The sequence below is a fragment of the Mustela putorius genome, unplaced genomic scaffold (assembly GCF_011764305.1).
Source record: "Mustela putorius furo isolate JIRA1106 unplaced genomic scaffold, ASM1176430v1.1 tig00003898_pilon_pilon_pilon, whole genome shotgun sequence".
In the NCBI taxonomy this organism is placed as follows: domain Eukaryota; kingdom Metazoa; phylum Chordata; class Mammalia; order Carnivora; family Mustelidae; genus Mustela; species Mustela putorius.
In genome coordinates, this window is record NW_025422047.1 from 16,726,213 (window position 1) to 16,870,391 (window position 144,179).

The 144,179-nt window shown below is 40.1% G+C and overlaps 2 protein-coding genes and 2 pseudogenes across 3 annotated transcripts in view; 2 read left to right on the forward strand and 2 right to left on the reverse strand.

The window, feature by feature from the left end:
• Nucleotides 1–19,790: 19,790 nt before the first annotated feature.
• On the reverse strand, nucleotides 19,791–20,551 carry LOC101691597 (annotated as a pseudogene).
• Nucleotides 20,552–29,781: 9,230 nt separating this feature from the next.
• Nucleotides 29,782–91,024, forward strand: AP4E1 (adaptor related protein complex 4 subunit epsilon 1). Of its 2 annotated transcripts, XM_013057686.2 has the most exons (22): nucleotides 29,786–29,942; nucleotides 30,653–30,896; nucleotides 32,988–33,059; nucleotides 36,648–36,771; nucleotides 40,415–40,488; nucleotides 41,377–41,498; nucleotides 44,929–45,088; nucleotides 46,729–46,895; nucleotides 49,789–49,862; nucleotides 56,919–57,041; nucleotides 57,347–57,456; nucleotides 60,133–60,272; nucleotides 61,201–61,313; nucleotides 61,425–61,543; nucleotides 66,083–66,385; nucleotides 68,499–68,613; nucleotides 72,665–72,788; nucleotides 77,082–77,340; nucleotides 80,842–81,399; nucleotides 84,482–84,672; nucleotides 86,798–86,955; nucleotides 87,957–91,024. In XM_013057686.2, the coding sequence occupies exons 2-22, from the start codon at nucleotides 30,747–30,749 to the stop codon at nucleotides 88,115–88,117; spliced, it is 3,417 nt and encodes a 1,138-aa protein (XP_012913140.1). In that variant the 5' UTR covers nucleotides 29,786–29,942; nucleotides 30,653–30,746; the 3' UTR covers nucleotides 88,118–91,024. The 2 variants fall into 2 exon arrangements, 1 of the variants encoding a protein (XP_012913140.1); XR_006602838.1 differs by lacking the exons at nucleotides 86,798–86,955; nucleotides 87,957–91,024 and adding an exon at nucleotides 81,565–81,668 and having other exon boundaries at nucleotides 29,782–29,942; nucleotides 84,482–84,578.
• Nucleotides 81,681–83,961, forward strand: LOC106006090 (annotated as a pseudogene).
• A 21,246-nt stretch (nucleotides 91,025–112,270) lies between the features above and the next one.
• TNFAIP8L3 (TNF alpha induced protein 8 like 3) overlaps nucleotides 112,271–144,179 on the reverse strand; it is a 36,642-nt gene continuing 4,733 nt past the window's right edge. Inside the window, exon 2 of the mRNA XM_004755442.2 lies at nucleotides 112,271–113,770. Within this exon, the coding sequence (XP_004755499.1) occupies nucleotides 113,208–113,770 (563 nt within the window). The 3' untranslated portion in view covers nucleotides 112,271–113,207. The remainder of the gene's footprint in view (nucleotides 113,771–144,179) is intronic.

The following is a 144,179-nucleotide window of genomic DNA, read 5'->3' on the forward strand; positions in this document are numbered from 1 at the left end:
CTGGTTTTAGGTTTCCTCAAAGTGCTCTCCATGACCCAGGGAGGCTACAAATTTTACTTTTTGTTAAGAGTACAGTTAGGTCATTTCACTAGAACAAAGGTGACAACAATGAATAAAGTTTTACCATTTTCGAGAATAAAAAGCTCTCTAGTTTTGAAACAATAGATTTCTGAGACTCTTTAGTTGCCTGCCAATCCTTCCCCTAATCTTTTAAAAATCTTACAAGATCTGAACATCCTGTTGAAATAACCACATTTAAAGATTAGAAGACTGAGATTCAGAAAGGCTTAATACCTTACTCAAAATCAGCCAGGACATGGGCCCAAATCTTAAGATATAAATTCTGGACACTCTCCATCATAGAACACTGAAAAATTAAGCTACTAAAAACTCACAAAGAATTGAGAGACATTCCTTAACAAGGCCCTAAGGTTCAACATGTCTGTATGTATTTTTTTCTGTGGAAAAGAAACTAGCCCCAAATCTCCATACAATTGTAGCTAGAAAAATAAATCTTGATCTAGTTTGTTCTTATAATTCTGAATTCTAGATCTTGGAAGCTTAGAGTCATAAGAACATTTTAAACATTATTTAGTCCAAATCCTTCATACAGTTTAAGGATAAGAAAAAACTCAGAACAGCCTTATTTTAAAAAAGAAGTGCCTTTAGATATAATGCTATTTTCACACACACATTACTGATGAATGAATCTATTGAGACAAAAATAATATTGGAGTAAGATATCTTGGGGGGGCAGTTGCTTAAGCATCTGCCTTGGGCTTCAGGGTCCTGGGATTGAGCCTGCATTGGCTCCCTGCTCAGCTGGGGAGTCTGCTCCTCCCTTTCCCTCTGCCCCTCTCCACCCCGCTCATGCTCTTTTTCTTTCTCAAATAAATAAATAAAAGCTTTAAAAAAAAGAACTAAAAAAAAAAAAAGAACAAGATATCTCAGGCCACAACTGGTCACCTTTATGTTAAAATTACCAGTTTGAAATGTATACTAGGTTGAAGGTGAAAAAGCTATTTTACAAAGACTATGAAAGTACAACAGAAGTTTTGGCTTTCACACAAGGCTTGAGTTTGTTTTGTAGATTCTTCCTCATAATTAGATTTTGAGTTTAGATTATCTCATGTGACTCTCTTACAAAAACAGAAGTTTTAGCCAAGCACAGGCATGCAAAATAAAAACAAAAAACTTTTCCCTTCAGGGTCTAACCTAGCTATAGTTTTAGCTGGAAGTTCAGTAATGCATCTACACATACACAGTAATTAAAACTAGATTCTAACAAACTTGAAGTTAAATTTTAATGACCTTTTATAGCTGGCTAATAAACTGTATGTAAATGAGTCATGAATGGAGAACTTAGTTTATATAATATGTCACAAAACAGCACTGATTGATACACTGTGAAGAAAAGAGGTCTGGAGATCTGTGTTCTAAATCTAACTCTGCCATGGTAGATCAGTCCTTAGTCAAATCAGTCAGCTTCTCTGAGCCTCAGCTTCCTCCTTAGTAAAATATGATGGTTACACTTGGTAAGTGTAACTAATGGGTGTAGTATGCTTAAGTCTCCAAAGCTCTTCTATGTGAATGGTTTAACTTAATTCTTAAATTCCATGAAGTAAGAAGGGTACATACTGTTACCTGTATTATACAAATGAAAAAACTGAAGCTCATAAAGGCTAAAATATATGACCAAAGTTACAGAGTTTATAAATGGTAGAGCTAGGATTCAGACACAGCCCTTTGGACACAATTCTGTGTAGGCAGACAGCCATGCCTATCACCTCTAAAAGTCCGATATAATAAAGCCGTGTTTAGTCATTACTCAATTATAACCAGACTTTTAAAGGACCTTAAATAGTATTCAACAGGTACAACATGTTCTCTAGCCTGCAGGACTGAATGCTCTTATGATTCCACCGTAGGAGGATCCAATTAAGTGCGAAGTTAATAGCCAACTTTATAACTAAGCTAATAGAAAAGCCACATTACACTGGCTGTGTCTTGCTAGACCAGCCATTTGAACACCTGGTGCTGATTTATGTCCCTTGATAGTTGTTGGAATCTCAAGACTACTTTAAAAAAATGCATTCTCCCATTACCCTGTTACTAAAATGTGTTAAGTCACAATAGTAGCCAGAACATTTGTGGTTAAACAATGTAGAATATTCAACTAGTTTAAGAAATGATGCTGGTTATGTGTCTCCCAGCTCCTTCCTCAGGTATATGATCCCAGGCATTTGGTAAATCCTAAGAAGCCATTATTTCAGCAGCTCTTGGTTTCCACTTGAAGCCAAATCATATATTACATTTGCAAGGCATACATTTGTATTTTTCAAGGGCTTTCACATTGGCCATTTCATTTTACCCTTAAACAACGCTACAGTATAGGATGAAGTTGTTCTCTGTGGTCTCTAAGACAGCTATTTATTTATACAGTCTCTGATTATTTATTTATTTATTTATTTATTTTTTACTGCTTTTAAGCCACTGGGACATTACTTACGTTAAAGAATGTATACAATAGAGGTCATAGAACTTCCATGAAGATAATAGAATGAACAGTAGAGTGTGCGAATCCCACTGAAGTTAGTAATGCTTGGAAGCAAGAAAGCAACAATAATATAATAGAGCACTATTTTTCAAAAGTTGTAAATCAGGCTAAAAAATATGACCTATTTTCATTAAATAAATTTGCAAATTTGAAACAATAGCAAAAAATCAGTAGGAATTGGCAAAAATACCTTTGTAGCAGAAATACCAAAACTCTTAAGGATTCTGAGGGAGAACAGAATAAATTAATACTAATTGTTTTTAAAACATAAAATAGGAAATAATTGAACACAACTTTATCAAAACCCATGGATTTCAATGTAAGAGAAGAGAACATAGAGTAAGATTAATGGGTGTTATGGTTTAATCAATGGTCCTTTTTATAATACATTTTTTTTTTAAGAGAGAGAATAAGAGGGGAGAAGGTCAGAGGGAGAAGCAGACTCCCCATGGAGCTGGGAGACTGAGGTGGGACTCGATCCTGGGACTCTGGGATCATGATCTAAGCCAAAGGCAGTTGCTTAACTGAGTCACCCAGGTGGACCCTATAATAAATTTGTAAAGGTTATTTGAAAGTGTTAGTTTTCCTTTTTTTTTTTTTTTTTTTAGAGAGAGAATGAGTGCGTGGCAGAGGGGCAAAGAGAGGGAGAGAATACCAAGCAGGCTCTCCACTTGGCTTGGATCGGGGCCCCGTCTCATGACCCTGAGATCCCAAGATTTGGACCTGAGCCAAAAATCAAGAGTCAGACTCTTAACCAAGGAAACCAACACTTAACTGAGGAAAACCCGTTTTCCTTTTTACTACAGGGGCACCTGGGTGGCTCAGTAGGTTAAGCATTTGCCTTTGGCTCAGGTAATGATTCCAGGGTCCTGGGATTGAGCCCCACATAGGGCTCGCTGCTCAGCAGGGAGCCCGCTTCTCCCTCTGCTGCTCCACCCGTTTGCATTCTTTCTCTATCAAATAAATAAATAAAATCTTAATTTAAAAAAAAGAAGAAACATACGCTACTATGTACTTTGGAAAAAAATACCTGGATACATAGACATCACTTCATTTGCAGCAATTGCCAGGGAGAGACTATTTATTAGTATGGATTTGATCTAATTTGACAAAGAAGTTTTAAAATGTTCTTGAAATACATGTAAGAGTGTTCACTTTCATTAGACAGTAAGCTTAGTGTTCTTTAAAAATTCAAGGTGGAGAGCTGCTGCTGATCCACCTGTAAACTTACTGTCTCTTGAGATATTTTAAGTCAGTGTTTTTCAACCACAAGCCCATTAAAATTTGGCTTTGTGTCTCTCATAAAAATCTAACGGATGAGGGAGAAGGAGGAGAGGAGAAAATAATATCAGAAGTCACAAAATGGAGGATAATGTATTATGGTCAGATTTTTAACTTATCCAGCAACAGAGTGAGTAGCATTTTAAGTCTAATGCCTGTCACAGTGTATTTCAGAATACTCAGGGCCTCCTAACCATTTTATATCTGGAAAGGTTCCAAGAAAAAGCCCAATTCGGTTTACTGATCCTTTGGGACCATCCCGGCTCACACCAGCTGGAGTTGTTTTCCTCATCTGTTCCCTCTGGGTGCAGTTAAGGGGCCACCTAGTGACTGGGCTAGGGATTGCAGCTTCCCTACAGTGGCCTTCCCTCCCTCCTCCAGGAAGCTTGTTAGTTCCGATGTGGAATGAAAGAAACTAGGTTGGCAACTTTGCCCTAAATGAGGACCACTTTAACAACCAGCTTTGCAAGTCTGTCTCCTTGTCCAGAATCCTCTTTCACGGAACCTTAAATTTTCACATAACTTAACAGGATTACCAAGGGGGATAAACTGAAATTATATAAGTAGAACACATAAATGTAGTTTTAAAAGTTACTGTTATTGTTTTTGTTAGCTAAACCACTGGAATGGATCACTGAAGAGTTTTGTTATGTGCGAGTCTGTCATAGAATCGGAGGTGTTAAAGTAGGCAAGACTTGCAAAATCTGTGGTTCAAACCCTTCATTTTAAGAATGAAGAAACTGAGGCTCAGGAAGGTAAAAAGGAGGGACTTCATGTGTCTGTTCTATTTGCATTCATTTATTTATTAACAGATGTTGTTCACTGGATTTCTCCTCAAAGCTGGGTGCTGGAGAAGCAAAGATGGATACAGCACAAAGGGCAGTATGTCCAGAGGAGAGCCAGAATTGGAAGCAAGGGAAAATGAGTGTAGGAATGAAGTGATGGAGTTGTGTAAAGGACCTGCTTGTGCTAGACTCATCAGAGACATATCAGACAATGTGCTTTAAAGTGCACACAGAATAGGGGCTCATGATCTCTGGGTCCTGAGATTGGTGCTCAGCGTGGAGTGTGCTTAAGATTTTCTCTCCCTCTCCCTCCGCCCCTCCCATCCACACTGTGGGCTTTCTCTCTAAAATAAATAAATAAATAAATATTTTTAAAAAGCACACAGAAAAAACAAAATGTGGTATATCCATACAAAGGAATGTTTATCTTTAAGAAGGAAGGAAATTCCTTATACTACAACATAGATAAAATTTGAGGACATTATGTTAAGTGAAATACACCACTCACAAAGGGACAAATAGTGGATGACTCCCCTTTTTTGAGGTATCTAGTCAGATTCACAGAGAGTAGAATTCACGGAAAGTAGAATGGTGGTTGCCAAGGGCTGAGGGAGGGGTAGATGGTGAGTTATTGTTTAATGGGAGCTGAGTTTCGGTTTGGAAAGATGAAAAAGTTCTGGAGATAGATGGTGATGATGGTTGCACAATGCTGTGAATGTACTTAATACCACTGGACTGTACACTTGAAACTGGCTAAGATGATAAATTTTATGTTATATATGTTTTTTACCACACTAAAAAAATTACACAGGAAGCGTTAGCTTCCACAAGTCAGAATGGCTAGCATCAAGAAGACAAGAAAAAACAAGTGTTGGCAAGCTTATGGAGAAAATAAGACTCTCATGCACTACTGGGGGAGAAGTAAATTAGAGCAGCCACTATGGAAAACAGTGTGGAGGTTCTTAAAAAAATTACAAATAGAAATACCATATGAGCTGGTAATTCCACTTCTGAGTATTTACCCAAAGAAAATGAAAACACTAATTTGAAAAGATATATGCACCCCTATGTTTATTGCAGCAGTATTTACAATAGCCATGATATGGAAACAACCTAAGTGTCCACTGACACATGAATGGATAAAGAAGATGTAATGTGTATACATACACAAACACACACACAGACACAATGGAATCCTATGCAGTCATCAAAAGAAATAAAATCCTGCCATTTGCAATGATGTGGATGGAACTAGAGGGTATTATGCTGAGCAAAATAAGTCAATCAGAGAAAGATAATTACATATGATCTTTCTGATATGAAGAATTTGAGAGGCAGGGTGAGGAGTTTGGGGGGTAGGGAAAGAAAAAATGAGACAAGATGGGATCAGGAGGGAGACAAACCATAAGAGACTCTTAATATCACAAAGCAAACTGAGGTTGCTGGGGGAGTGGGAGGGCAGGGAGAAGGTTGTTGGGTTACAGACACTGGGGAGGGTATGTGCTATGGTGAGTGCTGTGAAGTGTGTAACCCTGATGATTCACAGGGGCAAATGATTCCCTGTGGCAAATGATACATTCATTTGTATCATTGATACATCATCAATGATGATTCCCTGGGGCAAATAATACATTATACATTAATAAAAATAATTTAAAAAAAAGAAGATGTGATATACATACATAATGAAATATTACCCAGCCATTAAAAAGAATAAAATCTTGCCATTCGCAACAACATGGATAGACCTAGAGGGTATAAAGCTAAATGAAATAAGTCAGACAGAGAAAAACAAATACCGTGTAATTTCACTTATATGTGGAATCAAAACAAGCAAACAAACAATAGAAACAGATTCATAAATACAGAGACCAAACTGGTGGCTGCCAAAGGTGGGTGGAGGGATGGATAAAATAGGTGAAGGAGATTAAGAGGTACAAACCTCCAGTTACAAAATAAATAAATCATGAAGATGAAAAGTACAGCATAGGGAATAAAGTCAATATTATTGTACTAACTTGGTATTGTGACAGATGGTAACTACACTTATCATGGTGAGCATTTGAGTAATGTACGGAATTGCTGAATCACTATGTTGCACACTTAAACTCATATAACAGTGTATGTCAACTATACTTCAATTAAAAATAATAAAAAAAAGTTGCAATGCACACAAAAAAGAAAACTACACAGAAAGCAATGAGAATGAACCAATTATATTTTCACATTATGACATGGAACTCTACAATGTTGAGCAAAGAAAGCCAGACATAAAAGGAGGCAGACTGTCTGCTTTCTACATAATGTATATGTTAAAAGTCAGGATGGTGGTAGAAACAGGACAGCATGGGCTTCCAAGGATCCAGTAATGCTTCTGTTTCTCCATCCAGGAAGGAATGCTTACTTTGCAAAGATTAATTGCACTGTATACTTATAATTTGTGCAGTTTTCTGTATGTATATTAAAACTCAACTTGTGACTGTTGTTGATTTATGGGGCATAGACAAATTGAAGAGGAATTGGTAGGATAGGAAAAGGACTTCCTTCATAGGAGGAAAGGCTGAATATTTTCAGGATGGTCATAGAGTTTAGAGTATTCAAATACCCGAAAAGATGGCATGTGGAAGAGGAAGCTAATTTTGCTTGTTATACCCAGAGGGGTAGAACTTGCAGGTGATGGGTGGGAGGCAGAGGAAGACAGAATTCAGGTCACTATAAAGGATGCTTCAAATGCAGGGTTAGAATGGGATCTCTCAGAAGATCACGGAGTCAATTAAATTCAACACTGACTTCTGGGCCAACTGGAATTGGATAGGAGCCCTGGCTTTGCTACTTTCTCAGAACTATGTTTCTCTATCGAGTCTCACTTCTACAACTGTAAACTGGGGTTACTGTTAACTACCTTGCTGGGTTACTTTCAGGATTAGTGATAATGTATACAACACACCTAGAATAGGCCTTGGCCCATAGGAGGTACTCAATAAGTGGTAGGAATTATTTTCAGTAGAAAATTAAAGGGAAAGTAGATAATAGCTTGGTAAAGTATTAGAATATGTATTCAACTACTGGTCCCTTTCAAACCAAGAATCTATGATCCTTTGTATCTTTCTCTGTGATTTTCTCAAGGCCACACAGCTCTTAGGAAGGCCTGCTGTTCCTGAGATGGGTCTATGCTTGTGGGCTACCTTGGGTAGGTGGGCTACTAGCAGTAAGCCATTGTCCACCAGGGCCAATTAGATGATCACATCAGCATGAAGCCCCGAAGGATAAGAACCTGTTCCCTTTTAATTCTGAGTGTGTTCTGGGAAAGTTCAAAGAGGGGAAAATCTGGGAAGATTGTTCAAGTGGTAGGCTAGAAATGGGACAGGTAATAGCTTGTGGATACCATGGACCTTGGAGGGCGGAGGGTAGATGGAGAATTGTTTTTAAAAAGTGGACTAAAGAGGGGCACCTGGGTGGCTCAGTGGGTAAAGCCTCTGCCTTCGGCTCAGGTCATGATCCCAGAGTCCAGGGATCGAGCCCCGCATCGGGCTCTCTGCTTAGCAAGGAACCTGCTTCCTCCTCTCTCTCTCTCTCTCTGCCTGCCTCTCTGCCTACTTGTGATCTCTCTCTGTCAAATAAATAAATAAAATCTTAAAAAAAAAAAGTGGACTAAAGAAAAAATGTGAAGACAAGCTTAGCCTGTCTCACCATTTTCCAGTGTCTAGTTCTTACTGGTGGTTAAATTAATAAATCACAAGGTATAAATAAGAGACGCCACTTTGAAGCAGTTGTAAGCAAAAGCAGTCTCTTCAGTTGTAAGCAAAAGCAGTGTACTCAATCTACAAAGGTAAGAAAAACCTGGGTTAGTTAGCACTTTGGGCTGAGTTTTCCCAAAGCTCCTTCTTACCCTGACTATGGGCTTCTTCCTGAAGGAAATGACTTGCAGGAGTGGTGCTTCCCAGATTTACTCAAGGCTCCCTGCTGACCTCTGTTAAATATTTCTGCCTCAGATCTACACCCTGGAAACAAGGAGAGTCCCTGAGTCAAGAGACCTGAAGAAACAAACACTTAGAAAAAGTCTCTCTTTGTCTTAGGCATTTACATACTCTGGAGGGACTGACCCTTTGAACTTGTTTATTTTCGACAGCTGCTCAAATGTTATATCTGAAATATTCAACTTTTGTGAAATGAAAAAGAAATAGTATGAATTTAGCTCACTATAGCTTTGACCTTAACCAAAGGAAAGAAATACCAGCAGCTTCCTTTTGCAAGTAGCAACTTATTTTAGCATTTTCCCTCTTCAGACTAAAGCCCTTGGTAGAAACCAATGTTAGAGCTCAAGCCCACACAAAAACCTCAGATTTTAGTCATATGTCCCACAAGGATGTTACATCATTTCTTAGTTTACCAAACAGAAACAATGGCATGCTCAAAATGACTAACTTGAGGAGAGTATAATGAAAGGACTATTTACAAAGGTAAACAGGGTTTGGGGGGAAACAACAAGGGATTGGACAGTATCCCAAGGTGAGTAGCTTCAGGCAAAGGAAAGAATACAGTAGTTAGTTACAGCAGTGGTTCTCAAACTTTGTATGCATCAGAATTTTCTGGAGAATTTGTTAAAACATAGATTGCTTGGTCTTACCCCAAAGCTTCTGTTTCAGTAGGTTTGGGGTAGGACTAGAGTAACTATATTTTCCACACATTCCCTTTTGATGACAATGCTGCTTGGTCTGGGGAAAACTGTGGAGAAGGCAGTTTGACTTGAACTGTGCCCTCCATAGAGAGGTGTAGCCAACCTAAAGAGATCCAGGCACCTGAACCACTCTCTCTTCAATTCCCTCTGTAGTTCCTCTTCAATTAAACTCAACCGGCAGCCAACAGGCAAGGGAGCTCATTGATGTTCAGAAAGTTCAGCTTCCAGAACATGCATCAGATTGGAGAGTGGATCTGGAGGAGTAAATGGAAAATACCCAGCTCTTCCACCCCAAATATCTTCAAATACCTTATCCTCACCATTTTCTCATTATATTTTCTCTTATATTTTCTATCATACCTTTTCTCTTATATTTCTATCATACTTTCCAAGATACATATAACATTCATATACATGATGTAATGATTGTCACAGTAACCACACAGGGTAGGTGGGAATGATACTTATGCTCATTTACAAATAAAGCAACTGAGACTCAAAATTTGTGAAGGTTGAACATCTGGGATTTCAATACAAGTTTTCCAGGTCCTAATTCGGGGCTCTTGCTACCACATCACACTTCAGACATGAGAGAATCCAGCAGAGATGCTGGTCTCCCCACTCCAGGCTCTTGGGAAGCTGTCTGTTCATCCTTCACTGCCCCACGTGCAAGGCCCTCAAGCTTTTCTGGGAGAGGTGGCCTCCCTTCCTGATTGAGGAGCTCGCCCCTTGCCCAAGGGCAAATGGTAAGTTTAGTCTCCTGCTAGAGTCATTTCTTTGGGATATTCACTGGTTTTCAAGCTTTACAGGGACAGGGCTACTCAAAGTCTTGATTTGGAGGCTTTAAAGAAGACAATAAATGGCAGTTCTTACCCTCTTCATGTTCAGAAGCTTTTGAGAAACAGACCACACGAATTAGGCATATTGAGAGAAAAATGTTAGCTTTGATGGAAGTGAGGCCAAAATGGAGGAGTCACATGTCAGGGCTGATGACCACACTTTCTCATACTCTACCCTAGACTTCTGGGGAGACGGGAGTGGGTGTTCATGTGTGTGTTTGGGACTCAGGGTGGGGATGCTCTTGTCTGGTAGGCAGGCTGCTCCCAGGACAAGGTGCAAAAGGAGCTGAGCATGCTCAGCTCCTTCCCCAGTGCCACAGTCAGATAAGTCAGTCCTTCCTTGGGGAGAACTAGGGAAGGTTACTTAATAGTGGAAGGCAAATGCTCTTCATAATTTTCAAGAAGTGGAAGTTTCTATTATATGGAGCTGGGAGAAGGAGAAAATGGCTTCTCCAAGTAATGATGCCCCTAGCTCTATGTAAGAACAACTGATGCAATTAATTCTGTTATATGATCTAGGTACTGAATTTTTAAAGACTTGACTCTCATTAGTACATTAGTATGGCTTCAGGCCTCAACATAACACTCACTTCTTTGGTATGCCACTTTTGTTTCCTTTTTTTTTTTTTTTTAAAGATTTTATTTATTCATTTGACAGAGAGAGATCACAAGTAGGCAGAGACATGCAGAGAGAGAGAGAGGAAGGGAAGCAGGCTCCCTGCTGAGCAGAGAGCCCGATGCAGGGGCTTGATCTCTTGAGATCATGACCTGAGCTGAAGGCAGAGGCTTTAACCCACTGAGCCACCCAGGTGCCCACTTTTGTTTCCTTTAACTAGATTAATTTCTGATCCCTTGATCATTTTCTACAATGCTCTGGACCAGGGTCTGCTTGAATATTGAGACAGTTCCCATGGTTTCCTTCTGAGAAGATTCCTGCTTATCAAATTTAGACCCTATCTCTCTTTCTTGTCTGGGATTGGGTGGACTATTGGGAAAAGTCCTTACAGAGATTTCCTGAGAACTGGAGTTTTAAAACAAGGGTCTGTGGGAAAATATTCTCCAACTACAGAAAGAATTCTGTTTTTGCCTCTACTTATTTCTTAAGTTCTTTGGGGAAAAGAAAGTATTATAGGTCAAATCTTTTTACAAGTGCCACTGGACTGTCCAAATACGTGGTATGGATTAGAATTTTGATTCATTGACTATGACTTAAATTAGGTGAGATACAAGCTGGGCTGCGGAGGACTCTCTTAGAGGTTTTCATTACAAAGGTACTTGTAGAGGAATTTACCTGGTAAAAACCAAATCTTTTCCAGCTAATGTTTTTACCAGACTGACTCAGACTGGGGAGCAGGAGTGGGAAAACACTGTAGACACAGTCTGCTGGCTAGCGGTCAAGGCAGAGGAAAGAAAATACAGGCAAAGGTCTGTGTGAAATATGAATCTGAGTCACGGAGGGAGAGGAAGAAAATAGCATGTGTCATTCTGAAAAAGCTCCTCTTAGGGCAGTTTCTTTTGGCTACAATCTCTGCCTCTCCCTGGGAGAGAGTCACAGGGCCTCTCTTGGCTCTTCCAGCCACATTTTCAGACTTAAAAGGAAGCCACCTTCATGCATATTTCCTCTTCCTCCCAAGAAAGAAAATAAAAGAAAATTTAGAGTCCTGGTCTTTAAAGAACCTGGGTCAGGTTTTCAATGAACTCAGAAGGCCCTGCTTTGGGGGGTTGGAAATGGCTGCAGTCACGCTGGGACTCGCTCCTCTGGTGACCCCTTGAGTATGAGAGTGGAACTGGGTTCTTTAAAGTTGACTAAATCCTCACCATTGCAGTCCCCAGAACTCCACCCAGTATATCTCCTTTTCTAGGCCGTGCCTCAGCCTGGAGAGTTTCCTCAACAATTTCTGGGCATTCCCAAGCCTTCCCTCTTGAAATTTTTCTCTGCTCACTCTCTATAGGGCCTCATTAAGGCATTAATTTTTCTAAATAGTTTTCTCTTTCCATTTCTGTATGCTTCCCTGGTCACTAAGTCCTAGAAAGATCCTGTAGCAAGACTGTCAATCAGTAATGGACAAGCATTTCTGAAATTCATTTAACAATTTTACAGTGTTATTGAAATAGTTAACATACCATAAAAATCCACCCATTGTAAGTATACGGCTGATAGTTTTTAGTAAATTTATAGTGCTGTACAACCACTGTTACCCACTGTTACCCCAGTTATCCAAAACCCCATAAGGGCCCTTCATAAGTATTTGCAGTCTATCCTCAATTTCACCTCCAGTTTCAGACAACTATTTTCTGATTTCCGTTTCTAAAGATTTAACTTTTCTGACCATATCATACACATGGAATCATATAATATATATATTTTTTATTTTATTTTTATTTTTTTTTAAAGATTTTATTTATTTATTTGACAGAGAGAAATCACAAGTAGGCAGAGAGGCAGGCAGAGAGAGAGAGAGAAGGAAGCAGGCTCCCTGCTGAGCAGAGAGCCCGATGTGGGACTCGATCCCAGGACCCTGAGATCATGACCCGAGCCGAAGGCAGCGGCTTAACCCACTGAGCCACCCAGGCGCCCCAATATATATATATTTTAAACTAGCTTCTTTCACTTGGCATACTGTTCTCAAGGTTCATCCATGTTGTAGTATGGATCAGTGCTTCATTCCTTTTTATAGCTGAAAATAGTCCATTACATGGACATATGACCTTGTTTACCCACTTATCAATGGATGGACATTTGGGTTGTTTCCAGCTTTTGGTTATTATGAATAACCAAATTGCTGTGAATGTTTATATACAGGTCTTCTTGTGAACATACGTTTTCATTTCTCTTGGGTAAATACCTAGTAGTAGAATTTCTAGGTCATATGGCAAATTTGTTTACCTTTTAAAAAAAACTACCAAGCTGTTATACAGTGTGGCTTCCTCATTTTACATTCCTACCAGCAATATGTAAGGATTTCCCCACATGCTCTTCAACACTTGGTATTGTCTGTCCTTTTGCTTACAGCCCTAGTGGGTGTGTAATGTTATCTTATTGTGGCTTTAATTTGAATTCCCCTAGTGACTAGCAATGTTGACTATTTTTTCAAGTGCTTTTTAGCCATTCGTATATCCTCTCTGGTGAAATGTGCATTTCCTCATTTTTTAGTTGGACTGTTAGTCTTTTTCATAACTAAGTTGTAAGAGTTCTTTGTGTATTTTGAATACAACTCCTTTCCCAGATATATAATTTGTAAATCTTTTCTTGTAGTCTATGCCTTATCTTTTGAACTTATTTTTTTTTAATATTTTATTTATTTATTTGACAGACAGAGATCACAAGTAGGCAGAGAGGCAGGCAGAGAGAGAGAGGGAAGCAGGCTCCCTGCTGAGCAGAGAGCCCGATGTGGGACTCGATCCCAGGACCCTGAGATCATGACCCGAGCCGAAGGCCCAAACCACTGAGCCACCCAGGCGCCCCATCTTTTGAACTTATTAAGAGTTACTTTTGAAGCCCAGAAGTTGTTACTTCAGTGAAGTATAATTTATCACTTTTTTTTTTGTGGATTGCACTTTTGATGTCATATTTAAGAACTCTGAGCCCAGCTCAAGGTAATGAAGAATTTATCCTATGTTTTCTCCGATAACTTTTATAGTTATACATTTACATTTAGATCTAAGATCCACTTTGAGTTAATTTTTGGGTATGGTGTGAGGTAAAGGTCTAAGTTAACTTTTCTTGCATATGGAGATCAAATTGTCCCAGCATCATTTGTTGAAGACTGTCCTTTCTCCATTGCACTGAAAATCAACTGGCTATAGGGGAGCCTGGGTGGCACAATCAGTTAAATGTCTGACTCTTGGTTTTGGTTCGGGCCATGATCTCAGGGTGGTGAGATCAACCCCATGCCAGGCTATGAGCTCAGTTTGGAGTCTGCTTAAGTTTCTTTTTCCCTCTGTCCCTCTTTCCCATGGTCTCTCCCTCTCAAATAAATAAATAAATCTTTAAAAAAATCAGTTGACCATAAATGTAAGAATCTATTTCTGACTCTCAATTCTGCTCCATTAGTACATATGTTCCATAATATATATTGTCTGTCTTTACACCAATATCACACTATCTTTTTTTTTTTTAAAGATTTTATTTATTTATTTGAAGAGAGAGAGATCACAAGTAGGCAGAGAGGCAGGCAGAGAGAGAGAGAGAGAGAGAGAGAGAAGCAGGCTCCCTGCTGAGCAGAGAGCCCGATGTGGGACTCGATCCCAGGACCCTGAGATCATGACCTGAGCCAAAGGCAGTGGCTTAACCCACTGAGCCACCCAGGCGCCCAATATCACACTATCTTGATTACTGTAAGCTTAGAGTAAGTTTTGAAATTGGCTGTTATAATTCATCCAGCCTTATTCTTTTTTTAAAAATAATTTTGGATAGTCTATATAAAATTTAAGATCAGCTTGCTCTTTGTGTCAACAAGGTTGCTGTAGTTTTGCATGAAATCTACATACCAGTTTCAGGAGACTTGCAGTCTTAACACTATTGATTCTTTCTAATCCATGAATATGGAATCCATTCACTTAGATCACAAAATTGAAGGGAGAAATACAGAGCCACAATAATAGTTGGACACTTCAATATTCACTTTGTGTAATGGATAGAAATCAGAGAGAAGATGAATAATGAAATAGAGGTCTTGAACATACACCAATTAGAACTAACAGACATATATAGGACACCCTACCCAACAACAGCACAGTATGCCTTCTTCTCAAGTGCAGATGAAATAGTATCTAAGACAGAGTTTATATTAGGCCACAATACAAATCTTAATACATTTAAAAAGGCTGAAATTACACACACGCAAAGTATCTGTTCTGACCACAATGGAATGAAACTAGACGTCAGTAACAGAAGGAAAACCAGAAATATGTAGGAAATAAAAAAATACTCTTAAACAACTGATAGGTCACAGAAGAAGTCACAATGGAGATTAGAAAATATTTTGCGATAAATGAAGGATAAAAAAACTATAGAGGAGGAGCACGTGGCTGGCTCAGGTGTGGAACACGCAACTCTGAATAACCAAATTGCAAGTTTGGGATTGTGAGTTTGAGCCCCATGTTGGATGTAGGGATTACTTAAAAAAAAAAAAGAAAAAAGAGGGGCGCCTGGGTGGCTCAGCGTTAAGCCTTTGCCTTCAGCTCACGTCATGATTTCAGGGTCCTGGGATCGGGCTCTCTGCTCAGCAGGGAGCCTGCTTCCCTCTCTGTCTCTGCCTGCCTCTCTCCCTACTTGTGATCTCTCCCTCCGTCAAATAAATAAATAAACAATTAAAATCTTTTAAAAAAACTGAAAAAAGAAAAAGAATAGAGGAATCAACAAAACTAAAATTTATTCTTTAAAAAGATTAACAAACAAAATTGACAAATCTTTAACTGGATTAAGGAAAAAAGAGAGAAGACCTAAATAACTAAAATCAGAAATGAAAAATGGGACATTACAACTGATACCACAGAAATAAAAGGAATTACAGCAGTTCCCTCTTACCTGTGGTTTCCCTTTCTGCAGTTTCAGGTACCTGTGAATAACTGTCGTCCAGAAACAGATGATCCTTCTTCTGACATATCATCAGAAGGTCAAGGGTAGCCTAATGGTACACCACAGTGTCTCTGTTATTCACCTCACTTCATCTCGTCATGTAGGCATTATATCATCTCACATCATCACAAGATGAAGAAGGGTGAGTACAGTACAATGTCTGAGAGACAGAGGGAGACAGACCATATTCATAAAACTTATATTACAGTATGTTGTTTTAATCGTCCTATTTTATTATTAGTTATTGCAGTTAATTTCTTAGTGTGGCTAATTTATAAATTAAGCTTGCCATAGATACGTAGGTATAGGAAAAACACATTATATATATATATGGTTTGGTACTATCTGTGGTTTGAGGGATCCACTAGGGGTTTTGGAAAGTCTCCCCCTGAGATAAGGAGGGGACTACCGTGTAAAAGAATACTGTGAACAGCTGTGTTCCAATGAGTTGGATACCCCAGAAGAAGTGGATATATTCCTAATAACACATAACCTACCAAAACTGAATCATGAAGAAATAGAAAATCTCAATAGATCCATAATTAGTAGGGGGGCTGAATCAGTAATCTAAGACAAAGAAAAGCTGAGGACCATATGGTTACACTGGTGAATCTACCAAACATTTAAAGAAGAATGAACACCAATCTTCTTCAAAGTCTTCTAAAAAACTGAAGAGGGAACACATCTAAATTCATTCTATGAAGCTAGCATTATCATTATACTAAAGTCAGGCAGACACTATATGGAAACTGAAGACTAACATCCCTTATGAACACTGATGCAAAAATCTTCAACAAAATACTAACAAACAAAATATAATAACACATTAAAAGGATTATATACCATGACCAAGTGGGATTTATTTCTGGAATGTGAGGATGATTTAACATACAAAACTCTATCAATGCAACATATCACATTAACAGAATGAAGGCAATAACTCATTCAGATATATAACATAATAATGAATATAGTTGGATTCATGTCTGGCACTTTGCTATTTGTTCTCTATATATCATATCTTTTTATTTTTGGTTCTTCTGCTCTTCTTTGTCTTTTGTTATGCTTAATAAGTATTTTTATCTCATTTTAATTCCTATGTTAATTTTTTACTATTTTTTTGAGTTATTTTCTAAGTGGTGCCCTGGGAATTGTAGTATGCATCTTAATTTATCAAAATCTGCTTCAGGTTAATAATAATTGGAATAATACTAATCCAGTAAAATACAGAAATTTTGCCAATATAGTTCCATTGATTGCTCCTTCGTGTTATTGTCATACATATTACATCCGTACAATGTTCTAAACTCAACCCAGTGTTAGGATTTACTTTATACAATCTTTCATCTTTTTAAGGAGTTCTTACCAAAAAAAGTATTTACTCTTATATTTACCATTTCCTGTGTTCTTCATTTCTTTATATAATTTGAATTAATGTCTGGTGTCATCTCCTATTAATCTGAAGAAGTTCCCCCCCGTTTTTTTTTTAAACTTTACACCCAATGTGGGACTTGAACTCACAACCCCAAGATCTAGAGTCACATGTTCTATCAAGTGAGCCAGCCAGGCACCCCTGAAGAAATTTCTTTAATATTTCTTCTAAGGCAAGTCTACTAACAACAAATTCTTTGATTATCTTGAAATGTATTTATTTCACTTTCTTTTTTTTTTAAACGGGAAAAAATAAAGATCTATTTTTTAAAATTTAAATTGTAGCTAACATTTTTAATGAAGTTTTTTTTTTTCCTTGAAAAACTGAAGTCTAGAACACAAGGTCTATATTTTGTGGTAGAGCCAAGTCATGGTGGTTTCTCCTAAGGGTCTTTGCTTCCCAGTTAAAGATCTATTTAATACAAGTTTTATATAACACAGGATCCTTCATAAGGAAATGAAGACCTTCAGTTTGATTTTTATTTTTTATATTTATTTATTTATTTGACAGAGATCACAAGTAGGCAGAGAGGAAGGCAGAGAGAGAGGAGAAAGCAGGCTCCCCGCTGAGCAGAGAGAGAGCCCGACTTGGGGTTCTATTCCAGGATCCTGAGACCATGACCCCAGCTGAAGGCAGAGGCTTTAACCCACTGAGCCACCCAGGCACCCCACGGTTTGATTTTTTTTTTTTAAGATTTTATTTATTTATTTGACAGAGAGAGAGAGAGATCACAAGTAGGCAGAGAGGCAGGCAGAGAGAGGGGTGAAGCAGGCTCCCTGCTGAGCAGAGAGCTCGATGCAGGGCTCAATCCGAGGACCCTAAGATCATGACCTGAGCCGAAGGCAGCAGCTCAACCCACTGAGCCACCCAGGCGCCCCCCTCGGTTTGATTTTTAAAGGGCCATTTTGCTAAACACATAATTCTTGATTTTTCAGTTCTGAAAATATTTACCCCTGTGTTCTGGCTGCCATTGCTTCTGATGAGAAGTTAGCTATAGGTTTTCCGTTTTAAATGATAATTGTTTTTCTTTTTTTGTTTTGAGCATTTTTCTCTTTGTATTTTTCATCAAATGGGAGAAAATTTCAGCTATTATTTCTTTAAGTATTCTTACTACTCTACCTCCCTTTCTCTCTCTTCTTCTGGGATTTCCATTACCCTTATGTGGATATACTTGAATCCCACAGATCTCTGAGGCTGCTTCTTTTTCTTCATTTTTTTTTTCCTCTCAGTTTTAAAGACTGAATAATTTCTTTTGATCTACCTTCAAGTTCACTGATTGTTCTTCTGTCATCTCAAATTTGTTGTTGAACTCCCCAAGTAAATTTTCAACTATTATACTTTTAACTTAAGAATTTTCATTTGGTTCTTTTTTTTTTTTTTAAGATTTTATTTATTTGACAAAGAGAGACAGCAAGAGAGAAAACACAAGTAGGGTGAGTGGGAAAGGGAGAAGCAGGCCTCCCGCCAAGCAAGGATCCAATGCTGGGCTCGATGCTGGGCTCGATGCGGGGCTCGATGCGGGTTCCATCCCAGGACCCTAGGATCATGACCTGAGCTGAAGGCAGACGCTTAATGACTTAGCCACCCTGGTTCACTTTTTAAAAATTGATTATGTCTCTTTACTGAGTTAGCTATTTGTTGTCGTTCTCATATATCTTTTAATTATTTAAACACGATTTCATTGAGTTCTTTGAACATATTTATAACAACTGCTTTGAAATCTTTTCTAAATCCAATATGTGGGCCCACTCAGAAATAGTTTCTATCAACTGCTTTTTTCCCTTAGTATACACATCATATTTTCCTGCTTCCTTGAAACTCCCATAATTTTGTTGTTGAAAGCTGGACATTCTATTTAAAAATTTTTAAAAGTTTTTATTTAAATTCCAGTTAGTTAACGTACAGTGTAGTATTAGTTTCAGGTATACAATTTACTGATTCAGCACTTCCATACATCACCTGGTGCTCATCACGACAATTGCCCTCCTTAATTGTCATCACCTATGTCACCCATCCCCGCGACCCACTCTCCTCTGGTAACTGACAGTTTGTTCTTTATAGTTTAGAGTCTGTTTCTTGGTTTGCCTCTCACTTTCTCTTGCTCTTCCCCCCACCCCCCTGATGGTGATTTGTTTTGTTTCTTAAATTCCTCATATGAGTGAAATCACAAGTATTTGTCTTTTTCTGATTTATTTCACTTAGCATTAAACTTACTAGCTCCATCCATGTCATTGCAAATGGCAAGATTTCATACTTTTTTATGGCTGAGTAATATTCCATTGTATGTAAATACCACATCTTCTTTGTCCACTCATCAGTTGGTGGACATTTAGGCTGTTTCCATATTTGGGCTCTTATAGATGTGCTGCTATAAACATAGGGGTGAATGTATCCCTTTGTATTAGTATTTTTGTTTTCTTTCACTAAATACCTAGTGGTGCAATTGCTGGGTCACAGGGTAGTTCTACTTTTAACTTTGTGAGGAAACTCCATACTGTTTTCCAGAGTGGCTGCACCAGTCTGTATTCTCACTAACAGTGTAGGAGAGTTCCCCTTTCTTCACATCCTTGCCAACACCTGTTGTTTGTTTGTTTTTCTTTCATTCCTTTTTTTTTTTTCTATTTGAGAGTAGTAATTTATTATCTGACCACAGTAAAAAAAATAATCATGGTAGATACCTTAGTTCATCCTTCTAATAAGGCTATTGATCTGGTCTTCCCTGTCACCAGCATCTCCATCTTCTACAAAATGGGTGGTCTTTTTCTTCTCAAGGAGAAGATAATTTGAAGAGCCAAAAAAGTTGTTTGATTCTTTGAAACATGCTCCAACAGTATAGATTTCGTGAATCAGATCCTCCACACAGATGATGCCATATTTGCCAGTTAATGTGTTTATCTGTCAGGGCAATTCACTTATTGTTGTTTTTGCCATCATCATGTTTGTAAATCAATTCATTTACAGACTTCAGGTCATGCTATATATGGTTCCACAATCCTTAGTATGTTAATGGAAGCCTTGTTGAGCTTAACAAAGGTGCCATTGAAGATCTGGCAAAGGTGAAGAAGCTGCAACACCTTTCAAATCTTTGGGCTTACACCACTGATACCTATGATACTGATGACAAATGACAATTTGGTTTCTGCAGGTATGTTAGAAGTTACCAGCTTTTGTTTGTTTGTTTGTTTGTTTCTTTCTTTCTTTTTTTTTTTTTTTAGCACCATCCTGGCCATTTAAATCTCTGTTCTGTAGAACATCTACCTATCTGCCTGTATTCCTTGTGGTAATTCTTAGCTTTTTCAAAGATAAGCTTCCTCCTTGCATTTCTTTTGGGCAAACTTCTTTCTCAAGGTTTTCTGGCAAATAGGAACCTTCTTTTCCTTCTCTTCTGCACACTCCATGGTCCCAGTAGGAAAAGAGGCCTGTTGTTTTTTTGTGTTGTTGATTTTAGCCATTCTGACAGGTGTGAGGTGGTATCTCATTGTAGTATGGATTTGTTATTTCCATGTTGATTAGTAATATTGAGCATATTTTCCTGTGTCTGTTGTATATCTGTATGCCTTCTTTGGAAAAATGTCTAATCATGTCTTCAGTCCATTTTTTAATGGGATTATTCATTTTTTGGATGTTCAGTTTTATAAATTCTTTATATATTTTAGATATTAACTCTTTATCACATATGTCACTTGCAAATACCTTCTATTCCAAAGACTGTCTTTTAGTTTTATTATTTCCTTCATTGTGCAGAAGCTTTTTATTTTGATGAAGTCCCAATAGTTTGTTTTTGCTTTCGTTTCCCTTGCCTCAGGACAGATATCTCATAAGAAGTTGCTATGGCAGATATCAAAGAGGTTATTACCTGTATCTCACTAGGATTTTAATGGTTTCGTGTCTCAAATTTAGGTCTTGATTTAATCCATTTTGAATTTATTTTTGTGTAAGTTGTAAGAAAGTGGTCCAATTTGATTATTTTGCATGTTGCTGTCCAGTTTTCCTAACACTATTTGTTAAGGCTTTCTCCCATTGCATATTCTTTTTTATTTTGTTAAAGATTAACTAACCATGTACTTGTAGGTTCACCTAGGTTTTCTATTCTGTTCCATTGATCAATATTCCTATTTTTGTGCCAGTACCAAACTTTTTTGATCACTACTGCTTTATAATTTGAAGTCCAAAATCATGATGCCTCTGGGAAAGCTGGACATTTTAGATAAAATTCTGTAGCAAATCTGGTTTCTGATTTCTAGCCCCAGTGAGAGTTGTTGCTGTTTTCCCCTTTGCTTGTCTTTTTAAATTTGCCTAGACTCAACCTGTCACTGTCTCCCTCACACCGTGTGCTTACTGACGTCTCTGGTCTTTTCAGGGTCATCCTGTACCTGCATAGCTTAGTGGTTAGCACAGGATTCATCAGAGGTTGTGCTCAAACACCCAGAGCCAGGAGGACTTCCATTTTCTGCTATTAGATATATGTGTGGTTTGGAGAGAACTTTCACATTTTAGGCAGTTTTCACATGTGCCTAACTTTTGCTTTCTAACAGGATCTGTGTGTCTCCTCTGTGTGCATGCAGCCTCTGGTTGGCCAGGGATGGATGGAGAGCTACTATCTATGCCTATTTCCTGATCTCTGTTTTATATTACTGGCTAATCCATTGTTTACCCCCGTCAGGACTGCAACCCCAGCCAGACAACATAACTGGATTTTTCACATTTGTCTCCATATTAAACAAGATTTTCATGACTTGCTCCACTTTGATAGATTACACCACCAATCAAATTTATAGGGCAGTTGGGCATGGAGGAGAAGCCTCTGGGAAAAATGACATAGATTTGATTTTTACCTGATGTGTGGTAATTTTTAATGAACTGACACTTCTCAATTTGTTGTGTGCATTTGATTGATTTCTAGAGCACTGCAATGGATATATTTTATAATTTTGCTTTATACTTGTTTCCCATAGAAAGGATTTGCTTATTTCCTTTCTTTATCAATGTGAGAAGTCTTGCTCTGAAATCCATTTTTGCGTTAACATTTTATTTATCAAGCAGTTATTTATGAGATATTAGCTTGTTGTTTGGTAAAAAAAAAACTGTTTCCTATGTTATAAACATTTGGGACATATTGGGTTAAACAAAATTAAATAGGGTTCTTTATCACAGGACTTCACAGGGTCATGAATAGGCTAAGATACATGTTACATCTCTAAGAGCAGGGCTGTGAGTAGAAAGAAGTATGCAGCATTTTCTAATTAATTTAGCCACAGAATACCTTTTACAATAAATATCTGTTTACAAGTTAAGAAGCACTGGTAAATGCTAGGACAAATGAATTGCTTAGACTTTAGGACAAATTTAGGGATTAGTTATAGTGGAGATGGTCATCAATGGGTATTTCTTTATATTCCCACAGATTATTGCCAGTAGTGAGGAACAAATAACCGGATGTTCTCCTACTGTGTCTTTTTTCTTGTAATTCTTTCTCTGATTCTGCTTTAATCCCTGACATTCTCAGCTTCCAGAAGTCCCATTTCTGAGGCAAACCCACTTAATCTACCTTGACAGAGAAGGTAGAGTTGAGACCTGGATGGACCTCTGAGTTCCTAGTTCCTTGCTTCCTTCCTAAAATGGTTTTAATTTTCCTTATGATTATAAAATTAATATATTATCATTTTTAAAATTCAATAAATATCAAAAAGTTTTTTAAAAAAAGCATACAGAGTAAACATAATTCCACCGTCCTAGGCAATGACCTTTAGCATTTGGGTATCTATGTGTCCAAATATTTTTCTATGTACACCCTTTAAGGAATGTAAAATGAGTGCTTATTAAGTGTCAGGAATTGTGCCAGGTGCTAGGCAAATGGTGTTAAACACTTGATCCTTGTCTTCAAGTTACAATTTAGTCTAGTGAGGGAGAAAGACATTAAAAAAATCCAGCAAATAATTTTATACTTAAAAATTGTGGTAGGTGTGAGATTGACAAGTATTTTGGCAAAGACAGACTCAAACCATACATACGTTTGTTTGTTTGTTTGTTTTTAAGAGATGGGGGAGGGACCGAAGGAGAGGGAGAGAGAGAATCCCAAGCAGGCTCCACGCAGGACTGGATCTCACAATCCTGAGATCATGACCTGAGCTGAAATCAAGAGTCAGATGTTGAAACAACTGAGCTACCCAGGCACGTCCATTCATACATATATTATATAACCATACATATGTTATATAACACTTACATCAATTTATCATGAATATTTTCCCATGACAATAAATATAGATTCTGTGCTAGAATTGAGAATAAGAAAAACATGCTCCTACCCCTGAGGGTTTGGTTTTAACAGGGGAGAGAGACATATAAATACATTATTTCAATCCAGTTTTCATAGGGGTTGTATAAGGTACAAACATGGGACAGGGAAGGCTTCATGGGGAAGTGACTGCTTGATTTCTGTTTAAAGGATAAATAGAAATTTTTTAGTTAAGAATGGAAGAATATGCCAGACAGTCAGCATGTGCAAAAACATAAGAGTTAAAAGCATGGCACAGGCATACTTAGAGAACTGTTGGCAGCTTGATATTGCTAAAACAAAAAATCCTAACCTAAGCCTAGTAGAAGAGAATTCTAGAGAGGCAGGCAATGGGAAAGTTACCAAGGCCTATGTTTCCCTGGTAAGGAGTTCGCATTTATCTACCAGACTATTTTGAACTGAGAATAACATGATCAGATTTCTGAGATAGAAAATGCTCTTTGAAGGGCTGACTGAAAAGAGAAGAAACTGGTGATAGTGGGTGACTAATTAGAAGATTTTTGTAATAATCCAGCACAGAGATGGTGGCAGGTGAAACAAGGCAATTGGAGGTATGTTAACCATCATGTTGTTAGGGGGTAAAGGGAAGTAAATTAGCTGGAGTGGGAGTCAGAATTACTGGTGAGAGCTGACAAGAGCTTTTCAGGGAAAACATGGCCAAATGGTAAACTCAAGAGCAAAGGGATGATGAAAGCTAACTGGAGTTTAGAAGTTGAGGGACTTAGGAATAGGAATAGCATCAGCTCCCTTGAACCCTAGGGGAGAGTTTGGCTGAGGACACAGGTGAGATCTGGGGTCATGGATATTTATATGTCCTTGGAACTCCCACTTCATGTGGCTGCCAGACACATTCCTGGGACAGCATGACAACCTTGCAGTAAGTGAGCATGAGCAACTGTTTTCTGTCTTTAATAGTCCCATCGAATGAAGGCAAAAATTTTGGGGAAAATGTTCTATGAAGGAATGATTCGCTAGAGATAGATCTTGGAAAGAAGTAGGCTGAATGTAAGACTTTTGGAGTGAAAGCTAACATTTATGTATTATATATTTCTGAAGAAATAGATTGTAGCAGTTTCTAGGGAAGGGAAGTGGACAGCTTCCTGTGGAAGAGAGGAAGATTTTTCTCAGCATAATCTTTTGTACATTTTGAGATTTGAATGAAGAGAATTTGACATCTATTCAAAATAAAAGTTTTTAAAAAGGAAGCTGAGGAAGTGCAGAAGAAAAACATTACCCTTTCACACATCTGTATATATTTCCAAGGAGACACTCCTGCTTGGAAAGTGGTGGGGCTGCTGATATTCTCATGAGGAATAAGATAGTTGGCCCCACTGTAGTCTTAGGACCACCATACTTTCTTAAAATGTGCTGAGTCATTTCTCTGTCCTATTTTCAGCTCAATGAGAGCCACCTTCTTCCCTGACTAGAAGAAGAGAGGAAATCCACTTCTAGAGGGTTTAATTTAATAGGTTCAATCCCTGTCATTCTGAGTGAAATTACCTGGGATAAAGGTGGAGATGGGAAAAGGAGAAAGGAGAGCCCATATTTACAGAAAAAATGGACAGTCTAAAATTACAAGCTTCAAAGAAAACATCTATATCCCTTTCATTTCATGGCAGGACTTGGAGCCAGAGTCTCAGAATAAGAAGCCACAGGCAACCTCTTCATTGTCCATCCATGAAAGTATGGGGAAAATGCTCCAAACTCAAAGTCTAGATTTAGGGCTGCAATTTCAGTTCTACCTCTAAGGTTGTGTGACCTTGGTCAACTGGCTTCTACAGCCTACGTATCAGTATCCTTTTCTGCAACATTAGGTGATTGGATGTGTCGATAACATCCAAATTTCTTCCAATTTCCACATCCTATAATTCTAAATCTTAGCAAATCTTGCTATGTAATTCTGTAGTTTTTCCTACCAGGCATTTTACTTCTGGGCTTTTGACATTTGTTTCTTACCTCTGTTATCAACTTCTAGCTTTGCAAGATGGAACCTAGAGGAGAAATGGTAGAAATTGGTGGGTCTTCAACAATCTTTGTGCTGAAAGACCCTCGATCCGCACCCAAGAAGCAGACACCAAGCCTCCACTGGATGCAAGTTGCAAGAGGTTTATTGGTTACACAGGCGCCTGCGGACGCATCAGCCTCTGTGGGCTGAGCGCGCCGGGATAGATTGGGGAGCAGATTATATAGGGCAAGGGTTGGGGTGGTGGGAAGCGAGCTTACAGAAGCAGATGCTTGGTTACAGGGATCTGATTGGTTAACTTAAATCAAGCATTGTCAGGCACTGTGTTTAAGGCAAGGACACAACGGTTTGTTCTGGTGGGCCTTGGCTCAGCACTCTGGAAAGTCCCAGGTACACTCTATTCCTCATTTGTCTTTTCTCTTGACAGACCGGGTGATCACAGACAATAGACATCCTGGTATGTGTTGCCATCCGGCTATGGGGACAATCAAGCCTTCAGCAAGGGGATAGGGGGTGCTTTGGGGACATCAGGTTACTTAAACAAGCCTTTAGCAAGGGGAGAGGGGTCTTTCAGTGCCTGGGTCACACACTGGGTAGAAAGCTCTGGAAGTTGTTCCACCAACTTCTTCACAGTCGGGTCAGTTGGAGATAGTTTTGTCTTTCCCCAGTTTTCTCTCTTTTCTAAGAACTCTTCTGTATTCTTCTCTTGCAACCATTCATTTTACCCCTAAAGTCGTTTGCTGTTCATTGGCCTATACTCATGTATCAATTGATGTGACTGAATAATGCATATACTTATTTCAATAAATAACTGAGTACCTACTATGTACTAGATAGTTTTCAAACTTTTCGGCCTTAGGACCCCCTCAGCATGTTTGAAAGTTATCAGGAACCTCCAAAACCTTTCGTTTATATATTTACTAAATTAAAAAGTAAAACTGAGAAAATTTAAGGTATTAACTAATTTTTAAAATAGCAAAAAACAGACCCACCATATGTTAATAACATTAAAAAGATTAAAAACAGTTATATATTCAGAACAAAAAAAATTAGTGAGAGGAATGGCACTGTTTCACAATTTTGCAAATCTCTTTACTGTCAGCCTTAACATAAAACATCTGGATTCTCATGCCTGGTTTCTTTATTTTATCTGTTGTCTTGGGGATTGTATTAGCTTCCTGGTGTGCTATAACAAATTACCAAAACTTGGCTGCTCAAAATGACAGAAATGTGTTCTTTTGTGGTTCTGGGGCCAGAAGTTCAACATCAAGTTTCACTGGGCCAAAATCAAGGTGTGGGCAGGGAAGTGCTCCCTCTGGAGGCGCCAGGAGAAACTTCTCTCCTTGACCCTACCCGATTCTGGTGACTGCTAACATTCCTTCATTTGCGGCTACCTCCTTCCCATCTCTTCCTATCTCTGCATCAACTGTTCTTGTATGTGTGCGTTGGCTAATTTCCTGGTGCTTCTTTTTTTATTTTTTATTTTTATTTATTTATTTATTTTGAAAAAGATTTTATTTATTCATTTGACAGAGACATCACAAGTAGGCAGAGAGGCAGGCAGAGAGAGAGAGGGAAGCAGGCTCCCTGCTGAGCAGACAGCCCAATGCGGGGCTTGATCCCAGTACCCTGAGATTATGACCTGAGCCAGAGGCAGAGGCTTTAACCCACTGAGCCACCCAGGCACCCCTGCTTCTTTTTTTATAAGGACATTTGTGATGGTTTGTAGGCTTCACTGGGATAATACAGGATAATCTCTTTACCTCAAGATCATGAACTCAATCCCATCAGCACAAGTTTCACTATTCACAGGTTTCAAGGCTTACAGTGCGGATATATCCTTGGGAGCCATTATCAGCTGACAACAGGTTATTTTGTTTGATGTTTATGAAGAAAATCTAGTCTCAGACAGATATGCAGTTTGGGACAAAAGTGAGTAGTTTTACAGCCTTTTCAAATAATTGTGGATGTTCTTCTTTAGTACAACACCAATACTCAACAAGAAGTAGTTTCTTAAAGGTTTGTTAAAACGTGGAATTGGAAAACATATCTGTGAACTTTTCTCACTGGGTTACTTTAAAATCATTGGGCTAGAAAGCACTTTAAATGGATCGTTCATCCACTCCCTAATTTTATAAAATCATGCATTGATCATTTGGAAGATTTTGGTTCACTGAGTTATTTAGGTCTTCCTAATGTTGACACATGTAATTATATATGATCAAAAAATAACATTCTATTAATATCACATCCAATCTTATCAAAACAGTTCCTACATATTGGGAAATTATCAAACTCCTGGTGGTAGAAACACATTCTTCAAAATTGTAATTTACACACAAAAGCTTAAATTTTATCAGTGACAACAAATTCAATTATTTTCCTTAAAGTGACAGACTTGCTGTTCACTTTCAAGAAAGGCTCTGTTTGTTAATAAATGAAGAAAAGTGGCTGGTTCAGCTTTCAAGTCAAACAAGTCCTCAAGTCCTTTTCCTTGAAGAACCCTGGCTGTGCATCACAACTGCTTGATGTGTACTTCCCATTTTGCCACACCCAGCGCTTAAAAAGCATATACTGAAAGGTCGAGATTTAATAAAATTAAGAATTCTTACTGCTTTATCAAAGATATTCTAAGGTAAACTGGCTTTTCTCCTCCCCCAGTGCGAGTGTATGGTAGTGAAGAATACAATTTGCAGCCTCTGCCTTGAATTGTGCCAAGGTGCCAGCACTTTTGCCCAGTATTGCTTTTATTCCATTAGTGCAAATATCAGCACAATTGTTCCAGGATAAACTTACTTTAAAAAATTGGTCACTTCTTCTGCCTTCCATCTTCCACCTCTTTCTGTCTGTCTGGCCTGACACTACCTGTCATTCACCGAAGCAAGCAAACACTGACTCCCTTAGAGTGTGTGGGTAGAAGGAGTCAATAGGTCATCATCACTCAGGATGATGTCAACACTCTTTTCATTATTTAACTTATATATTCAGGAGAACTGTCTGGTTGAGAGAGAGGAAATATAGGATGCCTGACAGCATGAGTTCTGAAGCCAGATAACCAGGTTTGAATTGCGGCTCTATACTGGGTAGCTGTATGACTTTGGGTCAAGTTACTTCACCCTATACCTCTATTTCCTCATTCATAAAGTGCAAATAAGATCTCCTACCTCATAGAGTATGGTGAGGATCAAATGAGTTAATACACTGAAAGTGCTTTTAACAATGACTGGCATATATAAAGTGCTCAATAAATATTGCTCTTAGTCCCCCCCCCCCCCAAATTGGTCATTGCTCTATTTCAGCACTACCTGTGTTTATTGCCAAGCATTTATATAAGAGATCTTCAAGTATTAGTACTGACACTGGATCGATACAAGCAAAGCAACAAGCCTAGCTTACATCTATGTTTATATAGTTTTTCAGTCCTTCTTCAAGGCAATATAATTCTGCAGATCAGATGTTATCTCAGTCTTTACAATTGCAACTAAATTTCTAATTTGGTGAGCTACTGCATCCTTGGAAAGTACCTTGGCTACTTTCTTTCCAAAGATGATTTCTTTGATTTTTTTTTTTTTTAATCCAGCAGGCATTTCCTGAGAAACACACAAGCTTTATTAGCCTCTCAGTTATCATTTGCCCTTTTGCAGCCAGTGCAACACAATAATTTCACCTGTAAGATGCTTCAGTGGGTTTTTCATTTCTAGTTCAAAGAGTGGTAACAAAAATGCTCTGACTTTTAAAGGCCCTACCATGTTTAAAATATTCAATTCCCTTTCCTTTCTTATGTACGGTTTCACCCAGACTCTCCCCTTTACCTGAGTCAGAGAATCCTCAGATACTAAGGTCAATGTCATATTTTTCAGCATCTTTAGCTGTTGGAAGATTGAGAAAGCAAGTCTTCTAATCTCCCTTTCGTAAGCCAATGAAAGAACCTAAAGTTAAAAAAGGGTAGAAACCAAATTTTACTTTGAATAAAATATTAAATTCTATAAGAATAACAATTTAAAATAATATTTAAACATTTAGATACTTTTTCAATAAGTTAAAAACTATTCTTGCAAAGCAAGTCCACAAAATGAACTTTTTTCTTGTGTTTCTTCATGGGTGCAAGGACAGTTTAGGGATTTCAAAAAACCCATTTATTGGGGTAGTGATGGGGTTCCAGAAACCAGGTATAAGGGAGGATAGCTTGTGAGAACACACTAGTAGTAGTAAGGAAAAACTAAGTTAATCTCTGAAAGCGCACATGTTTATACCCTAACCCTTGGAACATTCTAGAAAACAGAGGGGTACTCAAGCACACATTCCACCACTAACAAAGCTCTTAAGTCAACTATCCTCTTGAAAACTTCTCTGTATACTCCCAAAAGGATGAGAGTGAAAACAGCAAACATTTTAGTATTGGGCATCGAGTTTGGACTTCGTGGATCCGCTGGAAGGGTCGCAGAGACCCTCAGAAGTCACCAGACCGCATTCTGAGAACCACTGTACCAGATTCTGTTCCAGGTGGAAGCTGGGGTAACAGCAACAGGTAAACTATCCCCTCCGCCGGGAGATGAGGTATTTACGCAGGGGTCACTGCGATCAGCTCTGAAGGGAGAAAGAACAGAGCTCTGGGAGCGGGTAGGGCACAACACCCACCCTCGTCTGCCGGGCCGGGTGGGCTGCTTCGGGAGCGTGACCTCGACACCGCCGCCGCAGAGCAGGAGTCGGCCGGGGTGTGGGGGTGGGGAGGGCTTCGCGACCACTTCCCACCCTTTCCTGACTGCGTCCCCAATTCCCGGAGAACAGGGGCGGTTAGGAAGCGGCAGTGGTTGCGACACCCCTGCGTGAGGAAGCCGCAAGACTGCGCGCTCTCCTTCGGCAGCGCCCCCAGCTCCTTCAGGGCCGGGGCCGTGTGTGGCGCCGAGGGCCGCCCTCGGGCTGTGGGGGAGGAAGGTGGGCGGAGGGCCCGCAGTCCCGCAGCCTGGGAACGAGGCCTAATGGGGCCAGGAACGTGCGCCTCCAGATAGGGTCTCGCGCGGCGCGGAGGCGGCTAAAAGGAAAGGGAGACCCCGGAGTTGCCATCGAAACCGGACCATCAGGTCCCTCAATTCCTCCCTAGGAAGTCAACCTCCGCGCGCCAGCGGAGCTAGCCTCTTCCCTGCGCGGCCTCTCGCGCCCTCCGGCGGCCTCTCTTGAGAACGACACTGTCCTTGTCCACGCCGGACGCGAATAAAGATTTCTTCTTCAAACAAACAGGAAGTGTCTACGGAGGCCCGGCGGGCGGCTAGGCAGGGGCCGGGCATGAAGCCGGGCGGCGACCGGATCGCGGGCGGTGGCGGCGGCGGCGGCGATGAGCGACATAGTGGAGAAGACGCTGACGGCGCTGCCGGGACTCTTTTTGCAGAACCAGTCGGTTGGCGGGCCGGCGGGCGTCAAGGCGTCTTTCTCTTCGCGGCTGGGCGGCCTCGTCCGCGGCATCACCGCGCTAACTTCCAAGCACGTAAGTGCTCGCGGGACCGGGAGGTCAGGGGCGCCGGCGAAAAGGCCCTCGCGCTGGGAGGCCCGAGTCCGGCGGCGAGCCTCGGGGTCGGCCCTCCCGCGGGGTTCAGGGACTCCGTGTGTGTCTGTGCGTCCCCGCGTCTGTCTGGAAGCGTCACTTTCCTTCCCGGACTGACAGCTTGGAGGCCGAATTTCCACAGTTGGCCGTGACACTGAGTCATTATCGTCTGCGGCTGGTCTGTCTAATCTTTGAGTCTCTGTGTATTTCTGGGCGTTGAAGTGGAAAAGGACCCAAATGTACTCCATAGGTTGCTTCGAGGATTAGAGGAGCCATCGAGCGAGTGAAAATACCTAGTGCCGTGGAAGTGCCAGCATCGCTTACCTTCTACAAAGTTTCTGTACAGGTTCTCTCTCACCAGTTCTTTCACACACCGGAACAGAGCCTGCCGTCTGAACCTGTTGTTCAACGTCTTTGGGGAGCTTGAGGTTCTTAGGTTGTAACAACCTTGGGAGGGGGCAACAAAGAAAAAGAGTTAATTCTCCCCAGATAAAAAGTTTGTTGTCTCAGCCTCAGATGGGCTTTGAAAATGACTAGTTAGAATGGAAGGTATTAAGTTTCCACAAACTTTGGTAGTTGAACCAAGATTCAACAACCTATAAGATTATTTTGTTATGTCATAATTTGTTCAAAAGTTAATTTATGAAGGAGGTTATTATGCGTTAGGCATGGAGGAAAAAGAGTGAAACAAATTTTCTTTTCCCCAAGGAATTGGTCCTTCATCTTGGACTTAAGACAGGTATAAGCAATATACAATGACTTGTAAGTCCCCAGAGAGAAGGATTTTCTTCAAAGTGCCCTTGGAGTTTAATTAAAAGATTTTACTTATTTATTTGACAGAGAGAGATCACAAGTAGGCAGAGAGGCAGGGAGATAGAGAGAAGTGGAAGCAGGCTCCCTGCTAAGCAGACTCAATCCCAGGGGACTCAATCCCAGGGCCCTGGGATCATGACCCGAGCTGAAGGCAGAGGCTTTAACTCACTGAGCCACCCAGGCGCCCCTAAAACATTCTTTTTAAGTTGAAATAAGATGATGCTCTACTGGATGCTGTATTTCTCCTTCACAGTCAGAAATCGTTATTTATGGACATAATATTGTTTGTCTTAATATTTTGTCCTTTACTCATTTCTGTGAGATTCTGAGTGAAATTAAAAAAATATTTTTGGTCTTAAATTGTAGTTTGGAACTGTACATAGGGTATCTAAATGTGGCAGTACCTCAGGAGTAGTACTTGAGTAAGCTACCTGCTGGACATCTGCTGATTGAATGTGTAATTTAAAGATAATTTAAATGTGTAATTTAATGTGTAATTTAAAATGGGGCCAATATTCAAGTGTGCTAAGGAGATGAGATACAATGGAGGCAGCAGAAGTGATCACATTGATGTACTTGTGTATGTGAGAGAGAGAGATGGGAGTTGAAGGAAAGGATGTGAGGAATAGTGAGAAAAGAAGAGGGAAGAGTATAGCTTAAGGGGAAAAAGACCTATTTCTGTTTCTTCCCTCATATCCTATTTCTCTATTCTATGAAGACTTTTTACTTTACTTATTAAGATTTTTTTTTATTCTTAAGTTATCTCTATACCTATTGTGGGGCTCAAACTCAGAACCCCAAGATGAAGAGTTGGATGCTCCACTGACTGAGCCAGCCGGGGCACCCCAGGACTTTTTATTCTTAAAGGGAAGGTGTGAGACCCTTATCCTGGATGAGTACATGAAAAATTTCTTCTTTCTCTCTACCTTGAATTCAAAACAAAGGAAAACAAAACAAAACATTTTCTGCTAATCTGTCCTTGAGAGGACAGTAGTTAAGTGAAGGAAAAAGGAACGGTGGATTATTCTTTACAGGAATGATTGGGAGGGTTTGGAGAAATGCGTTTAGGCTAATCTTAAGCATGTAATTTTTATAACTGTCCTTTAAAATAACGTTTACTTTTTGTTGAAAGCATTATAAATTATATTTTTCCTTCTAAGAACTACTGCTGCAGTTTGAAAAGACCATTATTCGTGCATTTAATTACTTTCATTTTTTTAGGAGGAAGAGAAACTAATCCAGCAGGAACTGAGTAGTCTGAAAGCAACTGTTTCTGCTCCTACAACAACACTGGTGAGTTTGCATAGTCAGTGCCAGCACATTTAATATTTGAAATCAGGTCCACTATGGAGTCTGTAGTGGCATCTAATTGATCAGTTGCTAAAATCTAATTTATCATAGTCACAATTAGTTATGGATGGTAGCAGGTCAGACACAAGCTTAAGCTTTTTTGTTTTGTTTACAGGCATACAGTTGTTTATTTTAGCATTGTTAGTTAGCTTTTTATTATTTACTGGCTGCACTAGAGCAAGGCTTGCTTGATTGATGCCAATTCAGTGCCAGCATGATAATTACATAAATGTGGCAATACTCATGGGACCCCAGTGCTGATCTTATTGTTTTAGTGTTGTGTACTGGGAAAATGTTATGCTATATCATTTATTTAAAGTAATATTTTCAGTCCTGAATTGGTATATTACAGATTTCTCATTTTGCTCTTCTACATCTTAGAATATAGGTGAATGAGGTAGAAAATGGTTTTCTTGCTGTAAAACACTGTATTGCACAACAGTGAAATCAAGTTCCAGTTATTTTAGAACTTGAGCCATATAACTTGATTTCTCAAAAAGCCTTTTTAGCAGCTATTTAATGAGTAGCCTCTGTGCAGGCCACTGTCCCTACATAGTTTCATTAAGATCTAAGTTTTTTTTTTTCCTTTCAATTTTCATGTGGTTTCATATAATGAGATTTTGCCAAGCAACATTATTCAGCAAATATTTAGTGAGTATTCTCCCTCTTCTAATAAGAATATTAGGGTGAATATTTTGCATGAACACACGATCATGTACATGAATAACATTTTTATAGCTTAAGAGAATGTATATATTTCCTTTTATGATCATAGTAATATTTGGAAAAATGAACCTCAAAGCATAGTTAATCTGATATATTTATGTGTGTGTATATATGTATATGTATGTGTATAGATAGGTATATGTGTGTATATGTATGAAATCATTGTGTATTTATTCGTGATACTTGATAGAAATGTTAAGCAGAAATGGTTTCTTTCCTTTTACTTTGTTTGATTTCCATTTTTATTGACACACCTGGAGAAATAAAATAAATAGGTAGAACTTAGGGAGCCAGATTTTGGATGGTAGATTTTATAATAATTATGGCTATCCAGCTCCGGGCATGGTTTTTTTTTTTTTTTTGAATTAGAGAGAGAGCAAGCATGATGCGGGAGGGGTAGAGAGAGGAGAGAGGGAATTCCAAGCATGCTCCACCCTCAACATGGAGTCCCATGCAGGCTCCTTCCATGACCCTGAGGTCATGACCTGAGCCAATATTGTAAGTGGTATGCTTAACCAACTGAGCCACCCAGGTGCCTCTGGGCATGCTTTGTAGTCTGTCTCTGAGGTGGTTGGGTAGAGGTTCCATGAGAGTTTGTTAGAGAAATTGTAAAAAAAAAAAAATAATTCTGCAGTAGGGAATGGACTTTCTTCTCATAAACTAGGAGAATAAAAATGTATGCTATAGAAAGTTACAAAACTAGGGATGAAATTTAATGGATTAGATGAATACTTTCACTCCTAATTGATGTGGAAGCCTTTTAAGAGGAACTTCCAGTATCTTTTAAGCTTGTTTTTTTCCGTGTTTAGTAGTCTTAATATACTAATGAATTAATTGTTACTACTTTAAACATAAGTGACCTGAATTAAATCTTATTTTCCAAGGATTTTCCTATGGTTTCTTTTAAAACTCTTCACGTTTATGTATATAAATATATGTGTGTGTATATATATATGTATATAAATACATACATTTATAAATATGAATTAGTAAATATTATTATCCTTACTTAAAAATACTTATTATTTTCTAAGTATTTTGTATAATACACTAACCTAGCTAATTTTTATTTTTTTATTCTTTTATTTTTATTTTTTTTTTAAAGATTTTATTTATTTATTTGACAGAGATCAGAAGTAGACAGAGAGTCTGGCAGAGAGAGAGAGGAGGAAGCAGTCTCCCTGCAGAGCAGAGAGCATGATGCAGGGCTCGATCCCAGGACCCTGGGATCGTGACCTAAGCCGAAGGCAGAGGCTTTAACCCACTGAGCCACCCAGGCGCCCCATGACCTAGTTAATTTTTAGATATTAAAATGGGCTGTGGACTTATATTAAAGCATGTTTTATTTATATTTTAAATTTATGATTAAAATTTGCTATAAATGTTGAAAATGCAAATATTATTATACTAATAAAACAAATTATAGAATCTCCTAAAACAACTTATTAGCTTCTGTTAGAAATACTGAAAGACCCAGTTAAAAAATTAAATGTTGCGGGATGCCTGGGTGGCTCAGTTGGTTGGACGACTACCTTCAGCTCAGGTCATGATCCCGGAGTCCTGGGATCGAGTCCCGCATCAGGCTCCCAGCTCCACGGGGAGTCTGCTTCTCCCTCTGACCTTCTCCTCGCTCATGCTCTCTCTCACTGTCTCTCTCTCAAATAAATAAATAAAATCTTTAAAAAAAAAAAATTAAATGTTGGAATAGGTATAGCATTAATGATATCATGCCTTCTGTTCCTAATTACTGAGAGTTATTTAAAGAGAATGCCAGTAAAACAAACTATTGCATATTATGTACAGTAAAATAATTCTGAAGAAAGTCTGGGTGCAGTTTGGTTTTTAAATGTAAACATTTTCTTTACAGTAAAATAATTCTGAAGAAAGTCTGGGTATAGTCTGGTTTTTAAATGTAAACATTTTCTTTACAAATTATTACTAACTTATGGGAATTTTATAGATGTTTTCATTTAGCAAAGAATATTAAAATTATGTGCTCCAATCTAGAAGCCAAGTCATAATACCATGGGTGAAATTTTGCCTGAAGATCATGTGTCTCATATTATAACCACAGGGACACCTAGAATTAGGAAGAGCTATAGTTCGGGTGCCTGGATGGCTCAATCGGTTGAGTGTCCAACTTTTGTTTTTGGTTCAGTCATGATCTGGGGGTTGTGAGATCAAGCCTGGTGTCGGGCTCCGTGCTGAGTGTAGAGCCTGCTTAAGAGTCTCTTGCTCGCAGGGTGCCTAGGTGGCTCAGCGGTTAAGTGTCTGCCTTTGGCTCAGGTCATGATCTCAGGGTCCTGGGATTGAGCCCCGCATTGGGCTCTCTGCTCAGCAGGGAGCCTGCTCCCCATCTCTCTCTGCCTGCTTCTCTGCCTGCTTGTGATCTCTCTCTCTGTCAAATAAATAAATAAATAAATAATCCTTAAAAAATTATTTTAAAAAAAAAAGAGTCTCTTGCTCCTTCTCCCTCTGCCACTCATCCTGCTTGTGCACGTGTGTGCTCTCTCAAATAAATAAATAAGTCTTAAAAATAAAAAAAGAAATAGCTATGGTTGATTCATTTTATAATGTTGCCACTAACAAAATGTTAAAATAATTTTACTTAAACTGTTAGTAAGCTAAGTTTTGGAGCAACCTCTATTTATAAAGTTTGACTTCAGATTATGAATTTATAATATGTATATTTTATTTCTTCAGTGCCAGGATTAAGAGATCTCCCTGTGAAATGCAACATAATTTAAGACTTAATATCAAAGTATTCTATTTATTTATTCAGTTACTGGATATTTTGTTTTGCAGAAAATGATGAAGGAATGTATGGTGAGACTTATATATTGTGAAATGCTTGGATATGATGCTTCCTTTGGCTACATACATGCAATCAAGTTGGCACAACAAGGAAACCTTTTAGAAAAAAGAGTAGGTATGTATGTGTGTAAGGTTTTTGTACTTAATGTTGCACTTAAAGTGCCAGGAACTAGGTAAAATCAGTGATGGTGAGTATATAGGGTGTTTTTAGAAAACTGCCTTGTAATTTCCAAAGCTTTAAAAGAGAACACTTCGGGACGCCTGAGTGGCTCAGTTGGTTAAAAGAGAACACTTCAAAAACTCAAATCTGTAAGTGAAATTACTCTTACTGATCCATAGCATTATGGGGTTATGGAGATTAAAAATTACCTATTTTTGTGATTGTTGGATGACTGTCTGTATTTGTCAAAACTCATTAAGGCATACACTTAAAAATGAGTGCATTTTCTTGTGTGTAAATTATATCTCAGCAAAGCTGATTTTAAATTCTGCCTGACCTCATCAATTCAATGATCAGAAAAGTTTCCTTATAGAATAAAAACTGAAATTGACTTGAATAATTTAAAATATACTCTTCTTAGTTTCATAAATGTTAGCTGTGAGGATTAGAGGTATCTCTTAAAAAGTTTTGTCTTCTTAATATTAGGGCTATTAGGAGATATCCTTTTAAATAAGGGCTTAAATCTTTTGCTCATGTAGGTTTAGCTGTGTATCAGAATCCAAGAAGGAAACACGTGAGAGTATTATAGGAGTACAACATGTTCTTTATTCAAAACAGTTGATAATGTCATGTTTTCAAGGACCAGCATTCTTCACAAATTATATTCACCTCTGTCAGATGATGGGGTGGAGGAGAGAGATATTTTGGGGAAGATTTTAAGACCAGGTGCACCCAGTATTCTATTTATTGAAACTCACTCCACTCTTTGAGATTTGTTGTATCCTTCCCTCCAAGGGGAATGTCTTCTGGCATGCTGTCTGTCCCTCATTGTACTCCAAATCAAGTTTTACTCATTTGTGATTACCTGGATGGCTTTTACCATCTGTTATCTTATGATGTTGCCTTTTCATATATTAATGTTTTATTAATGTTTTTAGCTCTCTAACTAATTCTAAGATCCCTAAAGGCAGGGAAAATTTGAAAACAATAGGCAGTCAATATGAAATGGTTGGTGCTGTGATTTTGTATAGCTGTTGCTATGTTGTGCTTCTTAGACGGTCATATAATTTTTTTCATTTTCTACTTAATTTTATTTTAAAAATTGTTCAAAAGTTAGGTCCTTATAAAAAGGTATAATCAAAGAAGTCTGACTTTTATCTCTGACCTCTCTTACCCAGTTTGTTCCTTAACTCCTATAGGTAACATTTTCATTAGTTTCTGATTAATCTTTCCATTGTTTTTTTTTGTAAAACAAGCAAATGCACCGGTATACTCAAACACTCTCTCTTATGCAAAAGATAACATGGCTATCTAGATTATTCTACACCTTGTTTTGAAATCTTCATACTTCTATACAGTTGTATCATTTTCATTGGATGGATGGATAGGCTATAGTTTTTTCCATCAGGTCTCTGTTGGTAGACATATGGGTTATTTTTTATTTTTTGCTCTTGTAAATAATGTTGCAGTGAATAAGCTTGTACAGGTGTTATGCATAATTATGAAAACTTATTTTAACAGAGACCTCAGAGTCATTTTTATTGAGGTTTATGGTCTTAGGGAAATATTTTATTGCCATGTGGAAAGACATTTATCTATAGGTATTGACATTTTTTATGTGTGCTAATGAGTAGAAATTTTTTTTAAAGATAACTTTATTTATTTATTTAAAAGTTTTTATTTATTTATTTGAGAGAGACAGTGAGAGCGAGCATGAGAGGGAGAATGTTAGAGGGAGAAGCAGACTCCCTGTGGAGCTGGGAGCACAATGTGAGTCTCAATCCTGGATCATGACCTAAGCTGAAGGCATTGCTTAACCAACTGAGCCACCCAGGCACCCCTAAGATAGCATTTAAACCTTTTATATGTCTTCACTCTGGTGCTATTGCCTCTTCAGCTTTCCTGAGATGTATAAGACTAATTTTGTTGCTTTCTCTGATGGAGACACCTTCTTATTTTTTTTTAGAAATATAATTGAATAAAATACATTTTGGTACATTAAATCAGACATGATGTTAGGTGCTTTATCTTGGGAGATAGGACAAAACTGAGGCTTAGAAAGGTTAAGTCACTTGTCTAAGGTCATACAGCTAATAAAGGGTGGATCCTGAATGTAAACCCAAGTATGTATGAGTCAAAGCTTATATTCTTATTCTATGTTACACTTTTATATCAAACATATTCCTTAATCATAGTCATTATTCTTTTCTTCTGGAAACTTTTCATCTTTTGAGTCACAAATATTCTCTCCCCTATTTCCTGAGAGTCAAAATAGTTAAGGATATTCTTTGTAACAGATAAAATTAAGGTTTTCTTGAGATGGTCTTTGAATTTGTTCATCTTCTCATACCCTGATATTGGTGACTTGAGTGTGGGTGATATCTTGGCTGATCACATGAGTTCTCAGAATTCTGTAAGACCTAATCTCTTTAAATGCTCCCTAATGTTTTTCTCATCTCTTTTTTGCCCCTGGTTATAGTCTTTTTTCTTTGTCATGGTGCTACTTCTTGGTTGTGAGAATAGGTGGTTTCTAACAGCTTTCCCATGATTCCCAGCAGACACACACACAGTGTGTGGATAATGGTGAGGACAGTTAGACTCCCTAATGAGAGGACTGAAAGAATTGAGAAGAATGGAAAACAGTGAGGATGGAAGTCAGGGAATAGGACCTCAGTGTAAACTGTGTGGAGAGACAGGACAGCATAGGGATTAAAACATAAGTTAACTCCTACTGACTGGGTTTGAGTGCTGGCTCCACCATGTACTAGCCATAGACTTTGTGCAGTTACCCTTTATGGGCCTCATATTCTTTTGGGGGATAATAAGACTTCATAGAGTGGTAAGGATTGAATGAGGTGAGGCTTGTAATGTACTGATCCATAGTAACTGTCTAACAAATATTTATCAGTATGAAGGGTGACAAGAAAGTGACATGGAGTATCTAGAGTCCATGTACATGCATCTGTCATAGTATTAATTTATGTCCTCAATCGTAAGATGTCCTTTTTAATATTGAAATAAAAATGCTTACTTAAATCAATGATTCCATTTAATGTGCTAGACAGTGTTTCCTCTACAACTGTTATTCCTTCAATAGTGTATCTTCATATTGAGAAAATAAGGTATTGTTTATGGCTTAATTTATGATTTACATCATATGCAATGGTAGGGGGTGGCTCATTCAATAATAACAAATTGCCAGTAACTCCCTAGTAACTACAGTAGCTTTTAGTTTTTCAACAGTTGTATGTTTGATTACAAGATAGAAAATGTTTTGACTGATTGTGTAGAGATATGCACAGAAGATAGAAGATGTATTTCTTACGTCATTTATAGGACTTCAAGTTAGTACAGAGAACCTCTTTTCTGTTTCAGGTATATCCTGTGATACTTAATTATGAAAGATTTCAGGATGAACAACATCTGAAATCTTCCTTAAGTTTTTGAACCTCATATTTTGCAATCTGTCTTTATAGTTAACCTGAAGCTGTTATCTTTGACACTTAAATTTTTAAATATATTATTGCTTTGTTTAATTTCTTGAGAAAAGTTCATTTTTATTAGGTAATAATGAGACTTTCCCCCTCCAATTTTATAGGTTATTTGGCTGTTTCTTTATTCCTACATGAAAATCATGAACTGCTGCTTCTCCTTGTGAATACAGTTGTAAAGGTACTATATTATATGTTGGTAAATATGAAGTCTGATATTAGTCTTCCAGGTATCTGACATTTTACCTCAATCATACTGAATTAGATATTTTTAGAAGAAGCCAGGCTTACAGAATGGGCTTAGAAAGATCTTTATTTTAAAAAATTAATTATTAATTTATTTTTAAACGATTTTATTTATTTATTTGACAGACAGAGTTCCCAAGTAGGCAGAGAGGCAGGCAGAGAGAGAGGGGGAAGCAGGCTCCCTGCTGAGCAGAGAGCCTGATGCAGGGCTCAGTCCCAGGACCCTGAGATCATGACCTGAGTCCAAGGCAGGCACTTTAACCCACTGAGCCACCTAGGCACCCCTAGAAAGATCTTTTAGATCAGTTTCTGAGTTTGTAAAATGAGGCTAATAATAGACCTTAACCCAGTTGTAGGGGTTAAGTGAAACATTCTCCTACTGCTGTTATGGTTTCATTTGAAAGCAAATCTCTAGACTTTTATTGTTTTTATTTTTATTTTTTTAAAGACTTTATTTATTTATTAGACAGAGATCACAAGTAGGCAGACAGGCAGGCAGAGAGAGAGAGTGGAGGAAGCAGGCTCCTGGCTGAGCAGAGAGCCCAATGCAGGGCTCGATCCCAGGACCCTGATATCATGATCTGAGCCGAAGGCAGAGGCTTAACCCACTGAGCCACCTAGGCGCCCCGCAAATCTCTAGACTTTTAGTCAGATGCATGTTTCTGGCTGTTGTCTTTTTCTCTAGGATCTGTTCTGAATGTACAAATTAATTATAAAGTTAGTAGAAAACTATATACATGTAGGACCATTGCAATGTTGAACTCACTAACCCTAAATTTCAAGATTTGCACTGAATGTTTTGTTTGCTTAATCATTACATCAGGACTTGCAGAGCACTAACCTGGTAGAAGTATGTATGGCTCTTACTATCGTCAGCCAGATTTTCCCTCGAGAAATGATTCCAGCTGTTCTTCCATTAATTGAAGATAAACTTCAGCATTCTAAGTAAGTAAATTATTTGGGGGTACCTCTCTATACTATATATTTCAAAACAAAAATTTATACTAAAAATTTTATTATAACTTAATGCTGTCAGGGTGGAAGATATCCTTTGATTGCCAGATATAATGCAAAAATCCCTAATAGCATTGTCCTTCATTTTATGTGGGTTCGAGAAAATGCCAGGTAGCTTTCTAAATTTAAACTGAGAGGCAGTGAGGTTTAGTGTCAGGAATCCATGGCTTTTCTCCCAGTTCTACCACTAACCAGCAGTGGTCCTCTTTTTCCTTTGGCTATATGGGGTTGGTTGAAGCATGTTAGTTTTCACAGAGTTGTTTTGAGGATAAAGTGACATAATGGAAAAAATCTGGTAGTGGTTCAAGAGCTATGAATGCAGACCTTCAGTGTGTTGAGGTTGCTTTCATAGCAAAATTGTAGTGTTCAAATTCTATTTTATAGCAGAATGTATCCAGATAAACCTTAACTTACAGTATTTTGCTAATCCTATCTTATAAGATTCCTTAACTCTCCTTATCAGTTTGACTTACTTTTTCACAAGTTATTATTTTTTTTAAAGATTTTATTTATTTATCTAAGAGAGAGTGAGAGTGAGAGCAAGAGAGCACAAGCAGGGAGAGGGAAAAGCAGGCTGTCTGATGAGCAGGGAGCCTGATGTGGGACTCGATCCTGGGACTCCAGGATCATGACCTGAGCCGCAGGCAGATGCTTAACTGACTGAACCACCCAGGCGCCCCTTTTTGTTTTGTTATTTCATTTTTGTTCTGTTCTTGACGAAGTTCCGTAACTTTATAACCTTTAGAGCTAGGAAAAAGTTTGCAATCACTTTTTCCTTTTTTTTTTTTTTTTGGTGATTACAATATTTTAGTTATACGTACATTCTTAATATTTTTTGTTAATGTTTTATTTATGTCACATGTGTGTTCAGAACAAATGGTGGCTATAGACAATTAATTACTGGAAATAAAATACAGTTTTTCTTAGATAATTACTGGTTGATCTGATCATAGCAGAGCATTATTTTTATGTAAATTTCTCTTATCCCCACTGTTTTGTGATAATTAAATACTTAGCCTTTGTGTGAAATCCTTCTGAGAACTGAATTTTTCCTTATTGCTCCTCATGTACTCTAATTTCAAATCCTGGCCTCTCCTGTTTTTCACCAGTTAGACTTTTTGAAACTCTGCTTCTGCCATTACGGCCATACCTAACTCCATGCAGAAGAACATGGGTCAGAGCTATAGGTAGGCCAGTGGATGTCACAAAGATGATGGTTGGCCTTGACTTTTGATTTCACCATGCCAGACCTATGGCCTCAATCCAGGTCTCCTGATGTCTTTTTTTTTTTTTTTTTTTTTTTTTTTTTTTTTTTTTTTTTTTTTTTTTTTTTTTTTTTTTTTTTTTTTTTTTTTTATAAACATATATTTTTTTTATCCCCTTGAATCACCAGGTTTTTGCACTCACCAAATCACATACCCTCCCCAATGTCCATAATCCCACCCCCTTCTCCCAAACCCCCTCCCCCCAGCAACCCTCAGTTTGTTGTGAGATTAAGAGTCACTTATGGTTTGTCTCCCTCCCAATCCCATCTTGTTTCATTTATTCTTCTACCCACTTAAGCCTCCATGTTGCATCACCACTTCCTCATATCAGGGAGATCATATTCCTGATGTCTTTTGTTGGTACCACCACAAAGGGCCAGGCCTGCAGATTCCTGAGCCTGTTGAGTGTTTACATTTCATCATCTCGTTTACCTATTCTTTCTCAGAACTGATATTTGTTAACCCTTAATAGCAATACATATACTGAGATGTAGTTTATAGGCACCATAGTATTAATAATATTGAGGGCAAATCTGTTGTTAATCTGCTTTTGCTTTCTCTGGAAAAAGAATTTTCCGCCCTGGCATAGTTTGCCTAGGAAGGTAGTGAGTTGCTTGTTAATGGAAATTAAAAGAAGCTAAATTTGACATTTGTTAGGAATATTCTAAAAGGTATTTTTGAGTGGAACATATTGGATTGCATTGAATAATCTCAATTTTGAGATTCTATGATTTTTAGGTAACAGAAATACTTATTAAGGAATCCTAAAAGTAAATACTTCACTTTTGTGACACTTGCTGCTGTTATGAGCACTGCCAGCATAGCCTGCAAATATGCTATATATATATATTTAAAGATTTTATTTATTTATTTATTTGACAGAGAGAAATCACAGTAGACAGAGAGGCAGGCAGAGAGAGAGAGAGAGGGAAGCAGGCTCCCCGCTGAGCAGAGACCCGGATACGGGACTTGATCCCAGGACCCTGAGATCATGACCTGAGCTGAAGGCAGAGGCTTAACCCACTGAGCCACCCAGGTGCCCCACAAATATGCTATATTTAGAAGGAGGCATGAGTGAGAATAACAAGGGATATACTTCCTTGGAAATTACAATAGAACATAGGATAGCAACTTCTCATTTTGCTTCTTGTGTGCTAGACATTATCTGTTAAAAATTAAGTGTAGGATTAGTGTGTACTTTCCTTTTCATTTTTTTTTAAGGTTTTACTTGAGAAAGAGAGTGTAAGGAAGAGCAGGAAGAGGGTGGGAGGGATAGGCTCCCACTGAGCAGGGAGCCCAATGTGGGGCTTCATTCCAGGACCCCAAGATCATGACCTAAGCTGAAGGCAGACACTCAACCCACTGAGACACCCAGGTGTTCCTACTTTCCTCTTCATTGTAATGACATTTTTGAAACATGAGTTGGGCAAGGGGAAGAGTAACATCTTTTAATGTGAGTCTCCCTTTCTATTGCCCTGCCTCCCTACAGTATTTGGAATATGCTTGCCCATGGTACAAAAAAAGAAATAATAGAAGGTAAAATATTAATGAGATTTCCAATATTAATAAAAAGACTGTTTATTAGTAGACAGAACTACCTTTATAAGTTAGAATTGTTGATTCTTTCCTAATTTCTAGAGAGAGGGCTTTCAAAAAATGGAATTAGGGAATTAAAGAGTTTATTCATATTGGGGAGGATATGAGATATGGTGAGTGCTGTGAAATGTATAAGCCTGATGATTCACAGACCTGTACCCCTGGGGCAAATAATACATTATATGTTAATGAAAAAAAGTTTGTTTATTTTCCTTGTTTGTTCTGGTTTCAAAAATAATAAATGCATGCTTGTTACCAAAAATTATGTAACTACAGAAATGTATAACATGGGTGTTTAGTCTCTTGAGCTCTTACCTCCTGGAGATAACCACTTTTTATAGTTTAGTGGATTAGAATAAAGAAATGAACAAAAATGAGTAATTCTTTCTTTTTAGATTAAGGTAATAACTGCTATCTTGGAATCATTTCATCTACAATCTTTTCCAACTAAATGCCTGACAATTCAGATGGTTTGTTTAGATTTTATTTTTTATCTTTAGGGAGATTATACGAAGAAAAGCTGTTCTGGCATTATATAAATTCTATCTCATTGCTCCTAATCAAGTACAGCATATTCACATTAAGTTTCGGAAAGCACTTTGTGACAGAGATGTTGGAGTCATGGCTGCTTCTTTGCACATATACTTTAGGATGATTAAGGTAAGTTGGAAATTTTAGGAGATACTGAGCAGTTGCTATTAGAAAAAGGTAGTTATAAAAAAATGTTAATTATGGAATTAAATGGAAACTCAGATTTTTCAGTAAAATGCTGAATTAACATTTCAGGTTTTTATTACTGACTCTTTAATAGTAATTTTTGCAAGTTGTTTGATAGCATGAGTTGTAGGCACATTACAGAGTTAGTCTCTTTTTTAAATGACTAAGTTTTTTAAGTTACTAAAGACACATGGAAAAATGGTAGCTATAGGAAGTGATTGAAATATCCATATTTGTTGTTTTTCAAGCAGTGACTTTCTTTTAAATTAAATAACTTATATATCAGAGAGAGAGAGAGAGAGAGCACGAGCAGGGGGAGGGCCAGAGGGAGAAGGAGAAGTAGACTCCTTGCTGGGCGCGGAGCCCTACTTGGGGCCTGGTGTGTGGGGCCAGATTCTTGGACTCCTAGATTGTGACCTGAACTGAAGTCAGACATTTAACCAACTGAGCCACCCAGGTGCCCGAAGCAGTGACTTTCTTTCATACAACTTCATGAGAAGTCTAATGACCTTCTAGAAATAAGGAGAGCCAGTGCAAGGTATATAGACTACAGTGTTGACTCCTTACAGATGTGTCAGATGTTAAAGGAATGTTGAATGGTATGGTAAACTTTTCTAAATGGTGATATAGATTTATACTAATTCAGCCCCAGTCGATTGCCTGAAAACCTTTGTATGTTTTATGTATATGTGAGAGACTTGATGACTATTATAAAACAAAATGGCATATTTATTGAATTCAGTTTACAATGACAGAATTGAAGATTGTGTTCATTTTTATGCATTGTGCTCCAAAATATATTGGTATAAAATAGATATTTGATGTTAAATCTTATTTTCCTCTAATGTTTACTAAACTTTGAAAGAGCTATTATTTCCCTTCCAAAAAGGTATCCTTGATAATGAAATTAAAAACTACAATGAAGAATCTGATGTTTACTTTGAGGAATGTGTATGTAATTTCCCCAGTTCAAGAGATTAGTCAGATAGATAATCAAAGCACACTCATTCAGAAACACAGGTATGTTTAAATACTGTAGGATTAATTAATTTTTAAAAGGCAGATGCACTGATTCTGGGAGGTTTGAATGTTTGAGTAGACTTGACTGCTATGAGCTCTTCCACCCAGAACACAGATCGTTTACATGAGAAGTCTTTTGCAAACAAAGTTCAGAGACTGCAAACAGGCCTTGATCTTCATCAAAAGTAGAAATAATGCCCCTTATCAGTGTACCTTTCATTCCCCTTTTTGATTTAATTGCTGATATTGGTTAGTAAAATTTCTATATAAGATATAATTATAAGAAATTATGAAATGTGATTAAGACTCTGTGTGGGTACAGGTAGCTATTGGTGGAAGTTTTTTGGGGAATGATTCAGCTTTGGATCAGGTAGCTAGAGCAGTTTCATCAAGGAGGAAATCTAATTAGATTGGAGTACTGTTTCATTAAATGTGCACCTGAAATTTCTAAGTGAACATATAGATATAATCTAAGTTAGATTCTGTATGGCATTTCAACCAGGTCTATTTTATATTTGTTAAGACATTAACAGAAGATTTTTTGTTTCGTTTTTTGGATATAGGAGAATTCATCTGGATATAAAGACTTGACGGGGAGTTTTGTAACAATACTGAAGCAAGTAGTTGGAGGAAAGCTCCCAGTAGATTTCAATTACCACAGTGTGCCAGCACCATGGTTACAAATCCAGCTTTTGCGAATACTAGGACTTCTAGGAAAAGATGATCAAAGGTAAACTGTTCTAAGTAAACTTGATACCTTGATAGCCTTCATCTAGAAGTTTCATAAATCAGATTCTCCCAATGTTAAATAAACCGCCGTAGGAAGGATATAACAGGTTGCTAGGATAGGATAATCCTGGCTCTCTGCTTATCTAAATCCTGCTCATAGAGAAAGGGACCTCTGAGGCTCCATATCTTTCATGAAGTTTCTTAATCATTCTAGTTTAGGGATTGGGAAACTTTCTGGGCCAGAAAGTTTCAGACAATAGGGCCAGACAATAAATATTTTAAGCTTTGTGGGTGTATGTTGTCTCTTGCAGCCATTCAAGCCTGCTATTGTATAACTCAAAAGGACAATCCATAAATGAATGAACATTGCTGTGTTCCAAAAAAATTTATGGATGTTAAACCTGAATTTCATATAATCTTTATGTATTGTGAAATATTCTTTTGATCTTTCCCCCCCAATCATCTAAAAATGTGAAAACCGTACAAAAACAAACATCCAGCCAGGATAGGCCTGCAGACTTTAGTTTGCTGACTCTTGCTCTGGTTGGATGTGAGTGCTTCATTTTAATTCATTTGTCTAAGTTACTCTTTTTTTTTTTAATATAATTTTTATGGGTGTCTTTTCAATGATATATATTTTGCCATAGTTTTCAAACTTACAGAAAAGTTCCAAGAACAGTACAAGAAGCTTCCTTAAACCCTTTTCCTAGAGACATCAATTATTTGCATTTGTGTTATTATTCTTTATCACTCTCTATATATTTGTGTGTGTGCCACATATTTTAAAATTTTTTTCCTGAACTGTTCAAGAGCAAGCCCAACTAAATTTTAGTTCCCTTGAGAGCAAGGACCATGGCTTGAGTCCTTAATGTGTTTCTCTCTTAAGAAAATATTTGCAAAAATAATTTTGCTAATCGGTGTTTTGACTTTATGAGAAATGGTTCTTCTCTGTGCATTTGGGTACCTTCTAATTCTTTAGCCTGTCTTTAGGAAGGGATTGTCTTCTAGGCTCTTGCTCCTCCTAGTGCCTTGTCAGTGTCATGTCAGTTTGCATTTCCCTGGAGCTCCTAATGAGAGCCAATTGGACTGTATCACTCCTGGTATTGCTATGTTACTTTTTCTGTGTTTCTGAATCTCAATTCCTGATGAAACCTAAGTGAAAAAACTGGAGGTGATGGGAGTAGATATGCACATTACAAATGTTTGTCCTAATTTTATTTTATATAATCCAGCATCTCCTGTTGTGTGGCTCTAGTTGGAGTTCACTGGAATTCTGTTTTAAAATCATGAATTTCATGGTAATGCAACTAGACCTTACTGGTCTAAAAAGATCCAGTGACTTTGGAGGCATTTAGTGAATTTACTAAATTCATTAACTCATTATTTTTCTTACTTCCTTTATGGATGAATTTAGGGATTATGTACAAAGTTACAAAGCTTATGTACAAAGAGAGTGCTTACCTCCAGAGAGCTCAGTTGAATAGAATTAGGCTCAGTGAAATGAATAAAGAGGGAAACTCTTATGATGTTGTGGAACATTAGAATATTTTCTCCTTTTTTGTCCCAACTCTGACATTTTCTGTTAACACAAATCTTGTATTTCTTAAACCATGCTTAGCTCAGTGTGGCAAGTAAAAATGTTATTTTATAACAGGATTCCAGTGTATTTAATTGAAAGAGCTAATTTACTGGAAAAGTCTTTTTATATTTATATTCTTTTGTCTGTTTGAATATTTTCTTGTATTTTATAGCATTCTTTGTCTTAGGGTATTAATGTTGCTTGATCATGTCTGCAGATGTTTCCACATTTTCATGTGGTTAATTATGACTCTTATGCCAGACATTGGCTTTTAAAATATAGAAGACTAGACTGTAATCTAGGTGTAGAATTACCAAATTTGGGGTGAGGGGGAGGGTTGTAATGTCTGCTTTGTGGTTACTGTCTAGAAAAAGTGCTTACACAATAAAATGAGGGATTTTAGAATATGGTTCTGGATTCCCACTGGGTAGTTACCCTTTAGTCAAGACAGAATAAAAGCACATGCACTTCAGATTAAATTTTATAACTGTATATTTGGAAAAAAGAAATTTTCTGAAAAAGGTGTAACATACATCACAAGTTATTTGTGTCGCCTCACATTATTTTGATCTCTTTGTTTGTTTTACAGTGTAGTTTCTCTGCAAGACTACTCTGTGTATTGTATGTGATGTAGTTTTTTTTCTGTTATTGCTTTTTGAATCTGAAACAGAAATGCCAGTTGAGAAGCCATAGTTTCACACTGACCTCTTGCAGAAGATTTTTCTAGGTTGGGAGGCAGAGTGCTCTACAAAGCACTGCATTTTCTTATAGTATCTACCTCAGCCCAGTTACTGTAACTGTAATCAGTAACCACAAAGATACAGGAATGATAGAAACCCTTTTCATAAGATGTGATCTCTTCATATTTAATGTAAATGAAAGTTGAAATTTTTTTTCCAGAGAACCTGGTGCTATTCAAAGAAAGACTACTGTTTGAATATTTTTTAAAGACTGTGTGGTTACCATCTGGAATAATCTGGATGTGTGACATTTTACAGTAGTAATTTGAAACAGGTAGCATATTTTACTATAAATAAAATTATAAAGATATTCAAACAGAAGCCTGATTATAGACTAGGTACAGGTAGAGGAAAGAGTTGATTGACTTTAGTTAGCTTTGATAAAGCAGGGAATTAAACTCATGAAAAAGAACAAATGGAATCTTAAAGAAGTGAAGTTCTATTAAGTTCATAAAATGAATTTCTTTCACTTCTTTTCTGTAGATCCTCAGTTTTAAAGAGAGAGAAGTTTGAAAAACTGTTTTATTGAGTTATAATACTATAATTCTACTGCAAATAAAATATCTTTTAAACAGGACAAGTGAATTAATGTATGATGTTCTTGATGAATCCTTACGAAGAGCCGAGTTAAATCACAATGTCACATATGGTAGGTAACATATGTAAATGCTACTCTAATGATTAACAGTGTTTTCCAGGAGTGTAACAAAATGTGTGTTAGAATACTATAAATTCCAAAAGAATTGTATATGTTAATTTTTAAAATGATTCTTTGGGTTATTATTTTTCAGTGCAAGCATTAGATAACTAACAAATAATTTGAAATTATGGCATTATTTAAAATGTTGACCTAAATTCATTATTAAAGTTATCTCTCTCTTTTCTAATTATTTCATTTTTTAAGAGAAATTGTTTTTATATTGAAAGTATTCACTAAACATCTAATTGACTATAAGCATAACCCAGTAGGTCTGTTCCATACTTAGGAAGACAGTTCTCAAATAAATCAGTCAACTGGTCATCAAATATTGCTTAAATTTCTGTTTTTTGTCAGGCCCTGTGCAAAGTGCTTAGAATACAGTTGTGAATAAAATAGTATTATCATTGACCTCACAGACCAGATGGAAAAGGACAGGTGATATAAATGTTACAAAGGAGAATTATAGGGTGCTGTAGCAGCCAGCTATAAGTGAGAGGAGGAACAGGAAGATTTTTCTGGAAAAATGATATTTAAGAAGTCAACTGAAGGAAGAGAAGGGTATAGACAAAGACGTATAACATATATACGTATATAATAATATTTATATATGTGTTGTATACAGTTTTATAAAGTAATCTAATAATACGAGATGAGCAATTTGGAGGTGGAGAACTTAGGAACGTAACCAAAAAACTTCCACTCTTAATAGCCAGAGGGAGGAACTTTAGTTCTTTATTGATTACTTTGAAAAAGCTCAGTAAAGAAATTGGGGTATTTGGAAGTATTCAGAAGCAAAATAAAACAGTTTGAATTTTGCATGCTCTGTAGAAGACCAGTAAAGAGACATTGAGAGAGTAACTCAAATGAGAAGTCATTTCTTAATCTAGTAAAATCTAGTAAAATACTGTGAAGTAGGGGCGGAAGACCATTACTTGTTCTTCAAGACAGTGGTAAACTGTGGATCTTTAAAGACAATGATTGTAGAAACGTAGGATTGACTAGGGGGCAGAAATTGCATTAGTTTAACTGTAAGAAAAGTGCTTGACAAGGATGGAGTAGGAATAAGGAGAAAGGATTGCAGTATAAGACTAGTACAGGGATGATAATGCACATAAGGAATTGAGATGGTAAATTTTGAAGGATAGATTTATGTTTTGCACATATAAATGGTAATTAAGGCAATAAAAGTGGTTTATTCATTTTTTCAACCAGCATTTATTGGAAGGCTTACAGAACAAAAACTTGATCCGTAAACCAGGTACAGATTGAGGAAAGAGTTGATTTATTTCTCCATGCTGAGTCTGGGAGATTAAAGGAAAAGGAGATAGATACAGTCCCTACTCTTAGGAGTGTATAGCATAATGATCAGTTGGTATTATCTAGGATCCTGCTATGTAATGAGAACAGTCAGGCCAGAGGTAAGGATGAACCTTGCTGGCACAGGTGGCTTGGCTAGGAACTGTCAGAAGCTCTAGAGAAGTGCCAGTCTTTGCAGGCAGCCAAGTTAAAATGTTTTGCTTGAGTTATAATTAGCATATAGGGTAAGAGTTTAAAAGGATCTACTTTTTTTTTCTTACAGAAAGCTTTTTGATTTTTTTTTTTTTTTGGTAATTGACATTTCAGCTTTAATTTTATTTTCTTAAATAGGTAATATATGCACATGGTTCAAAATTCAAAAGGTACACAAAGGTATACAGTGAACAGTAAGTGTTCTTTTGACCCTTACCACTCACCACCCAATTCCCCTTTTTGGATCTAGCCATTGTTACCCATTCCTTTGGTTTGGAGAATGCTGTATACCTGAGGGAATATTTTTTAATGTTCTCCACTAGGGCACCTTTCCTTTATTAAGTTTCTGGGACCAAAACCAACAGTTTGTTTCTTTGTAGGCTGTCAGTCCAGTGTTCATCTTACCATGGAAACCTTATGGTTTCTTTTATTTATTTCCTTTATTAATCTTTCCATTGTTAATCTCCCTCCCTTTTTGTATTGATATGGTTTATAACTTACAGTGATTTTATCAATGGTAGACTGTTCTTTAGTAGTGCTAACATAAAAATTTTTTTGCTTACGGATGTGAATTTTAAATTATGAACTTCATAAGAGAAGAAACTGTGTCTATCCCAGGATCTGGTACTAGATTAATCAATGAGTAATATATTTTATTGGATTAAAGGAAAAGAAGATTACTTTTTATCAGTTATCTGATTGAATTTTAGTCTTTATACTTTCTAAACCATATTTTTATGACAGTTCCGTTATTATAACTTACCTTACTGTTAAATTAAGATATAAGTCACATCAAAGACATTTATTGACTACTGTTATGTACCAGGCATTGTACAAAGTGATATAGAGCATATGAGGAAGTGTAAAATACAATCTTTGCCTTCAAGGAATTTACAATATAATGGAAGAAATAGCTTATTTATGAAAGCCTAATACCAGTATAAGGTAGAATGCTATGTGGTGGGGGGTGGTGCAGGGAATAACCAGAGGTGGTAGAGATCACTGTGGGCCTGAGAACACACATAAGGATTTATTGATGTAATGGGGCCCTGAAAGGTAGGTAGGATTCAGATAGCCAGAAGGGAGATTTAGGGGGTCTAGGCAGAGGGAACATGAGAGAGGGTGCAGAAGTGGGGATGTGCAAAACTGTTTAAGAGAATATTGACTTACCAGCAGCCTGCATGGACAGTTCATAGTGGGAGCAGTGGAAAGGCCATATTGCAGAGGTCCTCTCAGGGGAACCAGATGAGTTTGGACTTTCTACTGTATACATCCAGAGATACGGGAGTTTGGTAGGCAAGGTACTGATGAGAGTAACATTTTTAGTAAGCTATTCAGTAAATTGGGAGAATTCTATAAAATGGAGTACAAGGAACAGACCATCAAAAGTAGATAGACATGCATTTCCCTGTTTTTCCCAGTTAGTGTGTAATATTTGTAAATTTAACATATGACTCTGAAAGATGGAGAAATGAAGGTGGACTGGTTAGAGACCTTGGGATACAAGAAACAGTACCATAGTGAGTACCCTGGATTTTCTTTTTGCCTCATAGTCCCGAGACTGGGTACTGGAGAGCCAGCATCCTGGAAATTCTGACAGGCACAGACAAAAATGCCCCAAGAAAAAAGCCTGCTGTCTAGCCAAAGGAAAGATAAGAAAAAGGCAAAATAGCAAGATAGAAAACTTTTAGACAGTGGCCTTGCATTCCAGCCAAGCATCACAAAGAACAAATTGTGTTATGGCAGAAAAAACTAAGTGGGAAGCCAGGAATTCCACCACATCAGGTGTAACCAGCTTCCCAACCCTCCCCTGAACTTGTGGAGAAGTCTGAGAGAAGAGCCAGAATTTCATCTGTGCCAGGTGTTGCCAGGTGCAACCCTCCCTTGCATTGTCAGCGGAGATGATGTGGGGAGCCTGGATTTAGCATAGTTAGAAATAGGGGGTTAACGAAGTACCTGTCCTCTCTTTGCTGGGGTGGTGTTAGAAGAAGTCTGGTGGAGAGTTGTAGCCTTCATCACTGGTCAGGCATGCTCAGGCCACTGTCGGTGGTGGCCATGTACTTAGGAAGTAATGCTCCTTCCTTTCCCAGGCAAGATAGTATCAGCAGATGTTCCTGTCCCCCATCACCTTGTCCAGAACAAGGAACCCTTGCTTTTCCAAGTGTCAACTGAGAGGCAGAGTGGAGAACCTGGGCTTCCATCCCATTGGTGGTACCCACATCTCCCTGCCAGAGTGGGGTCAGTAGATAGAGACTTACTTCGTATGAAAGTAGAGTCTAGTCTGAAGGATATGGTATCAGTGGAACTTTGAATTTTTTGTGTAATCCAGCCCAAAATACCTATGATAAAATTAGAGTATCATAAATGTTAGAATGTTATTAATTTTTAACTTGGTAATCTTTACTTGATATTTGGTTTGGATCTGGGTTGCTCTGGAAGAGAAAACAAAACTTTGCATTGTGTTTTTATGTTTAGAAATCCTCAGAAGCACTTTTTTGAAACCACTGTAGAGGGGAACCAGGAGGGTGGCTGCTATTTCATTTTACGGACTTATACTCAGGTTTTTGTGGAGTTGTGGAATAGAGGAATTTAGCTCCAGTGGAAAAATAATCTAAAGGCCTGTTAAATTCTTTTTCAGCTCATTTATGCCTAAGTTGACTAATAAATGGAATTTTCTAACTATTAATTTTACCTGTACCAGCTTTCCAGAAGTTTTATAATCATCTAAATAAGTTTAGATTTTAGGTAAGTAATGAGAAGTTTTTGTAGTAACACAATCTTCTAGCAGCAGAGTTTTGAATGGCAGGAATCTGTAAAGGAAGCCATGTCAGTTACAATAGAAAATGGAGCATCATTATTTTTTTTCAAAGATTTTTATTTACTTATTTGAGAAAGAGCGAGAGTGCATGAGTGGAGAAAATAGGCTTTCTGCTGAGCAGGGAGCCTGATGCGGGACTAACTCCCAGGACCGAGGGATCATGACCTGACCTGAAGGCAGATGCTTAACCGACTAAGCCACCCAGGTGCACCAGCGAAGCATTATTATTATTATTATTATTTTTGCGAAGCATTATTTTTAAAAAAGATTTTATTTATTTATTTGACAGAGAGAGAGAGATCACAAAGGCAGAAAGGCAGGCAGAGAGAGGGGAGGCAGGCTCCCTACTGAGCAGAGAGCCTGATGCGGGGCTGAATCCCAGGACCCTGAGATCTTGACCCTAGCCAAAGGCAGAGGCTCAGCACACTGAGTCATCTAAGCACCCCCGCAAAGCATTTTTTTTAATCTTACTTAGGACTGGCTGGTTAGTTCAGGGTTTGGTAAACTTTTTCTTAAAAGGGTCAGATAATAAATATTTTAGGCTTTGTATGTAACATAGGTTTCTGTCATAAATTCTCCTTTTTTTGCTTTTTTCACAGCTTTAATTTTTAACATTTATTTTTATTTATTTATTTATTTATTAAGAAGATTTTATTTATTTATTTGACAGAGATCACAAGTAGGCAGAGAGGCAGGCAGAGAGAGAGAGAGGGAAGCAGGCTCCCTGCTGAGCAGGGAGCCCGATGCGGGACTCGATCCCAGGACCCTGAGATCATGACCTGAGCTGAAGGCAGTGGCTGGACCCACTGAGCCACCCAGGTGCCCTATTTTTATTTTTTTATAGATTTTTGTTTTAGAGAAAGAGAATACGAGCAGGAGGGAGGAGTGAGGAGCAGAGTGGGAGGAAAGGGAGGGAGAAAGAATCTCAAGTCAACTCTCCACTTAGTGGGGAGCTCAGCATGGGGCTCAGTCTCAAGACCCTGAGATCATGACCTGAGCCAAAACAAAGAGTCAGATGCCCAACTGACTAAGTCACATAGGTGCCCCTTTTCCACAATGTTTTAAAAATGTAGCTGTATACCTGAAACTAATATAAGTTATATGTTGATTTTATCTCAGTTAAAAAAAATGTGAAAATCAGTCTACAGGCTTGCAAAAGTAGGCCAACGGCTGGATTTAGTATTGGTTTATCCACTCCTGCCTTAGTTGGTTAGTCACTTGACGAAGCCTCTCTTTGTTTAGTTCACTAAGTCATAATGTCTACTCTTTCCATAGCACAGAGTGAGGACATTTCACAGCACAACATTATACAGAGTATCTATTTGGTTGATTTAAAAAAATTTTTTTTTTATTTTTTAAAAAGATCTTATTTATTTTGAGAGAGCACAAGTAGACAGAATGGCAGGCTGAGGGAGAGGGAGAAGCAGGCTCCCCGCTGAGCAGCGAGCCTGATGAGGGGCCTCAGTCCCAGGACCTGGGATCAAGACCTAAGCTGAAGGCAGCCGCTTAACTGACTGAGCCACCCAGGCACCCCTCTTTTTAGGTTAAATTAACTTACTTTGTAGGTTTTCCTTTAAAGTCCTTTCCCTTCTTAAAGAGAACTTTATACTTCTGGTTTCTTTTCTCTCTTTCTTTCTCTGTAGAAGGGGTTCATATAAAGCTTTTTATGCAAAATTTAGATTTGAATCAATTGATGGGCAACTTAGCAGTATAAAACATAGCTAGTTGAATATTCAAGATCTGTCTTGTACACACAAAAAGTATCCGATTGTTTTGTTTTAGGCTTTTGGAACTAGAGAAGAAATGATGCTATCAAGGACACTTGGATATGCTTCAGCTTGTAGTAGAACTGTTGAGTTTGCTGAGTCTGTGTGTCACTTCTCATTACTGTGATTCCACAGCACATGCAGGATGTAATGATACTTCACTGGTTCTCTACTGTGGCGAACCTCCAGCTCCTTGACTTAGGCTCTTCAAAAGAGCTTGAAAAACATTTTAGTGTCTACTTTGATCATCTGTCATATTTATCAGATGTTTAACTACGTTAGAAAATCAAATTTGAACACTACCAAGATGTTCAGTTGATGGTTCGAGGTTCTTTGAGGTTGCCTTTAAAGAATTGACTTGAGGATTTTTATGAAGTGGTCTTACTTTGAAGCAAATGCTAGAACATTCCAAAATAATTATATTAAAATAAACTACATATATTGTTTCTTTGTGTGAGTGGTAGGAATTGCCTGAGAACAAATTATTTTAAAACATTGAAGGAGTGTTGGAAATATATGTTTATATAGAAACAATGAATATATTACCTATGTGTCCATTAGAATGTGAGCTCCTTAAGGGCAGGAGTGTTTGTCTTTTTTCCATGGCTGTGTCCATTCTATTACAACAATGCCTGGCACATAGGAGGTGTTCAGTAAATATTTGTTGCATGAGTGAATTCATCATTTTTATCTATTAATAGGTAATTCTCTTTAGAGTGTGCTGTGGTAGCATAATCCTAATAACTGTGTAAGCCTGAAAACAAAGTTCCTATCTTTGAAAATTTTTTATAAGTAAGATTTTTTACTAAAACTGACCTTTTAATTCATTTGTTTTGCTGTGAGTTCTGTACAAGTATGTTCTTTTACTATGCCTTAACATGATCCCTGATATTTTATATTTTCTTTCTCTAGCTATTCTGTTTGAATGTGTACATACAGTTTATTCTATTTATCCTAAATCAGAATTACTTGAGAAGGCTGCCAAGTGCATTGGAAAATTTGTTCTGTCACCTAAAATAAATCTCAAATATTTAGGTAAGATGATTAGATAATTTTTTATAAAAAAGATTTTACTTATTTATTAGAGAGAGAGAACACGCACGCACACACGCATGCATCCAAGGGGAGGCGGAGAGCAGAGGGAGAGAGAATCTCAAGCAGACTCCCTGCTGAGGGTAGAGCCTGACACAGGGCTCAATCTCATGACCCTGAGATCATGACTGAAGCACCCAGGTGCTCCAAGATGATTAAATAATTTTGACAGAAATTACAAAGAGGGCTCTTGAAATTTGCTAGGTATTTGTTTCCAGTCAATTGTATAACATAATCTTTGTTTCTAGGACTGAAGGCTCTTACCTATGTTATCCAACAGGATCCCACTCTGGCTCTTCAGCACCAGATGACAATAATTGAGTGCTTAGACCATCCAGATCCCATTATTAAAAGAGAGGTAAACTGGTATTTTGAATAGTGTATGCAAAGTGTTAGAACTTTTAAACTTTTTTTTGGTATTATGGAGAGAATAAAATAGTGGGCAGTGTGTGTGTGTGTGTGTGGTGTATTTTAACTTTTGAGTATATTTTATTCTAAAATTTAAGGACCTTTTCTAAAAAGTCCTTTTATCAGTAGCCTCACAAATGGATTTAAACTATGAGCTGGAGGAATTAGGTCCAGTTACCTGTATGGCTTCATTAATATCTTTTTGGTCCAAAACTAAATTCTATTTCCAGGTCTTTCTGTCAATACAATTTAAGGTGTAATTTATGGCTATTAATATTTTTTCATATTCTCCTTAATATCTGTAAAGTGGGCTAATGAATTCTCTATTAAATATGTAGGACTATTGAGAAAATTAATAAAGATACCCCAAAATTATTTGAACTGCTTGGAAGGAAAGGTGTATAATTTACTTAATTTGTTTCAACTTTTTCCTTTTGTAAGCTAGCTTCATTGTCCACTTAAGTGTCTGTATAAGTATTTCTGTTAATATTCATTAAAGAAATCAGTTTGTACCTTCATTTAAAATGATTATGTGGGACCTATGAGTGTTTATTTTTATTTTTGATTTTAAAAATTTATTGAACATCTAAATTACTTAAGTGAGTTAAAAAAGTTTATTGAAAGAACACTATTTCATTAAGCAATTGCAATTTTAAAATATAAGATTATACATTCTGAATTTTAAAAGATGCTGTTTCTGAAAAAAATATTTCTGAGAAATTGTCACATATATATATATATATATATATATATATATTTGTTTTGAGAGAGAGAGAGCAGAGAGGGAGGGACAGAGGGAGAGAGAGAGACTCTTAAGGCTCCAATCTTAGCATGGAGTCTGAGGTGAGGCTTGATCTCATGACCCTGAGATCATTACCTGAGCTGAAATCCCGAGCTGGATGCTTAAATGACTGAGCCACCCAGGTGCTCCATATTTTTTCTTTTTGAATTCATGTTTTTAATAATCTGAAAATTGTTATCTACCTCAAATGAATCTGGGAAGTTTACAGATATACTAATTTCTATGTGTAGGCATCATAGAAAAGTGATAAGGCACCAAAGGACAGTAACTAATAATTATATGGCTCTTCCACTTTGAACAGGTATAGGGCATACATTTTCTTTGTGTGATTGGCTACTAAATTGAGCAGAATTGACTTAGATACAGTTTTCTTATTGCTATATTTAATTTGGAGGCTCTTATTTAAAAATGAGAGTCCAAGGGAAAATAGAATGATCATGTCTGATCTGTTTAAAATGGTCAAGTCTAATCTGTTTTTCTATTACCTGTAGTGAGAAAAGTAGTTTGAATCCTTTGGGGAAGATACTAAGTATCAGTGGTGTCCCAAGATGGTATTGCAGTACTGTCTTTGAATGCCACTGTCACATTTAACCTCTATAAGTAATTGCATACCAGGAACGTTGGTCCCTGGGTATGGAGGGACCTGTTGCTTTGGACTGGGATTCCCTTTTACTTGGTTTTATTACTTATCTTTCTTACAGGGAGAAAGAAGGAGGTAGCATAAAAATATCATACTCATGCAGTCTTGGAAATGCTAAATTGCATGGTCTTAGAGTAGGAAATAAATGGGGTGTAAATTATCTAACAATATATAATACATAGTTTAGAATCTATAGGGAGCATGTCTGAGACAGCTAGATAAATTGAAAACTAACGATAGGGGGACCTGTGTTTTTGTAGATTTTAAATGGAGTCAAAGACTAACTGAAACAGTTATCTTTTGTACTTGAAATCCTGGCTATAAAGATTGAAAAATTGAAAAGAGCCCTAATGAACAAGTCTGACAAGTGAGATATGTAGACGTTCCCTTGCAGCTAATGTTGTTGATCCTAAAATACCAGTAAATAATACTTTCTGAGACCAGGACTGCCCTTGGCCTCATTGATTTCTTGGAATTACAGGATTTTTAGAACTTTAATGTAGGGCCTTAGAAAGCCCAGCCAAATGGGAGCTTACTGTGGTACTGGTCTTCCATCATCTTGCTTGAAGAAGCAAGAGGTATATTCCTGAGCACTGAGATGGTGGCTATAACACAGTTTTTCCTTGTTGCCTGAGATTCTGAACGTAGGCCTTGCTGAGGCTTTGAAGCACTTGAGCCACCAACCCTTGTCCATTAGAGGCCATTTGCCCTCGGCTGACAAACCTGCTCAAGGGCTGTTTTCAGTTGAATAGTGTGGAAAATAGTTTTCAAGACTGGATTTTTTTTATTTGTTTTATGTGTGTATATATGCATGCACATACAGGCATAAGTAATACAGGTTTAAGAAGTAAGCCTTTAAATTTTTTAAAAAGTTATGTAGTAGTAGTAGCCTCTTATGTAGTAGTAGTCAGATTATACCTATTGAGATCAGTAGAAGCCTTTTAGACTTTGCAATTGATTATGATTAATTTTTTTGACACAAAAAAGTGACAATTTTTTTGTTCTATCTTTAAGTTCTGTTTCAGTTAAAATGTGCATTTCTTCAGCACCTACTAACTGACTGCCCAGCTGACCTGTGCAAAAGTGGGAAAATCAACTGTATTATAAACCTATATAGTGCTGTATTTATTGGAGTTATCATGCATAGTTTTGTAATACTGTTTTTATTTCTCTTTCTTAAATAGACTTTGGAACTTCTTTACAGAATTACTAATGCACAGAATATAATAGTGATTGTCCAGAAAATGCTTGAATATTTACATCAGAGCAAAGAAGAATATATTATTGTCAATTTGGTTGGCAAAATAGCTGAGCTTGCTGAGAAATATCCTTTGTTTGGACCGTGAGTCATGGATACCTTTAGAAAGGGAGAAGCAGACTCTCTGCTGAGCAGGGAGCGTGTTGTGGGACCCAGTCCCAGGACCCTGGGATCATGACTTGAGCCGAAGCCAGATGCTTAACTAACTAAGCCACTCAGGAGTCCCAGTGCCTCCTTATCTTTGACTTTACTTCATACTTAGTTTCTTTTCTGGTAAAAGTTCTTATTTTACAGAGGGGCCTTGAGAGTAAGGCTCAGCGTCTAAAATTTATCCTTTCCACTGTTGTTTATACTGGAAATTGTTGTGATAAGGTGGTTGGGAACTCCACATGTCACTCTTCTCCATATTTTGTTTTGAAAAGTCAGTGTAACTTTGTAGGTCACAAGGAGATTCCATTCTTTTTAAGATGTCTGCTTTTTAAATCTAAGAAGGAGTAAATGTTCAGTGTTAATCCAGATGTCTTGGAAATTGCTTAAGTATAGTTTTATCCTAGCCAGTGCTGTAGCTCTGGCCAGCAGAATGATAGAATTTTAGAACTGAAGCAGAACAGATTAGAGAAGATGTTAAACAGCTTGTTCTGGTAGACACACCACATTTAGCCTCTTTGAAGTGTGTATCGTTTTCCATTATTTGTCCTTAGTCAGCTGGAACATTTCTTTAAATTATTTCACACTTATTCATTGGATATTTAGTTACGTACAAGGAACAGTGCTAGATGAAGCAACATGAACTTAGTTTATTAAGCTTATTAAATAAGTTTTTACTAAGCATCTATTTTACATTAAACTGGAGTATAGAACAATTTATTGGCAGAGGTTAGGAGCAAAAATGACAAGGTAGAATGGGTTGGGGATTATTCTTTAAAAGGTTGGTGCAAAGATAATTTTAATACTTGGCACTTGGAAGTGTACTTGTTCTTAACACTGTGGACACATATGCTCCTGATAATGCATGGTTTATTCAGACAATGAATGCTGTGTTTTCAGTGGGAGGAGATGTCATGCATCCTGATATTCCCAATAACTTTATGAGACTGCTTGCAGAAGGTTAGTAAATTACTGCATTCTGTAAAATAGAGATCCAAAAATTAAATGTTTTGTTATGGAGTCCTTAGAGAATTTAGTGGAATTTAAAATGATGTATCAATTTCTTTGTAGGTTTTGATGATGAAACAGAAGATCAACAATTAAGGCTTTATGCAGTTCAGTCTTATCTCACTTTACTAGATGTGGAAAATGTGTTTTATCCACAGAAATTTCTTCAAGTTATGAGTTGGGTGAGCAAAGTACATTAGATCATAAGTATTTATAACATTTTTTATAATACCAAATACTAACAGTTTATTTCCTTCAGAAGTCATTCAGTTCTACTCTGCTGACTCTAGCTGTCAATTTTCTTTCCCAATGGCTAGTTTCTGTCACTTAACCAGAAAGTCTGTCTGTTCATTCTCCCTGCCATCTCTCATGTCTGATCTTTTAAGTATAGGTATTTGGTTATACATCTGTGTCTACAATACATTTGTTGTGTTTTCTGTGCAAATCTGTGTTAGAATATGTGAACACTGTGTGTCTGTTATATTAGTTTTCTGTTGCTGTGTGTTCCCACAAACTTACTGCTTAAAACAGCTGGGTGTTCTGCTTAAAGACTATCAGGGTTGCAGTCAGGGTGTTGGCTGGGGCTACTGTCTCATCTGAATCTTGACTGGTGAGGGATCCCCTCCCAAGCTCATGTGGTTGTTGGAAGAAATCAGATTCTTGCAGCTGTAGGACTGAGCGTTAGAGGTTCAGATTGTTGACTGTAGGCTACTCTTAGCTCCCAGAACTGCGTTTATGTTCTTGCATGTGGACCTCCTGACATGCGTCCTGGCTTCATCAAAGCCAGCAAAGGAGATCATCTCTTTGTAGGATGAAGGTCACATGTATATAATATAATCATAGGTAATTGCACGCATACCATCACCTCTGTGGGTTTTTTTGTGTGCATATGGGTGAGTTTCGAGATTTGGTGAAGTACAACTACTAGATCATAGGCTGTACATATTTTAATATTTTATACTTTGAACAAATACTAGCTTGTTAACTTAAACTTTACCTAGACCTTTATTTAAGAATTTTTTTCTCAACTGCAGGAACATTGAAAGACTACTATAATAAGTACCTCTATATTTTTCATCTGTATTCCCAGTTAATATTTTTTAACCACCTTTGCTTTACTGTATCTATATCTATATGTAGCTCTACCTATATACAGTTTGTTTTGCTGAGCCATTTACAATAGAGTTGCAGATATCATGACTTAAAAAATTCACTGTAAGTCTTTAAGAATGACATTGTCCTGGGGCGCCTGGGTGGCTCAGTGGGTTAAGCCGCTGCCTCCGGCTCGGGTCATGATCTCAGGGTCCTGGGATCAAGTCCCGCATCGGGCTCTCTGCTCGGCGGGGAGCCTGCTTCCCTCTCTCTCTGCCTGCCTCTCCATCTACTTGTGATTTCTCTCTGTCAAATAAATAAATAAAATTAAAAAAAAAAAAAGAATGACATTGTCCTGTCATAGAACAATTATTACATTGGTAATAAGAAATATAACATTAATCCATTAATATCACTTACTGTGTAGTCCATTTTCACATTTATCCATTTGTCCAAAAAAGGTCTGTTATGATTGTTTTTCTACTACTCCCAATCCTGGATCCAGTCAGGGTTCACAAATTGCCTTTGGTTGTCTTTTTAGCCTCTTTTATTTTATATTGATCCTCAGTTTCCTTTTGTTTTCATGATACTGTTTTTTTTGGATGAATGCTGTTGACTTATAGACTACCCAGCATTCTGAATTTGGCTCATTATTTCTGGTTTGGTTAAACATTTTTAGCAAGAATACTACAATAACATTATTTTGTACTTTCCACTGCATCATCAGGATGCATTTGGTATCAATTCCTCTAGTCATTAGTGATTTTAAGTTTCATTGTTTGGTTAAGATGATGACCTTTATTTAGATCTCTCCATTGTAAAGATGCCCTTTCTCTTGGTAATTTGTAATTAATCTGTAGGTGATTCTATGTGGCTATTCATGAGCATCTTTTCCTCAACTGCCTTTCACCAGTGGTTTTAGTATTGGTAATCCTTGCTAAATGGTTATTGTATTGGCAGCTATTTCTTTTTTTTCCTCCATGTCACTCCATATATTTATAGTGCTTTTATTTCTTTCTATAACGTACAGATTCTGTACAAATTTGGTTGGATTTATACTTTCACTTTCTTTAGAGCAGTAGTAAATAAGTTGTATTTTTAATTTTGGTTCCCACATGTCTGTTGCTAGTTTATTCAAGTACAGTAGATTTTTGTTTTTTGATCTTGCTTTGCAATCTTTGCAGCCTTGCTGAACTCACTAATCTAGGGTGTGTGTGTGTGTGTGTGTGTGTAGATTTCTTGTAGATTCCATGTTAAGAATTCTTACATCTCGGGGTACCTGAGTGGCGCAGTGGGTTAAGCCTCTGCCTTCAGCTCGGATCATGGTCCTGGGTTCCTGGGATCAAGCTCCGCATCGGGCTCTCTGCTTGGTGGGGAGCCTGCTTCCTCCTCTCTCTCTGCCTGCCTCTCTGCCTACTTGTGATCTCTGTCTTCAAATAAATAAATAAAATCTTCAAAAAAAAAATTCTTACATCTCTGTTCATGAGATTTTTTTTTTTTCCTACTCTGTTGTTACAGTTTTGGTCTGAAGGAAGGAATGTTCTTTTCTCTTCCATGTTCTGGAAAAATTGTATAGATGAGTGTTGTTTAATTTTAAGTGTTTGGAAAAGTTCCTGTTATTGATTTCTAGTTTGATGCCATTGTTTTCAGAGAAAATACTTGGTGAATTTGGTTGTGTTAAGTTTGTTGAGGTTTGTTTTATGGCCCAAGATATATCTTACTATATGTTCTGTGGGTGCTTGAAAAGAATGGGTATTCTGCCATTGTTGGATGGCATGTCCAATAAATGTTGATTAGATTTTTTTGGTGATGGTATTGTGACACAGGTGTTGAGATCTCTACTGTGTGGCCTCCACTGACATTGTGAAGGGGTTGTCTAGCTATGGCTGAGCATGGCGAAAGTCCTGACTCTCCTCTAGGCTTCTCCTGACCCTACCCTGGCAGATGTAGGGTGGGGTCCCTCTTATACTTGGGTAGAGGTGAAGTGGCTTCATATGTGGTCTTCATGGACACTGTGGAGGAGTAGGCCTCTCTACAGTTGGTGGGGATGAAAGTCCTGGTTCTCCACTGGGACTTCTCAGTCACTACCCTTGTATGGGAATGGGGGTGCCTCTTACAGCTTAGTAGGGTGGAAGTCTTGGCTCTCTACTCTGCCTGTGCTGGTGTGGGTGGGTCTGTGGTTCTTTTCTGTGTAGTGCTTGGCTGGAGTAGAAGGGTTATTGTCTTAAAGTTTTCTGGCCTCCTGGCTCTTTCACTAGAGGGCAGGCTTTACTTTGGGCCAGTTTGTCTGCACCTATTGGTGTTTCCAGGTTGCTGGAAACCCAGTTGCTGCCAGTACCCAGTCTGGGGTGTATGAAGCAGCAGATAACCCACTGAACTGTCCCAGTATCCTTAGCAGTCAGCCTTCTTTTCTCCACCTATTGGTGTCTTTTTATGTGTTCTTTATACATAACATCAAGGGTTTTTAGGTATACTTATTGGGAAGAATAGGGAAAAATGCACCTAGTCCATCTTCCCATTAATTTTTGAACTGGAATTTAGATTACTAGCTTTTCTAGAGCTATCTTCCATCTTATTAAACCACGTAAAAATTATCTTGCTACTTTAAAGATTGAACTTACTTAGTTCTATTTATTTTTCCTCCTGTTCATTTTACTAGCTATAAATTTTTCCTTGCCTGTCACCTCACCTCACTGTTTTGTTTTGCTTTTTTTTTTTTACCTGCTAATGCCAGTGTTACTCAAAGACATGAAAATACTCCATAAGTAGCACTTAGGAAAGATCTCACACTCCATGAATTAGCAGGGTTTTTTTTTTGTTTGTTTGTTTTAAGATTTTATTTATTTGACAGAGAAAGAGGTCACAAGTAGGCAGAGAGGCAGGTAGAGAGAGAGCGGTAAGCAGGCTCCCTGCTGAGCAGAGAGGCTGATGTGGGGCTCAGTCCTAGGACCCTGAGACCATGACCTGAGTCATGGCAGAGGCTTAACCCACTGAGCCACCCAGGTGCCCTGAATTATCAGTTATTAATGATTCTTAGGTCAGTAGGATTATGTATCACCTAAATAAATTAGATGTAAGAAAAAACATATGTAACATAGATCAGTGTTCCTCAGAGTTTCTTCTTTGGATCATCTGCATCAGAATCAGCTGATGCTGGTTCAAAATGTGTATTGTAGATCCCCAAAACAGACATATTAACTCAGAATATCTGGGGGTAGAACCTAGAAATCTGTATGTTTATGAAACACCTCAGGTGACTCTCATGCATATTAGCATGTGAGAACCCCTGGACTAAATGCTTATTGCAAAATAAGTAACAGAGTGTGGACAGGCATATAAAAAGCAATAACCAAACCTGAAAATTAGAAGAAAGTGAACTTATAAAGGTGGGCTGCTTTATATATTGTTAATGATAAAGATGTGGAAAACCTTTTTGTATGGAGTTCTAATTCTTATATAATTTTGAACCTAAAATGTATAGTTTTATCCTTATTCAATAATTTGCTATGACAGTATGTTTAATCTAGAGTAGATTGACTCCAGCAGTAGCTACTTTGTTTGGATTTCTGAGTACAATTTGCTGCATAACTTGATACTTCTATATAAACATCTGTTTGTTTTACTCATAGGTCTTAGGGGAGTATTACTACCTCTTAGATAAGGACAAACCAGAGGAAGTTCTAACCAAGCTCTACAAGTTACTTATAAGTGACTCAGTTTCTTCAGAAACAAAAGCCTGGTTAATCGCTGCTGTTACCAAGTTGACATCCCAAGCACACTCTTCTAACATAGTCGAGAGATTAATCCAGGAATTCACCGTATCTCTGGATACTTGTATGAGACAGCATGCATTCGAATTAAAACATTTACGTGAGAATGTGGAGCTTATGAAGACCTTGCTTCCAGTTGATAAGAGCTGTGAAGACATGGTGGTAAGTCATCTGTATTTTAGTTTTGTAAAAATCACGTTGTCTATAACAGGTTAATTCTTCCATTTGTGATATATCTGGGATCTATCAGAATATAGTTTCTGTAACATTGACGATGAAGGTCGGAGTTTTTCTCACATTAGTATGAGAGAGAATTTGAGAGCTGCAGGTCAGTAGTGATCCCGAATAGTCAGGAATAGAGGAGTATCTCTTCTGGAGAACTGCAATGAAGGCATTTATATCCTGTGACCATCTCTTTTAACATATGGTAATTCAAGAATTAAAAATTTTTAGTCTCTCTTTAATTTTTCTAATATGTCATTTAATTATTACTTTGTTTTCTTTGAGAAAGTAAAAAATAGTTCTCTATTGCATTTTGTCCCCCTGGTGTCTTAACTTCTTTCCCACTTTAGAACCTGATTACCCACCTTTCCTTTTCCCACCTTTCAGCCAGCACCCTTTTTAACCTAATGAGCTCAGTTATTACTCACCCTGAGTGCATACCGGTCTCTCCCCCAGACTGGCATAAATTAGGAAATTTCCAAAAGGAAATCAAATTTGTACAAATTTTTATTTGTCAAATACAGTTGAGAAAGAGGATAGGAGAGGTAGCCTTCCCACTAATTCTGACTCAGATTTTCATGACTTGTATTCATTTTGAAGCTTTGTCCATTGGTTCTTTCAAATAGCTCCTAAAAGCAGAGGCCTTGCTTTCATGTTTGGTAGGCATTCCAGAGACATTCATTGAAATGGTGAATAAATATGCTACGTACAGTAGTAAACTAGGAACCTATTTCCTCTTTCCCTCCAGTAGAAGGTAACGATGATGACATAGCTTCATTTTGTAAGAATCTTATTGAAATTAAACCTTTCTTGGGGTGCCTGGGTGGCTCAGTCGTTAAGCATCTGCCTTCGGCTCAGGCCCTCATGGGTCTTAGGATCGAGCCCCACATTGGGTTCCCTGCTCAACGGGAAGCCTGCTTCTCCCTCTCCCACTCCCCTTCCTTGTGTTCCTGCTCTTGCTGTCTCTCTCTGTCAAATAAATTAAATCTTAAAAAAAAAAAAAAGAAAGAAACTAAACCTTTCCAGATTCAGAGTTTGATGTGCCACTTAACTGTTTGAGATTCCCCTGCTCTTCTAATTACCTGAGCTATTAGTGTACACCTGGCTAAACCAGAAGCAAACCTGTGGCTTCTGAAGCCTCCACTGTCATAGCCTTTTATGTAGATTTCACTCTTCACTCACTTTTTCTTTTCTTCTTTTCCCCTTACTCTTCCTTATCTCATTTCTTTTCACTTAATCATTCTCTCATACCTTTCTATTCCTGCTGAAATTAAGTAATTTTCCATAGATTTGTGAAAAAACATTTTCAGAAAGAAGAGAATAGGATGGTTAAATTCAGACTCCCAAGTCTGGGAGTCTGAATAGTGGCCTCCCCACAGTGTACACACCTTAATCCCTGGAACTTTACATGGTAACAAAAACTTTGTAGATGTGATTAAGTTAAGGATTTTGTGATGAGGAGATTATCTTGAGTTGTCCGGAAGGCATGATCACAAGACATAAAGGTGAGGAAAGAGTCAGAGAGGAGAGAGCCAACTAACAATAGAAGCAGAGATCAGAGTGATATGGCCGCAAGCCAAGGAATTGTGGTGCCTTCAGAAACTCAAAGGGATAAGGAACTTACTCTTCCTTGGAGTCTTCAAAAGGAGCTAGCCTTGCCCACACCTTATTTTTCCGCCCCCAGCACAAACATACAGACCCTGTAGCTCCTGGGTGTAGGTGTCTTCTCTAGTAGGTTACAATTCTCCTGAGGGTGGGAACTGTCTTTGTCTCAGTCATATGATGCTGTAACATATTGGTTGCCGTTCATTCTGCAGGGCACTGAAATTGATCACAATTGCAGAAGACTTACATTGTTAACATTCTTAGCTAACTGATTTGAATATAGATGTTTTAGAAAGCTAGAGAGCTTGGTCGCACTTTCAGAATTGAAGTTCAGTTTTACATTTAAAAATTATTTTTAAGACACATGGATTAAAATTATGTGAGGGTACAGTCTACTGTTTAGGGTATATAATTTTAATTTTTAAATTTTTGCTTCATGCTAATACAGGTAGATGCTTCTTTATCTTTTCTGGATGGTTTTGTGGCTGAAGAACTTAGTCAGGGGGCAGCACCTTACAAACCTCACCACCAACGGCAGGAGGAAAAGTTTTCTCAGGAAAAAGGTAAGTTTTCATGGGTCTGTAACAAGCTTAATTGCAGGGACATCATTTTTTTTTTTTTAAAGATTTTATTTATTTATTTGACACACAGAGAGAGAGAGAGAGATCACAAGTAGGCAGAGAGGCAGGCAGAAAGAGAGGGGGAAGCAGGCTCCCCGCCAGGCAGAGAACCCCATGTGGGGCTTGATTTCAGGACCCTGAGATCATGACCTGAGCTGAAGGCAGAGAGGCTTAACTCACTGAGCCACCCAGGTGCCACAAGGACATGATTTTTTTTAATGCAATTGACATTATAGCCTTGTAATGTAAATAACTGAGAATGTTTTTATCATCTCTCTTTAAATCTGCTTGTGACTTGTTTACCCTGATTAGGTATTTGGATACCCAGAAAAAAGCAGTTAGCCCAGAGATAGTCCCAAAGTCATAGGCTCCATATACATAAGTGCCTAAGGAAGCCATTCCGGAATTTTGAAAGAACTTAAAGGTGGAATTATCATGTTGGGTCACTGTGCTAAAGGGAGGGCTCATAGTTATTTATGTGAGCATACCTATAGAAAAGTTTGAAAGAACAAATCTGGTTACCATGGACTAATGAGTTTTATTTTCTTTCTGAGGAGCTTATATAAACTGTTTAAGAATGCTTCCTCGAACAAAATGTCTGATCAGTGAAGTTAGAAACAGCTAAGAAAAGAAAGAATAACTTTACATTTCAGAAATGTAGCCTGTCAGGCAAAGATGTCTGTCATGATTTTGGTAAAAAGGAGATTATTCAGATGTTTGGATGGTGGATGGGAAGTATGCATATTAATAAAGAGAGATTGCTGAATATTATCTTTGTAGGAGTTCAGAATGGTAATAGTGAGAAGGTGAGTGCTGAAAGCTCTTCATCTCCACTTTCATCATCTAATGATTTTGTTGAGTACTTTCCAGGCTCTGTGGTAGGCATATGAGTACAACTAACTGGTTGATCTTAAAATGACATCAAAAAAGTATAAGTTGCAATTCAGCCATCTACTTCCTTCTTCTGACTCTTTCTGCATACTGTTATTTTCTTCTTGCTCCCCACATGCACATGAACTCTTACATGTCTAGTTAACTTTTAAAAAAATCTTATGCTTGGGCGCCTGGGTGGCTCAGTGGGTTAAGCCGCTGCCTTCGGCTCAGGTCATGATCTCAGGGTCCTGGGATCGAGTCCCGCATCGGGCTCTCTGCTCAGCGGGGAGCCTGCTTCCTCCTCCCTCTCTCTCTCTGCCTGCCTCTCCATCTACTTGTGATTTCTCTCTGTCAAATAAAGAAATAAAATCTTAAAAAAAAAAAAAAATCTTATGCTCTTCTAGTCATTCACCTCTGTAATGATCTTGGTAAGTTTTTACTGAAGAATGAAAATAATGTGGCTTGAAGTTCATTCTCAGCCTCCAGCCTTTCCAGGCTTTCCGTAAATGACAGTGCTTAATTCTGTTGTCTCAGGTTAGGAATTTTACCTGACTATCTCCAGATGTTGTCCCCTTCTGTGTCTAGTTTTATTTTTTCTTCCCCACTCTTAAACTCTACCTCTGATTTTGAATTCTTTTTGCTCAATCTTTACTTGAGCTTTGGCTTAAATTGTTTTTACTCATGCGTAGGAAACATTTCTTGAGCTCTTCACTGCTATTTTGTTAATGCAGAGGCTTGATAATAGTTACGGATGCTATTAAAAAGAGGTCAAAATGGGATAGGAAGTTAAACTACATGATTGAAAAGCTTAAAATGGGAGGATTTTCTAGTTGAAAAGGACCTTGTAAGGATTTAGAGAGTTGATTTCTTTTTTTAAAAATTATGTTCAGTTAGCCAACATAGAGTACATCAGTAGTGTTTGATATAGTATTCAGTGATTCATTAGTTGTGTATAACACCCAGTGCTCATCAGCACACGTGCCCTCCTTAGTACTCATCACCCCACCCCCTGCTCCCTTCTGTATTCCTCAGGATGGTTCCTGGAGCCCCGAGTCTTGTGGTTTGTTTCCCTTTCTGACTCCTTCCCATTCAGTTTTCCTTCCCTTCCCCTGTGGTCCTCTGCACTATTCCTTATATTTCACATATGAGTGAAATGATATGATAATTGTCTATTTAGAGAAGTGATTTTGAAATATGATTATGAATCAGAATCACGGAGTTTTTAAAAAATGATACAGATTTTTGAGCCTTACTCCTGTATCTTTTGTTTCTGAACCTTGGAAAGCTTGGCTGTATGTGGGAGATTCTACAAAGTTAGCTTGATCTTGGTTATCAAATCAGCATTTGGAAACTGCTGATTTAGCCCAAATCCTTCACTTTACAGACAGAGAAGTTAAGGTCTAGTTCATGTACCCAGTTAATACCTGATGTACATCAAGAACTCTGTTCTTCTGGTTATTAATTAGCCTATCATTTTTTTTCTACTACACATTGATTTCTCTTCTGTATCATTCTTTTAGATATAGAATTTATTTTTTTCTATCCTAAACTAGTTTATTTAGTTCTCTTTAGATTAGGTGTTGTTTCCTTTGGAAGAGACAGTATAATAGAATACTTGAGAGTGGAGCTCTAGAACCAGGGTATCTGATTTCTTATCTGGCTCTATCATTTTTCCTATTTTTGTAGTCTTTGGTTAAGTTCATGGTAAATCCTGCCGCAGTTTCTCCTTTGTAAAATGAAGATAACAGGAAGTTCACGTTTATATTTTATAAAGCACTTTTTATGATTTAAGAAGGTCCTTTGTATTATAATCCAGGTAGTTCAAAAAGATAAAAATATGCCAGTTAGGTTTAGGTATAGCTACATAGCATATTAGAAAACAAATTAACAAAATGTGGCCTTTTACAAGACAGAGATAACTACTTTTTCCTGTTAAAGAAATTCCAGAAGTGGGCAGCCTAGGATTGATGATGGCTTCATGGATGTAAAGGAGGAAGGGAGAGAAGAAAGGCATTTTTTTTTCATCTAGGAAGATTCCTTCCAGAACTTGTGCACAGAATGTGTACATAATTTCATTGGCTGGAGCTCATGGCAGAGGAGTCTGGAAATGTCATTTCTTTTCTGGGGGCCATGTACCTAGCTAAGAAGTGAGGTTTCTATTACTTAAAAGAGGAGAATGGATATTGGCTTTTGCTCTACCACAATAACAATATGAATTTTTATGGTTCTTGATTGAATTCATTTGGGTATACAGACTCACAGGAATCTGAACCTGAGTAACCCTTATTCTTTTCAGTAAGGGAAATTTCACACTGAGGGCTCCATTAGTCCATTCAGTATGGGAATGTGCCTAAGATCATTTTGCTAAGCAAAATCTTGGTTATCTCTTTATTCATAGCTCATTAAACATTTTTGTCTGGGAGCAGCAACTTTTCAGTGACCTGGTTTATCAGGTATCTTTCCTAATTGCATCTTTCTTTAGCTCCTAAGGGAGATGAAAAGATAAAAGTGAAGTACCGTTTGTGTTTGATCAGATAATGGCTTACAGACTGTAATACTTCCAATGAATGATAACTTTTTTATTATTACTATAATTATTTGATTAGGTCATCTCCAGAGTCCCTTCCAGCTTAAAAATTGTCATTGGAGGAGTGTCTGGCTGGCTCAGTTGGTGGAGCCGGCAACTCTTCATCTCCAGGTTCTGGTTTGAGCCCATGTTAGGTATAGAGGTTACTTACAAAAAGAAAAATAGGGACGCCTGGGTGGCTCAGTGGGTTAAGCCGCTGCCTTCGGCTCAGGTCATGATCTCGGGGTCCTGGGATCGAGTCCCGCATCGGGCTCTCTGCTCAGCAGGGAGCCTGCTTCCTCCTCTCTCTCTCTGCCTGCCTCTCTGCCTACTTGTAATCTCTCCCTGTCAAATAAATAAATAAAATCTTTAAAAAAAAAAAAAAAGAAAAAGAAAAAGAAAATAAATAAAAATTGTCATTGGATTCTAACCTTAAGCTATTTTATTTTCAGTAGTGAATAGTAACTTTGTTAATTTCTTCTTTCCCCTCTAACTTTTGCTTTGTTTTAAATATGAACTTGTTTTTGTTTTAAAATTATTGTTTTAAAATTCTAGTTCTCAATTTTGAACCATATGGACTCTCCTTTTCTTCATCTGGCTTCACTGGACGACAGTCTCCTGCTGGCATTTCTCTTGGTTCAGATATATCTGGGAATAGTGCAGAGACCGGGCTGAAGGAGTAAGTTCCTTTCTTACTAAAATCGAGAACATAAGAGTATTTAAATTTCTTTAAAGTAGAAGCGTCCCTGAAAGCTTAAGTCTTTCAGCTCTTGTTTCAGTGGTTTCTATTTATTGTTTTCAGGGTGTTGATGTTGGACAAGAGAACTTGTAAGAGAGCTTGCTTCCTTCCAAGACAGCATAATGTACATAGAGTTTACACATGATAATGATATGTGTGTTATTACTACATATCGTGTGTATGTATGCATGTGTATGTATGTTTCTGTATGTGTGTTATACACACATTTATATATATACACACACATGTACACATGTAGGTTTTTTAAAGAATACCTAGTTGATTATTTTAAAGAATACGTAGATGATTATTCAGCATGTCATTCTCCATTTCTCAAAATCTTAGAGCCATTTCATTGGAAGATGAACCTAAAATAAGATGACTGACTTCATTTAAGTCAGCTGCATACTTTGCTCAAAATGCTTCCAGAGCTTCTTTCCTGCCACTGTGAACATTGGTGATATATTTGTCTAAATGTCTTATGTGGAGCTAAATCTTCAATCTTTTTAGGTAGATTTTGATTTTGGAAGTATAAGTAAATTTTAGGAAATATAAGTAAATTTTTTTTAAGTTAAAAAAGTGAGGTAATATATACAAATAAAATCCAGTGCATAGGAAGTGGTTGATACATGGAAGCTGCTACTATGAATACTAATTGTCATTGCCATCATTATCAGTATCCAAAAGCTGAGTTAATCAAATGAAATTAGTGACCACTCTGGATAACTTTGGTTATTGACGTGACATAAAGTAATGAAAATGGCTTCCTTGTTTGTGAAGAAGCTTCTTAAAAGAGTTAAAACTTTTTAACAATTTTAGTTTAATTCCAGTGTGGTTAACATGCAGTGTTACACTAGTTTCTGGTATACAGTATAGTGATTCAACAATTCCATATATTATTCAGTGCTTATTAAAAAATGTTTTGAGTAATGGCAGCTTTGTTGGAATAAATGTAATAAAATCTCAAAGGTGGCAACTTTGAAAGATACATTTGAATATTGAGTCCTCATATGTTCATAATGGAGTCAGTCACTTTATTTTATGTTTATCTTTGCATTTGTTAGTCTTCTAGCATGATGGTTGGAAGAACTATTTACCAGAAGACTGACTCTAATCTATGTAGATTATGAGAATATAAGATGATATGCTGAATGAAATTCTCTTTCTTAGGCTTTTTTACTGCTCTGTTGACACCCTTTTCTTTCCCAGACATTTAATTTCGGTATTCCAAGTATGGGGAACACATACAATTTGTGAGCATTTGAATGTAGTGGTGATAGCAATTAAATGCCCCAGACAGAACACCGGGACAAGGGAAGGAGAGGACAGGAACCCTCTAAACCCAAGGAAGAAACTTAGTCTCTTTCACCTGCACAACAGGTGACAGCATCTATTTGTTTAGTACTGAACTAAGATCTGGGGGATTTGATTTACTTGATCCTTGTAAATCCTATACATAAACATGTACTATTCTGAGAGAAATGACATTTGGCAGACCTGCTGACACACATGCTATGTTACCATGAGATGGAACATGAGGCATGAATTTAAAATTTATTTCCAAAGAGGACCACAGCTTACACATGATTTCAGAATTGGGAACCTATGTGGTAATTGACAAGGCAAATCAGCTTTAGAGAGCAGACAACCACTCTTTTGCAATCTCTAGCAAGCTGAGAATAAAGTAGTAGCAAGCCCAATTTAGAATTTCTTACCTTAGGCCGTCTTTGGGGGCTATCTGAAAAGGGAATTCCTAGAGCTGAATTAAAGTGTATCCCTAACCTTTTGAAGTTAGTTTGGCCAGAATTTACATCTGTGTTTGATTGATGTGATTAAAAACAATACGAAAGTACACCATGTAAACTCACAAATTTATCAAAACCCAAGCAAAGATGACTCATGTTTAAAAAAATTCTTTTACAGTGTGTCTCATATTGTAAAGAAACTTATTTTGTGTTCTTACTTACTTTTCCTGCTTTTTAGGCTGCCAATACATAATCCATGATGGAGAATTTATATTGATAATAGGCATGTATGCAGTTGAAATATGCTAGAAAAACCTTTAAAGTATCTTGAAGCTCCTTTTAGGCTTATTTTTCCTCTCCTTTCCTATTTTGCCTGTTGTTGTGGATTGGATTCCCTGGGAAGTGCATTCCGTGATGGATTTAGCATGCAGAATGTAAAGGAGTGCCCTTGTGATCACCACCTGTGGAAAGAAGGAGAAAGAAGCAGGTTTGGGCAGAGGAAGGAGTTAAGATGCAATGCAGTCTAACAGCAGTCTCTGCTGACCCTGTGCGGAGCTCAGAAGTTAGAGTGACCCTTCAGAGTTGTCCTGAGTTGGGTCCACATGGGTGGCCAGACTCCACACTTCTGTTCCTCAGTCACTGGGTGTGGGCTGCCCAGGGAGGCATATATGGTCTCAGGCAATGTGTCATTCTGCAGCCAGGCAATGCCAAAGCATGCTGTACTCCCAGTGACTGGGGCAACAAGTCCTTTATTGAAGGGTCATCTGAATGGAGCATCCCAGGGTCCACCACACTTAACTTTTTTTGTTAACTGATATTTAAATAATTTACTAATAAAACTTGGGGAGTTTCCCCTTTTTCTTCTTAATTAAAGGATATGTTTTTATAAATATATATAATATATATATTATATTTGTATTTATATATTATATATTATGTATAAATATATAGGGTTATAGAAATACTGTGGGCATTTATGAATCCCTTTGAGTTTCTGCTGTTGAGCATCCTAGAGATGCTGGGGGTCATCTTAGTGGTTCCTGTAACCACTTTTGATCTGCTCATGCAAGAAAACTGCTTTTCTTCTCACAGGTTTTGCTTTTTCTAATAAAAACTTTTTTAGAAGGCTCTTTTGGTACGTGAAAGAAAAGGAGAAATCAAGATATTTTTAAAGGAACATTCCAGCAGTAAAATCCAATGAGGAGGATTAGACAGATTCCCTCTAGGCATTCTTTATTAACATTCAGATTGTCTTTCAGCTAATTTGTATTTAATAGCATTAGTTCTTGACTCAGTATGAGGTATAACCACCTGTCTTTGTTTCTGGCATAGTATAGAAAACCAAATTGATCATGATTCCAACAAACTGGAAGGGACTAATAACCAGTACAGATATATCTGAGTTTTTATGTTAGATTCATTTTATGATCTATCTTGTGGTACAAATTTTACAATGCTGTTTTGGACTGTGACAGGGATGCTTAAATGAGCCAAGTGCAATGAACACATAGTTCTTATATGTAAACAATAAAGGTAATCTTTGGCTGTTTCAGTCTGCACTTGGGATTATTCATAGCTGTAACTTTTGACACAACAGTAGGTGAGTCCAAATTCTAATCACTACTTATAATTCTTCAACTCAAGCATAAAGAAACATAAACTTCATGCCAGAACTCTTAATTTTTTCTTTTATAGCTCAGATCTCATTTCATTTTAATAAAAGTACAGTTATAATAGTTAAAAATGTAGCTAGTGTTCACATTAAGAAAACTTGTTGGATGGATTAAGAATGGGTTTGAATGATTTTTTAATTTTGCTTTCAACAGGATTTTATTATATAATGTCTATTCCTTCATTGGGTGATTATAGCTAAGAAACTTAAAAGTCATTTCTGATCTTTAACTCATCAGCATTAGAGGTATTTTTGAAAAGTCAGTGGAAGAAAGGAACTAATTTATAGTAGTTCTGTTTTTGGATAACTTATTCAAGCTGTAAATTGAAAATTAAGTGATCTAAAATTTTTAACTAAGTCTAGAGTTCTTTTGCCTTCAATCCTTTAGCTGGGGGGTGAGGGGACATTGGCTGAAACTAAAATAAAATCTAGGTTTTACTTCCTGACATATAGAATATGAAAGCTGTATGTATTATGTATGTATGTATGTGTTTATTTATGTATTTATTTATTTGACAGAGAGAGAGGAGTGAGAGAGAGAGTGTGAGCAGGGGGTGGGAGCAGAGGCAGAGGGAGAGAATCCCAAGCAGGCTCCATCCCCAGTGCAGAGCTTGATGCAAGGCTTAATCTCACAACCCCCAGACTATGACTTGAGCTGAAATCAAGAGTCGTTGCCTAACTGACTGAGCCACCCCGGGGACCTGTGAAAGCTGTTTTTAAAAGACCATGGCAATGATGTGTTTTAAAAAATGCCTTGAGAAAGTAACTCTTCAGCAGTTATTTAAGTTGTTTTGATTTCATTCTTACTCTTCTTAGGACAAATAGCTTGAAGCTGGAAGGTATAAAGAAATTATGGGGTAAAGAGGGTTATCTTCCCAAGAAGGAAGGCAAAACTGGGGATGAAACTGAAGCTCCGCCTGTTCCTCAAGAGAGTATAATAATGGAGAATGTAGACCAAAATATAACAAAAAAGGATCAGTGTCAAGTCCATACCCAATCTAAGGAGGAGAAAGAAAAGCAGCTGCTGGCATCTTCATTATTTGTTGGGCTAGGATCAGAAAGTACAATCAATTTGGTAAGTAGTCCATTATATTCCTCTGGGAATCTGAAACTAAACTTTTTGTTTTATACAAAACAACTGGCTCAGCAAAAGTTCTTGGCTCTCATACACATGGTGGGAAATGGCTTTCCCAGCTCCAGAGCCACCAATGACATACTTTTTATATTCCTGAAAGAGAAATTCTAATTAGTTTAGCTTGAGTCAGGTATTTTCTGTAGTCCAGTCAGCTGGGGCAAGGGTCGGGGTCCAAACAGAGTTACCCATATGACCACAGGTATTACTCCTGTGGGAGTTCTCAGTGGGAACTTCACAGTTCTCAGTGGGAAGGGGTCTTGATGAAAGTATTGGCAATAACAGTAGTTCAACAATATTGATATGTCTGTGGAAAAAGTACTTCTCAAAATCGCATTTTTAATAGCAAAAAATAGAAATCAGTTTAGATGTCTAATAGTAGGAGAATGGATTCATAAATTATAATAGCTCAGAATATTACTTAGCCATTAAAAATGATAAATACTGTATTGTAAAATAACAAGTACATGTAATATATTAAGCAAAAAGGCAGAATATAAAGTTTTATTTATACTTTGTTTATAACTGCTAAGAAGATAAAAGTGTATTGAGACTGAAAGGAATTACACAAAATGAAAATTATACTCAGGCATTATGATCAAAAAACTTTTTATGCTGATATATTATTATCATAGTAAAAGAATGAAATATCAGAGTGAAGGGCAGGTGCTATTTTTGAGCATCTCAGAATTCCATGTAATTTTCCGTTTGGTGGACTGATGGACCTACCTGGTACAGAATTGTGGTTAGAGCCACATTTTCTTGAGTTTTACATCATTCCAGTTCTTTCATCTTCCTTCTCTCTTGGTGGAATTTTCCGTCTATCCCTATACTCTTTGCCTGTTTTCTCTTTCTTTTCTAGTTGATAGACTTGATCAACTATAGACTTGATATTCCCTACTAAGGAAAAAAAATTCAATCTAGATGTATTAATAAGTAATGTATTGAATGCTGTCTCAGCATTTGGATTTCAGCCACAAGGTGACTTATTTTGGGTCTTTACGGTGTTCTAGCTGACTGTGGTAAGGGTACCTGTGCATCCCCTGGCACCATTGGGGAGGTTCTCAGTGGTCACAGTGCACCTAGGCTTATGGAGCCCTCATCTGTGAATCCCATGGCTACTGTTGAAGCTCTCAACAAAGTGCAAAGCTTTCAGTTAAAGTCTTTCTCAAGAGAACATTCAGTGTGACAAATGATCCAGCCTTTTTTTTTTTTTTTTTTTTGGTGTGAGCTCAGTATTAGAAATATAATTAGGATGTTTTTTCATTTAAGGTATACTAGATCCTTTTTGGGTTAATTTTTTATGTAATTCTCTGTAAGGATCAAGACCCCCCCCCCCCATCTTTGCCTTCACTTTATTTTCATTTTTAGTTTTTTAAGTTTTTATTTAAATTCTAGTAAGTTAACCTGCAGTGTAATATTAGTTTCAGGTGTAGAATTTAGTGATTTAATAGAACATTTGGTGCTCATGACTACAAGTGCCCTCCTTAATCCCCATTATCTATTTAACTCAACCCCCCATGCCCCTTCCTTCTGGTAACCCTCAGATTGTTCTCAATAGTTAAGAGTCTGTTTCTTGGTTTTCTGTTCTTTTTTATCTTCATTTTTGAAAGTTATTTTCTCTGAAGTCTAGGTTGACTGTTCCTTTTCTTTAAACATTTTAACAAATATGTCACTCTAGTGTCTTATGGCTTTTGGAGCTTCTGATAGCAGCAGATCAGACAGTACAGAAGAAGAAAATCTTGAAGACAAAGTATTTGAAACTACCTGAAATGAAACATGGAAAAGAGAAAACAAAAAACAAATGAAAACACTCAGAGCATTAGTGACTTGAGGAGCAACACTGAACATTCTAATTCAAGTCCCACAGCTACTTGAAAGTGGAAGTCCTTTACCCACCCACTCCTTTTCATTTTTGTGTGAATAAAATTTTAGTTCTTGTTTGATGACTTCCGAATCAAAAGATAGGAGACAAACTTATCTGCTGAGAGTTGGAAGAAGTATTGGGACTTGAGTGGGTGAGAGGGTATGGAAGAGGAACTAGAATTCTGGTTAACTAGAATCTTGTGAATGATGGCCCCGCGGCCACAAGAAGGCTGGAGATGTGGATTTAGAGTAGTGCCAGTCTGCTACACTGATTCTAGATAGGACTTTGGAGGGTAAGAGTGAACTGTGAGCCATCACTCCACTCTTTTTTTTTTTTTTTTTAAAGATTTTATTTATTTATTTGACAGGCAGAGGTCACAAGTAGGCATAGAGACAGGCGGAGAGAGGCGGGGAGGCAGGCTACCTGCTGAGCAGAGAGCCCATGGCAGGGCTCAATCCCAGGACCCTGGGAACATGACCTGAGCCGAAGGCGGACGCTTCAACCCACTGAGCCACCAAGGCGCCCCCATCACTCCACTCTTAATGTAGATTTGCAGACCATTTCCCAGGAGTCCTGGTTCAAGGAAGGCAGATTTGCCATTCCCATATTCTGAGTCTGGAGGAAACATCACTAGTCACTGATAGAGTTCTTGCCTGCTGTGTGTGTCAGCTACTGCCAGTTAGTTCTTAAGATAAAATCAGTTTTTCTTTTCTGTTTATTGACTTGTGGGGCCATGAAATCATGGTTATTATAGACTGCCAAACCAGAGTTTGAGCCATTCCTGTATTTTAAGGTATCTTCTCTTCTACAGAACAACTCTGGAAACCCCAAAAATGGCTAGGTATCTCACTGTTTTTATTTTATTTTTTAAATGTTATTGCTTTTTATTTTTACTTTTCTTATCTTTTTAAAAGATTTTATTTATTTATTTGACAGAGAGAGCACAAGTGGGGTAGTGGTAGGTAAGGGAGAGGGAGAAACAGGCTCCCCACTAAGGAGGGAGACTGATGTGGGGCTTGATCTCAGGACCCTGGGATCATGACCTGAAGCCTTAATTGACCGAGCCACCCAGGTGCCCTATTTTTATTTTTTTAGAGAGAGTTCATGCAAGTAGTTGAGGGATACTGAGAGTGGGAGAGAATCTCAAGCAGACTCTGTGCTCAGCACAGAGTGAATGCGGGGCTCAATCCCATGACCCTGAGATTATGACCTGAGCCAAAATCAAGAGTCAGATGCCCAACGAACTGAGCCACCCAGGTGCCCCTCACTGTTTTTAATTTTTGCAGTTCTCTACTCTAGCATTCCAAAACTGAGCAAATTTTCAGAATTGTTCACAAATGACTTTTTGACTTTCTTTTTTTAATTTTATGTTTTTATGAGAAATAAGACTTAGCTAATAGTTCAAAATGAGGTAGCTGTCAGAATTTTAGGGCTTAACATTTTATTCATCTCTGATTCTTTTGTTAATCTATGCATTACAGATAGAATCTTAAGTTAGTAAAGTGATGCTCATTTGAAATTACAGAAAAATGTTTAAAATTCATCACTGGTGGAATTATTATGTTTTATTTTTACAGCTAGGAAAAGCAGATACCGTATCTCACAAATTCAGAAGGAAATCAAAAGTCAAGGAATCCAAAAGTGGAGAAACAACCAGTGCTCATATGACCTGTTCTTACTTTGGTTCTTCGTCAGAAGCAACTTACGAAGATGATTATTATTTGGATACTTTGCAGGATAGAGGAGACAAAGAATTAAGTAAATTTTCTCTCAACTCTGAGCTTTTGGATTCTGAGTCACTCACAGAACTGCCCTCAGTTGAGAAACTCTCCAATTGCAAGCTCTCTTCTTCACCCTCTTTGTTCACTGATAATAATATGGAAGGTTTTCACCCTTCTCAGTCCACCGTACCTTCAGTTGCTAATGAAACCTCTTTAGCTGCTTCTTTGCTGGAAGAAACTTCTGAACACGTGCATTCAGATCTTGTGGAGGTCTGTCATAATGAAACCATATCAGTGTCTTCTTACAAAATTTGGAAAGATGATTGTTTAATCATGGTCTGGTCAGTTTCTAATAAGAGTGGTTTGGAATTGAAAAGTGCTAACTTAGAAATTGCTCCAGCAGAAAATTTCAAGGTAAGACAATGAATGGTTCCTTATTTCTGCCTTAAATGGACAATGCTTGCTTAGTGTTTCTAATGTTTGATCTTCTGATGGTTTATAAATTTCTTCCATATCCTTTTCTTTTTAGTATAAAACCCCAAAGGTGTGACAGGTTTTTTTCTTTATTATTTTGAGTAGGGATAAATTATTCAAAAGAGACAAGGAAACATAAAGATTTTCCGCCTGCATTGGGGAAGGCCATAAAGATAAGCAAGTATCAATAGAGCACAGTAGTTAAAAAGGTAGGCTATTGACTCAAAATGCTTAGCTCTGAATCTTGCTTCTGCTACTTATTAGTTGTGTTACATGGTCAGGTTATGTAACTTTGAGTTTCCTCACATTTAAAATGAAGATATTAATAGTGTCTGCCTGTTACTGAGAGGAGAAAATGAATTAATATCTGTAAAATGCTTATAGCGGTAACTGACACATGGTATGTGTTACTGTGTTATTATTTTCAGTGTGTATTTTGTGATTTTTTACACTCTTTAAATGTCTCATTCATTCTTGTTATAAATAGTGAGACAAAGTTCTTAGATTAACAAAGCAGAACATCAAAGAGTAAGACTATTGAAGGATAAATATGTATATTGTCTGCTACCTTTTTCTTTCATTGATTTATTATTCTATACTGAGTGCTTGGGCACCAATTGCATTTCTTCCCAAGCTTTAAGAGATTGGCATTGTGATTTCTGGAAATATGTTTAATTATGTTATTGTATGGGTGTCCTTGGTGGAGTTATAATGAGATTTGACCAGTAGATGAGTTAGTTACTCCACAAGTTGCACTCTGTTTCTTCTGTGGGCTAAAATGTGTTGAATGGGTTATTGCCTGAACCACTGACAAGGGCAGAAGTTCCTGACTCTAGATGGGCACTAAGTTCACCAGTGGAACTTAAAAAAAAAAATGAGAGAGAATCCAGCCTCAAAATGGAGGTAAAATTGCTGCCCAGTCATCCCCAAGCCCCAGTCCGGCTGTTGCTGCTGCCACTGGGAAGAGGGGGCCATGATCCAAAGGAACCAGAGCAGTTGAGAAAACTGTTTTTTGGTGGTTTGAGCTTAGAAACTAGCTAATGTTAATTTAACAGAACATTTTGAAAAATGGGACATACAGATTGTGTGGTGATGAGAGACCCCCCAAACAAAAACTTGCTAGGGGTTTTGGTTTTGTGACTTACTCTCATGTTGAAGAGGTAGATGCAGCAATGTGTTCCTGACTACACAAGGTCGATGGGTGTGTAGTAGAACCAAGAGAGCTTTTTCTAGAGAGGATTCTGTAAAGCCTGGTACCCATCTAATAGTAAAGAAAATTTTTGTTGGTGGTATTAAAGAAGATACAGAAGAGTATAATTTGGGAGAGTACTTTGAAAAGTATGGCAAGATTGAAATCATAGAAGTTATGGAAGACAGAGGAGAAAAAAGAGGATTTGCTTTTTTAACTTTTGATGATCATGATACAGTTGATAAAATTGTTCAGAAATATCACACCATAATGGGCATAATTGTGAAGTGAAAAAGGCCCTTTCTAAACAAGAAGTGCAGTCATTTGGATCACAAAGACGTCATGGAGGTGGATCTGACAACTTCATGGGTCATGGAGGAAACTTTGAAGGTGGTGCTAACTTTGGCCATGGTAGAAACTTTGGTGGAAGAGGAGGTTATGGTGATTGAGGTGGTGGCAGCAGAGGCAGTTATAGAGGAGGTGATGGTGGCAACTGTGGTGGTTGTCCTGGTTATAGTAGTAGAGGAGGCTAAGGTGTTGGTGGACCAGGATATGGACACCAAAGAGGCAGAAATGGTCGTGATGATGGAGGATATGATGGTCACAATGAAGGAGGAAATTTTGGAGGTGGTAACTATGGTGGTGGTGGAAACTATAATGATTTTGGAAGTTATAGTGGACAACAGCAATCAAATTATGGACCCATGAAGGAGGGCATTTTGTTGGAAGAAGCTTGGGGACTCCTGTGGTGATGGTTATGGATCTGGTGGCAGAAGTGGTGGATTTGGTAGCAAAAGGTTCTAAAAAAACAGAAGAAAAGGGCTATAGTTCTTAGCCAGGAGAGGAGCGAGGAGTTGTCAGGAAAGCTACAGGTTACTTTGGGACTGTTGTCCCAAAAGCATTAGAAGAACTGTAAAAATTTGCCACAGAAGGAATGATGATCTAAAGTCAGAAAAGTCACTAAACTTAAATAGGAAAATCTTCTTGTTCAGGACTATCATAGCCACAGTTTGCAAAAAGTGCAATTACTGATTAATGCAATGTGGTATCAATTAGATGTACATTCCTAAGGTCTTTGATCTGTTGCAGCTTTGTCTTTGTCTTACTCTTTTCATTATATCAGGTATATTGCCCTGTAAATTGTGGTAATGGTACCATGAATAAAAAATTAAGGAAATTAAAACAAAACAAAACAAAATCCAATCCAGTTGCTTGAGTTCTATCCCCATAGCTTGAGTAAGTGTGTAGATTGAGAAGATAAGACACCTGTGTGTGTGTGTGTATGTGTGTGTATACACATTTTTAACTCCCCTGGGATTTTAAAAAATAAATTTAATTTTTTAAAGATTTTATTTATCTGAGAGGAGAGAGAGAGAAAGGGAGCAGGAGCAGGGGGATGGGCAGAGAGAGAGAGAGAAGTAGACTCCTTGCTGAGCAGGGAGCCCGACCCTGGGATCATGACCCAAGCTGAAGGCAGACACTTAATTGACGGAACCTTCCAGGTGTGCCAACTCTCCTAGCTTTAAACATCTGGTGCTAGCCAGGATTGAGAACCGAAAGAGACAAGTTTAATAATTTTTATATTGTTGTTGCTATATTTTACGGAGATTTTCACTGCAATTTGTTACATATCTTTTACCTATATACTATTTCTTAATTAACTGTGCTAATGAATTTTTCTCAAAGTGAAGTCAGTCATTTTCATGATGTGGTTTATTTTCAGCATCTTACAGTAGTATGTTTTTGTATCACTTCAATAAAGTAGAAAATTGGTATTCATATAATAGTTTGTATTGATCCCTTCTTCAGTACTTTTATTATTTTTATTTACAGATCACCGAGCAACCTGGATGTTGCTTGCCCCCAACAGAAGCAGGAAGCATCAAAACCTTTCAATATAGCGTGCAGATGGAGGAACCTTTTACAGAAGGGAATCTTTCTGGTTTTATAAACTATCAGATGATGGATACCCCGTCTGTTCAGCTTGAATTTTCTGTAAACTTATCACTATTAGATTTCATTAGGTAAATATCTTCTGGAAAGTTAATTCAAGTTATTCATTCATTCAGCAAATATTTATTAGGCCTTCTCTCTGGGCAGAAACACTGTGCTAGGTGCTAGGGAGTATAATAAATATACAGTCCCTACCTTTAGGGAGTGTTCAGTCTGGGGAAGAGACATTAAACAATCACATGAATGCATATCTACTTTTGAAATGTGCTGTGAAGAGAAAGTAAATGGTACGAAGAACAATTATAATATGGGACCTGATTTAGGCTGGGGTTGATTAGTAATCTTGGAAAACCTCTGAGAGAAAGTAACATTAAAGTAATGTTTAAGCTGAAATAACTTCAGAGATTCTGCCTTGCTTTTTTTAAAAAAACGCTTTTAAAGTTTCTCTCATTTATATTTCATTGATTTGAATAATTATTTCATAAAATCTGTTTACTAAGCTTTAGAGATCTATAAGAAAATTACTCAAGGTTAGAGATACTGTCAGTATTTAGCATTATACTAGACACTATGCAGTATTACCAGAATAATTGAAGATAACTTCTTCATTCTTCTGCTTTCATTTGGTTTTATAGATATATTTTACTGTTTTTTTTTTCCTTAAAGATTTTTATTTATTTGTCAGAGAGAGAGAGAGAGAGAAAGCGCACAAGTAGAGGGAGCAATAGGCAGAGGGAGGGAGAAGCAGGCTCTTCACCAAGGAAGGAGCCTGATGTGGGACTCGATTCCAGGACCCCGGGATTATGACCTGAGCCAAAGGCAGCTGCATAACCAACTGAGCCACCCAGTCCCTATATTTTACTGTATTCAAGCATTTTTTAAATTGAAGTTGCCTGAACCAAGATTGCAGAATGCCAATGATTATCTATAAAATTTTTTTAACCTTTACCCATTCATTTGTGTTACACTGCTATAATTTTTACCTACCCTTTAAAATCTTTTTTTTTTTCTTAAAGATTTTATTTATTTATTTGTCAGAGAGCGAGCGAGAGCGAGCACAGGCAGACAGAGTGGAAGGCAGAGTCAGAGGGAGAAGCAGGCTCCCTGCGGAGCAAGGAGCCCGATGTGGGACTCGATCCCAGGACGCTGGGATTATGACCTGAGCTGAAGGCAGCTGCTTAACCAACTAGCCACCCAGGCGTCCCCCCTTTAAAATCTTTAGTAAAAACATGTCTGTCACTCTTTCAAAGAATATATTTCTGCTTATGGTGCTGTATAAGATAGAATCCAGCCTTCTAAAAACTTATATTCTCTGACTAAAGGTGTATCCCATGGTGAGCATTAGTGACCTGAAAAAGTATAATATATACAATAAACAGTTCTTCAGTGTGTATTAATAAAATCCTATGTATCTTTAAAAAATATTTTTCCTAATTATAAAATAAGTGTGCAATTATTATAAAAATTGAAATGCTATAGAAAAATATAAGTAGAATTTGAAAGTTCCTTAAAATTCTACCCCCAGTGACCCAGTGTTCACTATTTGATCTTCAGTCTCATGAATCGTTTTTTTTTTTTAAAGATTTTATTTATTTGACAGACGGAGATCACAGGTAAGCAGAGAAGCAGGCAGAGAGAGAGGAGGAAGCAGGCTCCCTGCTGAGCAGAGAGCCTGATGCAGGCTTGATCCCAGGACTCTGGGATGGTGACCTGAGCCTAAGGCAGAGGCTTGAACCACTGAGCCACCGAGGCGCCCCTCATGAACCATTTCCAAAAATACATTTATTAAAATTCTTTCCTTGGTCTAATTTACATAAGGTGCCAGATCCTTGTATTCATCCTCTTGTACACGACGATGATAGTGTCTTACTATCCCCAAATCCAAAGTATACATGAAAGTTTTATGTTTAAATGATTCATGAAATTACTTGGTAAAATTTTACTGAAATTACTAATACTTAGAGCTGAGTGATTTATTGAAAAGACATCTACATTTAATAACATCTTTTTTCAGTATTTTCATCAGTTTGGAGGATGATAAACATTCTAGTCCTAGTTAATTTAAAACATAAATTTTGCAGGACCCCGGTTTATAAAGATTGTATTCTATTCCCATGAGTTATTTGATATGTATTTGTTTGTTTAGAATTATTTCATTCTTCTGGACATAAATCTAATTTTAAAAATTATTTTCAGGCCATTGAAAATTTCAACTGAAAACTTCGGCAAACTCTGGTTATCCTTTGCAAATGATGTGAAGCAAAATGTTAAAGTGTCAGAATCTCAAGCTGCTCTGCCTTCTGCCCTAAAGACCCTGCAACAGAAACTAAGACTTCATGTTGTTGAGATTATAGGTTCGTAGAGTTACAAAAAGGCAATCTTACGTTTATAGGGGCTTGCTCACAGTCAGAACACAAATCAGCTTCTATGAGTATCCGATTTTCTAGAGCTGTATTTCCTGTTATGAGTACCTTTCAAATGAGTGTGTTGTTCAGACATTATTAAGTAATTTTTTGTGTGTGGTAAATTACACATGATGAAAGTTTCCATTTTAATCAATTTTAAGTGTACAGTTCTTTGGCATTAAGTACATTCATGTTGTTGTACAACCATGGCCACCATCACTTCCAGAACTTCTTCCTCTTTTAGCTAAAACTCTGTGCCTTTTAAACACTAACTCATTCCCCACCCTCTCTACCTCCTGGCAACCACCATTCTTATTTCTGTCTCTATGAATTCAACTATTCAAGGTATCTCATATAAGCAGAATCATGCAATATTTGTTCTTTTGTGACTGGCTTATTTCATTAACCTGTCTTCAAGGTTCATTCATGTAGCATGTGTCAAAACTTCTTTCCTTTTTAAGCCTGGACACTATTTACTATTCACATATGAATGTACCACATTTTGTTTGTCCCTTCATCTGTTGATGGACACTTCCCCCTTTTGGCTATTAGATATAATGCTGCTGTGAATGTGAGTGTGCAGATAATCTGTGTTCAAGTCTCTGCTTTCAGTTCTTTTGGTTATATAATTTTATATTTAGTTTTTGAAGAAACTGCCATATCATTTTCCACAGCATCTGTACCATTTACATTACCATCAGCAGTACATAGAGGTTCCAATTTCTCCACATCCTCACCAGCGGTTGTTATACATACATATGAGTATGTGTGTGTGTGTATGATATATATATATATTCATACATATATATGAGTAGGAATGCATTTCTGTACTGTTCAGTGATGTTGAATGTCTTTTCACATGCCTGTAGGCCATTTATATACCTTCTTTGGAGAAATGTCTACTTAAGTCCCTTTGTCTTAAAGAATTTTTAATTTTTGTTTTGTTGTAGGCAATGAAGGGCTTTTGGCCTGTCAGCTTCTCCCATCCATCCCCTGCTTGCTGCATTTTCGAGTTCATGGTGACGTATTAGCCCTGTGGTTTAGATCCTCCTGCTCTCCTCTTCCTGACTATTTACTGTATCAGTGTCAGAAGGTGATGGAGGGATCCTAGCAGAAGCTCTGCTTCTATTTTACTCCATCAGAATAAATGGTTTACACAGATAAACGTACTTACCAAAGTAAAAAGAACTCTTGGTACTTCTAATGAAAATGGGGCTTATTATACGCTAATGAATCCTGATCAAGAAAGATCCCCAAGGAACTGTATCCTTAACCTTTTACTCAGGATTGTACAGTACGTTTGGGTCCCAAAAAAGTGACCTAAACCAATGTTATAAATTGCTAATGATTTATATGTCACTTAGTGTAGAGGGATGAAAATATTTATTTTGTTATAAATAATTTTATAGCAAATTTCCTCTAGTGCTAGCTGATTTGTAGTAAAACCAAGTCTCAGTTTTCTGCACTAATGGAGGGGAGACAGACATGGCATTGATAATCCCAAACCTAATTCATATTTGGCTTTGGAATGCAGTAAGCTTTTTGATAGGCAGGTCATTACTTTCAATTATGTTTTGCTTAAATCAGTACTGAACTAAGTTGGCACAGCACACACTGACAGTTCAGGAGATCCATGAGCATGCTGGATATTGGGGGGATTCAATCTGTGATATAGTTTTTGTTGTAGATAACTCATTACACATACTTGCAGCTAATTTGGCTACAAAATTTGTTTATTTTCCCACTTGCATTTATTTTTAAAATTCAAAGTGAATCACTGTATTCTTATTTTAAAAACCCATAGCCATTTACAAAATATTGTCATGTGGAAGCACAACCTATAAGAGCACACAGTACTAAAACAAACAGATATAAAAGGACATTTTAGTTATGGTGAATATCTTAGTGTCCATTTAGGTCCATTTAGGTCCTTTTGACAAGCTGAATTTTGTGAGTACAAATGGGAAAGTCATCTTTACTGGCTTTACTAGTACTCAGTGGATAGAACCAAAGCAGTGACTGCTTAAGTATACCAGACAGGTTCTTCAGTAAAATATATCATTTTTTTGTTGTTAGTTGTGCCTTTATGGCATCTCTCAGAACTCTTATCAGTAAAAGAGGTTAAGCCTACTATGAATGATGGACCACAATCTTGAGATTGTACATTAAAGTTAAAAACTGAAATAGTAAGTATTTTATAAAATCTTATGGTGCTGTGGAAAATATTTATTATTTCACTTTTTCTGACACTTCATCATGGACACTATTCTGGTAATATAATTTTAAGTCCTTGCAGTTAATTCTCTGGTTAGTTGGTATTGTTTGTCACACAGGCGTGGAGTTCGGTTTAAATTATCTCACTAATCATAACTGATACAGATACTAAGGGGATTCCCCAGAGCTGATAGATTTCAATAGTTTTTTATGTCTAGTGTTTTTCTCCCTAAAAACTCAAGTGCTATTTTAAAAAATTAATGTTAAAGTTATTTGTTTTAAAAAAGGTAGCACCTTGTTAATTTTATGCTTTTAAAAACATGTAGTGAAACCTTGCTGCAAGAGCAATGATAAATGACTGGAATTTCCTGTCTAGGTTTCTCCTTCTGAGTAGAATATCAGATTCATCTTCAGGTTCCCAGCAGTGTTGTAGTGAAGGGTATGAGCTCTCTCTGGGTGTAGTGGACACTGGGGGCTAAACTTATAGCTTCTTTATTTCTACCTCTGTCACCAACACCCCCCTAATTCTGCTCTTACTCTGACAAAGAAATAAGATGTATCCTCTCACTTTGTAGAGGAGAGTAGTGTATGGCAAAGGAGGTGCTCTAATTTTTTTGTGTCCTTACTTCTGTGTGTTTGTGTGATCATGAAGGCTGGGTTGAGTATGGAGCAGTGGGTGTAAGGTGTCCAGCAAGCAGATGGACAACCACCTGGGAGAGATTACAATGAACTATAGTGCTGTTTGGCTGCAAGATTGTTCAGGGGTGGCAGCGGCAGTTGTCGTGAAAGACATGGCTTGGCCAGCAGAGCTGTCTAATGGTGGGACATGTGTAGGTTAGGGTGGGGACGTTGTTTTGGCCTGCCACGGGGAACTTCGTGCCACTTTTGTTCTTTCTGAACTCACTAAATGGAAAATAGGGTGTCAGAGTTTCCGCTGAAGTGATTAGTAGAATGTTTACAATGTTTATATTTTTATGGTTTTAAAAAAACAACAACAACAACAACAACAACAAAAGAGTAAATTGTAAAGAACTTCAGAGCAGTATATATTTTGCCTAGATTAATTCAATGTTTTAAATTCTAAATCAGGCATCACCAACCTTTTTTGCATTGCAGGAGCTGTGACTCTAAAGTAGGGAGAATGAGTTTTGTGGGTAGACAATCTCTTTACCGTACAGTCGCAGTTTAGTCATGTGAGGGGGCAACGTTTGGAGTAAGAGCTCTAGTGGGGACTGTCAGCTGTGTGAGAAGGCCGGTGATGGCAAGCATGAACCTGGAGGTGAATGCAGGGCAGACAGGCTCCCATCAGAGTAGTCCCTGTGGGGGCGAGCAGATTAGGCTCAGGGGAACGTGGGCCCCGAGTGAGGGTCCTTCTGAAGATACCACAGATGGAAGCAGCGCAGTCCTCACGCGCTCATGTGCCAAGCTTGCCGAGCGCAGCATGTGCCCTGCGGAGCTGCAGCGTTTTAGGCAGTGACCGGCTAGCCTCTACCAAAACAGTTGTGCTGAAAATGCAGTATTGTCTTTTTTCTTCTCTTTTATTTCATGTCCGTAATATTGTACAATATTGAGCTCTTTGTCTTTTTTATGGATAAATGTGTTCTTTGTCTCATAATTGTAAGCCACTGAAAGTGCACTGAACCTATTCACATGTCTTTAAGGTGTTTTGCTGTGTAAAATTTTAGGAGAGGAAAAATGCAAGTGAGAATGACAGCCTAGCAGGCATTAATTACCTTATTTTGGAGTTGAATTCTGTAATTGCAAAAAAATTCAGTTAAACGTGTAATAAATACAAAATAATCTATACTGTTCTTTGGTCTGTGTGTTTTTTATTGTCTAAACAGCTGAGTAACCAGTAAATCCTACTCAGTGATTTGATGGGGTTGGTGAAACAGAACAGGCACAACTGGAATAGGATGAAAAGAGTAATTTACTCATAATGGTCTCGAAGAATGTGGTCTAATTGGTTAAAAGTAAAGATACTGCTGTTTCTGTGTGGTGTTCAAAGAGAACTTTGTGGGCTTCAGACAGGTTAGAGTGTGGATTGATCCTCAGGTGCATGTCCATATCCTCTGTAGCCTGACCAGAGCATTCAAAGCAGTGTTCTATTATTCCTTCTCCCTAAAGCCACCAGAAGATGCAAGAAACACAGTAATTCAGTTGGTGACTTAGTGACCGAAGACTCTGAGTCTCCTGGCCATTTCTGCATGTGTATCCTAAAACACAAAGCTAGATAAAAAATGGCATTAAATCTCACCGATTTGTGCCTACCATTGGCTATAATGGATAGCAGACAAATTCTGAGATTTGCAGCCCCATCTTTGGGGCACAGAAGGTAAAATGCACCACACCTGCTGTAGTAGTTGAAGGGCCTCGTGAAGGGAGGGCGGGCTGTTGCCAAATGGGCCAGGATTCATGATTGTATGAAAGCTACTTGTTTATTTGTGTGCATAATGAGACTATGAACTTTTTATGATTAAGGACCATGTAAATGTTTTATGTTCCTTTTGCCTGATACATAATAGGCACTCAGTGTTAGGGGCTCAGCTTACTGAATGAATGACTTGTCCCCTCAAAATAAGTAATCTGAGACCAGGTAATATCCAGGGATTGATTTTAGCAATCCCATGGCTCTCCGAAAAATAAAGCAAAGTGATCTGACCTGGTTTATAGATACAGGTCAGCAGAAAGGGGTTCTGGTGAAACTAGCTTGTGCCAATTTCTACCAGGTGGGAGAGAGGAAGCATGAGTGCTTGATGGGACCTTTACCGACCTGAAAGCTAAGTCCTATGAGAAGGCGCCATGCCATTTAAGAAATCTCTCTGCAAATACAGTGTGATTACAGATACTATGACTTGGAGGAGGACGTTTCTGCATTATAGCAGATGTCCATGATGCTGTACTGATCTAAAAGAACTTGTTCTAGGACAGAAAACAGTAGGCATTTGATGAGTGAAGCTTAAGATAGGTAGCTAATGAATATGATAAGGGAGATTTACCAGCTAAGTTAGCATTGCCTGTTTTTTTAGAAGAGTGACCACTGTGATAATGGTGTGTGGGGGGCAACCATACATTAACAAGGCCAACAGCATCAGGAAAGTTAGGAAGTACAGGTCTTCTGAATAAGCAGCAGGAAACAGGAAACAGAATTACTTAAAAGGAAATGTGTTATCCTATGCATCACCTGGGAAACTTTATGGTGGGTGCCTGCATCCAAGATAGGAAGGTACCCAAAAGATGGGTCTAGAGAACCCTGAGAACTTAAAGATCGTGGCCTGGATTCAGGGAAGACAGACCTGGGCAGGGGGAAAATATGAATGATGTCAAATAGCCATGAATTTCCTGGAGCATCTGTAATGCTCAAAATATAGTGAGTTCTTTTGCAGCTAGATTGTGGGCTTCTTTCCAAGAAAGGAATCAATTTTCTTTAGTTATTTTAAACTGTTTTCCTAAGTGGATGAGTACTTTTCATTCTTCAGAACATCCTGTTGAGGCCACTAAACAGCTGACCTTAAGAAGTTCTTCCCTGATGCAGTCTGGCAGGACATGTGCCAAATGGGCAGACTAGAGCCCAGAGATTTTTTGGTATTTCAGTGAAGGAAAAGTACTTGGAAATCTGTTTGATTGCACGTCTCCATCCCTTACATTGTGTGAAAAGCAGAAAGGAACAGAGGTGAGGTGTGATATATTCTTAGGGGGAGGGGGTTGGTCTGAATTGCTACTATATAATTTAATGAAGTTGAGGGAAAAACCAATGAGTGGGGCAAGCTGGTCTGCACTGATAACCAAGGTATAAGACCTGATAGATCAAGGTTAAGAATTTATTTTTTCATTTTAGTTGACTAATAGTGGCTCGAGTTAAGTAGAAGAGTTATTATGAGCTATGGGAAAAATGAAATGATTTGGACCCAAATATTGGGCCAATCTTCATCTACACAGGCTTCACAAGGAGCCTTTTTTGAGCAGACCTGATTTTATGCTAATGGACTGACTTAAAGTGGCTTTGACAGAGCCACTGGATGGCATTGGTTATCAGAAAGACCTAAGTGATTAGAGGGTTTCATAGGGGCAAAAGTTCCCATGCTCAGTACCCTTTTCAGGCCTTGCCCTTTGTACGTCGTCATCTGGCAGTTCTTGAAATGTGGCCAGTCAGAATTGAGATGTGTTTGAAGTATAAACATTGGATTTCAAAGATGTCGTGCAAAAGTAAAATAATTTTTATATTAAGGATATTGAAATAGTATTTTAAATATATTAGACTAAAAGTATGTTATCAAAATTAATTTCACAGGTTTCTTTTTATTTTTAATGTGGTAGTAGAAAGCTTAAACTCCGTAAGTGATTGCATTATATTTCTATTAGTGCCATCTTGGATCTAAGTTTCAACCAAGATTCTGATTTACAGCCCTATAGAGGTCAAATCTAGAAAAAAACAATCAGTGATTATTTTTTCCCTTCCTTGCTCTAATCTTGATATTAAATCCATTCTTAAACTTTAAAGGCAATTCAGAGAGAATTGAAGTTTTGTTCTGGTGCAGTTAAGTTGCTTGGCATCAATTTGATCCTTCCAGCACCTGCCTTTAAGTTTTCTTAGGCTGAGTCCAGAGCAGGCTTTAGGGTTAACACTATTAAGATAACACCTTTCTGAAGATACTACCTCTATCTCATGGGGGCACTTTGGCTGGTGGAAACAAAACTATTGCATCCCAAATTCTAGCCATCCTGGCCTCCCTGATCTCTTTGGACTTTTCCTTCCCGATCCTGTGCCCTGATCCTGAAGCTGCTTCCAGGCAGTTAGCTGGGATGATCATTTTTGTTTTTGTTTCCCTTCTTTCAGAGAAATCAAGAGTGATGCACTGGGTGTTTTCCAGTGTCTGAAGATCATGGTTTCATGTAATCTCTACAGTTTCCCAGTTGTTGAAGGCAGGAGGGTAAATCTAGTCCTTTTTACTCATGGTCGGAAGAGGTAGTTCCCTAATTAGGTTTTAATTTCATGAAGGACACATTCCTATCTTGGGCATTCCTGAGTCACTTGATCAAATTCAGTATAGAATTTGAAAGGAAGAGGCATATTTTACTCTGTGTGGACATAGAACTGGAACACTCTGTATGTTTTAGATTTGGCCAGGTTATTAAAAATAATGTACTGGGGTGCTTGGGTGGCTCAGTCAATTGAGCGCCTGACTCTTGGTTTTGGCTCAGGCTATGATCTCAGGGTCATAAGAGAGAGCCCTGTGTCGGGCTCCATACTCAGTGCAGTCTGTTTGTTCCTCTCTTCCCGTCTGCCACACCACCCCCAAATAAATAAAGAAGTTCTTTTTTTTTTTTAAGATTTTATTTCTTTATTTGACAGAGACACTGGGAGAGGGAGCATAAGCACTGGGAGAGGGAAGCTTCCCACCGAGCAGGGAGCCTGATGCAGGGCTCCATCCCATGACCCTGGGATCATGACCTGAGCCGAAGGCAGATGCATAATGATTGCACCACCCAGGTGCCCCTAAATAAAATCTTTTTTTAAAAAAAGATATTGTACCTACAATTGGGGGATGCAATTAGCATTGAAAGGAAGAGCTCCCTTATTATGGCAGTTAAGCATTGGTTAAGAAAGCAGAATGGAGTAGAAGAGGACTCCTGAAATCTTCCCATCAGTGTGAAGCCTCTGAAGACTTGTGTCCACCGACAATGCCAGACAGGCCAGAAGGGCACAAGCCTTAGCCTCTGCCTGGAGCAGCCCCAGGCTAAGAGTGCTGTGGTAGGACAGCCTGAATCCAGCTCTCCCCAGCACTGGGAGTGGTTATTGGGAGTGTTCTTTGTGGGAGAATACTGTGGACTCTGAACTGCTAATTTCTCTGTGCATAATAGAAGGGTATTTTGGGGAGGGAGAGGAGGGGAAGAGGGTTGTTGTTTCTTTCTTTTCTTTCTTTCTTTTTTTTTTTTTTTTTTTTGAGGTTTGTTGTTTCTTAAAGTTTCCTTCCATGAACATTGAACTTATTAATGAAAATGTCAGCTCGTGGGCTCTCCAACAGAGTTACCTTTCCCAGCCTCTTCCTTGGATTTCAAGGGCCTAAGTCAGTAAAGCAGGGTATCTCTCAGGAGTTGTCCCTGTAATGCCATGTATCTTCTTAGTACTGGCATTTTTCTTTGTTAGGGGTGTGCGTGTGTGTGTGTGTGTGTGTGTGTGTGTGTATTTTTAATGAAGTGATTCTCTACTAAATTATTTCTTGGTTTAAGAAGTACTATTATTTGGGGCTCCTGGGTGGCTCAGTGGGTTAAGCCACTGCCTTCGGCTCTGGTCGTGGTCCCGCATCGGGCTCTCTGCTCAGCGGGGAGCCTGCTTCCCTCTCTCTCTCTCTCTCTCTCTGCCTGCCTCTCCATCTACTTGTGATCTCTCTCTGTCAAATAAATAAAATCTTAAAAAAAAAAAAGAAGTACTATTCTTTGTCTGAGTTTCTATTGAAGTTCTTTTGTCAAAGTCATTGCAGGTGGGTCCTTTGTGCACAGAAGATCAAGAGTGGCACCTGCTATCACATTTCTAAGCTCAGGACAGACGCTGCCATCTATCACATCCCTCCTGCTTCTGGACTCAAGCCTCAGCTTCAGAATCCTTCCTACCATAGCCCTTCAGTCATCCACCTCTTAAGTAGTTGGTAATCTAAGTTGCAACTCAAAATGAAGCTTATTTGTCCTGTCTTAAGTAGTATGTAATTAGTTTATAGCAACCTCTTTCTAATTAGGGGCTTCCCAACTAGTAGACTGCAAGGTGCTCTCCGCCTTCCAGCTTCATCTGACATAATACCTCCTGTCCACAGTGACTCTCTACTCCTAATCAAATCTAAAAGGCCTCCAAGGAAAAGTAATTTGCCGTCACAACAAGGTAACATTTATTGAGTGCCACTGGTCAGAAACTGTTCCAAACACTGTTATGTGCTTAATCTGCCCAACTGCGGTATTTTCCTGTTGATGAAGAAACTGAAGCTCAGGGAGCTAAAGTGATTTGCCCGAGGTCACACAGACACCTAGCAGAAGAGTTAGGACTATACGGATTTTATATTCGTCCTTGAAGTCCTCTGCCCATTTTCTTCTTTTTTTTTTCTTTTCTTCTTCCCCACCTTGTGGCTTTGGTGAGAGGCAGCTGGCCCTTTGGGAGTTCTGCCAATTAGAGGGTGCCATAACTTCTGTGAGCAGACTGATGGGGGATTTTCTTTTCTGACTAGAGAGAGACATATTTTGTTTTCTTTTCTTGGTTATTTAAAGATTTGAAGCCACTGTGAATGCTGAAAGTCCAGCTAGTCTAAAGAAAACAGAGAAATTACAGTAATTTGTTTTTATTTTAGTTTGACAGTTGGGTCAGGAAATTAAATAATGCTGTGATTATTTAAATATTTAAATAATGTGTGATTATTTAATTTAAGCAGGTAATTATAAAGCCGGGGGAAACTATTTTCAACAAGTTAACCATTGATGATCGATGATTCACCATTTTTATTGTTTTGTATTGGAAAACAATCATCACCAAAGATGAGCGATAAGCAAATTAATCCAGCATGCATATACAGATACACGCAGAGGTATATGTATAATTATTTAGTGAAATAAACATGTTTGAAATTATTATTATTATTTTTTTTTATTTGACAGACAGAGATTACAAGTAGGCAGAGAGGCAGGCGGAGAGAGAGAGGAGGAAGCAGGCTCCCTGCTGAGCAGAGAGCCTGATGCGGGCCTCGATCCCAGGACCCTGAGATCATGACCTGAGCCAAAGGCAGAGGCTTAACCCACTGAGCCACCCAGGCGCCCATGTTTGAAATTCTTGACCATTTTATCTATATATGTTAAAGATCTTTTTTAAATTAATGAATTATTTCAGCCACATCAATTTTTTTTTTTTTTTTTTTTTTTTTGTTAGAGAGAAAGGGCATGTGCTTCCCAGCAGTGAGGAGGAGCAGAGGGAGAGAGAGAATTGTAAGTAGGCTCCATGCCCAATCCGGAGCCCCACTTGGGGTTTGATCTCATGACCCTGAAATTATGCTTGAGCTCAAATCAACAGTCCAACTGAAGCACCCAGGTACCCCCCAGCACATCAACTTTTGAGGTGGTACCTCTGAGCATAGTTTCTCAGCAAGTGTGCCTGGGTCACTCCCAGCAGGATGTAGTGGAGAATCATCAGACCACCCGTTCCTGACTACAGTGCTGGGAGCAAGCCCACGTCTGCAAGGCCAGAGCTCAGGGGGTGTGAGTCTGGGGCATGAGGATGAGCCAGCTGACTGAAGCTCAGTTTGAGGCGTTATGGAAAAGTCCAGAAAAGTGTGGCTGCCAGTCCCAGAGGCCCAGAGAGGAGATGGGGCAAGCCCAGTCCTGATGCCAGGCTTCCCCCAGTTTTCCCCAGACCCCATGCTAGAACACAGAGGCGACTGGGTGCAGGAACAGAGCACAGAACTGACAAAAAGTGATCATTTTTCCTCTTTCCCTGATTTCTTTCATCAGTTGAGCACCTTTCAAAGGTCAGTCATGATGCTAAGTCCTGGGGAATGAGATTGGGTTCTTGCCCTTCGGGAGTTCTTCATTTGGAGGAACTATCTGGATGGCAGAGTGCGGCAAGCGTGGGGACACAGATGTCTGCAGGAGTCCCACAAGCTGTTCGGAAGGGACCTTCTCCCCAGTAAGGGTGTGAAGTGTCTTGGTTCCTCAGGCTACAAAGGAACTATTACTTATTACTCTCTCTTTTTTTTTTTTTTTTTTTTTAAGATTTTGTTTATTTGACAGACAGAGATTACAAGTAGGCAGAGAGGCAATGAGAGAGAGGAGGAAGCAGGCTCCCTGCTGAGCAGAGAGCCTGATGCGGGGCTCGATCCCAGGACCCTGGGATCATGACCTGGGCCAAAGGCAGAGGCTTTAGCCCACTGAGCCACCCAGGCGCCCCTTACTTATTACTTTTGATTATTTCTTTCTATAAATTCCACTATGGAATTTATAGTGGAAACTAAGTTATTTTTGAAAGTGAATGAGAGCTTTATATAGAATTTAAAATTACAAAATTTTTTGAAATCTTCATTGATCAACAAATTGGCTTATTAGTGATTAATAAAATAGATAAATAAAAAGCTGTTTCTAACAAATTTTTGGAAAGCATAACTATTTGCATTAAAACAAAAATTAATGTCTTTATATATAATCATTTAAAAGATAAGCAGAGTTATTTTACTTGTAACATAGTCACATTTCTTAGCTATTTTTGTCCTCAAAACCTCAGCATCTATTCTGTCCAGCATCTATTCTGTCCAAAAAACAGAGGTGTTTTTCTGAAGAATGCATTAGAAGATATATCTGACTAATTTTCTTAAAATTTTCTGCAGTCCTCTTCAGAGTTGCATTTTGCAGTTACTAAGTTTGACATTGTTGATATTATTCTGTGAAGACTGTAGTATATTCCTTTGATGTTGGCCTTTTTAAATTGAGATATAATTCACATAACATAAAGCCCTTCATTTTAAAGTGTACAAGTCAGTATTTTTTTGTATATTAACTATATTGTACAGTTATTATCACTATATAATTTCCATCAACCCAAAAGGAAACCCTGTGTCTATTAGGAGTTAACCCCAATTTCCCCTCTCCCCAGCTTCTGGAATCCACTAATGTTCTTTCTCCGTCTATGGATTTACCACTTCTGGACATTTTTTTAAAATGGCATCATACTAGAAAAATGAAATTGGACCATTTCCTTACACCACACACAAAAATAGACTCAAAATGGATGAAGGACCTCAATGTACGAAAGGAATCCATCAAAATCCTTGAGAACACGGGCAGCAACCTCTTCGACCTCTGCCGCAGCAACATCCTCCTAGGAACAACGCAAAAGGCAAGGGAAGCAAGGGAAAAAATGAACTACTGGGATTTCATCAAGATCAAAAGCTTTTGCACAGCAAAGGAAACAGTTAACAAAATCAAAAGACAACTGACAGAATGGGAGAAGATATTTGCAAACGACATATCAGATAAAGGACTAGTGTCCAGAATCTATAAAGAACTTAGCAAACTCAACACCCAAAGAACAAATAATCCAATCAAGAAATGGGCAGAAGACATGAACAGACATTTCTGCAAAGAAGACATCCAGATGGCCAACAGACACATGAAAAAGTGCTCCATATCACTCGGCATCAGGGAAATACAAATCAAAACCACAATGAGATATCACCTCACACCAGTCAGAATGGCTAAAATCAACAAGTCAGGAAATGACAGATGCTGGCGAGGAGGCGGAGAAAGGGGAACCCTCCTACACTGTTGGTGGGAATGCAAGCTGGTGCAGCCACTCTGGAAAACAGCATGGAGGTTCCTCAAAATGTTGAAAATAGAACTGCCCTATGACCCAGCAATTGCACTATTGGGTATTTACCCTAAAGATACAAATGTAGTGATCCAAAGGGACACATGCACCCGAATGTTTATAGCAGCAATGTCCACAATAGCCAAACTATGGAAAGAACCTAGATGTCCATCAACAGATGAATGGATCAAGAAGATGTGGTATATATACACAATGGAATACTATGCAGCCATCAAAAGAAATGAAATCTTGCCATTTGCAACAACATGGATGGAACTAGAGCGTATCATGCTTAGCGAAATAAGTCAAGCAGAGAAAGACAACTATCATATGATCTCCCTGATATGAGGAAGTGGTGATGCAACATGGAGGCTTAAGTGGGTAGAAGAATAAATGAAACAAGATGGGATTGGGAGGGAGACAAACCATAAGTGACTCTTAATCTCACAAAACAAACTGAGGGTTGCCGGGGGGAGGGGGTTTGGGAGAAGGGGGTGGGATTATGGACATTGGGGAGGGTATGTGATTTGGTGAGTGCTGTGAAGTGTGTAAACCTGGTGATTCACAGACCTGTACCCCTGGGGATAAAAATATATGTTTATAAAAATAAAAAAATTAAAAAAAAAAAAAAAAAAATGGCATCATACTATACGTGGCCTTTGTGTCTCTGGCTTCTTTCACTTAGCATAATGTATTCAAGGTTTGTTCATATTGTAGCATTTAACAATACTTAGTTCTTTTCCTGGCCAGATAGTATTCCTTTGTATGGGTGTGCCACATTTTGTTTATCCTCTTCAGTTGGTGGACATTTGGATTGTTTCCACTTTTTGGCAATTATGTTTCATTTGATTTTGATTTTGATTTTTTTTTTTGAGAGAGCGGGCACGAGTAGGGGATGGTGATGGGCAGAGGGAGAAGGTGAGAGAGAATCTTAAGTAGGCTCCATGCCCAACACAGAGCCTATCTCAGGGCTCAATCTCATGACCCTGAGGTCATGACTTGAGCCAAAATCAGGAGTTGGAGGCTTAACTGACTGAGCCACTAGGTGCCCCACATTTTGGCTGTTATGCTACTATGAACATCAGTGTGCAGACTTTTATGAGTATATGTTTTCAGTTCTCCTGGGTGTATATCAAAGAATGGAATTGCTGGGTCATATGGTATCCATGTTGGAGTTTAAAGGGAACTACCACACAGTGGTCACACCATTTTACATTCCCATCAGCATGTGTGAGAGTCAAGGCAGCCCAAGATGGGATACACGACACTCTAAGAAACCACTCTTTACCCAGGCAAGGGACAGTGACTGCACCCACTTATAAGCAGCCCTGACAACCCCCCTCCAGGGTCAGCCTCCTCTTAAACAGCCATGAAGAAATTCCCTAGAGGAAAGAATGATGTCAAACAAAGTGACTACAGTGAAGGACTCTTCCAAAGCCCTGAAAACTGCCATTACCAAAACAGGCATCCAACATGTTCATTTATAACTTTCCATAAATACCAGCACTAGCAATATTATCTTCACAGCACTTTAGAAGGAGGTGACTTCACAGCACTTTAGAAAGTTACAACATCATAAATAATCTATGAATATGTTATTTCATCTGCTCTCATAATTTGTCTGCTCCATCAGAGTTCTGGCCAATTTTAGAAATTTTCATGTAAATATATAAATGTAATGGCAAGAAAAACATGAAAATTGAGCAAAATGAGGTCAAGTATCACATTTAATCCATAAATATTATGGTAGAGTATGAAATTGTTTTATGGGTGGCTAAAATAAATCTGTTCGGTGGGGGAGGAGATGACATGTGTTGCCGCCAATGCAAAAAGAAAGGATGCCTAATAGGGAAGCAAGCAGCAGGCCTACCTAGAACCTCTTTTTCTGTAGTTAGTGATGTACATCATTATAAATTGATTTGGTGCTGTCCTAAAATACTTGACCCAGTACATTTGTGTACATATAAATTTATACTGATACTCTAAGGATAATAGAGAATACTATTTTATAACACTTTATGCCCTGTGACACATCTGGAAATGTGCCATAAAAGAAAATTAATTCTGAAATGGAGTTGGTTCCCATCGATTGTCACTAAAAGTCATTCAGGTAAAAGTGAACAGTTTGGGCCTGACTCTGTAAAGGTGTTAATTAAAGGCACAGTTATGGAAATGGGTAACAATTATTGCTCACTCCAGTTTTCTTAAAAAATATGCCTAGGGTATGATCTGTGATCTTTCTTTCCTTGAGTCTGGAATCCTCTCCTGTTCTTTTCCACCTACTTCGGATTCTCTGGGAAACTTTATTGATGCCTTTGATTCCCAGATGTACTGTGGGTTTGGCGCAGGCAGGTTTCAGATTGAGTTTCAAGCATCATACTCGGGACACACGGGGAGGGTGTGGCTGCTGTTTGACTATCCATGTTGTGGGGAGGATTGGTGCTAGAATAGGGTAAGAAACCTCTGCCTGGTGGTTTGCTGGCAGCTCACTTCCTCCAGACTTCCTCTTAGAGGCTCCAAGTGGACTCAGTATTATTTCCAGGAAGGTATGGAAGTGGAGGCAGTAAAGGTATTGATTTGGAGGACACACAGGACTAAGGAATGCCTAGACCTGGAAAACTTGGTCCTCTCTCCTCCTGAGATTTGTGTTTATAAGGGCAGGAGATTTGGCCTTGGAGGGCAGGTACCTGCTGTATTACCTGCTGTGGAAGTAAGCAGCAACAAAGAGGGAATGGAAAAAAAAATCTGATGTTCAATTTAGCCTAAAAGAAACACATGGCATCTTGTAGCTCACCAAGTCTTTAAGTTTATTTATTTTTTTGTGACACTGGAGGTTCTAGGACCACTTCGGATAGTGAATACCAGTGACAGAAGCATCTATTTATTTTTTAAAGATTTATTTATTTATTTATTTTAGACTGTGTGTGTATGAGTGGAGGGAGGGACTGAGGGAGAAAGAGAATCTCAAGCAGACTCCCTGCTGAGCACAGAGCCCAATGTGGGGTTCGATCTCACAACCCTGAGATCATGACATGAACTGAAACCAAGAGTCCGACACATAACCAACTGAACCACCAAGGTGCCCCAACAAATATCTTTCAAACACCTCCTGCTGGAGAGTTTTTCTCTTGCCTTGGTTTCAGTGGAAAGTCAGCAACCTCTGGGGCTTTTTATAAAGCACAACAGGGGGCTTACAAGGAGGAGGACAGAGTTAGGGACAGTCACAAGATGATACAGCCAACAGGTGAGGGGTGGAGGGAAACACCAAATATTCAGGAAGATTTGAACACTGCAAGTGAGGCACAGTGAGCTTTTTATAGAACTTGGTGGAACTCAAGGAACCATCTCTGAGATAAACACCCTTATTCAAATGCCACAGACACACTTTCCCTAAACACAGAGACTTGAGACCTAGTGGTTTTTATCCTGCAGCAAAAGATTTGGGTCAGAACCAAAGTTTTAAAGACTTTTTATTGAAGAAGTTCAAAGATTCATTGGCCAGCAGCCAAGTGTGGTCTGATTTGTTTGCATTTCCTCTGGGAACTCTCAGGCAAGTGAGGAATTGGCCAGCCACAACTGTAAGGGTCACCCACTCCCCTGTGGGTCCTTTCTTCCTGGCATTTACAATGTAAGGGAGGAGAGTCAGGAGGAACCCAATTCCTACAAAGGCCTTGTTTCAGCAGCCCAGTCAAGCTGCAGTTCTGTCCTGGGTAAAGGGGCTGCAGTCAACCCTCACATCATCCTGGCATGAATTAGTCTGCAGATGAGATCACTATCACTCAGGGTGAGAGGCAGTGAGAGCTGAGGTGGGAAGTGAAATGCCGCCACTTCTTCCTTCCACTAGTGGTGATCAGAGGACCTGCGGTAGGCTTGGAGGCATCACACATGCATGCTCATGGACTGGTTTTTCTTGTTCACGTTCTTGGAAAGCTTAACATCTACCAAGAATCTTTCAAGCATTCCTGTTGTTTGTGGTTAACTTAGAAGGTTTTGGGAAATTTGTCAACTGGATTTGACTTTAAAAAATGAAAAAAAAATTTTTTTTCTGTGGTTTTGGGAATTTAAAAAGTAGGTGCTTGTGTCCCACACATGGGTATACATATACATAGAGCATGAGACCTCCTTTTCTTGGAATTTTGATCTCACCTGCTATACAACAATTGTAGTGGAATAATCTGTCTGATCTAACTATTTTAGAACCCTGGAATCTATTGCATAAGACCATCTTGTAACTTCCAGAGGAAGGTTTGGTTAATGTTGGTCAATTTCAGCTCTTAGTACAATAGCAGCTACCCTAAAAATTCCACACACACACCAAAAAGAACCCTCTTAGAACTTATATATGAATTCAGCAAAGAATCAGGATACAAAGTCAACAGACAAAAGTCAGTTGCATTTCTATATGCCATCAATGAACAATCTGGAACGGAAATTATGGAAAAAATTCCATTTACAGTAGCATCAAACATAGGAATTAACAAGGAGGTGAAAGACCATACAATGAAAACTACAATAAAGTGCTAATAAAATTATTTCCAAATGGCTCAAAGACCTAAATGTAAGACCTGAAACTATAAAATTCTTTGAAGAAACATGGGGCAAAAACTTCATGATATTGGATCTGGCAATAATATCTTGTGTATGACACCAAAGGCACAGGTAACAAAAGAAGATATAAACAATTGGACTTCATGAAAATTACAAAAAAAAAAGTCTATCAGAAGACACTATCAGCAGGGTAAAAAGGCAACCTACAGAATGGAAGAAAATATTTGAAAATCATATATCTGGTAAGAAATTAATATCCAGAATATATAGAGAATTCCTAAAAACAAAATAAACCTAATTCAAAAATGGGCAAAGGACTTGAACAGACATTTCTTCAAAGATATACAAAATGGCCAATAAGGACATGAAAGATACTCAACTTTACTAATCAGTAAGGAAATGCAAGTCAAAACCACCATGAGATACCATCTCATGCCCATTCAAATGGCTACTATAAAAATAACTGCCCCCCCCAGAATAAACCAACCCAGAAAATAACAAATGTGGGTAAGGATGTGAAGAAATTGGAACACTTGTGCACTGTTGGTGGGAATGTAAAAGGTACAGCTGCTATGGAAAACATTAAAAACAGAATTGCCATATGATCCAGCAATTTCACATTGGGAATCATTGAAAGCACGTCTCAAAGAGGCACTTGTACACCCATGTCCATAGCAGCATTATTCACATTAGCAGACTTGTAGAAACCACCCAAGTGCACATGGATGGATGACTAGATAAGGATGATGTGGTACAAACACAATGGAATCTTCTTCAGCATTAAAAGGGAAGAACATTCTTATACATGCTACAACAGGGGTGAATCTTGAGAACACTATGCTAAGTGAAAGAAGCCACAAATAGTCAAGTACTGTATGATTCTACTTATAGGAAGTACTCAGAGTAGTCAACATCATAGAGACAGAAAGAATGGTGGTTTGCAAGGGCCAGGGGGAGGGGGAATGGGGAGCTATTATTTAATGGGTACAGAGTTTCAGTTTTACAAGATGAAAAGTGTTCTGGAGATGGATGGTGGTGATGGTTGTGCAACAATGTGAACAGACTGAATACCACTGAGCTGTACACTCAAAACTGGTAAAGATGGAAAATTTCATGTTCTGTATATTTTACTACAGTAAAAAAAAAAAATGGGAGAACAGAGTGAATATGGCTGCCACTGTGTGGAGAAGCAAGATGGAAACTCAAAATTCCCTGCCCCTGACAAATGATGAGCAAAGGGGCCTCCATCTATGTAGAATGGAGGGAAGCAGCTCATTGATTTCAATGAAATCAGTTTCATTGATTGAATTTGGGGAATCATCAGGGTATGGCTTCATAATCTGAACCATCACTTGGTTGGTCTCTCCAGAAATGAGTTGCCATTGTCAGGTCAGAGGCAAGGGGTCTGGGTCAAGCCCTCACTTCTGTAGGGCCTTACTCCACCCTGGCCTGGTGGGGTGGTACACCAGCACCTTAGTCCTGTCCTGTGCTAGTGGACCCAGAGTGAGGGGTACTTGGCTCTTTGGGGAGGCTTGTGAGCACTCACCCCTGACATGGCTGGAGCTCCCTCATTCCTTTTTTGCTCCATTGGCTATTAAGTTATCTTTCTGAAAGGCAGCCTCCAGCTTTCTTCCTCTGGCAGAAAGCCAGCTCCCCTTTGCTGTAGGAGAACTTGGATAGGGACCACCAAAAGGATTTAGTAGCCCTGTTCAATTTGCAATCATGTGGGACCAAACCTCTGTGTTCCTGGGAGCCTCTTCCTGTGTCTATGTGTGCCCTAGCTCCCTTCTTCCTTTTTGTTTGGGAGTCCTGGGGATGGCTGGTCTGAGCCCACGTGGACTTTAAGATCAGAAAGGCAGGTCTTTCTGCTTCCTAGCCCTCCAGGTTCCAAAGAATCCTGCCCCTCACTGGCGTTTCCAGGGGGAGCCTTGGAAAGAAAAGGGCCTGAGAAGGGCCTAGCAGAGGATGCCATCTTTAATGTGCCCCCGAGGGACTTTTATTCTTGGAGCAACTGGACCAAATTACATTTCCAGATCACCATCCCAGGTCATTTTCCTTAGAAAAAAATTTTCAGAGAGCCACTTTAGAAGGCAATTCATTAATTGAGAGACAAGAAATAGGAAAAAAAAATATGGCAAATGTGAAACTCACAGCATGGGCAGGATAGCATGGGGGGCCTCCTGCCACCTTCCCCACAGTTCCGCAACTCTCAGCATTGGAGAGAGTGGGTGGTGTCCAACACGGTGAAGGCAGCTGTCCTTCAGGCCCTTGCAGTCTGTGATGACAGGACTTCTGATAGCCCCAGCTGACAGCGTACAAGAGAACAGCGAGAGTCTAGGGGGGCCTCGTGGACACAATGGGAGAGTGTGAGGGACTCAGACTCAAAGCTGGAAGAGGCTGGAGGGAAAAACTAAGCATAGAGATGCAATGGATGGCAAGTCAAGCCCTCTCTACTGGGCTCTGCAAACTCTGTCTAAATATTACCATGGAGTTTGTACATAATGCAGAGATTTGGCTCAGGTAGTTTGGGAGTGGACTGTGCATTTTCAAAGGAACCATTTCCTGTCCTCAGGAATCTTGATGCAGGTGGTTCACGGTCCACACATTGAGGTCCCCTGCCCCACATGAGACCCGAGCTCCTTCTCTGGCACCCCCAGCATGGCCATCGACTTGGGGTCCAGTGCTGGAGCAACAAAATGATGAGGGAGCTGCCAACTGCAGGTGTCTGGTCAGCCTGCCATCCTCACACTTAGCTGGATCCAGCTCCCCACAGAGGCTGCCCATCAGGATGCCATGAGGTTGTTCTCACGGAACAGCACAGATGCTGCTTGAGGCTCAACTTAGACTTCCGATATTGAGAAGTTTATTATTGTGCTATTGGGCAGGGGAAGAGCAACTTCTGTATTGCTGGTGAGGCCCGAGTGGGGGAGGAAGGCAGTAGCTAGAGGACCAGGCGTCCTTCTGAGGGGGTGAAAGTGTTCTGAAATTGTGTACTTGTGGTTGCACACATCTGTGGATATACCCCAGTCCACTGAATTGTGCACTTTAAATGGGTGAATAGTGTGTTTTACAAATTATATCTCAATAAAGGTATCTAAAGAAAAGTTCATTACACCAGGGTGCATGAAGTACACTCTCTACAGACACATGTTGAGGGTGTTTCAAAGCATGCCATTTGTATGTACAAATAGTTAGTTCAGTGACGTAATATGTTTACCCCATAGAGGGAAATCAGAGTTTTACCATTCAAGGGAAAAAAAAGATCCGAGAACTCCATAAAAATCTTGTTTGTTGGGGGAATGGCTCTATTAATACACTTAAAAATAATTCTGATCATTTCCCATGATATTTGACTCCCATCAGTAATGACTTATTTACAACTGTGCTGTTTATGCTGTTATCTCTACAGAGATACATTACTGAGGCTGACACTTCTCAGTTTGAAATGTATGTCTCAGTAGATGGTTGGTCCTGACATTGAATCCCAGGCGGCCCCAGCTAAGCAGTGGACTGACTGGCTTTCTACCTTGGCTCACATTGTTCCCTTCTCTGGTCCTTATGGAGTCCTAATTTTAAAAAGAAAAAAAAGATTTTATTTATTTATGAGAGAGAGAGTACAAACGGGAGGAGCAGAGGGAGAGGAAGAGAGAGAACCTCAAGCGGACTCCATGCTGAATGCAGAACCTGGCATGGGCCGGATCCAGGACCCTGAGATCAAGACCTGAGCCAAAACCAAGGGTCAGACACCTAACTGACCGTGCCACCCAGGTGCCCCTGGAGTCCTAATTTTACCTTGCATTTCCTAGCTTAAAGCTTTTCCCCCTCTAAAATCATGAACTTGTATCAAAAGTCCTGAAGGGGATCATCAAGGAGTCATTTCTCAGTCTATTTGGAAGCTATTGCTTCATTTAACGAATGAATAGTTTCCCTTTTAAGAACCACACAGGGAAAAAAAAAAAAATGCCCAGAACTTCTCTCCCACGATGCTCAGAACACAGAACTACGGAAGGAGAACGGTTCTTAGTGATCTAGGGCAGCTCTGTTTTCACGGCCTGAGGGAGGTGAAGTGCAAGGTCACCAGGTAGCAGGTGAGCTGAGACTAAACCTTCTGGCTCATGGCTTGTCCCATGTCCTACGTTTTGCATTGCATATGAAAGCCACAAAAAACCAAACCTCCAAATACCTGTCTCCCCCAAACCAAACCCACCATCCAGTTCTAAAATCAAGTTGTCACTGTTATTGTACTACAAAGCAGGGGCTGCCCCATCCTACCATTGAAGGAGTAAGACCCCTAGGGAAACGCAGCTCTGAGAGGTGGAAGGAGCCCAGTCACACAGAGGGAACCAGCCCACGGGCTCTTCCTTCCCAAGTGACAGAGCCTGGAAGAGTGCTTTTCTCCTTCCACAACATAACGAATTGCTGCTCCCCGGCTAGCCTCCAGCCTTCGCTCTGTGCCAAGCTCTGGCTTCCATCCAGCCCCTCCTTGGGAGCCAAACCCCAGACTCTCTTGTCCTAGGAACTGGTCCAGAAGGGCTTTGGCAGTCGGCAAGGAGGAGCTTTATACCACGGCCTGGGGGGCCCGGCTGCCCAAGCTCTGGCTGCCTGGGTGGGTGGCTGAGACCCCTACTCTGCAGAGCCCTGCCCCACACTGCAAAAGAAGGACAAGGAAGGGAAATAACAGGTTAATAGCACACTGAGGGGCTGTTGGGGATGGGGAATGAGAGATGGCTTACTCTGGCTGGTTCTTTCTTCTTCTGGTGCAGAGGAATCTGATGACACCAGAGTCTGGGTCCCAAGGTGCCTTCTTAAATTCAGCCAAAGAATTAGCTCCTGGGATCCCAGAACCACACACAGTCTTCACGCCTGGGATTCTGCACTCTAGTAAAGCTGGCATTGAGACAGAGTGTGAGTGGGTACAGGCAACTTCTCTCTGTAAGGTTTTTCCTCTGTTCCCTTCCTTGGAGGGAACAGTGCTTGTGATCACTAGTGATGGCTTCTCTTGTACCTCTGAGTTTCTTTAGGATGGCCAGGATGGGTTGGCCTCAGACCCTGAGGCTTGATGGCATCCTACAGCTATGAAGTCTCCTCCCCACAAGATTCAGAAGGTACTTACATTGATGTTATTTGAAAAAAAAAAAAAAAGTTGCCAGAATGAAACAAAAATCTCAAATTCCTTTTAGAACTCATGGCCTCTTCCCTCACCCCTGCTACCACGCCTTCTTTCCCCCTGCGCCCCTACCAGAATTCTCGGGAACTCCGAGATGCTATTTTGAGGAATGTATTGTAGGAGAGTCTTCCCTCTCACAACAAAAAATTTCCCTCTAAGGAAAGAGCAGGAGGTGGGTCTGGTCTGTGGCCCCACACAATTCGGAGTTGGGAGGGCCTTGGGGTACCCCCTCTTTCAAGGCTATCTGATTCATGACTCTGTTGTCAATGTCCCTGTTCGTTATTGGACAGCCCCTGCTAATCCAGTGTCCTCACAGCCCAAGTTAGCTGACCTAGAATTTTCACTGACTGGTTTTGCTCTTGATACCTGAGACCGTGTTGAATTACAAAACAAAACAACCCCCAAAGATAATGGGGCAGAGGGCATGCAGGCCTCATTTTTTTTTTTTTTTTTTAAGATTTTATTTATTTGAGAGAGAGAGAACTCAAGCAGGGGTAGAGGGAGGACAGCGGGAGAAGCAAAGTCCCCACTGAGCAGGAAGCACAACAGAGGGCTCCATCCCAGGACCCCGAGATCATGACCTGAGCCAAAGACAGACACTCAACTGACTGAGCCACCCAGGCGCCCTGAGCTCTTTTTTTCAAAGTATAAATGGATGTAAGAAGTTCATTGAGTTGCCAGTGAATGTGCTGATTTGCTTCTGAAGAATGTACAGATGGGGGAGATGGGAGTTTGGAGGAGAAGCACAGATGGAGAAGTCTTTTCATTTTGATTTGTCACTGAGCAGAGACCTGGAGTTGCTGAGGGTGTCAAGACTCAACAGATGCAAACCCAGGGAGGAAGGGCGACACAGACACACGGCAGGCACAGTCGGCAGGAAATGTGTTTCTGCAGGGCTCAGATGCCAGAGGAAGGGCACACAACCAGGGCTGGGGGGCCGGGGGATATTTCAGCCCAAGTCCGTGGTCCTTCCAGGGGACAGACCTGGGTGCTCACAGATGGCTGAAGGCCTAGGGGTGTTCCCGGAGGACAGAGGCAGACTGATCCTGCCACCCCCACTCTTAAAGGCTGCGTGCTGTCTGCGCCCTTGCCTGCTGAGCCCTGCATTGCTCTCTAAAAGGCACATGGCCTGCTCAGTGCCATGATTTTGTCCCGCTGCTTCTCTTGAAATCTGTGTTCTTTTTGGTGCCACCTGAATGCAGATATTCTAACTTTGCTTTTGTGGGTGCTCATTATTGAAAATTTTGTAGAGTTCCGAGAACAAATGCACATCTACAGAGTCCTGTTTTAGAAAGCATCTGTGGGTCTCTGACATATATTTGTGTGTGTGTGTGTGTGTGTGTGTGTGTGTGTGTGTTTATTTTCCCCAGCCAAAACAGGCTTTCAGGGCCACAGAGTGATGTGGGTAGAGTCCTTAGGATAAACCAATAATGTGATTCTTTTTTTGGTTCACTAGATTGTTACATAAAGTGTCTGAAATTTGTAAGCTTTTCAGCTGGTTGATGACACTTGATAATCACTTGAGTTTATATGCCAATGGTTATGCTTAAATTGTACACATGGGATTGGCCTGGGCTATTTTTGGAAGCATGTGGGTTACTTGTGCCTGAATATCCCAGCTCCCCCTGGCTACTGTTGATAAGCTTGAGCTATACCCAACTGGCCATGCACTTAGAGCGCCCCTTTGCTGCCTCAGTGTGGGGCAGCGGGGGTGGAGGGTGTCTAAGGAAGCAGAACAGATTTTGGTGTATGCTCCGCTTTTGCACTCACTGAGACATGCTGGTGGAAGTGGTAGTCCTTCTCAGATGAGAATAAGGAGGACTCAGTGTCCTTAGAGACTCACAGACTGTCAGAAACTGATGTGTGTGGTGGCCTCTAGAGTGGCCACCTTCTTCCCTGCTATGTTTCAGATGGGGCAGAAGATAGTTCCACCCAGGCCTGGTGGGTCGGATTTCCCTGGATAGGTGCTTAGTGGAAAAGGACCTGCTGCTTCTAGAACCATCTCTAGAACTAGGAAGGAGTTCTTAATTAAACAAGTATACCGAGGCAGGCATTGAAGAGTCTATGTGAAAATTCAGCTGTTGCTGGTCTGCTTGCTGCCTGGTGGGTGACTGGGAAGGAAGGCACCTGCCACCTGCAGCTTCCATTGCCGAACCACATTCCCAGCCCACATGGGCCCAGATATCAACGTTCAGTCCTCAGGTCTGTGAGGGGTGCTAGGTGCTGACTTATCTGGTCACTATTCCCTCCTGGTCATCCTTCCTATGAATTAGTTTTTATTTTATTTTTAAATATTTATTTGAGAGTGAGTGGGCGAAAGTGAGCACGAGAGGGGAGGAGCAGAGGGAGAAGCAGACTGCTGCTGAGCAGGAAGCCCAACATGAGGCTCCATCCCAAGAGTCTGAGTTCATGACCTGAGCTGAAGGCAGATGCTTAACAGACTGAGCCCCCCAGGCGCCCCTCCTATGAACTACTTTTGAGTGCTGGTAGTGGAAGAACTTAACTGATGGTGTGCACTGATGCTGACACGAGGCAACATGGCCACTGAAGCTCATAGGATGTCACTTCACAGCCTCCCACAAGCTGTCTTCTGATGGGCTGAGCCAGCGGCTGAGCTAATATGGTATTCTGATATAATCATCAGGTACCAGAAGCAGAGTGGGACGGGAGGTGATGCAGGGAGAGCAAGTCTCCTTAACGTAGTGTCCTGCAGACAGGAGAAGGCGGCAAATACCCTGTCCTGATGTTTGTTAAGAGTTGAGAAAAATATGTCAGAAGCCACAGTGTGAAAGCGAGGCTGGGAGCAGGTCAGAGAAGGTGGCCACATGTCTGTGAGCGAGCTGCCCCGGGGCCCCGTTTGTGCCTGCCCTCCCAGTGTGCCCCAGGGTCTGAGTGCACAGCTCCTGCCCAGCACTGTCTGCCTTTCAATCCCATTGTTCTTAACCTATTCTAATCTAACTCCAAGGTATTTTATTTTGGAATCACAACTCCAAAACCTCCTGTTTGAAGGGTTGTTTCAATTTATTGATGAACCAAAGAAACTAGCACAATGGGATGTGAAAGGCCAGGAGAGGTGGATAGGGGTTCCTTCTGCCCGGCCCCCAGGCTGCCAGGATGAGCCGTCCCACACCTCACCTCATGGGCGTCGCCCCTCCGAGGGGGAGGCCTAGCCTGCAGGAAGCACAGTTCTCTGCCCCTGCATCAGGAGTAGGAAAATCTCCACATCCCCACCCCACTGGAAAGACTCCCTCTGCAGGATCATAAACCTGCATCTGGGACCTAAAAACACAGCTCTTGGAAAACATTTTTCCAGTCTGCTGCTATGCTTTTTCATACCTTTGTATTCATTTGTGTCTGAAACAGCACATCTAGAGACAGACTGTCTCTATTAGATACTAGATACTATTATTCTTTTCTTCTCTGCTGCTTAGTAGTCTAAATCCAGGTGGATCCCTCTCACACTCCAGAGAGAAAATAATAAGACCTTACATTAGAGTTTTCAAAAGTGTGGACATATGTTGCCTCATTTGAACCTCCCAGCAGCCCCGGGAGGTGGGCAGGTGGGCATCGTGGTCCTAGGATCCTGAGGATAGCTGTCCCAGTGAAGCCAGGAACCGAACCTGTGTCCTCCAGCTCCTGGTCCAGGGCTCCTTCAGCTCCCCAAGATGAAGCGAGCTCACCTCGATGAGCACAGCAGCCTTCGCTGAGAAGAAACGAAATGTCCTTTGGGCTGGCTGACCAAGGTGACTGGAAGTACAGAGCTCATCAGTGGGATCAGGGGAGAAACACACCTGAGTGAAATCTGGCATCAACGGCAGACGGGGAACTAGGGTAGGACATGGGCATCTCGGACAAGGGTTTCCTGTTTTCTTGATTCGAACCTGGACCACACTGGTGCTGCAACCAGGACTCAGCAAAGTCTGGGAGGAGAGAAGGCATTCAGAGGACTTTCTCATCTAGCAACTTATTGATTCCTTCACACATTCTCTTGAGGTTGGGTCGACAGTCTCCATCCAGACTATAAAGGGTGGAGAGGAACTCCACGTCAGCAAAGTGGTTGAAGACATGGTTGATGCGCCCGTGGGTCCGGGGCGTCAGGTGTCGCTGCACCAGTTCATGCACCAGGTCCTTGCACTCGTGCAGGAGCTTGGAGAGCACGTTCCTGTCAAATGTGTATTCCACCTCGTAGAAGCTGACGATGGTCATGGCGGTCTGGTTCAGCTTCTTCCTGAGCTTCTCCACGACAACCACCTCCTCCTGGCTGAACTGGTTGTGTCGGTAGAGGATTCCGATTTTGATTGCCACCTTGATCAAGTCTTTCATGATCTTGTGGGCTTCCTTCTTGTTGTGGGTGTGCTCTTTGGTGACTTTGTAGAGCTCATCGAAGATCTCGCTGCTGGTGTCATCGATCAACATATTCGCCATGGTTTTGCTGGCGATTTTGCTCAGGATCTTCTTCTGGGCTTGAAGGGCAAGGTTCTTTGAACTAAAAACATCAGGACCTAGTGTGAGGAAAGAGAGAAAAGTTAGAGAAATATGAGAGCTGTTTATTATGATTCCACAAGTGAAAGACACTAATTTGAATTTACGTTCCTAGAGCAAAGACAAGCCTTTATATCCCACTGCTCCCTCACCAAACTCCACCCAAGCCTGGGATTGCTACATTGTCCTCTCCACATACCATGCTTGTTTATCCTCTTGAATCTTCTAATCACCCTCTTCCTTCTCTGGAAGTGGCCTCCTCTTCTCTAGGCCGAATCTCACCTTTTTAGACCTACTTCATGCACAATGCTTTCCTGACCCTCTTAGTTCACAGAGAACTCCACTATCCAGTTGTGCAAATTACTGCAACAAGCACATTGCACTGATGCCAATGCCATTCCCTGGATGGACGTGGATGCCCGATCACGGCAGTCTATTTGACTGAGTCTCAGAATCCATATTTTGAGTCTAAGGTGTATTTTTTTTTCATGTTCCCTATCTAGGAAATTGTTGTGTGTCTTACAGTCACTGTTGCCAGGGACACATGCACTATGGTTGTCTTTATCTATATGCAAGCAATTTGCACAACAGGAGCCAGAGATTGGGGAGAAAAGTCAAGAGCACTCAGATGCCCTCAGTTGGCAGAGACAACTGAAGGGCACTGTGTGCAAAAACACACACACTAACACCTCCAAGTCAATCAGGTTCTCTTCTTTTCCACTTTATGAATGAACAAGAGTGAAAGATGTTAAAAAAACAAAACAAAACAAAAACCCTATGTCTAAGCAAGTCCAAAAGGACCTTTCAATAAGTATAACATTTCTAAGTAAAAAAGAAAGCAGTCACTCACAATTTAATTGGCCAGCACCTTTTTCTTAAGAGCATATAAAAGAACCTCTTACAATCAGTGGTGCCTTAGATTTGATGAACTACTCCGTGATGTGGGCAGTTAGCTACAGCTGACATAAGAAACCCACTGCCCATCCTGCTACAGCATGTACGTGTATTACTGGCTCAGAGGAGAGGCAGGTTGCCCGAGGGAGGAGACGGTATCTCCCATAGCACCCAGCTCTGTTCTGCACAGGGATGAAGTGGCGTCTGCTGGGTGAAATACCAGAGAAACACTGCAGAAGAAGAAGGTTGTAAAATACAGTGCGAATTTATATTAAAAAAGTTTTCCTTTGAGGACTGAAGACCCTTCTAGGATCCAAAGAGACTGTATCCAGTGCTTTGTGGCCACAGGGAAGTAACAGGACAGGCAGAGTGGACACATGGCCATACAAGCCAGCCAGGTCCCGCAAGCCTCGCCTGGCTGCCCCCATGTTCCACATGGTCTGCCGACCCGGGGCTTATGGCTCAGTGCTGAGCGATTAACACCCAGATGCTCGGGTCTCACGGACAGACTCAAAAAACACTCCCACACAATTTAAACAAGGCTCCCACGCATTTCCTGCACCCACTTCCCCCCTCCTCATGGGCCCCTCCTGGACCCTGCCTTGCTCCCTCAGCCCTGGGCCTTTCCAGGACAGCTCTACTGCTCTGGCGCTTCTCCCCGCAGGCCCCGAGGCTTGGGCTGGAGGGGGGCTGGTGTGGCAGGGTCAGCAGTAGTAGGACAGCCAGTCGAGGCCAGGAGCATCCTACAGCCCAGGGAGCTCACGCTCTTTAAAGTCTGAAACCACAGAATCTTCAAGCAACTTCCCAAATGACCCTGACGCTAGACGTTCCCTATAGTCAAGGTATAAAGGGAACCAAAAGGGAAGCCCTGGTCTCAGTCCTCCTGTGTGCTCAGGGCCTCAGGCACTGGTGGCTCTGGGTGCGGGGAGGGGGGGGGGGCAGGGCAGGGAATGGGGGTGGGGGGAGGGGCAGGGAAGGAGTGCTGAGTGCACCAGGTGCTTCACTCTGTTAGCTAAAGCTGACACTTTTTTTTTTTTAATTTCTTTACAGTGTACCAGAATTCATTGAATTCATTGGTTTATGTACCACACCCAGTGCTCCACGCATTATGTACCCTCTTTAATGCCCACAACAAGGCTCACCCAACCCCCCACCCCCACCCCTTCAAAACCCTCAGATTGTTTTTTAGAGTCCACAGTCTCTCATGGTTTGTCTTCCCTTCCGATTTCCCCCAACTCCCTTCTCCTCTCCATCCCCCCATGTCCTCCGTGTTATTTCTTATGCTCCACAAGTAAGTGAAACCATATGATAATGGACTCTCTCTGCTTGACTTATTTCACTCAGCATAATCTCCTCCAGTCCCATCCATGTTGATACAAAAGTTGGGTATTCATCCTTTCTGATGGAGGCATAATACTCCATTGTATATATGGACCACATCTTCCTTATCCATTCGTCTGTTGAAGGGCATCTTGGGTTCTTTCCAGTTTGGCAGTCATTGCTGCTATAAACACTGGGGTACAGATGGCCCTTCTTTTCACTATATCTGTATCTTTGGGGTAAATACCCAGTAGTGCAATTATAGGGTCATAGGGAAGCTCTATTTTTTAATTTCTTAAGGAATATCCACACTGTTTTCCAAAGTGGCCATACCAACTTGCATTCCCACCAACAGTGTAAGAGGGTTCCCATTTCTCTGCATCCTCTCCAACACACATTATTTACTTCTTGTTAATTTTGGCCATAAAGTGGTATCTCAATGGGGTTTTGATTTGAATCTCCCTGATGGCTAATGATGATGAACATTTTTTCATGTGTCTGTTGGCCATTTGTATATCTTCATTGGAGAAGTGTCTGTTCATGTCTTCTGCCCATTTTTGGACATGATTATCTGTTTTGTGTGTATTGGGTTTGAGGAGTTCTTTATAGATCCTGGATATCAGCCTTTTGTCTGTACTGTCATTTGTGAATATCTTCTCCCATTCTGTGGCAACCTACATGAAATGAAGCTGACACTTTTACCAAGGCTTCCTTGCTAGTCTTTTCCCCTCCAGCAATGCCAATATTCTTCTCTCGACCAGTAGCTGTCATACCTTTTGCTCATATACTCCCATAAGAATTTTGAAAAAATTATGCACTTCCTTGCACCCTTGACAGCAAGTATTTTTCACCTTACGGTTAAATAGTTATAATTTGTTAAAAGATATAATTTCTAGGTATTATAAAGTGAGTATTTAAAAATTAGCCTGTTAAAGCATTCTTGTAAATATGTCCAAAATAACATAGCACTACAGTGATATAACACCCATTGTTGTCAATTTTAAAATGTTAAGAGCAAGCTCTTCTTTAAAAATTAGAAATGTTAGGGATGCCTGGGTGGCTAAGTCAGTTAAGTGTCTGTCTTTGGCTTAGGTAATGATCCCGGTGTCCTGTGATAGAGCCTTGGGTGAGGCTCCCTGCTCTGTGGGGAGGCTGCTTCTCCCTCTCCCTTTGCCTCCTGCTCCCCCTGCTTGGGCACTCTCTCTGACAAATAAATAAAATTAAAAAAAAATTAGAAATAGTACATTGTTCTTCCCCCCTTATCTCTATGACATGACACCCAGAGAATTTTAATGTATTTTTATGCTTGAAAATGTTTTATTTGATCAATTCCTCACAATTCTCTACAGCCAAAGGATGCATACAAATTGAAATTTAAAATAAAAGATGATTCTAGCGATCATAAATCTTCATGTCTTAAAACATTTCTTCTAGAGTGAGCTATTTTGTTTTGGGGTACAATATATAATATTAAAACGTTGGTAAACACTAAACATAAAAAATAATAAATTTTTATTGGAGATGCACTTCCAAATGAGATATATAGGGGTGGATTATGGCCCCTTGATTCAAAGAGGCACCACACAGCACCAGAGCTTCCTGTCTTCCCTGTGTCTGACCAGGGAGGTTCTGCACGCCGGCTGCATGTCAGTCAGCCCCGATTTGAGTCTTTATGGGTTAGAACTCTGACTACAAGAGTGGAAAGGAGAGAGGCCCACCACGCTTTGACCTCAGGTTGTTCCTCAGGTAGGAAAGTGTAGAAAAGAGTATGTATTGAGGTGTGAAAGGGTAATCAGATCTATAAATCAATTCCCTCAAAATCATCCTTGTCTGAACATCACATGGGAGGTCTGGACTCTCGGTGTGCACACTACATGGAATTCTCTTCAGCAAGAGCAGCAGGATTCCAAGAGGTGATAAAAAGCACTATTTGGGGTAAGGAGATTCTTGACCAAATAAGTTTGGAAAATACTGGGTTAAGCAGTTAGATTCTTTTCCTGTGAGACTTTAAAACACTCCTTTAATACACTGAGGTGTTTTATCAACTTTTAGAGGGTTGGATGTGGTAGGCAGAATTACCCCCAACCCCAAGATGTCTGTGTCTTGGTCCCTGGAAACTGTGAGTGTGACCCAGCAAAAAAGAGTTTGCAGATAGGATTGAGTTAAGGGCTTAGGGATGGAGAAATTACCCTGGATCATCCAGTCAGCCTGATACAATCACAAGAGTCTTTCAAAGTAAAGGAGGGAGGCAGAAGAGCATGGGACACAGAGGGGGATGTGATGGTGGAAGTAAAGGGCGAGAGTGATGTGGTCATTGGCTTAGAAGATAAAGGAGGGAGCCACCAGCCAAGGAACACGGCTGGCTTCGAGAAACTAGAAAAGGGAAGGAAACACAATCTCCCCTAGGGCCTCCAGGAAAAGTGTAGCCCTGTGGATACACTGATTTTTAGCCCTGTGAAACCCACTTGGGATTTCTGTTCTCTAGAGGTATAATTGGTATAATTGGATACATCTGTGTTGTTTGACACCACTAAGTTTGTGGTAATTTGCTTTGTTACAGCAGCAATAATTCAGGTGGATAGACGTGATGTAGCAAGTTTATCTGGTCAGGGGATTCTTTTTGTCTTTTGAGTAGAGACCCCAGCTGCCTGGGGCTGCCAAGATGGAGGGGTTTCCCATATAGCTGACTTTCAGGGCTGGAACTAGATCAGTGGCAGGCACGTTGGGAAAAGTTGGTCAACCTATTCCGAAACCACCAGTGAGGCATATATCATTGAGTTAAAAATTGAACAGAGAAGTAATTGAAGAAAAATTTCCGAGGGTGGTAGAAAATCATACATACCTGCCTATCATCTCAGCAGGTAAATTGTACTCTCATGTTGCCACATTTACCAAAATCTGCCCTTCTCTCTACTTTTCATTTCTGTAAACTTAACCCCTTTTGCTCATTTTGGGCAAAGTCCCTTTTGTCCTTTGGTTGCTCTGTAGTTATTGAGCACTTCCTATTAGTTTGGCAATAAATGAATTTGGCTAAATTAATCTGCCTAATATTTTGGCTAGCTTGGCTCTATATGAAGTGCTTATGGAGGAAATCACCCCAGAATATCCATTTGGGTCCTGCTCTGAATATGGTCCCACAGGGATGGGAGACACAGACAAATGAATCAAAATGCAGAAACATGCAAAACGTCCCAGAATGGCTTGAGTGAGAACAGCTGGGGACATCTAAAGGGGGACTTGAATGTGGACAGATGGGGGTGACTACCATGTTACAAAGTACAGGGTAGTAATTTCCGCCTAATCACAAAGGCTTGGGGTGGTTTTCCTATAAGTTTTCAGCCATCTCTACTGTATAAGAATGTGTTATTTATGTATAAGGGGACTTAGGGTACAGGCTTCCAGGGTTGAGTGCTCACACCTGTGGCATCTCTGATGCCTAAAATAGCAACAGTCTAGAGCAGAGGAACCCAAGTGCTATGGATCATCAAAATCACCAAGAAGGCTTTAAGAAACAACAACAAACAAGTAGATTCTCCAACTCTATCCCAGATTGCCAGTAGGAAAATCTTCAGGAGATTGCTGGTAATGCAAGTTTGCAAGGTGACTCTGACATGCTGTGTGGAAGACCCACTGATCAGGACATGGCCAACACGGATCCGCCAGAGCACTCATCGTGATAGGTGCTCTTGGAGAGAAGGATCTGTGGTGAGTTATAATGACTTTGTGGATGACCACAGATTATGGTTGGCTCTTGAGGCTCTACCATACCTGGTAGCTTATTAAAGGCTTTGAGAAGACCCACAGTAAAGATACCTGTGTAGTTTTGTTTACCCACTTCTCAAACTTCCTGAACCTTACAAAATTTGTACACACACACACACACAATCATCTTGTATATATTATGAGAAATGCTGGGATAGGATTGAGAGAAAATCAAGACATTCTGGTCAACTTTTACAACTCCCAGGGATCGGCTGGGCAGGGCTGAGGAGAGCCAATGTCTCCAACATGTGTGCATGATTAAACGGAGGGTGTGTACAAAGAGGAGAGCCAGAGAGGCAGTCGTCTTCAGAAGACTTTTGTACAGAGAAATCTTGGGCCTGTTTCCTTCCCTCCATTCTTCTCTCTCAGCCTTCTGCAGGGGGTACTATGTGGGTGATCTGTCAGGGAGAAACAGTGCTGGCTGAGAGAAAGAATGCAAGTTTTGGGAGCCAGGGTTGGAAGTGTACTTGGATATTTGGGGAAACAGGCCTAACTGGTGGACACATATTTGTTTTGGGAAAACACCAAGAGATCCAGGTTAGGTCTTGGCACAGACTGTCCCCTTGTTGCTGTGTACAAGCCTTTGGAGGGCTGTTTTGGCCAGGGATAATTCTCTTAACCATGTTTGTATAAAAGTTCCCATTCCCCAGCCACAAAAGCTAAGGAGTTGTTTACAACACCTCAGAGTCTCTGAGAATGGCGATAAAAATGTGATCATGCAGCTACTATACAGCTCCCCTGGCCAGTACCATGAGACAAGATGGAGGAAGCTGTGAAATTGACCACTGAAGCATAACAGGGGTTTCCTTACACTAAGATTGATGGGGAAGCTCAAGTGAGAGCAATGCGAGGTCAGTACTCTAATAAGCCCTCTTGGAATATTCACAAAGAAAAGAAAAGTACCAGAGACTTGTTGGGAGACTGGCATGACAATGGTGGCCAATTAGTTTGGAGAGAGAAAGCAAAAGATAATTTAAGAGGGTCTCCCCCTAAACGGAAAAGTGCTGGGGCTGGCTGAGTTGATTCTTCTATAAATGATGTTCAGCCATAGTACAAGTGATGTTTCCACATTTGAGACAACACTAAGCTCTCCCAGATGGTGAAATGCCAAACGGGTGGTGACACACAGCAGGAAGATCTTACCAAGCTGGGTGAGTGGGCAGAAAAAGAGGCAGATGAGCTCTAGCATGGTAAGAGCAGGTAGTATATTCTGGGAAAAATAAAGCAAACACTGATTATGAGGGATGAGGAGCTCTGAGCATCTGCCCAGGATGTGCTGAGGCATGGAGGGGCTGGGGGAGAGACTCCACCCACCTCTCCCTACTCTCAACTCGGTAACTTCTCTGCTTCCGGCAAAGGAGTGTGGGGGAAAACTTGAAGGCGTGTGTGGATAGCTGTGTCAAAATAATAAAACTGGAAATTTATCTCTCATGGCCTGTGCTGTACATGGGATCATGTCAATTCTGTAAACAGCCTAAGATGATGATAGCAAGGAAGAGAGTGAGCTAACAGTGAGAAGGAGAAGTTAGGAGAGAAGATGGTACCCAGAGGAAAACAATATGTGGCACTTAATAAGCACCATCTGTTGAAGCAGGAGACCCAGCAGACAAGGAACATGGGAAGGGCAAAACCCTGAGCAGAGGGTGTTCTGTGGTAGTCCAACATTTCTGGTGCTCAATCACCTACATGTAACTGTTGGGGAAAAAAGCACGCCTCCTTTGGATGCAGCAGCCTCACAAACTACTGGAACTTTCATGAGCACCTTCCTCCCTATTCACCTGCACACGCACCCAGAAAAGCTGACTGGACTGGTCATGTCCCTCAGGCTCCCTCCTTCACTACTGACAAGGGGCCAGCACCCAGTGGTGAGAGTGACACCCTCTCCTCTCCCTGCCTGCTTCCTTGTCTGTTCTCTGTGTGAACGATGGAAAGGGGTTGGCTTAGGGGGAGAGGTGGTCTGCAGGATTGGATCTCCATGACAATGACAAAACACCTTCTAGAGAAGACACTGGCTCTGCTTCAGTTCTTGGATGTCCCTATGTAGCTACGGGGACAAAACTATTAAGCAACCTTAAGTAGTGTTTTGAAATGTGAACCTAACAGAGGTCTGGTTTCCAGGAAAACTACTAATTGAATCGTTGCATCTCCAGTGGAGTCAACCAGAAAGCACTGTCCTTTCCTTGTATAAAGCTATGGCTTGTGTACTGCTGGAATATTAAAAACATGGCATTAAAGGAGGTACAGTGAAACGAGATCGTTGAGTGATGGTGGGGTCTTTGAGTTGGGGACAAGCAAAAATCTGGATCCTTCCCTCTCTCCACAGAGAAATGACCAAAACGTAGAAGCCCATGAAAAAAAGCCTTTGTTGGTCTAGTCCCTTTCATACTTGAGATGGCAATTTTGGGACTTAAAAAAGATATTTTGGGATAGTTTAAAAGGCATCACAGTAAAACGTGGATGGCCTGGGAGGGTCAGGAATGCATTTTTCTGACTACAGGTCACCCCTGAGCACACCCAGAGCAGATCCTGAGACTTCTTCGAGGCTGGGCCCCCCTGCCCAACCCAAGAGAGCAACCTGCCTTGAGTGTGTATCTCCTGGGCTCACCTCTGTGCCTAAGACCTGAGGTCCCCCCAATTTCCACTACTGCATTAAGAAGCAGGCAGCTTGTGGGTCCTACAGGTGTCCTGTACATGCATGTCCTGACATGCAGGGGAGCAGTGTGCAAAATGAAAATGTTAGAACCTCTGTTTCTGTCTTCTTAGGAGAGAAGTGAAGTTTTCCTAACACTGAACATGCAGGCTGACTGGGAGACATAAGGGAAGTGGGGAAAGTCCCCCTCTCAGGATTTGGGGGGTGTTTAGTGTATCCCTCACTTGTTTATCCCCTCTCACAATTTTTTAAAAATATTTTTATTTATTTATTTGAGAGAGAGAGAGACAGTGAGAGAGAGTATGAGTGAGGAGAAGGTCAGAGAGAGAAGCAGACTCCTCGTGGAGCTGGGAGCCTGATATGGGACTCGATCCCGGGACTCCAGGATCATGACCTGAGCTGAAAGCAGTCGCCTAACCAACTGAGCCACCCAGGCACCCCCCTCCCACAAGTTTTGATTTATTTCAGCATTTGTTTATGTGTATTTGATTAAACAGACTCAGTGATTACATTATTTAGTTTCAACTAAACCCTCACAAAATGGACCAGTGATTTCAAAAGATTCCAGCAAGCACCAAAACTGAAGACAATACACTAATCATGCCAGCTTAAGTGAACAGCAAGGAAATGGCAGAGCAGACGATTATCCTTCTCATCGTAAGAGCTTTTCCACAGCCAAATTATAAGGTAAAAGCAATGATCTAATCAGATCTGACAAGAAACGGGCCATAAAAATTTCAAAAATTCTAATAAGATGATTTGAAACACTTTTACTTGCCTTGAGATATTCCCCAAGGTAGTAGGAAGCCATAACAATTAGTGAAATGTGCTTGTGATTGTGATTTTTAGCTTGTCCTATGGGTGAGGGGGAGGGGTACTCAGGAACAGCACAGATGACGGTGGGGGGGCAGGGATGAGTCAAGAATGACGCTGGGTGCTTCTGCTAGGTTAACTGGGGGCAGGGGGCAAGGAATGCACCATCAACTGGAAGAGGCATCTAGAAGCTTGTGGGGTGGATGAATTCAGTTTTTAGCATGCTGAGTTCCAGGGCTGTAGGGCAATCTGGCTGGAGAAGGTCACAGGAGCCTGCCCAGTAGGCACCTCACACCAACCTGCCCCACCCTGAGCATCCCATTTGCCCACCCAAACTCTACCTCTTTCCATCAAGCAGGAGCCAGTGAAGAGATCCATCTTCCCTAAGGAATTTGTCAATGGGGGAATCCCTGGAGATAAACAGGTTCTTTCTTAAAAATGCAACTATCTAACATTAGCTGGTTAAAGCATAGTCTCTATTCACAGCTTGCTGGGAATCCCTTTAGTTGGGGCCATACTGTATTCCTTCTAGAGATTCTCTCTCCCCTCTTTGGGCCCATCACCACACTGCCCCTCCTAGTAAGTGAAAAATGAAGGCAGGAAGTGAGAGGCAGGCTTGGGTACGGCAGGACTGGGAGGGAGGGTGGAAGGAAGAAGGACTAGGTTGCCAGATAAGCAAACATGGAGGACGCGGTGTCGCACTGGCCAGTGGTTCCCCACCAGCTCGGGCTGGGCTGGAAATCTTGCCGTTGGCCCAGGCCTGGGAGCAGGCACAGAGTTTGGGCTTTGCCCTTGGTGGCTGTTCAGTCCTTGAGAGTCATTCATCCAGTGGTTAGAAATGAGTGATTTGGGGGGTCCAAGCATGATGAATCTTCCCAGCTGTACGGGACATTTCAGGATGCTGTGCAAAAATGTAGAAAAGCAATGGTAATCAAAACAGGACACTTCTTACAGGAGAGCTGATTCTGATTGTTGCAACACCTTGCACTGAATTCTTCTTCTTCTTCTTTTTTAGATTTTATTTATTTATTTGTCAGAGAGAGAGAGCACAAGCAGGAGGAACAGCAGGCAGAGGGAGAAGGAGGCTCCCTGCTGAGCAAAGAGCCCAACATGCGGACTCGATCCTAGGATCCTGAGATCATAACCTGAGCCGAAAAGGCAGATGCTTAACCAACTGAGCCACCCAGGAGTCCCAAATAATTACTCTTTAAGAGCAGCATTTGATCATCTTTAAGGAGAAGACCAAGTTGTTTTGTTGTTGTTTGTTTGTTTTCATTTCAAAAAATTCCTGGGCTTTGAAATAACTTCTTATTCTAAGTAAGGTGAAGAGAAATTGGCAGGGTCAGCTGTAAGACCTATCAGCACCTTATCTCATTTTGTCTTAGACCCCCTTCAAACCCCCACTCATCAGCACTGAGCAGCTCATTTAATTAAGAATCACGTCACAGATACTATTAACTACTGAGCACAGATTATGTGTACCTGGGATGGTGGACGGGACGTATCTGATCTTCCCAAGAGTGCTTCAAGAGAGGGGTGGTGAGTCTCATTTTACAGATGAGGAATCTGAGCCACGGCAGATTTAAGTAATTCACTCACAGCCATGGGGCTAGTAAGCAGCAGAACTGCAGTTGGGCCCAAGTTCAGATCAGCTCCAGACAAAACCTGCCATCTTGGCCTTCTGGCACCTGCTTTCAGAAAATCATCCTTGGCTTCCGAATGTCTGTGATTTCTCACTTATTTGAGACATTAAGTCCCCTTCTAGTGAGGAGATTTACATTTCATCATTTAACTATAAAAACCATTCTTATTATGTGATAGAACAATGCCACATACTCATCAAAACCTGAAGATAGATGTCGCTTTTGTTTTTAGAGGGAATTCTATATATTTCAACAGTTACATACGGATTTTGTTTTTCCTACTGATTTACAGCCAGCTCTGAAAAGTGAATGAGTGAGGATTTTACTTAGCAGAGCTAACTGAGGCAGATACAGGTGAAGTCGCTGGGGGTTGAGTCATCTCCAACTCCACAGGTTAATTTTGGAGATTTGAGAGATATTTTTGTCTTATTGCAGTAGAAGAACCACCACCACCAAACACAACATCTACTTACGTGATTTCTAGAACTAGAGCTTGTTCATCCCCTCCCCGACTCTCCCTTGCATCTAATAAGTTAACTGGGGTCTGTCTGGATGGTAGGTCATATTCAGGCATGATAAGAGAGCCCACTTGCGTAGTGTTTAATGCACACAACCTCATCACAGCCTTGCGACAACTCTGTGAGCACACGCCAGTCATCATCACCATCATCACCATCACCATCAGCAGCAGCAGCAGCAGCAGCAGCAGCAGCAGCAGCAATGACATCCTACGTCTTCCATCCCAGGCATCCGCAACAGAGAGATTAAATAGCTCATGTGGAGCCACCATTCAGGGAGCATTCAGGGAGCGGCAGAGCTTCACACTCGGAAGCCAGCCCCAGAGTCCCGTGCTTCACCCCGCCACGCTAAACTGCCATTCTCGAGTGACAAAGATCAATTAGTTTAAATGTGCTTTGAATTACTGCCCACTTGAAAAACGGAAATGGGTTTATGTTTTCCCCTCAGAACAATTAATGTTTTAAAAACCATGACACATAGCAAATACGTAGACAGAATGGAAGATACTCTGACAAACTCTGGTCATTTGGCCTCTGCCCAGGTGTGACAAATCTCAGTATTTTGTCCTGGGAGACAGAGCTAGGGAAAATGCCCTATTTGTCTTCAGCTGCCTCTTTCCCTTTATATCTCCCCAAATCTAACTGCGTTTCGGAAGCTGATGTGTCTGTCTCCTCCATTTTTATAGTTTTGCCTCCCGAGAAAGCATGTATCACCAGTATGTTGTTTAGAGTGTTTTAAAACTTCAGATAAGGATATCAGACCACACACATTTTCCTGCAACTCTTCGATCACGATTATGCATTCAAGATTTATCGTATTCAGGCATGGAGTTGCTTATGTGACTATACGATGTCCCCATGTTTCCTGATGATGGACGATTCAGTTCTTTCCCCTTTCTGCAAGCAAAAACGTCCACAGACCTCTCTCTCTGTGCACACACGTCAGTCTCCTGGGCTCTACATCTAGGAGGCGACCACCGGCTCCTGGGCCTGAGGCTGCCGGTTGCTTTGCAGCACTAATTTTCACTCTCAGCAGCAGCCAAGGGGTGCCTGCAGTTCCATTTCCTTATCAGCACTTCAAACAGCCCACCTTTTAATTTCCTGCCAATCTGATAGGTACAAAGTAGTAGCTTGTTGTAATATATCTTTCTCTGCTAGGGAAATTCAACGTAATTTTGCGTATATTGAGCATTCAGGTCCTTCTTTTGTGAACTGCTTATTCGTAGAATTTACTAACTCCTTCCTTACCCTCCCAGCCGCCCCCGCCCCCCGCACTGGATTGTATGTCTTTTTCTGGTTAATTTGTAGGGGCTTCTTTTTCTTTTCTTTTTTTAAAAAAGAATTTATTTATATATTTATTTGAGAGACAGAGAAAGCAAGTATAAGCAGGGGGGAGGAGCAGAGAGAGAGGGACAAGCAGACTCCTGGCTGAGTAGGGAGGCTGACATGGGGGACTCAATCCCAGGACGCTGAGATCATGACCTGAGCCAAAGGCAGATGGGATGGTCATCCGACTGAGCCACCCAGGCTCCCCTGCAGGAGCTTTTACTATGCTATGGACTCTAATCCTCTGCTGGTCACATGAGTTGCAACCATCTCCTTCCAGTCCCTAGCATTACCTTTTCACTTTATTTGTGGTGTCTTTAGTCATACAGAAGTTAAAATTTTTAACATAGTCTAATTTATCAATATTTTCCTCTATTGTTAGTGGGTTTTGTATCTCGCTTGAAGAAATCCTTTCCTGCTATGAGGTGGGAAGTGAATCTCATATATCTTCCAGAAGTTTGAAGGTTTTGCTTCCCACCTGCAGGTCGTTAATCCATTTGGCATTTATTCATGCCTTCTGCAGGAGGTACATTTGTCTCCTCACAATTTATTCAATTTATCAAATAGTTCATCCTTGTCCCACTCACCTGTTGGGCCACCTTTTTCTTATCAAATTTCCAAATTACAACAGGTCTGTGTCTTGTACTGTGTTCTACTAAACTATTTTAGTACCAGCACCACACCGTATTCACTATTGGAATTCATAATAAATCTTGACAGGCTGCAGGGAAGGCTCCCCCCACCATTTTATTCTTCCTAGAAATTGTCTTGACTGGGGTACTTCAGTGGCTCTGTCGGTGAAGCTTCTGCCTTTGGCTCAGTTCATGATCCCAGGATCCTGGGATCGAAGCCCCGCATCTGGCTTCCTGCGCAGAGGGCAGCTTGCTTCTCTCTCCTTCCTGCTTGCATTCTATTTCTGTTACTATCTTTCTCTCAAATAAATAAATAAATAAATAAAATCTTAAAAAAAAAAAAAAAGTCCTGTTTTTGCCTTTACTCTTCCACATGAATTTAAGGATCTTTTGACCAAAAGCCATGAACATGCTGTATTAATCTAGAGCAAACAGGGATCTTTACGCTATCAAGCCTCCCATCCATTAGCATGATAAATCTCTCCATTTGTCAGATCTGTGTCCTTCCATAATGCTTTCAGGGTCATTCCTGTGAAACTCTCGCATTCTTTCGTCCGATTTACTTCTGGGTATCATACGGTTTTGGTTGCTACTCCAAGTATAATTTTTTCTATTATAGTTTCTAAATGGTTGTTGGTGATATGTAGGAATCCAACTGGTTCCTGTATATTTATCTCTAATTGAGAAATTTTGCTGAGTTCTGTAATTAATTCTAATTGATTTTCGGTAGCATCTCTCAGATGTTTTTGTACGGACAACTACATTGCCAGCACAAAATGATTTTCTTATACCTCCCATTTCTTCTTCTTGTCTTGTTGCACTGTTGGGGGCCTCCGGTGTAATGCTGAATCGTAAGGGTGCTATTTGGCATCCCTGTCTTGTTCTCAACTACCAGAATTGCCTCTAAAATCCTCCCCACCCCTGACCCTGGCCACATATGATCTCTGTTATGGGTTTTTGATGGATACCACTTATCAAGTGGAAGAATCTTCCATCTGCTCTGGTTTTGCTAGTAAGGCTTTGTTTGAAGGTAGAAATGTGTATCTAATTTTATCAAACACTTCCTTTGTACCTATTGAGATCCCCATAGGGCTTATCCCTTTTAACATGTGAATCTAACCAATTATTAAATGACTTTCTAATTTAAATCATCACTGTCTTCCCACAATAAAACCCCCTTCATCATAATGCATATTACATATGTACATTATATATAGTATAGTGTATAAGTATGTATGTAACATACATGCATATAATATACTGAGGAATTCCATAGTAAGTATTGTATTTAGCATTTTGCAACTATGCTCAAAGGTGAGATTGAACTATAACTTTCTCCTAGTACAGTCCCTGTCTGATTTTGATGTTCGAGTAAACTAGCCTCATGAAATGGATTGTGTAGCCTCCTTGGTTTTTTAAAGGTTTAGTAAAACTCACCCACTTGTGACAAGTGTTGTGTTTTGAGACTGGGGATGAGTGGAGAATCAATTTCTTTAATGTTTATTCATGTGTAGAAGAGCAATAATCCCCTAAAATCAACACATACTTACGATTTTTTTAACATTTATTTTAAGCTCTCTAGATTTTTCTTTTCTTTCCCCAAAGCACCCACAAAATAGGTAGCTGCTGTGAATGATGGGTCACTCTCAGGAATAAAGCAATAAACCCCATCCACAGGTATAATTTTCAATACTGTTCTCCTTGTTCTATTTTAAGATAAAATATTTCTCAAAATATTTTCTTTAACAATTTTATTACACAAAATGATTAATGAGTATTGAAAAAAGTCAGAAAAGATGCATACACTAAGGGAAGAAAATGAGTCTCCCATAACCCCTCCATGCATCACAGTCCCCATGTGTATATTCTACCAAACACTCTCTCAGGCATACACACTTTCATATCCACAGACACATGATCAAAGAGCCCTATTTTCTAATCTATAGAAAGTAACAAATACCCAGCAGCAGGTGTGTGATGGGGGAAAGGGTGTCCAAAGGTGTCTACCTGCACATCCAGGAGTCCCTTCTACTGCCCCTTCCTAAGCCAGGAGGTGGCAGGAGACACCGAGGAGGAGCGCCTTCCACAGAACCCCTGGCTCTGTCCACCTCATCCCATCAGATGCCTGCTTGTTGGGACATTAGAGGACACGCTGAAATCAGGCGCCAAAGCGCAGCTCATCCCTTCACATGGATGGCTCTGCCCTAGCCCAAATGGTTGAAGACAGGCAGGTGACAGCCAAGCAGTACCAGAAATTCAGTGGGCTTCCTCTGGGGCTAGTGCCCTGACCCCAGCTGCTCTGGTCTTCTGTGCCCATTATGCAATCCCATGGATACCTGACCAGGAGGCAGAGGGGCAGCAAAGGTTTGTTCTCCAGCACTCACGTCCTTCCAGGATGGGGGGCCCTCGCATCCATGTCCAGTATGGTCCTTTTCCAGTGCTTCACTGTGATCAGCACTGAGTTATTCTGGGACTGATGCTCAGAGGACTTGTGTATCCTCCCAATGAGGACAGCATTTGCCACGAAAAAGTTGTTCAATAAATGTCTGTAAACGAATAATCGATTGAAAGATATAGAGTGCTCTTTCTCATTCTTTGAGGCCCAGATCCTATCTGTTCAGGATCCATGCTGGCATGGTGTGCGGAGTCACGGCGTACCTGCTGAACATTCTGAGCTCTGCACAAGTTCATGCCCTGCCTTTCCCAGAAAGTCACTTGTGCAGCCCAGCTGGGTCCTGCCCGTCTGCACCCCTGCACGCGGCAGCGTCCCCTGGGACACCAGCGGTGCTGCTCACCACATCCTCTGTGTTCAACTCCGGCAGGAGCCCTCTCTCCATGGCAGGAGCCCCCACCCTCCTGCCACCCCCGGAGCCTTCCCATTCACATCCCTTCAGGCTTACTCAATATTTTAACACTCAGGAGCTGCTGGGGATCACAATAGTATGGACCACATCTGTCTCCCTGGGTGATCCCCTCTCTGCCGGCGGCTCCCACACTGTTCTCCATGGCAGGCACTGAAAACCCAGGCTCAGGCCAGCAGACTGTTAACAAGGACACCAGTAGGATGCTGCATTCAGAGCCACGGGAGGATGCCAACTTGGTAATATGTGAAATTAGTAAACAGACTGATGTAATAAAAATGTCAGCCTTTGGAATTCTTCAAGTTTGGAGTGTAGATATAAAACCTAAAACCTTTAAAAAAAAAAATCAGGCAATAAGATGAAACAGATTCCAGTCTATACTGGAAAAAAAAGTAAACAAAATAATGGCCTGAGATAGTGGGCAGGTAAGCCTAAAGGAATGAGGCTCTTGGAAGGTGCTGTGATTAGATTAACACAGCTTAGTGAGTTTAAAGAACACAAATAAGTAAGAGGGTGGTGGGGTTATGGACATTGGGGAGGGTATGTGCTATCGTGAGTGCTGTGAAGTGTATAAACCCGGCGATTCACAGACCTTTACCCCTGGGGCTAATAGTACATTATATGTTTATAAAAAAATAAAAAATAAAATAAATAAATAAACAGTAGCTGTACTAGAGAGGTCAGAACACGTGAGGGAGAAGAAACCAGAAGGTACTTCTAGATGGGAGATGATTTGGCAGACAGTACCGTGCCTTGCTCAATGTTCTACTTACTTTTTTTTTTTAAGTGAAATAATAAATTTTGTACAATGACATTTTTGGAATTCAGTCAATTTGAAAGCAGAACAACAGGAAAGGGGCACATGTAATATATCATTAATAATACCCCTTACATATACTCGGTAGTAATTGTGGGGTTTTGTTTGTTTGTTTTTGTTTTTTGTCCATGGATTTGAGATCTAAGACGTAAGTCAGACCACATTTGGGATATCCACTGAGGCCATGGTCATCTCTGGCCCAGGGGAAAGGTCATGTCAGGGAATGGAGTTTGCAGAGGGGAGGTGAGATGGCAGGTCTCTCATTCACCTGCAAAGTCTCCAAGGTTGGACTCCTGGGCTCAGCTGGGATCCCTCTTCAGACAGAACCTCTATCAGCCAAGAGGGACTCAGGAACCAAACAAGTTGTGGAGAACTCACGTTCCTGGAAGTTACACACAAATGTGTCTTTCTTTGAGGCTTCCTTTCTAGATTAAACTTGTCCCATACTTGTCCCATGGCAGGAGATGTCTCTAAATGATTTGTTTTACCATTTCAAATCAAGTCATCTGGTGTGGTCACCCCCAGACGCTGACAATGGCTGTCCTGTGAGGTCAGGATACAGAGCTGTGGCCATGGAGTTGTTCCCCTGTCCCTGTGCCCAGTCACTGTGTAGACAGCAGGGTGTGGAGGACCAAGGCCGACCCCAGGCTGCCCCAAGGCCCCCACTGTGCTCACTGTGTATCATGGGCCCATCATACACGCCTTCCTGGTTTCTTGGTCTGTTAATTAGGGGAGCTGGACTAGATGATTCTGCTAATTTTATATTAACTTCTTCAGAATCATAAATGGAGTTTTTAAGTCTGTAGAAGAACAGTATTGAGCATACATGACATACGAGCGGATACCCGTAGGTTGGATTCTCAGGCTCCTTTCTCTCTCAGATTCTCCTTCATTCAACAAGCTCTCGCTCTGCTCTGCAACTGCCCATTTCAGCAATGCAATACCTCCTTTTTCTCTCCTTGAAAAACCCAGGGCACTGACGTTCAAGACTCCAGCTTTCCTTTTCTGTGGTTTCCCTCCAGAATGTCCCCTCCATAAATTTCCTGGGGCCTTTGCCTCCTCCATCAGACCACAGCCTGTGGTCACTACAGAACAGGCGGTCGGCAGACTCTCCTCAAGGCCTGTCCCTGTGCTGGCCTCAGCTCCCACAGACCAAGCCACAGACTGCCAGCCCCAGCAGGCCGCCCTGTGCTGACATAGCTGCCAATGGGAGCTCTGCCCAAACCCTCAGGGCCAGCTCTTCCTGCCAGGTCTCACTTCCCTGTCATCCCACCTTTCTGCCCAAAGAGAAAGTGGTTCATCCTTGCCCCAGCTCCACAGGCTTTACTCTATGCAGCTTCTATCTGAATGCAAACATGTTGTGCTGCTCTCCCTTACACCCCTCCCCTGAACAGTCCTTCTAGCCAGAACTCCCCACCCCCAACACAAGGCCTTTTAAAGGACCTCCTGCCTGATTTCACTGGTTTGTTCACTGCAAACTGCAGAAGCAGAAACCTGCCCTGCTGTGTCCACAGTTGTGTCTCTGACACATAGTAGGAGCTCAAATAAATTTAAACCTCAAAAAACCAGCAGTGACAAGTCAGGAAGCAATGTTGTGGGGGAAAGACAAGGACAGGCTCTATCATGGCATGCCACCTTGCAGGGCCAAGAATCTATGTTTTGTTCCCCTCTCCAGCTTCATTCTCTCTAGACTCTGAGTTCCTGACTGCCAGCCACACCCAGGTGTCCCAGTACCAGGTTTGATCACTCTCAGGTCCTCTCTGCGCCTCTGCCCATCCTGCTCCCTGGTGTTTGGACGTAGGTGCCTCCCTCGCCCCCTTCTTCCCGATTCCTATCTGACCAGCCAGGCTCCACAGAAGGACTTCTGACCTCTGAGCATGCATCCCTGCCACCACATTTCCCTCTAGTCTACTCGTCCCAGTGCAGAGCCATCACACACCAGCTGGGTGAGTGACGTCATGTGCCGCCTGTCTGTGAGTGGCTGGACGGCAGGCATCATGATGTATTCATCCCATGGCTCCAGCCAGGGACTGAAACGCAGAGAACATTCATTGTGTGAGCAAATGGTTATCAGTCTTAACATTTTATTGAAATGTCTTCACACTTATGTCAGGAGAAATAACGATAATCAGAACCAGTGTGGCTCCAGGACACTGAAGCCTATCTCCTCCAACCAGGGGCCTAAGGTCACCCCCACTGAGCCTCTTTCCCACCTGGGCATGCTTGCCAGGACATCACTCCTCTAGGTCATCAGTCATGCTTCCTTTTTATTATTTTAGAAATCCATTTTCAAAGTAATATGGGTACATTATTTTAAAAGTCTTGTCACTCTAGGGCTTATCCAAAATGCAGCATCTTCTGGCCCACTTTGGATGCTGGCTCTTCATGGCAAAAAATTTCAAACTCTTTTAGCTATTTCAACTAATAATTACCTCTTTATGTTTACATAAAGACATAAATTACATGCTTATACTGTTAGTCCTCCACTTTGCTTTTAACTTCCTATTATGGAAGCTGAGAAATTAGCTCTCCCCCATTCATTTCTCCTTCCACTTTCCCATTTAGTTCTGGTTTATAATATTTGGTTAAATTAGACTTCAGTGATTTACATTACTGTGACTTGGATACCGTTCGTAGCTGACTCATGTATGCTCGATCACTTCCATGACTGCATTTCCTTTTTTATTCATCTTATTTTCTCAGGAGTTAAACACTGCCTTGTTTTTCTTCCGGTTGGTTTTCTATCTACCTAGCACTAATTTACTCCCAAAGTTCCTAGCACAATACAACGTTCTCAATGGGCTCAGACACATCAACTCATCTTTTACTTTAATTTTCTTTCTTGGAGACTTGTTGGGGCACTCTCGGTGGCCTGGTCCAAATCTGGGCACCTCTCCCTCCTAAGCCCCTGCTAGGCCCCCACCCTGGTGCTCCTTCCATCCTTCTTCCCTTCTCTCTGTGTCCGTCTCATGGCTTCCTCTTTCTTAACTTATACCCCGTTTCAGTGGAACACATTGTGCAGCAGAGGCATCAGCACACTACCTGAAAGAGCCCAACAACAAAGGGCCAAAAGGCAAAATATACTTGGGTACTTATAGAACCATTTAAATGTAGCCATTAAAGAAAAAGTAGAAGTGCTCATGGGCCATCCAAAAACAGGTGGCAGGCCGGACGTGGCCTGGGGGCCTCAGGTGGCTGACTCCTAATCTAGCAGCTCCCTAAGGAAGGGAATGTGGTAGGGTATGAAGGGTAGGAAGGGAATGTGGACACCTAATATGTCTTACGATGACTTTATTCCATCCACACACTCGACTGATGGTTTGATGGGGTTCAGAACTCTACCTGGGAAATCCTTTGCTTTGAGAATTCAAAGGCATTGTACCACTGTTGTTTAGCTCTTGGTGCTGCTAGTTGGAAAACCAGTCCATTGGTAAAAGGGCCTGGTTATTCTCTCTGGAAGCTTTAAGATCTTTGTTTCATGCCCACTCATGGCCGTACGTCTCAGAATTTCCTCTGCCTTCATTCCTCTAATGCCTAGGAGGGCTTGTGAGGTGAGTGGGGGGTCCAGGGAGAGGAAATGGAGAGATGCACCTGGGTGGAAAAGGCTGCAGGGAAGGGGAGCATTAAGGATGAGACAGTGATCTGGGGCCAGTGAGACAGGACAGAAGGGGACAGGTCAGGAGTGAGACTTGCTTCTGGCAAGAGGTAAGAGATCAGGAGGCTGCTGCTGGGGAGCCAGCTTTTCTCAGTGTTGGACTCTTTAAGAGGTACAATCCTCCAGGTGAAGAGGTCCAAGAAGGCTGGGCAACCATGAATGGCAGGACCGCTGCAGGCCTAGGGACTCAAGAGAGGGCCCTTCTTGCGACCCCTGCCCCTCTGGCCTCCCTGCCATGTGACCTGACTTCCTGATGTCCTGACCAGCTGCTCTTCGTTCTTGCCTGCCTCCAGGCTGCCTTAAGATAATCTTGGCTCCTTAATTATCAACGATCTTCAGACTTAGACTCCAGTTTCTCTCATTGAGTTATGACAATTTGGCAGAATTATTTTTATGTGATTTTTTTTCCTTAACCAAAAATGAAATAAACAAAACCTAAGGATGTTTGGAACATCTTCATCCCACCCGTGCCTCAGTTTATCACTGACCTCCCTCCTGGGGTGAAGGAAAGCCTGGGGTGGGGGTATTTGGTGACAGCTTTCTGGAGATAATTCCTGGGTGCTTTACTACAAATGAAGGTCTCAGGATGTATCATCCATTATGGACATAAATGCCTACTTTCTCTAAGAACTCACTCCTATCTTGACTATTCTGTCTTTCCTATTCCCTGATCTCTTTTTAAAAAATCACAGTGGTCATATTCACTCACTTGCAATTGATAAGAAGGAGATATGGCTGCTTAATAAAGAACTGACATTGCTCTCCATGGGAAAATTAAGTGACTTTTTTTTTTCCCCCAAATGGGAGAATGAGGTTTTCTTGGAGGGTGAAAATAGTCAATATATATTTTTATATCTGAAAAGAGGTAAAAATAATTATTTTGTATATTACAAACCAAGAAAGTAAAGATAGACAAAATCCTAGGTTAAAAATTCTGATAAAGGTGAATTGAAATGGTTAGTACTTCTGTTTCCTATAAGTTTCTTGACTGGGCTACCCCTATTTGATTGGCTAGAGTAGAGTAAGGTGGACATAGGGAGGCAGTAAAGAACACTATGGCCATGATGTCTCTTATTTTCAGCTCCAAGAAACCCTCTGCATAAGAAATCCTCAATTAAATTTCTAATTCCATTAGAAACACACACACACACACACAAATAGATACACATGATATTTAATATCATACAGCTCCTCAATAATAATTTTGTTTTAGAATGGCAGACCAATGGTGGCAGTAGACTTCTAGAATAGGATTTTAAATGCTCACCCCTCTTTTTTTCTAATTGTAAAAGTAATAAAGACACAAAATCAATGTGTAAATGAAAAAGTGGAAAGTCATAGTCATTCGTATTTGGGATAGAGGTCAGGGATAGAGAAATGTCATGCTAGCTGCATACAATGACAGTCAGCTAGCGTCAGTGAGGCCACGTTCAGGGACCAAGATGGCTGAGTCAGCAAGCTCATTCCAGCATTGCATTTGGCTTGAGAGGCTCTGGTACCCTGTGCCGGACTCTGAACCCCAAAGCTATGAGCTCGTTACCTACTCATTACCTATGCTGACGGCCCACACTTCCTCTTCATGTCATGAGGGCCCACGAAGCCTAGGCCAGGTGGCCCCAGATGGGACAGAATGATGCGGGGGAGGCACCAGGGAGAGTGGAGGGCCACAGCCCGGGCAGTGGGTGAGCAGGAAGAGGGCTGAGAAGCCTGGAGCATAACCCCCACCAGAAGAAGCCCTGAGAGGGACTCAGGGAGGACTTGTCTGAGGGGAAAGAAGAGCACAGGGAAGTGAGGGAAGAACTGCTCTCAAGGAAGAAGATGGAGGGGACTGGGACAAAACTAAAAGAAAACCACAGGATGAGCAGTGGCCTAGGCCACCAGATCTCACTCGATTGTTGCTTTTCAATTAACATGTCCTGCTAAAAGTTATACATAATCACTGTGAAATATCTGGAAGAAAAGTGCAAAGAAGGCAATTATAATTACCCATAAACTCATCATATAAAATGGTTAATTCTGTTCCAGAATTAAAAAGTTAAAAAATGTTTATGTGTATGAATGAGAATAAAGGAGACTCTTCTCCTCTTCTCTATAAAAACGAGTGTATGTATATGTATGTGTAGGGGCGTGTGTGTGTATAAGTAAATATATGTTCATATATGTGTGTATATGCATGTATGGAGCACAAGTGAGATCACAGATTATCAAGCTTTCATTATGCATTATACTGCAAACTCTTCCCTATATTATTATATGTTCTTCAAATTAATTTTTCTTTTTTTTTTTAAGATTTTATTTATTTATTTAAACGACAGAGATCACAAACAGGCAGAGAGGCAGGAAGGGAAGCAGGCTCCCTGCTGAGCAGAGAGCCCGATGCCAGGCTCCATCCCAGGACCCTGGGATCATGACCTGAGCTGAAGGCAGAGGCTTTAACCCACTGAGCCACCTAGGCGCCCCCCAAATTTTTCTTTTTTTTTTTCCCCCCAAATTTTTCTTAACAACTGAATAATATTCTGCCATGTGGAAATGTTGTTATGTATTTAATTGTTCAGTAGCTATTTGACCGAATGTTGTTTTTTAGGTTGGATACGTAGGTTTGCTGCTGCCCTCATTTTGATGGGGGTGGTGGTGCTGTTTTTAATAGTGAAAATTCAGCACGTGTTTTGTGATTTGGGGTAATCTCTGATTCTGTATCTTCATCTGTAAACTGAGAATAATAATGCCTGCTTTATCCATGTCCTGGTTTTGCTGTGGATCAAGTGTACAGGGTATTACATTATTCTTCAGCCTTTACTGTTGTTTCACTCTGAATAACTTAGTGGCTAAGGAGGCCACAGAAAACCTGGGGAAAGCTGAGGGAGAGGTAATGGTCTGGGTGTGGAGGTGCTGAGATGAGGGGCCTCCTGGCCAGTGAGAAGGAGAGGCTCAGATGCCTTAAAGGCAGGATTTTTTGGGAGAGAGGACTGGGTGAGACTGCAGCTTTGGGAATTTTTGGCCTTGCGCCTTTAGAACGAACAGTCTCTCCCAAATGAAAGTATATTGTCAGAAAAGACCAGGCTGAGGACTCAGCCTGAAGAGACATGTGTAGGAAAAAAGTATTAATGATGGACACAGGAGGAGCAATGGAAGAAGTGTCTGGGAAAACCAGGATTACATATGGTCGGAGAATTCGAAAGGAAAAAAAAAAAAAAAAAAGCCAAGATATTATTGTTGAATTCCCACTGGACCCTGCTCTGGGCTCTCTCAAAGTTGACTCTGTTTTAACTGAACTCTGCCTGTCTTGTTTCACTGAGACTGAATCATTCAATATGAATACCCTTAAATCCTAAGGGTAGAGAGGTTAACACAGATGAACAAATTTCCCTGTTTCCTTACAAAAATAGTCAATCTAAACACAGATAAAAACCATAACTGGAGAACTAGAAGTCAATAAATCTATCCCTGAAGCCAGTAAATATTAAACTCAAAAGTAGATTAGCATTTGCAATTGTCACTGGGCATCTATAAAACCCAGTAAACATCTTTTGGCTATTAAAAACTATGAAAATCTTCTGAAGGCTCTGTGTAGGGCCCTTCTGATGAAGGGGAGGAGGGACCAGGCAGAAGGGTAAGGCCTTGTGTGGGTCTGTGGTGGCCTGAGTTCTGGGCAGACGTGCCTGGTGGGGAAGGGGTGGCAAGAACCCAAGACAAGGTGTTGGGAGGACACAGAGCAGGGGTCCCTTTGATATCGCAACATCCAAAATAACTCTGATCCTTTTCTAAAAATTATGTATGATTTTGGGAAGGACAGAGGAGCCAGAGGATCTGGCCTCCAGCTCTGGTTCTGACACTGCTTGGCAGCATAACCAGAGGCTTTAATGTCCCCAAGAAAACATTGCGTTGGGGGGGCTTTTGTTCTCTTAAAAAGACTGCTCCCTCCCCAAAGAAAGTTCCCTTGCATCTTTTCAGGATTGTTTTTTTGGCTTCAGAAAAGCACATCTATTCTTAGGGCTCAATCTAATTTCCTTCTTTGTACTGATCTTTACACATATTCTACCATGAGCTTGCATTCCTTTGGTCAGAAACTAATGTTACTAAAAAGCAGCAAGTAAGAGACCGCAGGGACACCCAAACCCCAATAATCAAGCTCTGAATCTCAACTTCTCTTCACTGTGAGGCAGGCTCATCCTTGCGTTTCTGCTCATCCTCGAATCCAATGGGTTACCATGCCCTCAGAATTCTTTATCTGAGATGATTTAATGCTGGAGTGGAAAAAAAATGCCTGAGGACCCAGCAAGCTTAAGTACACTCTGATAAAAAGAATGTTTGTCTGTCTCTCCTGAATTTGCTTTTCAGTCCTTCTCTTGTCCTAGTGTTTGCTACATTCACAACCTGCCACGTCCCCATGGTCTGGAGATGTGCATGGCTTCAGGGTCCTTCTATAGCCTTCTCTCCCCGGTAGGAGCTTGGTGCCCCTCTCTCCATCCTCCCTCCCAAACCACACTTCACCAGCTCTAGAAGAGGAATCTGGGCCAGCCAGTCCTTGCCAATGTGCTACTGGGCTAGTGCAGGTGATGTCTGGTGCTTAACACAGGGCTTTCTGGAGATGTCATGTCCTACCAGAAGGAGCCTCATGGAGAAACCTAACAGTCAGGCTTCTGGGCCCCATGGGTGCTGGAGGGGGATACAAATGAGCCTGGTGGCATCCAACAACTTAACCACTTAATCTACCTTGTACAAGAGCACTATTTTTGGAGTTCCCCTGACTTCATATCCACTGACAAGATGCACATTCCTAAGCAAGTTATTTAACCTCTCTGTGCCTCTGTTTCCCAGTTTATAAAATGAGGCTATTTCTAGTACATATCCTAGAAGGCAGTATAAGGGTTCAATATCACATAAATAATCTGTCCAGATTTGAATACATTATATGTGCTTAGTTAACATGAAATAAATGAGTAAAATTCAAAACATCACTATTATTTTACATTTAGGACTAGCCCTCTGGGACTGGACTCTGGAAGGCAAAGAGCATCCTCACAGCTTCTCATCTTGTTAGATATTTGCCACAGCTTCTTAAACCCCATGCCCTCTCCGCTGTAACCCCCAACCCCAGTCTTCCCTTGCTGTGTCAGTGTTATCCTAAGGAAACCAAGGAAGCACACTGGTAGACAGTCGCTGTTAACGCCTGCCCTGCAGAAGGCCCCATCATCTCCCTCCCACGTTCTACACCGAAATCTCTGTTGACTTCCCCAGCGCAACCCACAGGCCCCAAATCAGACCTGCTGGACATGCGTGCTCACCAGAACGGCCTGTGACAGAACTTCTTCCCTTGCGTGAAACAGGAGCCTCCACTATAAAAATATCAATTAGGAATCTCCATAAAGCTACGTATCACCAAAATGTTTCCTTGCATGGTTAGAACAGTTTCACAGAAAGCATATTTTACTTTTGAGAAGAGAACCTACAAGACAGCGGCTTCTCCTGGGGTTTTTCAACAGTTTAAACCAGTATTTGGACACTACCAAAGTGTCTTTTTTTTCTTCTTTTTTTTCTGGAGAACTGAGTTACAAAATACTGGTTTCTATTAGGGTGTGTCTAGCACTTTCTGTGCCGCCAAGCTTTCCATTTTTATAGTCTGCACACTAGGAGATTTTCCATGAACAGGCTCAAATTTATTCCCAGGCAATGATGTTTATGCAAGCCAATATGAACGTGAAGACTGTTTGAAAGCAGCATCAGAATTTGGACCATGCAACTGCCTAAAAACAAGCAAACAAACCCATCTCTGACGTACAAAAAAGTAATAGATTTTTTTGGCATGCCTTAATATATGTGGGGGACAAGGGTACTCACTCTCATACGTTTCCTTAGATTAGGTTGTTAGAGAAAACTTGTTTTTTAAATTTTTCTCTATCCTTTATTTCTATACTTGCACAGAATACAGCCCAAACACCCACCTACACAGGCATTTTACATGAAGAGCTACAAGCCAAGTGACTGCAAAAAACAAAACCAAATTATGTATATAGTGTTTTTATAGAGATCTGCATGTGAATTAAAGTAGGAGCCAATGGTAACTCTGGAGGAAAAGGAACCAGTTAGTGGAGAGTGCTAATGGAAAGTGTGACTATAATTTGGTTTTGCTGACAAATCAAAAAACAGGTGCTATATTTTTAAAGAAAAAAATAGCATAGGAAATAGGGCTTTATATTTACACACTCACACATATTCTTGTTCCAACTTTAGAAACTTACATTGGCTACAAGTACCACTATGACACCCAATTTTACTTTTTTTTTTTTTAAGATTTTATTTATTTATTTGACAGAGAGAGAGAGAGAGAGAGATCACAAGCAGGCAGAGAAAGAGGTGGAAGCAGGCTCCCTGCTGAGCAGAGAGCCTGATGCAGTGCTCCATCGCAGGACCCTGAGATCATGACCTGAGCCGAAGGCAGAGGCTTGACCCACTGAGCCACCCAGGCACCCCCGCATTTTACTTTACTTTTTAAGTACGACAACTCCCTTCTGCTGCTGGTCATCAAAGGAGATCCCCACTGGGTCAGGCCAAGCTCCTCACAGGCTTCCAGCCTTGCCACTTTCTCTTTTTTCTACCCCCATCTAAATTTTTCACTCCTTCAAGGCTACCCTCAAGGCCCATTTCCTCCATGAAGCTCATCACCAGAATTCCAGACAATGCCTCTTGCTCCAGATCCTACAGCATTTTTTGCTGAGGCCTCCCCGTCTTGCAGATTCAGTTTTGGGTGGGTGTTTTCTCTCCTCAACAAATCTGCAAATTTCTAGAGGGTAGGGTCCCATCGAATTCTATTTCTCCATGTGACCATAGCACTCTGTGCCACTCTGAACATGAAACAGGTGAACAGCCAGTACCTCTTGGATTGAATGGACTGAACAACTGGGTGCAGAGCTATGAGGTCTGGAATGGCCAATTTCATCTGGCAATCTAAATTTTCCTAGGGAGGTCTAGGTAAAACTTACAGCTCAATGACTATTCCCTGAGCTTTGCTGGTAGACCGGGCTGCCCTCTCTAATGAAACTCTCCTGAAGAATTCTGGGGACTACCTGCAGGGGATTTCGCAATGTCCTGCCCAGGTTTCTCCTGGAGAATGAAGGGCCAAGCATGCCACAAGCCTCTGGGGGCCTGTAGATAGCTCTCAGTGGGTGGGGAGAGCTTCACCCAAGTTTGCACCCTGTTCCTTGGGATGGCCTGTATCTAATGACCAACCTCATCCCCATGTATAAGGGGACATGAAGGCCTGGCCCCTCACCCTGACTCAGAACAATTCTGAAGGGCTGTTCTAGCTCCAGAGCTGGAGCTGGAGGCTATTATTACTGGGTGTGCATTGGAGCTCAGCTTCTCACTCTGCCTAATCCAGTGTCCCTCCCCTTCCCTTTCCTTCCCCAAATAAACCCAGTGCATGCCAACCTCAATCACAGAGCCCACTTCCTGGGGAAACAGTCTACAACAGCATCTATCCATTCATTCATCCATCCATCCATCCATCCATCCATCCATCCATCCACATATAGGCATACCTCATTTTGTTGCACTTGGCTTAATGAGCTTTGCACATTTCCCCCCCGAAACTGAAGGTTTATGGCAACCCTGATGGAGTAAGTCATTTTCCCAACAGCATTTGCTCACTTTATGTCTCTGTAACACATCCTGATAATTTTTACAATATTTCAAACTTTCAAATTATTATTAACATTTGTTATGGCGATCTGTGATCAGTGATTATAGCTCACTGAAAGCTCAGATAATGGTTAGTATTTTTTAGCAGTAAAATGTTCTTAAAAAATTTTTTTGAGTGAGAGAGAAAAAGATGGGGGGTGGGACAAAGAGAGAATTCTTTTTTTTTTTTTTTAAGATTTTATTTATTTGACAAAGAGATCACAAGTAGGCAGAGAGGCAGGGGGAAGCAGGCTCCCCGCTGAGCAGAGAGCCTGATGCAGGGCTCGATCCCAGAACCCTGAAATCATGACCTGAGCCGAAGGCAGAGACTTAACACACTGAGCCACCCAGGTGCCCCATAAAGAGAGAATCTTAAGCAGGCTCCACGTGGGGTTCCATCTCACCCTTAGATCATGACCTGACTTCAAATCAAGAGTCAGATAGATGCTTATCTGACTGAACCACATAGGTGCCTGAACAGTAAAGGATTTTTAAATTAAGGTATATAAATTGTTTTTTTTAAAGATATCATGCAATTGCACACTTAAGAGACTACGCTACAGTATAAATGTGACTTTCATATGCATTGGAGAAGCTAAAAATTCCCTGGCCTACCTTTATTGCAATATTTGCTTTAGTGCAATATTTGCAATATACTGAATCTGCAGTATCCTGTGCTGTGCCTGTCTTCACTTATCCATGCAGGCACACAGCCAGCCAGCCAGCCAGCCAACCAGAAACCTACCAGTGTGGGGGGGATCCAAGGTGTTAGTGGGAGGTGATACAGGTGAAAATGACCCCATCCTTGCCCTCAGGGAGCTAAGAATACAGGACAAGAGGCAAGAATGTACCAGAATAACCCTAAAGCACACAATGGCAAGTGGCTGTTATTAAGACAACAGAGATTTGGCTGGGTACAATCCCAGGGCAAGGGGTCAGGAGTTTTCATGCACTGGTGCAGGCCGTGGCCATTGCTGTATGTGTCCTGTCTCCCCATCTGATCTTAAGCCCTGGAAGCCAGAATGGATAGTGTCCTTACCTCTCTGCCTTCCCCATACTTCCCAACACGGGGTCCCAGACAGCAAGAAATCTTAAAACACTGAAGGCAATCTTTGGCAGTTCCACTGCATAGGAAAGGTTTCTGGCTGTCTGGTCTCTCAGTGCAGAGTTCTCAGGAGGCTCCTCAAGATGCACATTCATTTATTATGCCCATAAAATCTCAGGAACCTGAAAGCACAAGACAGGGTCCTGACCCATAAAGCAGTTACAGTGTGTGGACAAGGCAGAGGCCCATGGAAATGTCCACAAACAGGAACAAGACACAAGACAGTGACTAACAGGCACGTGGTACCTCATCCTCAGATGGTCTCCATCCCAGGCTGGCCAGCCCATCCACTGTCAATCTGTCAGTTAACTAGGGTTACCCAACAGTTTCCACCAGGAACCTAACGATGAGAATGAACAAACTGCCGAACCTCATAATCACCTCAAGCTAGTGCTCTAGCATGGTATACTATTCACAGCGGACAAGTGCCTGTAAGCAAAACACCACCTCTAAGTGCCTGATGGAAAGAAGGGGTCGGCTGGGAAGTGTGGGTCGGGGAGTCACTCTTCTGTATTCCCCGGCCCTCACCCCGACTCAGCATGCCAGTCCTCTTCCACTCTCCCTCTCCTTTCACTGCTTTTATACAGTCTGTCAGCACTTCTGTTGTTTGCTTCTCGGAAATGGCACTTGCATCTTCCCTCTTCTGCTTCGCCTGAGCGCTGCCACTTGCCCTGATACCGCGGCCACCCCAGTCACCGGTGCTCCAAGCCTAGGCAGTCCCGCACTTCATGTCTGTTGGATGCGGCTCCTGCAAAC

Bases quoted from the DNA above. Each gene is read 5' to 3' on its own strand.
- AP4E1 (XM_013057686.2), top strand. From the start codon at position 30,747: ATGAGCGACATAGTGGAGAAGACGCTGACGGCGCTGCCGGGACTCTTT. The intron at 57,042-57,346 runs GTAAGATGATTA...CTTTGTTTCTAG, and splicing joins AATAAATCTCAAATATTTAG to GACTGAAGGCTCTTACCTAT. The intron at 60,273-61,200 runs ATATCCTTTGTT...CACTGTGGACAC, and splicing joins ATAGCTGAGCTTGCTGAGAA to ATATGCTCCTGATAATGCAT.